The sequence below is a fragment of the Somniosus microcephalus genome, chromosome 4, assembly GCF_052327205.1.
Source record: "Somniosus microcephalus isolate GS21.2 chromosome 4, FLI_Smic_1.0, whole genome shotgun sequence".
Taxonomy (NCBI): domain Eukaryota; kingdom Metazoa; phylum Chordata; class Chondrichthyes; order Squaliformes; family Somniosidae; genus Somniosus; species Somniosus microcephalus.
In genome coordinates, this window is record NC_140990.1 from 328,286,637 (window position 1) to 328,430,815 (window position 144,179).

General features: G+C 48.0%; 1 protein-coding gene across 1 annotated transcript; it reads left to right on the forward strand.

Annotated features, from left to right (window-relative positions):
• The first annotated feature begins 35,965 nt into the window (after positions 1-35,965).
• Positions 35,966-117,920, forward strand: LOC147120679 (uncharacterized). Its single transcript, XM_085984242.1, has 4 exons — positions 35,966-36,037; positions 114,210-114,372; positions 114,532-115,304; positions 117,822-117,920. Exons 1-4 carry the CDS (start codon positions 35,966-35,968, stop codon positions 117,918-117,920), a joined length of 1,107 nt encoding a protein of 368 aa, XP_085840368.1.
• Positions 117,921-144,179: the final 26,259 nt, after the last annotated feature.

A 144,179-nucleotide genomic window follows, 5' to 3' on the forward strand; every position in this document is an offset into this window, starting at 1 on the left:
TAATCTCAGTGACAGTCGACTAACCTTAGTGACAGTCTACAAACCTCAGTGACAGTGGACTAACCTCAGTGACTGTCGACTAAGCTCAGTGACAGTCGACAATCCTCGGTGACAATCTACTAACTTCAGTGACTGTCGACAAACCTCAGTGACAGTCGACTAACCTCAGTGACAGTCGTCAAAACTCAGCGACAGTCGACCAACCTGAGTGACAATCGACAAACCTCAGTGACAGTCAATCCACGTCAGTGACAGTTGACAAACGTCAGTGACAGTCTACCAACGTCAGTGACAGTCGACAAACCTCAGTGACAGTCAACAAACCTCAGTGACAGTCGACTAACCTCAGTGACAGTCAACAAACCTCAGTGACAGTCCACTAACCTCAGTGACCGTCGACAAACCTCAGTGACAGTCGAAAAACCTCAGTGACAGTTGACAAAACTCAGTGACAGTCGACCAACATCAGTGACAGTCGACAAACCTCAGTGACAGTCTACCAACATCAGTGACAGTCGACAACCTCAGTGACAGTCAACAAACCTCAGTTATAGTCTACCAACATCAGTGACAGTCAACCAACCTCAGTGATGGTCAACTAACCTCAGTGACAGTCTACTGACCTCAGTGACAGTCTACCGACCTCAGTGACAGTCTACCAACCTCAATGACAGTTGACAAATCTCAGTGACAGTCTACCAACCTCAGTGACAGTCTACAACCTCAGTGACAGTCGACTAACCTCAGTGACAGCCTACTAACCTCAGTGACAGTCAACCAACCTCAATGACAGTCGACTAACCTCAGTGGCAGTCTACAAACCTCAGTGACAGTAGACTAATCTCAGTGACAGTCGACTAACCTTAGTGACAGTCTACAAACCTCAGTGACAGTGGACTAACCTCAGTGACTGTCAACTAAGCTCAGTGACAGTCGACAATCCTCGGTGACAATCTACTAACCTCAGTGACTGTCGACAAACCTCAGTGACAGTCGACTAACCTCAGTGACAGTCGTCAAAACTCAGTGACAGTCGACCAACCTGAGTGACAATCGACAAACCTCAGTGACAGTCAATCCACGTCAGTGACAGTTGACAAACGTCAGTGACAGTCTACCAACGTCAGTGACAGTCGACAAACCTCAGTGACAGTCAACAAACCTCAGTGACAGTCGACTAACCTCAGTGACAGTCAACAAACCTCGGTGACAGTCCACTAACCTCAGTGACCGTCGACAAACCTCAGTGACAGTCGAAAAACCTCAGTGACAGTTGACAAAACTCAGTGACAGTCGACCAACATCAGTGACAGTCGACAAACCTCAGTGACAGTCTATCAACATCAGTGACAGTCGACAACCTCAGTGACAGTCAACAACCCTCAGTTATAGTCTACCAACATCAGTGACAGTCAACCAACCTCAGTGATGGTCAACTAACCTCAGTGACAGTCTACTAACCTCAGTGACAGTCTACTAACCTCAGCGACAGGCAACTAACCTCAGTGACAGTCTACTAAACTCAGTGACAGTCTACTAATCTCAGTGACAGTCTACTGACCTCAGTGACAGTCTACTGACCTCACTGACAGTCGACCAACCTCAGTGAGAGTCTACCAACTTCAGTGACAGTCTATTGACCTTAGTGACAGTCTACTGACCTCAGTGACAGTCTGCCAACCACAGTGACAGTCTACCAAACTCAGTGAGAGTTGACAAACATCAGTGACAGTCTACCAACCACAGTGACAGTCTACTGACCTCAGTGACTGTCGACTAACCTCATTGTCAGTCTACCAACCCCAGTGACAGCCAAACAACCTCACCGACAGCCAACTAGCCTCAGTGACAGTCTACTAACCTCAGTGACAGTCTACTAACCTCAGTGACAGTCTACTAACCTCAGTGACAGTCAACCAACATCGACAACAATCTATTAACCTCAGTGACAGTCGAACAAGCTCAGTGACAGTCTATTGACCTCAGTGACAGTCTACTGACCTCAGTGACAGTCTACCGACCTCAGTGACAGTCTACAACCTCAGTGTCAGTCGACTAACCTCAGTGACAGCCTACTAAACTCAGTGACAGTCAACCAACCTCAATGACAGTCGACTAACCTCAGTGGCAGTCTACAAACCTCAGTGACAGTAGATTAATCTCAGTGACAGTCGACAATCCTCGGTGACAATCTACTAACCTCAGTGACTGTCGACAAACGTCAGTGACAGTCGACTAACCTCAGTGACAGTCGACAAAACTCAGTGAGAGTCGACCAACCTGAGTGACAATCGACAAACCTCAGTGACAGTCAATCCACGTCAGTGACAGTTGACAAACGTCAGTGACAGTCTACCAACGTCAGTGACAGTCGACAAACCTCAGTGACAGTCACCAAACCTCAGTGACAGTCGACTAACCTCAGTGACAGTCAACAAACCTCGGTGACAGTCTACTAACCTCAGTGACCGTCGACAAACCTCAGTGACAGTCGAAAAACCTCAGTGACAGTCGACAAAATTCAGTGACAGTCGACCAACATCAGTGACAGTCGACAAACCTCAGTGACAGTCTACCAACATCAGTGACAGTCGACAACCTCAGTGACAGTCAACAAACCTCAGTTACAGTCTACCAACATCAGTGACAGTCAACCAACCTCAGCGATGGTCAACTAACATCAGTGACAGTCTACTAACCTCAGTGACAGTCTACTAACCTCAGCGACAGGCAACTAACCTCAGTGACAGTCTACTAAACTCAGTGACAGTCTACTAAACTCAGTAACAGTTGACAAACCTCAGTGACAGTGGCCAAATTTCAGTGACAGTCAACCAACCTCAGTGACAGTCGACCAACCTCAGTGACAGTCTACTGACCTCAGTGACAGTCTACCAAACTCAGTGACAGTCTACTAACCTCAGTGACAGTCTACTGACCTCATGACAGTCGAGAAACCTCAGTGACAGTCGACAAACCTCAGTGACAGTCAACCAACCTCAGTGACAATCAACCAACCTCAATGACAGTCTACTGACCTCAGTGACAGTCTACCAACCTCAGTGACAGTCTGCTAACCTCAGTGACAGTCAACTGACCTCATGAGAGTCGACAAACCTCAGTGACAGTCTACCAACCTCAGTGACAGTCTATTAACCTCAGTGACAGTCTACTTACCTCAGTGACAGTCGACAAACCTCAGTGACAGCCTACTTACCTCCGTGACCGTCTACCAACCTCAGTGACAGTCGAATAACCTCAGTGGCAGTCGACTAACTTCAGTGACAGTCTACTAACCTCAGTGACAGTCAACTAAACTCAGTGACAGTCTACAAACTTCAGTGACAGTCTACCAACCTCAGTGACAGTCGACTAACTTCAGTGACAGTCTACTGACCTCAGTGACAGGCGACTAACCTCAGTGACAGTATACTAACCTCAGTGACAGTCGACAAACCTCAGTGACAGTCAACTAACTTCAGTGAACATCTACTAACCTCAGTGACAGTCGATTAACCTCAGTGACAGTCTACTGACCTCAGTGACAGTTGACCAACCTCAGTGACAGTCTACAAACCTCAGTGACAGTAGACTAACCTCAGTGACAGTCTACTGAACTCAGTGACAGTCGACAAATTTCAGTGCCAGTCGACAATCCTCAGTGACAGTCTACTAACCTCAGTGACAGTTGACCAACCTCAGTGACAGTCTACTAACCTCAGTGACAGTTGACAAACCTCAATGAGAGTCGACCAACCTCAGTGACAGTCTACCAACCTCAGTGACATTCTACTGACCTCAGTGATAGTCTACCAACCTCAGTGACGGTCGATCAACCTCAAAGACAGTCTACCAACCTCAGTGACAGTATACTAAACACAGTGAAAGTCTACCAACATCAGTGACAGTCGACAAACCTTAGTGACAGTCAACCAATCTCAGCGAAGGTCAACTAACCTCAGTGACAGTTGACAAACCTCAGTGACAGTCTACAAACCTCAGTGACCGTAGACTAACATCAGTGACAGTCTACTGAACTCAGTGACAGTCGACAAATTTCAGTGACAGTCGACAATCCTCAGTGACAGTCTACTAACCTCAGTGACAGTTGACCAACCTCAGTGACAGTCTACTAACCTCAGTGACAGTTGACAAACCTCAATGAGAGTCGACCAACCTCAGTGACAGTCTACCAACCTCAGTGACATTCGACTGACCTCAGTGATAGTCTACCAACCTCAGTGACGGTCGATCAACCTCAAAGACAGTCTACCAACCTCAGTGACAGTCTACTAACCTCAGTAACAGTTGACAAACCTCAGTGACAGTGGCCTAATTTCAGTGACAGTCGACCAACCTCAGTGACAGTCGACCAACTTCAGTGACAGTCTACTGACCTCAGTGACAGTCTACCAACCTCAGTGACAGTCTACTAACTTCAGTGACAGTCTACTGACCTCGTGACGGTCGACAAACCTCAGTGACAGTCGACAAACCTCAGTGACTGTCGACCAACCTCAGTGACAATCGACAAACCTCAGTGACAGTCATCCAACGTCAGTGACAGTCGACAAACCTCAGTGAAAGTCTACCAACATCAGTGACAGTCGACAAACCTTAGTGACAGTCAACAAACCTCAGTTACAGTCTACCAAACTCAGTGACAGTCAACCAATCTCAGCGAAGGTCAACTAACCTCAGTGACAGTCTACTAAACTCAGTGACAGTCTACTAATCTCAGTGACAGTCTACTGACCTCACTGACAGTCGACCAACCTCAGTGACAGTCTACCAAACTCAGTGACAGTCTATTGACCTTAGTGACAGTCTATTGACCTCAGTGACAGCCTACCAACCTCAGTGACAGTCTACCAACCTCAGTGACAGTCGACAAACATCAGTGACAGTCTACCAACGCCAGTGACAGTCTACTGACATCAGTGACTGTCGAATAACCTCAGTGACGGTCTACCAACCTCAGTGACAGTCTACCAAACTCGGTGATAGTCGACAAACATCAGTGACAGTCTACCAACCTCAGTGACAGTCTACTGACCTCAGTGACTGTCTACTAACCTCATTGACAGTCTACCAACCTCAGTGACAGTCAACCAACCTCAGCGACAGCCAACTAACCTCAGTGACAGTCTACTAACCTCAGTGACAGACTAATAACCTCAGTGACAGTCTACTGACCTCAGTGACAGTCAACCAACCTCGACAACAATCTACTAACCTCAGTGACAGTCGAACAAGCTCAGTGACATTCTATTGACCTCAGTGACTGTCTACTGACCTCAGTGACAGTCTACGGACCTCAGTGACAGTCTACCAATCTCAGTGACAGTCGACATACCTCAGTGACAGTCCACCAACCTCAGTGACAGTCTACAACCTCAGTGACTGTCGACTAACCTCAGTGACAGCCTACTAACCTCAGTGACAGTCTACCAACCTCAGTGACAGTCGACTAACCTCAGTGGCAGTCGACTAACCTCCGTGACAGTCTACTAACCTCAGTGACAGTCTACTAACCTCAGTGACAGTCGAACAACCTCAAAGACAGTCTACCATCCTCAGTGACAGTCTACTAACCTCAGTAACAGTTGACAAACCTCAGTGACAGTGGCCTAATTTCAGTGACAGTCGACCAACCTCAGTGACAGTCGACCAACTTCAGTGACAGTCTACTGACCTTAGTGACAGTCTACTAACCTCAGTGACAGTCAACTAACCTAAGTGACAGTCTACTAAACTCAGTGACAGTCTACTAATCTCAGTGACAGTCTACTGACCTCAGTGACAGTCTACTGACCTCACTGACAGTCGACCAACCTCAGTGACAGTCTACCAAACTCAGTGACAGTCTATTGACCTTAGTGACAGTCTATTGACCTCAGTGACAGCCTACCAACCTCAGTGACAGTCTACCAACCTCAGTGACAGTCGACAAACATCAGTGACAGTCTACCAACGTCAGTGACAGTCTACTGACATCAGTGACTGTCGAATAACCTCAGTGACGGTCTACCAACCTCAGTGACAGTCTACCAAACTCGGTGATAGTCGACAAACATCAGTGACAGTCTACCAACCTCAGTGACAGTCTACTGACCTCAGTGACTGTCTACTAACCTCATTGACAGTCTACCAACCTCAGTGACAGTCAACCAACCTCAGCGACAGCCAACTAACCTCAGTGACAGTCTACTAACCTCAGTGACAGACTAATAACCTCAGTGACAGTCTACTGACCTCAGTGACAGTCAACCAACCTCGACAACAATCTACTAACCTCAGTGACAGTCGAACAAGCTCAGTGACATTCTATTGACCTCAGTGACTGTCTACTGACCTCAGTGACAGTCTACCGACCTCAGTGACAGTCTACCAATCTCAGTGACAGTCGACATACCTCAGTGACAGTCTACCAACCTCAGTGACAGTCTACAACCTCAGTGACTGTCGACTAACCTCAGTGACAGCCTACTAACCTCAGTGACAGTCTACCAACCTCAGTGACAGTCGACTAACCTCAGTGGCAGTCGACTAACCTCCGTGACAGTCTACTAACCTCAGTGACAGTCTACTAACCTCAGTGACAGTCGACAAACCTCAGTGACAGTCAACTAACCTCAGTGACAGTCTACAAACCTCAGTGACAGTCTACCAACCTCAGTGACAGTCGACTAACCTCAGTGACATTCTACTGACCTCAGTGACAGTCGACTAACCTCAGTGACAGTCTACTAACCTCAGTGACAGTCGACAAACCTCAGTGACAATCAACTAACCTCAGTGACAGTCTACTGACCTCAGTGACAGTCGACAAACCTCAGTGACAGTCTACAAACCTCAGTGACAGTCTACTAACCTCAGTGAGAGTCGACCAACCTCAGTGACAGTCTACCAACCTCAGTGACATTCTACTGACCTCAGTGACAGTCTACCAACCTCAGTGACAGTCGATCAATCTCAAAGACAGTCTACCAACCTCAGTGACAGTCTACTAACCTCAGTAACAGTTGACACACCTCAGTGACAGTGGCCAAATTTCAGTGACAGTCGACCAACCTCAGTGACAGTCGACCAACCTCAGTGACAGTCTACTGACCTCAGTGACAGTCTACCAACCTCAGTGACCGTCTACTAACCTCAGTGACAGTCTACTGACCTCAGTGACAGTCTACCGACCTCAGTGACTGTCGACTAACCTCAGTGATAGCCTACTAACCTCAGTGACAGTCTACCAACCTCAGCTACAGTCGACTAACCTCAGTGGCAGTCGACTAGCCTCAGTGACAGTCTACTAACCTCAGTGACAGTCTACTAACCTCAGTGACAGTCGACAAACCTCAGTGACAGTCAACTAAGCTCAGTGACAGCCTACAAACCTCAGTGACAGTCTACCAACCTCAGTGAGAGTCGACTAACCTCAGTGACATTCTACTGACCTCAGTGACAGTCGACTAACCTCAGTGACAGCCTACTTACCTCCGTGACCGTCTACCAACCTCAGTGACAGTCGAATAACCTCAGTGGCAGTCGACTAACTTCAGTGACAGTCTACTAACCTCAGTGACAGTCAACTAAACTCAGTGACAGTCTACAAACTTCAGTGACAGTCTACCAACCTCAGTGACAGTCGACTAACTTCAGTGACAGTCTACTGACCTCAGTGACAGGCGACTAACCTCAGTGACAGTATACTAACCTCAGTGACAGTCGACAAACCTCAGTGACAGTCAACTAACTTCAGTGAACATCTACTAACCTCAGTGACAGTCGATTAACCTCAGTGACAGTCTACTGACCTCAGTGACAGTTGACCAACCTCAGTGACAGTCTACAAACCTCAGTGACAGTAGACTAACCTCAGTGACAGTCTACTGAACTCAGTGACAGTCGACAAATTTCAGTGCCAGTCGACAATCCTCAGTGACAGTCTACTAACCTCAGTGACAGTTGACCAACCTCAGTGACAGTCTACTAACCTCAGTGACAGTTGACAAACCTCAATGAGAGTCGACCAACCTCAATGACAGTCTACCAACCTCAGTGACATTCTACTGACCTCAGTGATAGTCTACCAACCTCAGTGACGGTCGATCAACCTCAAAGACAGTCTACCAACCTCAGTGACAGTATACTAAACACAGTGAAAGTCTACCAACATCAGTGACAGTCGACAAACCTTAGTGACAGTCAACCAATCTCAGCGAAGGTCAACTAACCTCAGTGACAGTTGACAAACCTCAGTGACAGTCTACAAACCTCAGTGACCGTAGACTAACATCAGTGACAGTCTACTGAACTCAGTGACAGTCGACAAATTTCAGTGACAGTCGACAATCCTCAGTGACAGTCTACTAACCTCAGTGACAGTTGACCAACCTCAGTGACAGTCTACTAACCTCAGTGACAGCCTACTAAACTCAGTGACAGTCAACCAACCTCAATGACAGTCGACTAACCTCAGTGGCAGTCTACAAACCTCAGTGACAGTAGACTAATCTCAGTGACAGTCGACAATCCTCGGTGACAATCTACTAACCTCAGTGACTGTCGACAAACGTCAGTGACAGTCGACTAACCTCAGTGACAGTCGACAAAACTCAGTGAGAGTCGACCAACCTGAGTGACAATCGACAAACCTCAGTGACAGTCAATCCACGTCAGTGACAGTTGACAAACGTCAGTGACAGTCTACCAACGTCAGTGACAGTCGACAAACCTCAGTGACAGTCACCAAACCTCAGTGACAGTCGACTAACCTCAGTGACAGTCAACAAACCTCGGTGACAGTCTACTAACCTCAGTGACCGTCGACAAACCTCAGTGACAGTCGAAAAACCTCAGTGACAGTCGACAAAATTCAGTGACAGTCGACCAACATCAGTGACAGTCGACAAACCTCAGTGACAGTCTACCAACATCAGTGACAGTCGACAACCTCAGTGACAGTCAACAAACCTCAGTTACAGTCTACCAACATCAGTGACAGTCAACCAACCTCAGCGATGGTCAACTAACATCAGTGACAGTCTACTAACCTCAGTGACAGTCTACTAACCTCAGCGACAGGCAACTAACCTCAGTGACAGTCTACTAAACTCAGTGACAGTCTACTAAACTCAGTAACAGTTGACAAACCTCAGTGACAGTGGCCAAATTTCAGTGACAGTCAACCAACCTCAGTGACAGTCGACCAACCTCAGTGACAGTCTACTGACCTCAGTGACAGTCTACCAAACTCAGTGACAGTCTACTAACCTCAGTGACAGTCTACTGACCTCATGACAGTCGAGAAACCTCAGTGACAGTCGACAAACCTCAGTGACAGTCAACCAACCTCAGTGACAATCAACCAACCTCAATGACAGTCTACTGACCTCAGTGACAGTCTACCAACCTCAGTGACAGTCTGCTAACCTCAGTGACAGTCAACTGACCTCATGAGAGTCGACAAACCTCAGTGACAGTCTACCAACCTCAGTGACAGTCTATTAACCTCAGTGACAGTCTACTTACCTCAGTGACAGTCGACAAACCTCAGTGACAGCCTACTTACCTCCGTGACCGTCTACCAACCTCAGTGACAGTCGAATAACCTCAGTGGCAGTCGACTAACTTCAGTGACAGTCTACTAACCTCAGTGACAGTCAACTAAACTCAGTGACAGTCTACAAACTTCAGTGACAGTCTACCAACCTCAGTGACAGTCGACTAACTTCAGTGACAGTCTACTGACCTCAGTGACAGGCGACTAACCTCAGTGACAGTATACTAACCTCAGTGACAGTCGACAAACCTCAGTGACAGTCAACTAACTTCAGTGAACATCTACTAACCTCAGTGACAGTCGATTAACCTCAGTGACAGTCTACTGACCTCAGTGACAGTTGACCAACCTCAGTGACAGTCTACAAACCTCAGTGACAGTAGACTAACCTCAGTGACAGTCTACTGAACTCAGTGACAGTCGACAAATTTCAGTGCCAGTCGACAATCCTCAGTGACAGTCTACTAACCTCAGTGACAGTTGACCAACCTCAGTGACAGTCTACTAACCTCAGTGACAGTTGACAAACCTCAATGAGAGTCGACCAACCTCAGTGACAGTCTACCAACCTCAGTGACATTCTACTGACCTCAGTGATAGTCTACCAACCTCAGTGACGGTCGATCAACCTCAAAGACAGTCTACCAACCTCAGTGACAGTATACTAAACACAGTGAAAGTCTACCAACATCAGTGACAGTCGACAAACCTTAGTGACAGTCAACCAATCTCAGCGAAGGTCAACTAACCTCAGTGACAGTTGACAAAGCTCAGTGACAGTCTACAAACCTCAGTGACCGTAGACTAACATCAGTGACAGTCTACTGAACTCAGTGACAGTCGACAAATTTCAGTGACAGTCGACAATCCTCAGTGACAGTCTACTAACCTCAGTGACAGTTGACCAACCTCAGTGACAGTCTACTAACCTCAGTGACAGTTGACAAACCTCAATGAGAGTCGACCAACCTCAGTGACAGTCTACCAACCTCAGTGACATTCGACTGACCTCAGTGATAGTCTACCAACCTCAGTGACGGTCGATCAACCTCAAAGACAGTCTACCAACCTCAGTGACAGTCTACTAACCTCAGTAACAGTTGACAAACCTCAGTGACAGTGGCCTAATTTCAGTGACAGTCGACCAACCTCAGTGACAGTCGACCAACTTCAGTGACAGTCTACTGACCTCAGTGACAGTCTACCAACCTCAGTGACAGTCTACTAACTTCAGTGACAGTCTACTGACCTCGTGACGGTCGACAAACCTCAGTGACAGTCGACAAACCTCAGTGACTGTCGACCAACCTCAGTGACAATCGACAAACCTCAGTGACAGTCATCCAACGTCAGTGACAGTCGACAAACCTCAGTGAAAGTCTACCAACATCAGTGACAGTCGACAAACCTTAGTGACAGTCAACAAACCTCAGTTACAGTCTACCAAACTCAGTGACAGTCAACCAATCTCAGCGAAGGTCAACTAACCTCAGTGACAGTCTACTAAACTCAGTGACAGTCTACTAATCTCAGTGACAGTCTACTGACCTCACTGACAGTCGACCAACCTCAGTGACAGTCTACCAAACTCAGTGACAGTCTATTGACCTTAGTGACAGTCTATTGACCTCAGTGACAGCCTACCAACCTCAGTGACAGTCTACCAACCTCAGTGACAGTCGACAAACATCAGTGACAGTCTACCAACGCCAGTGACAGTCTACTGACATCAGTGACTGTCGAATAACCTCAGTGACGGTCTACCAACCTCAGTGACAGTCTACCAAACTCGGTGATAGTCGACAAACATCAGTGACAGTCTACCAACCTCAGTGACAGTCTACTGACCTCAGTGACTGTCTACTAACCTCATTGACAGTCTACCAACCTCAGTGACAGTCAACCAACCTCAGCGACAGCCAACTAACCTCAGTGACAGTCTACTAACCTCAGTGACAGACTAATAACCTCAGTGACAGTCTACTGACCTCAGTGACAGTCAACCAACCTCGACAACAATCTACTAACCTCAGTGACAGTCGAACAAGCTCAGTGACATTCTATTGACCTCAGTGACTGTCTACTGACCTCAGTGACAGTCTACCGACCTCAGTGACAGTCTACCAATCTCAGTGACAGTCGACATACCTCAGTGACAGTCTACCAACCTCAGTGACAGTCTACAACCTCAGTGACTGTCGACTAACCTCAGTGACAGCCTACTAACCTCAGTGACAGTCTACCAACCTCAGTGACAGTCGACTAACCTCAGTGGCAGTCGACTAACCTCCGTGAAAGTCTACTAACCTCAGTGACAGTCTACTAACCTCAGTGACAGTCGACAAACCTCAGTGACAGTCAACTAACCTCAGTGACAGTCTACAAACCTCAGTGACAGTCTACCAACCTCAGTGACAGTCGACTAACCTCAGTGACATTCTACTGACCTCAGTGACAGTCGACTAACCTCAGTGACAGTCTACTAACCTCAGTGACAGTCGACAAACCTCAGTGACAATCAACTAACCTCAGTGACAGTCTACTGACCTCAGTGACAGTCGACAAACCTCAGTGACAGTCTACAAACCTCAGTGACAGTCTACTAACCTCAGTGAGAGTCGACCAACCTCAGTGACAGTCTACCAACCTCAGTGACATTCTACTGACCTCAGTGACAGCCTACCAACCTCAGTGACAGTCGATCAATCTCAAAGACAGTCTACCAACCTCAGTGACAGTCTACTAACCTCAGTAACAGTTGACACACCTCAGTGACAGTGGCCAAATTTCAGTGACAGTCGACCAACCTCAGTGACAGTCGACCAACCTCAGTGACAGTCTACTGACCTCAGTGACAGTCTACCAACCTCAGTGACCGTCTACTAACCTCAGTGACAGTCTACTGACCTCAGTGACAGTCTACCGACCTCAGTGACTGTCGACTAACCTCAGTGATAGCCTACTAACCTCAGTGACAGTCTACCAACCTCAGCTACAGTCGACTAACCTCAGTGGCAGTCGACTAGCCTCAGTGACAGTCTACTAACCTCAGTGACAGTCTACTAACCTCAGTGACAGTCGACAAACCTCAGTGACAGTCAACTAAGCTCAGTGACAGCCTACAAACCTCAGTGACAGTCTACCAACCTCAGTGAGAGTCGACTAACCTCAGTGACATTCTACTGACCTCAGTGACAGTCGACTAACCTCAGTGACAGTCTACTAACCTCAGTGACAGTCGACAAACCTCAGTGACAGTCAACTAACCTCAGTGACAGTCTACTGACCTCAGTGACAGTCGACAAACCTCAGTGACAGTCTACAAACCTCAGTGACAGTAGACTAACCTCAGTGACAGTCTACTGACCTCAGTGACAGTCGACAAATTTCAGTGACAGTCGACAGTCCTCAGTGGCAGTCTACTAACCTCAGTGACAGTTGACCAACATCAGTGACAGTCTACTAACCTCAGTGTCAGTCAACAAACCTCAATGAGAGTCGACCAACCTCAGTGACCGTCTACCAACCTCAGTGACATTCTACTGACCTCAGTGACAGTCTACCAACCTCAGTGACAGTCGATCAACCTCAAAGACAGTCTACCAACCTCAGTGACAGTCTACTAACCTCAGTAACAGTTGACAAACCTCAGTGACAGTGGCCAAATTTCAGTGACAGTCGACCAACCTCAGTGACAGTCGACCAACCTCAGTGACAGTCTACTGACCTCAGTGACAGTGTACCAACCTCAGTGACCGTCTACTAACCTCAGTGACAGTCTACTGACCTCATGACAGTCGACAAACCTCAGTGACAGTCGACAAACCTCAGTGACAGTCGACTAACCTCAGTGACAGTCGACAAAACTCAGTGACTGTCGACCAACCTCAGTGACAATTGACAAACCTCAGTGACAGTCAATCAACGTCAGTGACAGTCGACAAAACTCAGTGACAGTCGACCAACCTCAGTGACAATTGACAAACCTCAGTGACAGTCAACCAACGTCAGTGACAGTTGACAAACCTCAGTGAAAGTCTACCAACTTCAGTGACAGTTGACAAATCTCAGTGACAGTCAACAAACCTCAGTTACAGTCTACCAACCTCAGTGACAGTCAACCAACCTCTGCGAAGGTCAACTAACCTCAGTGACAGTCTACTAACCTCAGTGACAGTCTAGTAAACTCAGTGACAGTCTACTAATCTCAGTGACAGTCTACTGACCTCAGTGACAGTCTACTGACCCCACTGACAGTAGACCAACCTCAGTGACAGTCTACCAAACACAGTGACAGTCTATTGACCTTAGTGACAGTCTATTGACCTCAGTGACAGTCTATTGACCTCAGTGACAGTCTACCAACCTCAGTAACAGTCTACCAACCTCAATGACAGTCGACAAACATCAGTGACATTCTACCGACCTCAGCGACAGTCTACTGACCTCAGTGACTGTTGACTAATCTCATTGACAGTCTACCAACCTCAGTGACAGTCAACCAACCTCAGCGACAGCCAACTAACCTCAGTGACAGTCTACTAACCTCAGTGACAGTCTACTAACCTCAGTGACAGTCTACTAACCTCAGTGACAGTCTACTGACCTCAGTGACAGTCAACCAACCTCGACATCAATCTACTAACCTCAGTGACAGTCTACCGACCTCAGTGACAGTCTACCAACCTCGGTGACAGTCGACAAACCTCAGTGACAGTCTACCAACCTCAGTGGCAGTCTGCAACCTCAGTGACAGTCGACGAACCTCAGTGACAGTCTACTAACCTCAGTGACAGTCTACCAACCTCAGTGACAGTCGACTAACCTCAGTGGCATTCGACTAACCTCAGTGACAGTCTACTAACCTCAGTGACAGTCTACTAACCTCAGTGGCAGTCAACTAACCTCAGTGACAGTCTACAAACCTCAGTGACAGCCTACCAACCTCAGTGACAGTCGACTAACCTCAGTGACAGTCGACAAACCTCTGTGACAGTCTACTAACCTCAGTGACGATTGACTAACCTCAGTGACAGTCTACTGACCTCAGTGAGAGTCGACAAACCTCAGTGACAGTCTACAAACCTCAGTGACAGTCGACTAACCTCAGTGACAGTCTACTGATCTCAGTGACAGTCGACAAACCTCAGTGACAGTCGACAATCCTCAGTGACAGTCTACTAACCTCAGTGACAGTTGACCAACCTCAGTGGCAGTCTACTAACATCAGTGACATTCTATTGACCTCAGTGACAGTCTACCAACCTCAGTGACAGTCGATCAAACTCAATGACAGTCTACCAACCTCAGTGACAGTCTACTAACCTCAGTAACAGTTGACAAACCTCAGTGACAGTGGCCAAATTTTAGTGACAGTCGACCAACCTCAGTGACAGTCGACCAACCTCAGTGACAGTCTACTGACCTCAGTGACAGTCTACCAAACTCAGTGACAGTCTACTAACCTCAGTGACAGTCTACTGACCTCATGACAGTCGAGAAACCTCAGTGGCAGTCGACAAACCTCAGTGACAGTCAACCAACCTCAGTGTCAATCAACCAACCTCAATGACAGTCTACTGACCTCAGTGACAGTCTACCAACCTCAGTGACAGTCTGCTAACCTCAGTGACAGTCTACTGACCTCATGACAGTCGACACACCTCAGTGACAGTCTACCAAACTCAGTGACAGTCTATTAACCTCAGTGACAGTCTACCAATCTCAGTGACAGTCGACATACCTCAGTGACAGTCCACCAACCTCAGTGACAGTCTACAACCTCAGTGACTGTCGACTAACCTCAGTGACAGCCTACTAACCTCAGTGACAGTCTACCAACCTCAGTGACAGTCGACTAAACTCAGTGGCAGTCGACTAACCTCAGTGACAGTCTACTAACCTCAGTGACAGTCTACTAACCTCAGTGACAGTCGAACAACCTCAAAGACAGTCTACCATCCTCAGTGACAGTCTACTAACCTCAGTAACAGTTGACAAACCTCAGTGACAGTGGCCTAATTTCAGTGACAGTCGACCAACCTCAGTGACAGTCGACCAACTTCAGTGACAGTCTACTGACCTCAGTGACAGTCTACTAACCTCAGTGACAGTCAACTAACCTAAGTGACAGTCTACTAAACTCAGTGACAGTCTACTAATCTCAGTGACAGTCTACTGACCTCAGTGACAGTCTACTGACCTCACTGGCAGTCGACCAACCTCAGTGACAGTCTACCAAACTCAGTGACAGTCTATTGACCTTAGTGACAGTCTATTGACCTCAGTGACAGCCTACCAACCTCAGTGACAGTCTACCAACCTCAGTGACAGTCGACAAACATCAGTGACAGTCTACCAACGTCAGTGACAGTCTACTGACATCAGTGACTGTCGAATAACCTCAGTGACAGTCTACTGACCTCAGTGACAGTCAACCAAACTCGGTGATAGTCGACAAACATCAGTGACAGTCTACCAACCTCAGTGACAGTCTACTGACCTCAGTGACTGTCTACTAACCTCATTGACAGTCTACCAACCTCAGTGACAGTCAACCAACCTCAGCGACAGCCAACTAACCTCAGTGACAGTCTACTAACCTCAGTGACAGACTAATAACCTCAGTGACAGTCTACTGACCTCAGTGACAGTCAACCAACCTCGACAACAATCTACTAACCTCAGTGACAGTCGAACAAGCTCAGTGACATTCTATTGACCTCAGTGACTGTCTACTGACCTCAGTGACAGTCTACCGACCTCAGTGACAGTCTACCAATCTCAGTGACAGTCGACATACCTCAGTGACAGTCTACCAACCTCAGTGACAGTCTACAACCTCAGTGACTGTCGACTAACCTCAGTGACAGCCTACTAACCTCAGTGACAGTCTACCAACCTCAGTGACAGTCGACTAACCTCAGTGGCAGTCGACTAACCTCCGTGACAGTCTACTAACCTCAGTGACAGTCTACTAACCTCAGTGACAGTCGACAAACCTCAGTGACAGTCAACTAACCTCAGTGACAGTCTACAAACCTCAGTGACAGTCTACCAACCTCAGTGACAGTCGACTAACCTCAGTGACATTCTACTGACCTCAGTGACAGTCGACTAACCTCAGTGACAGTCTACTAACCTCAGTGACAGTCGACAAACCTCAGTGACAATCAACTAACCTCAGTGACAGTCTACTGACCTCAGTGACAGTCGACAAACCTCAGTGACAGTCTACAAACCTCAGTGACAGTCTACTAACCTCAGTGAGAGTCGACCAACCTCAGTGACAGTCTACCAACCTCAGTGACATTCTACTGACCTCAGTGACAGTCTATCAACCTCAGTGACAGTCGATCAATCTCAAAGACAGTCTACCAACCTCAGTGACAGTCTACTAACCTCAGTAACAGTTGACACACCTCAGTGACAGTGGCCAAATTTCAGTGACAGTCGACCAACCTCAGTGACAGTCGACCAACCTCAGTGACAGTCTACTGACCTCAGTGACAGTCTACCAACCTCAGTGACCGTCTACTAACCTCAGTGACAGTCTACTGACCTCAGTGACAGTCTACCGACCTCAGTGACAGTCTACCAATCTCAGTGACAGTCGACATACCTCAGTGACAGTCTACCAACCTCAGTGACAGTCTACAACCTCAGTGACTGTCGACTAACCTCAGTGATAGCCTACTAACCTCAGTGACAGTCTACCAACCTCAGCGACAGTCGACTAACCTCAGTGGCAGTCGACTAGCCTCAGTGACAGTCTACTAACCTCAGTGACAGTCTACTAACCTCAGTGACAGTCGACAAACCTCAGTGACAGTCAACTAAGCTCAGTGACAGCCTACAAACCTCAGTGACAGTCTACCAACCTCAGTGAGAGTCGACTAACCTCAGTGACATTCTACTGACCTCAGTGACAGTGGACTAACCTCAGTGACAGTCTACTAACCTCAGTGACAGTCGACAAACCTCAGTGACAGTCAACTAACCTCAGTGACAGTCTACTGACCTCAGTGACAGTCGACAAACCTCAGTGACAGTCTACAAACCTCAGTGACAGTAGACTAACCTCAGTGACAGTCTACTGACCTCAGTGACAGTCGACAAATTTCAGTGACAGTCGACAATCCTCAGTGGCAGTCTACTAACCTCAGTGACAGTTGACCAACATCAGTGACAGTCTACTAACCTCAGTGACTGTCGACTAACCTCAGTGACAGCCTACTAACCTCAGTGACAGTCTACCAACCTCAGTGACAGTCGACTAACCTCAGTGGCAGTCGACTAACCTCCGTGACAGTCTACTAACCTCAGTGACAGTCTACTAACCTCAGTGACAGTCGACAAACCTCAGTGACAGTCAACTAACCTCAGTGACAGTCTACAAACCTCAGTGACAGTCTACCAACCTCAGTGACAGTCGACTAACCTCAGTGACATTCTACTGACCTCAGTGACAGTCGACTAACCTCAGTGACAGTCTACTAACCTCAGTGACAGTCGACAAACCTCAGTGACAATCAACTAACCTCAGTGACAGTCTACTGACCTCAGTGACAGTCGACAAACCTCAGTGACAGTCTACAAACCTCAGTGACAGTCTACTAACCTCAGTGAGAGTCGACCAACCTCAGTGACAGTCTACCAACCTCAGTGACATTCTACTGACCTCAGTGACAGTCTACCAACCTCAGTGACAGTCGATCAACCTCAAAGACAGTCTACCAACCTCAGTGACAGTCTACTAACCTCAGTAACAGTTGACAAACCTCAGTGACAGTGGCCAAATTTCAGTGACAGTCGACCAACCTCAGTGACAGTCGACCAACCTCAGTGACAGTCTACTGACCTCAGTGACAGTGTACCAACCTCAGTGACCGTCTACTAACCTCAGTGACAGTCTACTGACCTCATGACAGTCGACAAACCTCAGTGACAGTCGACAAACCTCAGTGACAGTCGACTAACCTCAGTGACAGTCGACAAAACTCAGTGACTGTCGACCAACCTCAGTGACAATTGACAAACCTCAGTGACAGTCAATCAACGTCAGTGACAGTCGACAAAACTCAGTGACAGTCGACCAACCTCAGTGACAATTGACAAACCTCAGTGACAGTCAACCAACGTCAGTGACAGTTGACAAACCTCAGTGAAAGTCTACCAACTTCAGTGACAGTTGACAAATCTCAGTGACAGTCAACAAACCTCAGTTACAGTCTACCAACCTCAGTGACAGTCAACCAACCTCTGCGAAGGTCAACTAACCTCAGTGACAGTCTACTAACCTCAGTGACAGTCTAGTAAACTCAGTGACAGTCTACTAATCTCAGTGACAGTCTACTGACCTCAGTGACAGTCTACTGACCCCACTGACAGTAGACCAACCTCAGTGACAGTCTACCAAACACAGTGACAGTCTATTGACCTTAGTGACAGTCTATTGACCTCAGTGACAGTCTATTGACCTCAGTGACAGTCTACCAACCTCAGTAACAGTCTACCAACCTCAATGACAGTCGACAAACATCAGTGACATTCTACCGACCTCAGCGACAGTCTACTGACCTCAGTGACTGTTGACTAATCTCATTGACAGTCTACCAACCTCAGTGACAGTCAACCAACCTCAGCGACAGCCAACTAACCTCAGTGACAGTCTACTAACCTCAGTGACAGTCTACTAACCTCAGTGACAGTCTACTAACCTCAGTGACAGTCTACTGACCTCAGTGACAGTCAACCAACCTCGACATCAATCTACTAACCTCAGTGACAGTCTACCGACCTCAGTGACAGTCTACCAACCTCGGTGACAGTCGACAAACCTCAGTGACAGTCTACCAACCTCAGTGGCAGTCTGCAACCTCAGTGACAGTCGACGAACCTCAGTGACAGTCTACTAACCTCAGTGACAGTCTACCAACCTCAGTGACAGTCGACTAACCTCAGTGGCATTCGACTAACCTCAGTGACAGTCTACTAACCTCAGTGACAGTCTACTAACCTCAGTGGCAGTCAACTAACCTCAGTGACAGTCTACAAACCTCAGTGACAGCCTACCAACCTCAGTGACAGTCGACTAACCTCAGTGACAGTCGACAAACCTCTGTGACAGTCGACTAACCTCAGTGACAGTCTACTGATCTCAGTGACAGTCGACAAACCTCAGTGACAGTCGACAATCCTCAGTGACAGTCTACTAACCTCAGTGACAGTCTACCAACCTCAGTGACAGTCGACTAACCTCAGTGGCATTCGACTAACCTCAGTGACAGTCTACTAACCTCAGTGACAGTCTACTAACCTCAGTGGCAGTCAACTAACCTCAGTGACAGTCTACAAACCTCAGTGACAGCCTACCAACCTCAGTGACAGTCGACTAACCTCAGTGACAGTCGACAAACCTCTGTGACAGTCTACTAACCTCAGTGACGATTGACTAACCTCAGTGACAGTCTACTGACCTCAGTGAGAGTCGACAAACCTCAGTGACAGTCTACAAACCTCAGTGACAGTCGACTAACCTCAGTGACAGTCTACTGATCTCAGTGACAGTCGACAAACCTCAGTGACAGTCGACAATCCTCAGTGACAGTCTACTAACCTCAGTGACAGTTGACCAACCTCAGTGGCAGTCTACTAACATCAGTGACATTCTATTGACCTCAGTGACAGTCTACCCACCTCAGTGACAGTCGATCAAACTCAATGACAGTCTACCAACCTCAGTGACAGTCTACTAACCTCAGTAACAGTTGACAAACCTCAGTGACAGTGGCCAAATTTTAGTGACAGTCGACCAACCTCAGTGACAGTCGACCAACCTCAGTGACTGTCTACTGACCTCAGTGACAGTCTACCAAACTCAGTGACAGTCTACTAACCTCAGTGACAGTCTACTGACCTCATGACAGTCGAGAAACCTCAGTGGCAGTCGACAAACCTCAGTGACAGTCAACCAACCTCAGTGTCAATCAACCAACCTCAATGACAGTCTACTGACCTCAGTGACAGTCTACCAACCTCAGTGACAGTCTGCTAACCTCAGTGACAGTCTACTGACCTCATGACAGTCGACACACCTCAGTGACAGTCTACCAAACTCAGTGACAGTCTATTAACCTCAGTGACAGTCTACTGACCTCAGTGACAGTCGACAAACCTCAGCGACAGTCTACCAACCTCAGTGACAGTCTACTAACCTCAGTGACAGTCTACCAACCTCAGTGACAGTCTACTGACCTCAGTGACAGTCGACAAACCTCAGTGACAGTCTACCAACCTCAGTGACAGTCAACCAACCTCAGTGACAGTCAACCACCCTCAGTGACAGTCTACTAACCTCAGTGACATTCTACTGACCTCAGTGACAGTCGACCAACCTCGGTAACAGTCTACTAACCTCAGTGACAGTCGAACAAGCTCAGTGACAGTCAACTAACTCAGTGACAGTCTACTAACCTCAGTGACAGTCTACCAACCTCAGCAACAGTCGACCAACCTCGACAACAGTCTACTATCTTCAGCAGGACTCTAACAGCCTTGGAGACTGTCTCAACTTCAGCACCAGCAACAGGTTCACATTAAGTAAGTAAAACACAAATAATAATAAATAGATATGTTTAGTTGTATAACTAATTTTGATAGAGAACAAATACTTGTGTTGTGTTACAGGAGGTCAGTGGAACTGTTGTAACACAGGAGGGGGACCTCAGAAGAAAAATAGTTGAGAACCTCTGCTTTAGTTGATGGTTGATGCTTTGGCTCTTTCATCCATTAAACTGGTGATTTCTCAAGGCTCTGTCCCCTCTCTTACTCTGTTCCTTCTTCATATCAATGACCTTCGACATTTGTCATCCAGCTCTATCCATTCCTTTGCTGATGATTAATTTCTACAGTCATCAAACCGCCTCAACTTGCATGGACTCAGTGTTGATAGCCTCCAATCCTCTGGTAGTACAATGCTGAATCACCTCTCGGTCTTCTCTAAATCCTTCGACGGTGCCAAATTAATGCTTTCAATATCTTGAAAATACAACAAAACTGTTACATAGAAACATAGAAACATAGAAGATAGGAGCAGGAGTAGGCCATTGGGCCCCTCAAGCCGAATGAGATCATGGCTGATCATCCAAATTCAGTACCCTGTCCCAGCCTTCTCCCCATACCCCTTGATCCCTTTAGCCTTAAGAAATATATATAACTCCTTCTTGAATATATTTAATGAATTGGCCTCCACTGCCTTCTGTGGTAGAGAATTCCACAGGTTCACCACTCTCTGGGTGAAGAAATTCCTCCTCATCTCTGCCCTAAATGGCTTACCCCTTATCCTTAGACTGTGACCCCTGGTTCTGGACTCCCCCACCATCGGGGACATCCTTCCTGCATCTAGTCTGTCTAGTCCTGTTAGAATTTTATAAGTTTCAATGAGATCCCCTCTCATTCTTCTAAACTCCAGCGAGTATAAGCCCAATCAACCCAATCTCTCCTCATACTTCATTCCTACCATCCCAGGTATCAGTCTGGTGAATCTTTGCTGCACTCCCTCCATGGCAAGAACATCCTTCCTCAGATTACAAGATTATGTAGCTCCACTCTTAGGGGGCAAAATTCCCCTCATTTGCGCCTCCGGTGGGAGGTGCTAACGGGGCACAATTGGCCTTCCCCCCCACCGAGGCGAAAACACGCCTCCTGTGAAATTCCGTGGGAGGTTAGCGGCGGCGCTACCTTGTATCGCCCCGAACTTCTGTGCCCGGAGATCGTGACTTCATCTCTGGGTGCAGCGTCCCGGTAGCGCCTCGGGAGAAAAAATTCCCCCTCACACCCCGTGGCAGCGCCGGACGATGTTACCGGCTGCTGCAGGTGTCGTGAACAGTGAGGCTGGCCGCTCACAGGGCACCATTTTAAAGGCGCGGTGGGCGGCCGACATGATAAAAATCGCAGATTTTGTTTTAAAATTTTTGCCATCTGCTGATCGCGTGGCACTCCCGTTCCCTGGTGCTCCAGCAGATGCCAAAAAAAAATGCGGAGCTTACAGCGGGGAGCCCTTCCCTTTAATTGAGGCAATAGCCCCTGCAACGCGGCAGCGCCTCGTGTGGCCACATGTGGCGCTGCTGAGCACATCGCCCCGGATCGGGACATTCCCCGCCTCTTCCCCGCCAAGAGGCATGTGGAGTGCATGATTTAATGCTCCACTTCCCTCTTGGAGCAAAAAATGGGAATTTCTCAAATGTTTGAAAAGGTTAGCGCCTGGCGCTAACTTTTCAAATGTTTTTGACTTAGCGCCCCAAATGGCTCTCTAGGGGAATGTCTCTCCCTTAGTTTTTATTTATATATCGACATTTTTGACCTCACTATTTGCTCTGACCTCAAATTGAATTTTCACTTCTCTTTCATTGCTAAAACTGTCAAGAAGCTCAGTTTCCTCTTTCATGCCAAACATTTTGTTTCCCCTCAAGAGATCTCAACTTTCTTTAAAGGCCAGGTCTAAGCAAGACTTGAATACAGCGCTCCTATTTAGGATTGGTCTTCTGGCACCTCTCTCTCACTTCTGGACGGGCTCGACAAAAAAACTTGTTGTCTGAATGCAAAGTCTCTTCCATTTCTAGCCTGCAACTTTTCTCTCGATTGTTACATTTTCATTTTTTTACACCCTTCCTACTCTAGACTTTGCAGCTCATATCTGAGACCACTCTCATAATTGAATCTCAGCTACCCACAACTTTGAAAGAATCTTTACTAGCCTTGAATATATAGGCAGGCTTTTGGTACTGTGCCTAGGAGAACGAACAGAAAAACTTGTTAATTGTTTTTAGCTACTAAAATTATACTATGGGGATGAAATTGCTCGACACCAGCAGCACAAAATGGGCTCATAGCCACTTAGCAGCCTGTTTTACAAAACGTCGATTTTGTTTTCCATTGTCTTAAATGTAGAAGAAAATCACACACGTTATCAAAACTGACTGCCAATTCACAATTTTCCCGTTTTGCAAGATGGGCGCTGTAATGTATATACCTTTAAGGGGGGAACGATGTTTTACAGCTCATGTATACTGCAGTACCGGCAGTGACCACACCTGTATATAGCACTGAGTAGTAATATGTACAGATCAGTTGCAGTGTGAGCCACGTTGAGTAAACACCTATTGTACCATTCTCCGCAGTCTGTGTCTTATTATACACGGACGCAACATTGGCGACGAGGCAGGTTCGAACCTACCTGCAACTCTGCATCACCTTCCCTGGGATTCGTTCCTGGAGATCAGTGGATTGGCGGTCAAGGCCAGAGACTCGGGCGTCGACCACGGGCAACAGCCCAGTCATCCAGCAGAGACTCGAGAATTGCGGGGGAGGCTGTCGAGAGCCAGGCTTGGCTTTCCAGTCAAGGTGGTCCAGCGAAACGGGCTGGCAACAGGTAGTGCGCAGACCCTTCCCCGACAGCGGCGGGCTAGAGCCCGACCGAGCGGCACAGCAAAGGGCCGAGCAGCGTCGACGGGGGAGAGAGAGAGAGGGCAGAGCACACAGGGCGCAGCCGGTGTTCAGGGGCCGAGCAGCATTGGAGAGAGGGAGAGAGAGACGCGCAGAAACCCGCGAGGCGCCGCCATTGCCATGAGAACAACCGGGAGCGGCGTTGGCAGCAGCGGGGGAGGGGCGTTGGCAGCAGCGGGGGAGGAAGGAAAGCGCGGGAGATGCCATTTTAAGCTATTGGGAGACGCCATTTTAAACCACACCCAAAATGCCGAAGACTGGCAGTATCACCGCATTTGTCAATGAAGTCGAAGATTGGACTACATATGTCGAACGAATAGAGGTGTACTGCAAGGCAAATGAGGTGTCAGATGACAAGAAAGCGTCGGTATTGTTAAATTTAATGAGTGCAAAGATGTATGGTTTGTTACGAAATCTAGTAACCCCAACGAAGCCAATGGAAAAGAGTTTTGAAGACATAGTAACGATACTACAGAAACATTTAAACCCCATACCGCTGCTGATAGCAGAAAGATTCAAGTTTCACAAACGGAACCAGCATAAGGATGAAAGCAATGCTGATTATTTAACAGAACTGCGCAAACTATCGAAACACTGCCAGTTTGGAGCGGGACTGGCAGATGCCTTAAGGGACAAGTTTGTGTGTGGGCTTCAAAGTGAAGGAACCCAGAAACGGCTTTTATCTGAAAAGGACCTTACGCTGGAAAAGGCTTTCAGCATTGTGGTATCATATGAAGCAGCAGCACGGGACGCTGCAGAGATACAACAGAGACCGCAAGAATATGGCACAAACGAAATGTCATATGGAACAGAGAAGTGCTATCGCTGTGGCAGAACAACACACGACCAGAATGATTGCTGGTTCAAAGACAAAGTGTGCAGACAGTGTGGAAAAGTAGGACACATAGCACGAGTCTGCAGGTCGGGAAAGAAAACCAGCAATAAGAAACCTACCAAAGGAAAGTACAAGAAGGTACATAAGATGACGGAGAATAGTTCAGACGAACAAAAGAGTGATAACGACTCCGAAAGCAGGGAACTGAGTTGTCTGAAACTACATAATGTGATTACAATGGAGGATCACCGAACAATTTGGGCCACTCTCACGTTAGCAGGAGTCCAGGTAAAGATGGAATTGGACACAGGATCAGCCCTAACAGTCATAAACCAATGGGACTATGAGCGGCTATTCTCACACATACACTTGAGAGACACAAAAATTATTTTGAAGACATACACGGGGCAAAAAGTCTACCCCAAAGGAAAAATAAGGGTGACCGTTATATATAACGGTAAGGAAACACCAAAACTAGACCTGTATGTATTGCAAGATGGAGGACCACCATTACTGGGACATGAATGGATCCGGAAAATACAACTGGATTGGCATTACATACAGGCACTGATTGTGGCTGACAAAAAGGATGATGACGTCACACCTGGGCGACTGTCAAAGATCCTAAATGACGCGAAAGTAGTGTTCCAGCAAGGACTCGGAACACTAAAAGGCATGACAGCGACGATTAAACTTGAAGAAAACGCAAGCCCCAAATTTTTTACGGCCAGACCGGTACCTTATGCAATCCGCCCAGCCGTCGAAGCAGAGCTGGAGACTCTGGAACGGTCAGGGGTACTGTCCAAGGTAGACTGGAGCGAGTGGGCTACACCCATCGTCCCTGTGATGAAAAAGTCGTTGAGCAGCACGCTTGGGGAACCAAGGAAGGTTCGTATCTGTGGGGACTTTAAGGTAACAGTGAACCCGGTCCTTCACACCATAGAATATCCACTTCCGCGGATTGAAGATATTTTCACCTCGCTATCTGGAGGGAAACGCTTCACTAAGGTTGATCTGGCCCAGGCGTATCTGCAAATGGAGGTAGAAGAAGCATCAAAAAAATACCTCGCAGTCAACACCCATAAAGGTCTCTACCAATACAACCGGCTGGTATTCGGGGTAGCATCAGCTCCGGCTATTTGGCAGAGGGCAATGGAACAAGTCCTGCAAGGGATCCCAGGGACCCAGTGTTATTTGGACGACATCCTGGTCACGGGCGAAAATGACAGTGATCACCTTGCCAACCTGGAGCAGGTGCTCACTAGATTGCAGGAATATGGGCTCCGAGCTAACCGCCCCAAATGTGAGTTTTTTAGAAAACAGATCTCGTATCGTGGCCACGTTATCGATAAAGAGGGGTTACATAAGTCCCCAGAGAAGATTGAGGCAGTAGTCAAGGCTCCAGCACCGGAAAATGTCTCACAACTGAGGTCGTTCCTCGGGCTGGTAAACTACTACCATAAGTTCTTGTCAAATTTGTCTACAATACTACACCCACTGAACACCCTACTGCAAACTGGGGTGCCATGGAAGTGGAGTGATGAATGTAGACAAGCTTTCCAGAAGAGCAAAACACTAATCACATCGAAAGATGTATTGGCCCATTACAACCCAGCATTACCAATTCGGTTGGCATGTGATGCGTCACCCTACGGCATTGGAGCGGTGCTGTCGCACAAATTCTCGGACGGCTCAGAGAGGCCAATAGCCTTTGCGTCACGATCACTAACCTCAGCCGAGCATATCTACACCCAGATTGACAGGGAGGCCCTCAGCCTAGTGTGGGGAGTGAAAAAGTTCAATCACTATCTGCACGGGCAGAAATTCACCTTGCTGACTGATCACCAGCCTCTTGTCTCCATTTTTAATCCGAAGAAGGGCGTTCCGGTGATGACTGCGCAACGACTACAAAGATGGTCACTTTTTCTAGGGACGCACCACTATGAGATTGAATATAAGGGCACGAAACAGCATGGAAATGCTGATGGGCTATCATGCCTGCCACTGCCTACTGCGGAGGAAGCACCAGCAGTGGATCCTGTCGAAATATTCCATTCGACTATCGTTGAATACCTACCGGTAACTAACACTTGTATCGAAAAGGAAACCTGAAATGACCCGACACTGTCTCGGGTATATGATTTGACGGTGAAGGTGTAGTGTATGTACCCGTCTACCTTTAAGAGAACTATTGTATGTAACTGTTCACCTTTAAGAGAACTATTTTAGGTGTGGCACTACTTTGTTTGGCTTCTGTATACTGTAATACCGACGGTGACCACACCAGTATATAAGTGTTGTGTCAGGATTTATTGGGCAGATTCGCCCTGACCTTCGAATAATAAAGTCCTGTTTTAAGTTACTCTTGGAGTCTGTGTATTAATTAACTAAACAACCCACAGACTTTACAGTGGCGACGAGTCCGATCGTACCCTGCGGCAACAATACTTCCGAAGCAGTTAACGAGCATCGAGAAGAGGCAACCGCCCTCGTCGTTCTGCTGGGAGAAAACTCGAGGCTGCAGAACTAGAAAGGAGGAAGAATTTAGAGACAAAGACTTCCATCAGCAACAGGCACTGACTGTCCCTTCTGCCACGGTGAGGAGTGAGCCGATCAGCATGAGAAGCAAGGCGGCCACGGTGACTGTGAGTAAGGGAAAGTAAAAAGAATAACCGGAGGATAAGGGCGGTGCACTCGGCCACGGTCGAGGGGGAAAGGAGCCGGACAGAAGTCGGGTCCAGAGGCGCTGAGACTGGGGCAGCGTGGAGCAAGGAAGCCGTGGTACAGACAGGCTGGGGGACGCAACGGCGTCGTGAGACAGCTAGACCGCGACCGTCGAAAAAGGCCGGGCAGCGACCGAAGCCACGAAGCGCTGCGACCGGGAACGTAGGCGCGGGAAGAGATAAACTCAGCCGCAGCCGGGGAGGGAAGCACCGGACTGCGAGAGGGCTGGGAGGCGCGATTGGGAGCCGAGCGAGCGGGAGAGGCAGAGCCGACCAAGGGAGACTGAGCGAGAGCCAGTCCAGCGGCTGAAACTGTTCTCCGTCAACGGGGTGTACCCAGCGCCGGTTGCCCTGCCGAGAAAAGGGAAAGCACTGAAGCTGACGCGCAGGCTGTGAACCTGAAAGCCAGCGGCTGTCGCCCGTGGGGAAAGTGTACCCCTCCCGCCAGGGAAGAAACGCGGGAAGCCGCCATTAGGCGGGGAAGAAGACAGAAGCGGGAAACCGCCATTGAAGTGGGCGGGGAGAGAAGATAAGCGCGGGAAACCGCCATTTTCGCGGGAACCGCCATCTTGAAAAAAAAAAGAGAAAATTTAAAGAAATAATTCGTGGTGTTTATCAGGAAGAGAGGAAGATGCCTAAGCGTGGTAACATCAACGATTTTAATTCCGAGGTAGAAGACTGGGCCACGTATGTGGAACGCATTGAGATCTATTGTGAGGCCAATAAAATAGAAGAAGATGACAAAGCTATAACCTTGCTAAACTCGATGGGCGCGAAGACATACGGGCTCTTGAAGCATCTACTATCACCAGCTAAACCGGCGGATCAGACTTTCGATGATATTGTGGCTGTTCTGAAGGATCACTTGAACCCCACACCGTCGATGTTGGCGGAACGATTCAAATTCTATGCGAGAACGCAACGGAAAGACGAAAGCAACACAGAATACTTGGTTGAACTGCGTAGACTAGCGAAATACTGCCAGTTTGGAGGGAATCTGACAGAGGCATTGCGAGACAAGTTCGTGTGCGGATTGGCAAAGGAAGGAACGCAAAAGCGACTACTCGAAGAGAACGACCTTACACTTGACAGGGCTGTCCTTATTGCAGCATCGCACGAAGCCGCAGTGAAGGGAACTGCGGAAATGCAGCTAAAGACAGCGGCACTCAGTGTGGATCAAATTACCTCGACAACAACAAAATGCTATCGTTGTGGGAAGACAACACACGACCAGAACCAATGCTGATTTAAGAACCAGGAATGTAGGAAATGTGGCAAACTGGGTCACATAGCTAAGGTATGCCGGTCAGGGAAGAAGACCAACAACCAAAGGAAGCCATCACAGGAAAAGTACAACAAGGTACACAAGGTGGCTGAGAAGAGTTCAGACGAACAGAATTCGGACTCAGACCCAAACGGCCAGGAGCTGGGTAGTCTGTGAATTCACAATGTGAGTAAGGAAGCTGACCTACAAACTATCTGGGTCATGCTAAAAATAGCTGGAGTCCAAGTGAAAATGGAGTTGGACACTGGATCAGCTCTATCAGTCATAAATTGAAGGGATTACCACCAGCTATTCTCACATATACCCTTAAGGGATACCAAGTTCGTATTGCAGACATACACGGGGCATAAAGTATACCCCATGGGAAAGATAAGAGTCAAGGTGAGAGATAGGGGTAAAGAACACCCAAGAATGAACTTATACGTACTACCTGAGGGAGGACCACCACTTCTAGGATGGGAGTGGATCAAGAAAATAGACATGGAATGGCACTATCTAAAAGCCATAACGAGTGAGGACTCGGTGCAGACAATCAGCTCAGATTCTGAAACGGATGACGATAAGACCAACCTGATACGCTTATCAATTACTTCATAAAAGGTGATGAGTCGAAGAAGAGATGATGAGTCGAAAGAAGAGATGAATAAGGCTTTTATTAGCTAAGAAGAGACCATGCTTCTTCGTGAGTGACTGAACAAGTCTGAACGAAACCCACACAGTGGTGGGTGGAGTCAGCTGAGGCATGCCTCCATACACAGCGCCACCCAGAGGTGGCAATATACAATACAGTGGTTTACCACATTCACCCCTTGTTTAATGTGAAGTCCGGCGGGGTGAAGGGTACTACAAGTTAAGTCTATCAGGAGGCCTTGTCTGACGTCCTGATCGTCGTGGTGGCGGCGGTGGTGTTGCAGCATCCGACGTCGGGTCTGGTGTCTGGGTGGTTGGCGAAGATTCCTGGGGCTTTGGCATGCCGTCTGCAGGGGTTGGGTTGGGAGGGGTGGTGGGGGATAACAGTGGTAAGGGGGATAACGGTGGTAAGGGGGATAACGGTGGTAATTCAGGGGTACCCGAGGGTGCGAGATCTCGTATGGAGACCGTGTCCTCCCGCCCGTCTGGGTATGTCAAAATTTTCGGTTTGTGATCCTCCTCTGTAACCTGTGAGATTGCGAGGAAGGATTCAAAGCAGCTCAGCCAGTGTTCAAACTTGGCTGATGCACCCACATCTTGAGGGTCGAGGTCCAGGCGTGGTGGTCTGAGGGCTCTCAGCAATGTCTGCTGTATCCGTTGCTGTTGTTGCTCCTCAGGTGTCGCCATTTAACTTTTAGCTAATAAAATTGATACGCTTATCAATTACTTCATAAAAGGTGATGAGTCGAAGAAGAGATGATGAGTCGAAAGAAGAGATGAATAAGGCTTTTATTAGCTAAGAAGAGACCATGCTTCTTCGTGAGTGACTGAACAAGTCTGAACGAAACCCACACAGTGGTGGGTGGAGTCAGCTGAGGCATGCCTCCATACACAGCGCCACCCAGAGGTGGCAATATACAATACAGTGGTTTACCACACAACCCAAATGTGAAAGACAAGGCTAAAATGGACTTGCCGACTAAGGTTGGAAAAACGAAGGCATGCAGAAAGGCTTATGCTCCAGAGAAGAACAAAGTTTCAGAACAGATCTCCACCGAACAACGACAACATAGTTTGACAGAGAATTCTGAGTCTGTTCAGTTTAAGGTCATATCCATGACGGAAGAACACTGAGCTCGGACTCAACTTTATTTCAAATCACGACAACAATTAGAACAATTGAGTTACCGTCTCGTACAAGAGATGAAAACAATGAAAAAGTTCTATGACACCGAATGGGAGAATCTGGAAAGACAACAGAAGCAGCTAGCTCAAGCAGAGAGCGACCATAGAGCCATCGTGACCAATCACCGATCACATCTCCCTTATGATGTTCAGGAGTTAGAATATTTGCAGAAAGAAGCCAATAAAGAGGAATCTTCAGGAAGCCAGGATTTTATTCCAGTTCTTCTCTACGACTCCTTACAAGCAGAGTTTGAGAAGTTGAAGGAACAGTATGAACAGGCCCAGGCTACAATCCTGGAGGGGGCTAACTCGGCAACCTCCGAAAAGCTAGTTTCAGTGGAAGTATATGAGCAACTAAAGGTTGAACATGAACAAGAAGTCCAAAGGCTGCAGGAAATTCTTGATGAGCTCAAGGCCAAGACAGACTCATCGGTAGAAGTTCCATCCATAGATGAGAAATTAGAGGTGAAAGACATGGCAGAACATGAAAGTCAAGATGTCCAAGAACTCATAAAAATATTGAAGGAAACCCAAGACAAATATGAGGCGGCAATGACCGAGGTTCAACAACTTGAAGAACAGATTCAACTGGGAATTCTTTCAGTGAAAGAAAAGGCAACTGTAAGAAACACAGAGACTGTAAGAATGGCCCCTGAACATGAGCTAGAGAGCATCAAGGCGCAACTTCTCCGAGCGCTTAAAGCCAAAGTACAAGAGGAAAAAAAGGTGAAAGCATTGGAGGAAAAGGTGGATGAAATGGAGAAGACTCTGATCCACAGGGTCCCCGTGGAAGAGTTAACGGTCAGCCAACTCCTTCATATGCTGAGAGACAAGACTCTGCAATGGGAACCATTTGAACACGAGCTTCAATCCTCAAAGGGAAGGGGTTCGGAGCTCTCAAAAGTTTGGGGAATAGTTGAGGTTGCAACACAGATTTTACGGGGCTGCCGAAAGTACGCTGAATCACGTCAATGTGTACTACAGAATGTTGAAACAGCTGCTCCAGTAGAAGGATTGAATAGCCCGATCAATCAATCCCCGATGGAAGGGGAAGTATTGGAATCACAAATGAGGTCATTAGTGAAGGATTGGCAGGAAACCCAGGAAGAGCGGGATGAATATGAATGCATGAAGAAGTCTCTTCAGGAAAGATGTCTAGGGAGGGAACAACAGTCGGCTAACGTCCAGTTGGGTAAGGAAGAAGTAGCAGGCCCTCTCGCTAGACTAGCTCAGAACGACACCGAATATTACCATGAGCTGTTGAGTGACACGGAATATTACGATGACTTGGTCTGCCCAGCTTGTGATGAAAACTCCCAAAGTGCAGAAATCAGGTTGAAGCACTTAAAGTCTAAGGAGCATAGGGAGATGGTGGCGCTACAGCTGGCAGCGGATAAGGGAGCCCCGCGAGTCTCCAAGAAGCAGAAAAGAAAAAGACGAAGCAGAAGACGATAACCATCTAAATCATTATCACTTCTATCAGATCATGCACGTGGGCCCTACGAAGGGGGCCAAATCAGTTGGAAAGTAGGAAAAATTACCAAGGCAGTCCAGCTGTTTGTAAAAGTCAGCACTGCTGGTTCAGCAGGACGGAAGTTCAAGCTGTTAAGCCAAGGGAAAGACTATGGGAGGAGTCACGCTAGAAATGTGAACCGGCTACACCACAGAGATGTTGTTCGGACCGAGTCAAGACCAGAGACTGAATCTGTGAACTGTTCCCGCAGAGACTGAATCTGTGAACTGTTTCCCACAGAGACTATATCTGTGAATTGTTTTACATGAAGTTGATTATATGTTATGTTAATGGGGAATAAGTATGTTGTAAGCTAAAAAGGGAGGATTGTAGTGTATGTACCCGTCTACCTTTAAGAGAACTATTGTATGTAACCGTTCACCTTTAAGAGAACTATTTTAGGTGTGGCACTACTTTGTTTGGCTTCTGTATACTGTAATACCAACGGTGACCACACCAGTATATAAGTGTTGTGTCAGGATTTATTGGGCAGATTCGCCCTGACCTTCGAATAGTAAAGTCCTGTTTTAAGTTACTCTTGGAGTCTGTGTATTAATTAACTAAACAACCCACAGACTTTACAGAAGGGATGGCCAGCACATGGCGACTCACTGTTGCCAGCATTCTCGACAAGGAGAGAACAGCTGTCAGTGTGCCGGGGGACCTTGATGTGTGGAACCCGAGTGGTAATTCCACCCAAGTTAAGGGGTAGAGTGCTCAATGATCTTCATGAGGGTCATCTGGGAGGGGTAAAAATGAAAAGCCTAGCCAGGGCTTATGTGTGGTGGCCAGGAATCGATAAACAAATCGAGGACCTGACCAAGAGCTGCTCAGGATGCCAGAAAGTCCAAAATGCACCACCACAGGCCCCTCTACACCCATGGGAGTGGCCCTCATCTCCATGGCAACGGGTGCATATTGATTTTGCTGGTCCATTCATGGACTCAATGTTTTTAATAGCCGTGGATGCGCACTCGAAATGGCCTGAGGTCATCAAAATGTCCTCCACCACCACGGAGAAAACTATTGCAGTCCTACGGACCATTTTTGCCAGGAATGGCTTGCCAGAACAGATTTGCTCCGACAACGGACCACAGTTTGTGTCCGAAGAGTTCCGGAGGTTCTTGAAAAAGAATGGGGTAAGGCATTACATATCCGACCCGTATCATCCAGCCACAAATGGATTGGCTGAGAGGTTCGTACAAACCTTTAAGAAGGCAATAAAGGCTATGTACAATGACAACATTCCGCTGCAGCACAAGGTGGACAATTTCCTGTTCGCCTACCGGAATGCGACACATGCAGTCACCAACCAGGCCCCAGCCATGATGTTCTTTAACCGGAGGTTAAGATCTCGCCTGGATTTGCTCAGACCAAACGTACGAAGAGATGTTGAGAGTAAGCAATTCCAGCACATCCATGAGAAGCCAACAAGGAGCTTCAATGTAGGGCAACCAGTCTTGGCCCACGACTACCGAACAGAAAAATGGCAGCCAGCAACGATATGCACACGGCAGGGCCCACTAATGTACACAGTGGACGTTGGGGAGAGCATCGTGAGACGCCATGCTGACCAGATCCTAGAGTCACAGGAACAAGTCAACCCCATGCCTTGCCCATACGTACCTGGTGATGAACCCGATGTACAGGTCGCATCTACCCCAGAAACAGTAGCATCGGAAGCTGATGAACCAACCGACGACAGGGGGCCAGAATCGCCTCCGCACCAAAAGCAAGACACTCAGGAAAGGCGCTATCCAGAAAGGATCTGGAAGCCTCCTCAAAGACTGAATATATAAATAGACTATTTTCAGCTAATGTTGCATGTTAAAAGTGTTAATTGTAATTAGTTTGATATTAAATTGTTAAATGAGTGTTATGGTACTGTTAATCTAAAAGGGGAGGAATTGTAATGTATATACCTTTAAGGGGGGAACTATGTTTTACAGCTCATGTATACTGCAGTACCGGCAGTGACCACACCTGTATATAGCACTGAGTAGTAATCTGTACAGATCAGTTGCAGTGTGAGCCACGTTGAGTAAACACCTGTTGTACTGTTCTCCGCAGTCTGTGTCTTATTATACACGGACGCAACAGGCACAGACCAATTTCACCCCTATTGCTCACATTCCAGCTTTGGGTGAATGACAGACCATTGCAATATCAGACCTCACTTTAACTTTAAATTATTACAATAATATGAACTTATACAGTGCCTTTAACATAGAAAATGCACCAAATTGCTTCACAGAAGCGTAATCAGACAGAAATTGATGCCAAAGAAGGAAATATTAGGTGACCAAATAATTGGTCAAAGAAGTGAGTTTCAAAGAGAGTCTTAGAAAAGGGAGCAGGAGGTGGAGAGGCTTTAGAGAAGGAATTCTAGAGCATGGGGCCTGGAGGACTGAAGGCATTGCCATTCATGCTAGGGTGAGGGGAGCGGGATGCACGAGGTCAGAGTCAGAGGAACAGCGAGATTGGGGAGCTGGGGGTTGTAGAGCTGGAGGAGGTTTCAGAGATAGGGAAGGGACAGACCATGGAGCGATTTAAACACAAGGGGCAGGATTTCATTGGGCCGTGGAGGCAGGGTTGGAGGCGTGTGGGGGGTTAAAATCCCGAAATCGGGGGGCACGAACCCATCCTGCCCCCAACCCGCCTCTAAGCCAGTTTCAAAGGAGGCGGGTACCCGACCCGCACTGTGACCCGCCTCCCCGAGGCGGGAAGGGGATTAGTGCCAATTAACTGCCTGTCAACAGGTAGTTAACAGGCAGTTTTTAGCCTAATCCTTATTTTCATTCTTGAAGTGTGGGATTCCCGACGGCTCCAAACCACGCCAAGTTAGCGAGGCGGGCCGTCGGGCTGAAGGGCTTGGAAGGGTCGAGATGTCCGGTGTTCAGGTGAGTGATGGATGCATGAGTGCAGAGGTAAGTGTGTTTGGTGTGTTTAAAGTGTTTAAAGAAGTTTTACTTACCTTTACAGCCTTCCGTCCTTCAGGTCTCGGGAGTCCCTCATCTCACCGGCACAGAAAGCAGAATGGCCGCGATCTGTCAAAAATTGTAGCATTCAACTTTCTGTTCCGGAGAGATCTCTAAATCATCCTGAGAGGAAGGAATTAACTTAGAGTACAGATTGTCAGTGTTTGACAGCTTCAAACAGCTGTGAAACACAGATATTTCATCTGTCAAAAGGTCTTGACAGATGAAAATCAATCTGTGACGTCACCTGTTGCTGGGTGGCCCTTAATTGGCCTGCTGAGCCCGCTGGGCAGGCTCAACAAGGTCAATCAAGTCAAAATCGCGTGGGTTGGCTACAACTCGATGGAGGCGGGACTACAACCCCAAAAGTTGTAGTCCCGCCTCCTACCCGCCTCCTCAATGAAAATCCAGCCCAAGGATGAGAATTTTAAATTTGATGTGTTGGAGGACCAGATGTTGGCCAGTGAGGACTGAGATAGTAGGTGAGTGGAGCAGTGCAGTAGTGAGTGAGAAGCAATGCCATTACTGGAGGTGCTCTGGCTGCAATTGGATAGGTAAGAGTGGAACCAAGTGAGGGTGTTCCAACTGAGCTGAACAAGGGAGGAGATGCATTGAAAGAGGAATGGTGTGGTTAATTGTGTCAAAGACTGTACAGAGGTCAAGAAGGCCTAATGCCACAATACAGTAACAGAAAATGTCATTCGTGACTTTGGTTACAGCCTATGTGATTCAAATAGGAAGTTGCGGGTATGATGGGCATGAGCATAGGAGGCTACAACATGTTCAAGGACTTTGGAGAAGAAAATGAGATTGGAGATGTGGTAGGAATTTGCAATGACAGTGGTGTTGAGGGTAATTTATTTTGAAGGGGTTAATGATTATGATTTTGAAAGGGTGGGGAATAGTAACTGAAGAGCAGCAGCCATTTCAAGTGTTAAGTAAATTTATTTAAAAACAACAAGAACTTGTATCGATATAGTGCCTTTAACATAGTAAAACGTCCCAAAGCGCTTCACAGGAGTATTATAAAACAAAAAATTTGACATTGAGCCACATAAGGAGAAATGAGGGCAAATGACCAAAAGCATGGTCAAAGAGGTCAGTTTTAAGGAGCGTCTTAAAGGAGGAAAGAGAGGTAGAGAGGCGAAGAGGTTTAGGCAGGGAATTCCAGAGCTTAGGGCCCAGGCAATAGAAGGCACGGCCACCAATGGTTGAGTGATTATAATCAGGGATGTTCAAGAGAGCAGAATTAGAGGAGCGCAGATATCTCGGGGGTTTGTGGGGCTGAAGGAGATTACAGAGATAGGGAGGGGCGAGGCGACAGAGGGATTTGGAAACAAGGATGAGAATTTTGAAATCGAGGCGTTGCTTAACCGGGAGCCAATGTAGGTCAGCGAGCACAGGGGTGATGGGCGAACGGGACTTGGTGCGAGTTAGGACACGGGCAGCCGAGTTTTGGATGACCTCATGTTTACGTAGAGTTGAACGTGGGAGGCCAGCCAGGAGTGCATTGGAATAGTCAAGTCTAGAGGTAAGAAAGGCATGAATGAGGGTTTCAGCAGCGGATGAGCTGAGGCAAGGGCGGAGACGGGCAATGTTACGGAGGTAGAAATAGGCGGTCTTAGTTATGCCACAGGTACGTTGTCGGAAGCTCATTTCAGGGTCAACTATTACACCAAGATTGCGAACTCAGTCCTCGTGGAGTCCCCGCTGGGACACGACCTACACCACGGTGCTCCTACAGTCAGCCATCTTACCTGCTATCTTACCTGCTGTAATTAGCCTGTTCCTGTAAATAAACAACTTATTTATAGTTCGTCAAAGTCAAACTCTCTTATTTAGTGGCGATCTACACGAACCGCTACACTGTATAGTTTATTAAAGTCATTTTCTGTTATTTAAAGTTGTGTTACTCACAGGTGTTGGACTAGATACTCTTATTAAGAATGGTAGCATAGTGCTAATGTTACTGATACTAGTAATCCAGAGGCCTGGACTAATAATCTGGAGACAAGGGGCTGGATTTTCCAGCCCTGAGGAGGCGGGTTTGGAGGCGGGACTGCTGGGAAAATGGGAAAAATTGGGAGCGGGTCCCAACACCACCCCAACCCGTCTCCGAACCATCTTCCCGGGAGGCAGTTCCCGAGTCGCGCAGGGACCCGTCTCCTCAAGGCGGGAAGGGGATTAGAGCCAATTAACTACCTGTTAACAGGTAGTTAGCCAGTTTTGAGGCTTTTCCCCATTTTCAGCCTGCAATTGCGGGCTTCCCGATGGCTACAAACCTCGCCAGGGTCAGCGAGGCGAGCAGTGGGTCTGCGGGGGTGAGAGGGGTCAGAATGTCAGCTGTAGAGGTGAGTGATGGGTGTAAGTATGGACAGGTAAATATGAGAGGTGAGTGTAAAGTGTTGGAAAAAGTTTCGTACTTTTGTTTCTTTCTGCAGGCTTCAACCTTTGAAGATCCGGAGGTGCCTCATCTCAACGGCAGAGATGACAGAATGGCTGCTGCATTTTCAGATGCAGCAGCCATCTGCTTTCTGCTGAGGAGAGAGGTCTTGGTGAGCCTTCTCAAAGCTGTCAAATGATGACAATTCATCTGTCAAAAATTTTCGACAGATGAAGCGTCATACACTGACATCATCTGTCACCGGCTTTCCCTTAATTGGTCGGTTAACAAGGCCAATCAACGGAAAATAGCGTTCTAAATCTCACCACGGCAGCTGGAGAATTTAATTTCAGTTAGATGAATCTGGAATAAAAAGTTAGTATCAGTAATGAAAACCATTTAAATACTGAATTGTCGTAAAAACCTAACTGGTTCACTAATGTCCTTTAGGGAAGGAAATCTGCAGTCCTTACCTGGTCTGGCCTATATATGACCCACAGCAATGTGATTGACTCTTAGCTGCTCTCTGAAATGGCCAAGCAAACCATTCAGTTGTCAATAAGGCAGCTCTCAAGGGGAATTAGGGATGGGCACTAAGTGTTGGGTTTCCTAGCGGTGCCCACATCCCATGAATGAATATAAAAAAAAATAAAAAATGTTTTTTCTTTGTGATAAACCCAATTTCAGCTGTATTAATCAAATTGCACCAGGTTAAATATACAGGAAACTCTCTGGTATCCGGCATCGACGGGACCGGGATGGTGCCAGTTGATTAAAAATTCCGGATGACGGAGAGGGTTATCTACCAAGGCAATTTTAACAAACAAAAAATTAAAAATCAAGAAATGTGCAGTATACAGTAATTGGGTACTTCCGGCAGCGCGGGAGAGTCAGACTCCTGTTATTGAGGTGTTCGGACTTCCGACAGCGCCAAGAAGCCGAGTAGTGGCAGTTTGGAGAACTACCGCCACTGACTAACTCGGCCACTGCAGGAGACTCGGACTCGGCAACATTTCCGGTTATTGAGGTGTTGTTTTCGGAGTATAAATTTTGCCGGTTAATAGAGAATTCCGGATATTTAGGTGCCGTTTAAACGAGAATTTCCTGTATCAAGGAACTTATTTTTAAGGCAAGAAAAAACAATAACGTTCTTAAATGCTGCTCGATTGCGAAGATTTTACATTTGCGATCATGCAAATGAGTTTAAGCGGAAACTTGAACTGTAAAATCGATTTGGAAAACTACCGCGATTTTGAGCGCAACTTGCGCCCGGATTGCCGATTGTGCCCAAATCAGAAACTCTACCCCCTGGTGTTTCTTTTCTCATACTTCTGACCGTTGTGGGAGCTGAAACAGGCTGAGACTTTTTCCTGAAGAAGGCCACGCCGACTCTCTCAACATCACATCAGCTCAACTCAAATCTCAATTCTTCTCTTTAAATATTCACCAAAACAGTTATCGGGGCTTGCCGCATTTTTGCACAACTGCTGACCTAATTTGAAAATAACAGGCTGTCATACTTATAACTGATATGTATGTCATACACATAAGGTTCAATTTTAACAGGGCTGGGGGTAGGGGGGTGGTGGTAGTCTGAGGCAGGCAATGGACCCAAACTCTGTCATTGGTGCTGATTTTAACTGCTGGGCTTCATTTATCACAGAAATCACAGAAACCCCACAGTACAGATAGAGGCCATTTTGGCCCATCGAGCCTGCACCGACACATATCCCACCCGATCCCCGTAACCCCACGTACTTAATCCCCCTAACACTAAGGGTCAATTTATCATAGCCAATCAACCTAACCCGCACATCTTTGGACTGTGGGAGGAAACCGGAGCACCCGGAGGAAACCCACGCAAACACGGGGAGAATGTGCAAACTCCACACAGACAGTCGCCTGAGGCCGGATTTGAACCCGGGTCCCTGGCGCTGTGAGGCAACAGTGCTAACCACTATGCCACCGTGCTGTCGTGCTCCTGACCAAACCCACTACCTGGCTGGTAGGATGACCAAAAGTGCTTCACAACAATGAAGTTGTTTTTTTGAAGTGTAGTCACTGTTATAATACAGGTTAACTACAACCATCAAGTTTTTAAAAACCAATCTTGACATCACCTAATCACTACTTTCTGAAATACCTCATCTCTTTTACTCTTTTCAACCTTTACTGAGCCTCAGCCCTTTACTGTGGTTTCTTCACTTTTTTAAATGGCTTTATTGCACATATTTGACTACACATTGTCAGAAAAGTGTTAGTATTATGGTCACAATGTGTAACATATATCAGTAAGGCTTAAGCACTCATTTTATATTGAAACGTCTGTCACGTACTTAGTATTTAAATTGACTTCAATCTTTCAGCCGTAACAAACTTAGAATTAGACTCAGTACTGATGTTATAAGTGTCAGAAAAATGGCACATGTACTGAAGCTCTGCCCCAGTACTGGTCAAATTGCTGTTTTTAGGTCAGACCAAGACAATAAACCCATTCTAACGCTAAACAACAAAATGTACGCTGACCACCCAGTGTTCAAGGTTCTGAGTGGCGGTAATTGGACAAAGTTACCAATGATCTACAACTGTGACACATACTTTTTCCTTTTTTTAAAGAAAACGGAAAGATAACGCAAGTTTCCTAAGCGGCATATGCAGGTCATAATAGAATAATTGCAGCCCACAGAAGTTTTAAGAAGCTGAGAAAGGCGCAGCGTGATATGTGAATCTAGACTTGCGATCCATCTCCTACAGTTTGATCCATCATTATGTTCGAATGCAAGAAAACTAAAGACTAGCGGGTGGGCCAGAAAGGAAAACCATGGCATAGATTTCCTGGTATAATATTCACAAACGGTATCAAATGTTGTACAGCTTTGCTGTTTTGCTTGTTAATATGTCAAAACTGGTCCCTCAGATTAGCTCATAATTTTTGACATTTCTGATATCAATTATCCGTTTTAGGCAAGGGTAGAGTGCAAAATAAAGAAGAAACCGTCAACAGAAGATGAGCTGTCAATTAAGGGGACGCAGCATGACATGCAACATGATCCCAGCATGAGAAGGGGCATGAGCCACCGGTCAATGGAGGAAAGAAAGGAACCAGAAAAAGGGACTACAGTCGCATCTGGCTAGGATCAGCTGTTCTTTTCTTGTTTTGTTTGCTCATTGTAAAATGTCGTAGGGTGCCAGGCACCTGCAATGCAGACATATACACACACATCTCAGAGGCTCTTAATCATGTCAACATTTTCAGAATTGTAACTAGCTGCTACGTTTTTGAGACAATATCATTCAAGATAGTCATGTACATAGTTCAAATATACAAAATGACTGTGGTTTGTGGTGTCCACAGTGGCTAAGTGTCTCTCTTGCCTCGGAGCCTGAAGGTCGACGGCTCAAGTCCCACTCCAGAGATTTGAGCACCTATTCTGGGCTGACAGTCCAGTGCAGTGCTGAGGGAGCACTGCACTGTCTAAGGTGGTGCTGTCTTTCAGATGAGCCGTTAAACCGAGGCCTCGTCTACCCTCTCATGTGGATATAAAAGATTCCACAGCATTATTTCGAAGAAGAGCAGGGGAGTTCTCCTGGTGTCCTCCTGGCCAATATTTATCCCACAACCAACCAACATCATTAAAAACAGATTAGAAATGCAAATCTTTCTTAACAGATGGAACACATCCTGCATAATAAGTGGTGGCCCTCACATCTGTGAGGCAGAATGTTGTCAGTTCAAGCCACACAACTGGATTTGATTGTGAATCTAGGCCGTCACTTCGGTGCAGTACTGAGAGAGAGTGCCGTATTGTCAAATCACAGGTTAAATTGAGGCCCCGTCTGTACGTTCAGGTGGGTGTAAAAGAGCCATGGCACTGTTTAAAAATGAGGGGCATTCTCCCGGTGTCCTGGCTTACATTTATCCTTCAACCAACTTCGGTAAACAGATGAACTGGTCATTTATCTCATTGCTGTGCACAAATTAGTTGCCATGTTTGCCTATGTAACAACAGTGATTATACTTCAAAGTAGACCATTGACTGTGAAGCACTTTGAGATGAACTGAGGACTTCAAAGGTGCTATATAAATGGATATCTTTCTTTCTATAATTTGAAATAAATTGCATCAAAAGCAATTCTTTGAGAAAGAAAAGAAAGAGAGAAAGAAAGGCTTGAATTTAGGCAACGCCTTTCTAGAACTCAGGATGACCCAAAGCACTTTACAGCCAATGAAGAGAAACGTGGCAATGAATTTGCACACAGCAAGCTCCCATAAACAGCAACGTGACAATGACCAGATAATCTGTTGTAATGATATTGGTCTCCTGCCTAAGTTCCAGCGAGAGACGAGATAACTCAGAATTTCAGAGCCAAAAAGTTTAATTCCATCAACACTAACTATTGGGGCGACTTGTGGTCAAATAATCCTATCTGTGGCTATCACAACTATTTGAGAGTTTTTTTAAAATTTGTTTATGGGATGTGGGTGTCACTGACAAGGCCAGCATTTATTGCCCATCCCTAATTTGGGAGTTAAATGAATATGAAAATTAAGCACAGTGGCCATCTAATCCTTATAAAATGCAATTTTCCACATCTCAATATACAGCTGTTGAGCTGTCCAGAGTTAATTTAAGGTGCATTTATGGGAAATAAACAATTCAGTAACCTCTTGTTATGTATGATTTTACCAACCTAGTGATAACTGCAACAAAGTGGCTTACTAAATCTCATGCAGGGACGAATCAGGTTTTGGGGAATTGTGTGAGCATCCATACAGTACTTTACTGGAAGTGTTGATTGAAAGAGAAAATTGTGATTTTAACGAGCTACTTCATTGTAGCAAGTGCCATGGAAATGCATGTGCTAAAGTTTGCTTCCAGCTCCTGATCAGCCTTTTACCAAACTGTTCTTGCATGTTCCTGTGAGGTTGTAAACATTTCCCGCAATACTGTCAAGAGCTATATACAGCCAGAGAAATGGGAAATATCTCAGCTCTGATGCTATCTGGCTAACTCTATCATAACATTTGTGTTTGTTTTAAGGGCTATTTATCCCTGTAATGTCAAAACCTGCCGCCGTATTTTCCTTTGAAGTACTGTGCATTTACACATGTTATTGTGAGGCAAAAATGAGTAAAGTTTAGTTATTGCCACAATCCCTCCCCAAGAAATGGCCACCAAAATTCTCCTCACCAAAAAGTGCTTGTCCCAATATCTGCAGGCCCACTGAAGGTTACTGCCCGAATGGCAAAGCCCTTACTTACTGCACCTTTCTGCTAACTGTACATGGGAGAAGGTCACAACTCTGGAGATTGTGTGAATCTCATACATGTGCAGTTTCCCATGGCTTGGCGAATCCACAAGATACAAACATATGAAAAGGGACAGGATGAGACCAGCTGGTCGATCAAGACTGTCCCATGAAGTTTTGATGCAACTTTACAGGGCGCTGGTGAGACCACACCTGGAGTACTGCGTACAGTTGTGGTCTCCCTATTTAAGGAAGGATATACTTGCATTGGAGGCAGTGCAGAGAAGGTTCACTAGGTTGATTCCTGGGATGAAGGGGTTGACGTATGACGAAAGGTTGAGCAGGTTGGGCCTATACTCATTGGAGTTTAGAAGAATGAGAGGGGATCTTATTGAAACATATAAGATTCTGAGGGGGATTAACAGGGTGGATGCTGAGAGGATGTTTCCCCTCGTGGGGGAATCTAGAACTAGGGGGCCTAGTTTCAGAATAAGGGGTCGCCCATTTAAGACGGAGTTGAGGAGGAATTTCTTCTCTCAGAGGGTCGTGAATCTTTGGAATTCTCTACCCCGGAGAGCTGTGGAGGCGGAGTCATTGAATATATTCAAGGCAGAGATTGACAGACATTTGAACTACAAGGGAGTCGAGGGGTATGGGGAGAGAGCGGGAAAGTGGTGTTGAGGACAAGATCGGATCAGCCATGATCTCATTGAATGGCGGAGCAGGCTCGAGGGGTCGATTGGCCTACTCCGGTTCCTGTTTCTTATGTTCTTATCCCAAATGATGAGAACTACACGCACTATCAGCCGTATGCCTCTTCCCCCCCACAGTCATAGAATCGAGAAAAACCTTGAGCCAATTTAAAAGAAAAAAAAGACTTTCATTTATACAGCATTTTTCATGTCCCAAAGTGCTTTACAGCCAATAAACTGCTTTTGAAGTGTAGTCACTGTTGCAATGTAGGAAACGCGGCAGCCAATTTGTGTACAGCAAGCTCCCACAAACAGCAATGCATTAATGAACAGAAAATCTGTTTTAGTGCTTGAAGTTGAGGGATAAATATTGGCCAGAACACCAGGAAGAACTGCCCTGCTCTTTTTTAAAATAGTGTGATGTGATCCTTTACGTCCACCTGAGAGGGCAGATGGGACCTCGGTTTAATGTCTCATCCATAAGCCGGCACCTCCGACAGTGCAGCACCCCCTCAGTACTGCACTGAAGTGTCAGCCTAGATTTTTGTGTGTAAGTCTCTGGAGTGGGACTTGAACCCACAACCTTCTGACTCAGAGACGGAAGTGCTACCACTGAACCTCAGTAAAATTCCTCTTCGACCCTAAAGAGAATCAAGCAAGGTCCAGAAGACCACAGTCTCAGTTAACTCTCTTATCTTCTATAACTCGAGATGTTTTCCACTCGCAGAAACTTGTCCAGCTCCCTCTTGAAGATAGCAAAATACTGCGGACGCTGGAAATCCGAAATAACAACAGAAAATGCTGGCAAAACTCAGCAGGCCAGGCAACATCCGTGGAGAGAGAAATAGAGCCAAAGTTTCAGGTCGAAACCCTTCGACAGGACTGAAAAAACACAGGAAATGAAACAGATTAAAAGGCCAGTTTGGAATACCTCTTAATGTCTCTTCACTTCATTTTGTTCTTTCATCCCCACTTCCCACCCCCCAAACTGGCCTTTTAATCAGTTTCATTTCCTGTGTTTTTTCAGTCCTGATGAAGGGTTTCGACCTGAAACGTTGTCTCTATTTCTCTCTCCACGGATGTTGCCTGGCCTGCTGAGTTTTTCCAGCATGTTCTGTTGTTATTTCCGTCTTGAAGATCTGATTCGCCACAAGTACCAGCAACTTATTACTGAGGTCAACAACCAGTTGTGAAAGGATGTACTTCCTAGCTATAGCCTAAATCTATGCTTTTGTAATGATGCCTTCTAATCCTCCCCTGTCTATATAGCTCAAATAACCTATCCACTTGGACAGAATCTAATCTAATTATTTTAAAGATGTCAATCACATACATTTGAGTCTAAGCCCCAGTTCTCTAGACTGGCGATGATTTGGCACAAGAGAAGCTGGCACATAACTACAAGACTGTTCCAGTATTTAAAGTACTGATATTGAAAACCTGATCACGCTAGGTTCAATGAATAAAGAGAATTGATGGAAAAGAAGCAAGGTTAAACACAAAAGCTTCTGTGACCTTTCAACTTTGAAAAAAAGTTCCTTGTTGACGAGCACATAAACTGGTATGGCTAATGCAAAAAGGTTTTTTAACACTCAGTTTTCAACTTTTGACAGTACAGGAAACTTTTTTTTATCCGGCACTGACGGGACCGACATGGTGCTGGTTCATCAAAAATTCCAGATAACCGAACGCTATAGTAGAAGATACGGAGCTGAGAGCTCCGTATAAAGCAACAAACCCTGTGGTTCAGAACAATGGCCACAAGTTCCAAGCGTCTCTGTAGCTTAGCAACAGCTGCAGCCACACCCTTGCACAGCAACAGATCGAGGAAGGCAAGTAGAATATGAAGTAAAGCTTACTTGAACCTACTCCTGAATTTTGCCGGTTAACCGAGATTTCCGGTTATTTAGGTGCCGGTAAATCAAAAGTTTCCTGCAATTGGTCATTCTTAATAAGGAGATCTTGTGAAAACATCTTAAATTTGCCTTCTGTGGGCAGTGAGGTGAATTGCTGATCGAGAGTAATGGGAATGTGACAACAATCTTTCAGTAGATATGGGGGGTTGAAGGTTTTCAATTGGCAAAATTGGTAAGGAAGTATTCCAATTTTAAGAAAGAAATGATTGACAAGTCAAATTACCTGAGGCAATTTTTAAAATCTTTGTATATAGGAAAGGCCTTCAATTTGTTGGAGTTTACTTTTAAGGTCTTGTCAGACGCAGCCAGAAATAACAAAAGCTCTCTAAGTATAAGAAATATAGGAGGAGAAATTCGGCATAGCCCCGTTTGGGGCGCTAAAACTTTGAAAGTTGAAAAATTAGTGCCAGGCACTAATCATTCTCACCTCCCGCAAAATTCAGTTTTAGCGCACCAAGAGGGAAGTGGGGCGCTAAATCAAGTGCTAACTGATGTAAGAAAACTACTAGGCACTTGGTCTGAGTATTAAACAAGGCTTTAATCAACTGTTTTTCAACATGGAGATCTAGTTGTGTCCTTCACTAGTTCCTGTTAAAGAATGTCCTGAGCAAGCTGGGCCCATGCCCGAGTATTTATACTCTCCCTGGACAGCGCCACCAGCAGGCCGCCCAGTATTATTTCATAAGTAATTTCCACATGAATGACAAGATTCATGTCACTAACCACTTCCCTTACTGCGCTAAAGTCCGAGAGCGGGGCGGTAGCGGCAGAGCGCTGAACAATTTTGAGCGCATTGTGAATGGCACTCTTTCATCACAGAGGCTGCTTCCCTTGCTTAGAGGCAAGGGCCAATGATGCTGCACAAGTGAGTCATCATCAGTTCTGTTTTGCAAGGCGACCTAGACGACTGACAGTACAGCTCCAAACACTCTCACAAAGTGGAGGGCTTGGACATCCAGCACCAATTAAACATTAAAAACTTTGCGCAGGCACCAGACTGGTGCATATAATAACGGTTGCACTGGCTGAAAAGCATTCCCTTTAATTACCACTCCCGAAGCGGCCAGCCGAGTTCACAGCGCCTCCTCTTGCTGGCGTTGTCAGCGTGAGGTGATAAAGTAGGGGGCGCGAGTGAATTTTCCATCCGGGGCGATAAAGGGGCGCTGCGCGCTTTATGATTTCACGACCTGCGAGGCGCCAGAGGCCCAGGCGCTGAGAGTCAGTGCTAAACCGGCACTGAAGCTCGCGGGCGTCGCTGCATTCGCCGCGCCCAGGCGCTAACCCCTTAGCGCCCCGTTAGTGCCCCCTCCAGGGGCTAACGGGAGGTGCTAACATACCGAAAAAAGTTAAAAAGAAACAGAAAAGTTGTCTGATGAAAGGATGGTTATGAAGGACTCACAAAAGGCATAACCTTAATGTCATAAACACCACGTTGCAGAGACATAACCTGCATATTGCTGAGGGAGACAAATTGCTTGCTGCAGAGAAGGATTCACTTTGAATGATTAAGCATCTCATTGGGTTCGATTTTGCCAGGCCTGAGGAGGCGGATTGGAGGTGTGTGAGGTGCTAAAATTGCAAAAAATGGCAGGTGGCTCCGATCCCACCTCCAGCCCACCTCCGAGCAAATTTCCCAGAATCGGGGTTTCAGACACCATTTCCATCCCGCCTCTTGGAGACAGGATAGGCCATAAGGCCCTTAACAACCAGTTAATTGCCTCTAGAATCCCACTTTGAGAGGCCTTTCTGATTTTAAAACGTTTCCCCCGTCCTGCACGTCTCCTCTGTAACACGCCAGTTAATCCTGGCGGCCTCACAAGTGGATTGCTTACTAACAGCTGCAGCTCCACTATTAAAAAGAGTTTTCACCAATGATCCTTTGAAGGTACCAAAACTGTGTTGTCCCAGGTCTGGGGGAACTTTTAGCAGGCATACTCATTGTTGTGGAAGTTTGGAGCCTGACACCCATCTCCAGAATGACCTCCTGGGAAACCCCACTCGCCACCTTGACTGAACGCTTCCTCAACTGAGGCATATACCAGAAGCATGGGAACCATTTATTTCCTTTCCTCCTGGACATCAGATTCGGGCGAAGACCAGCCGTGGCAGCAGCCAAACCATGAACAACAGCAGCACCAACAGCAGCAGCAACAACAGGAGCGCCAAGCTGCTGCTCACCCACCTGAAGCTGCACAGGCCAGAAGGCGCCAGCACGCAACCACATTGCTGCCCGGGATGCAAGGGACGCACTCATGTTGGCCAGATTTGCTTAACCTGCACAATCAAACACTTTTGCCTCGCACCTTCTTACCAGAGCATCGACAATGGACAAGAACCTACGGATTCCTATCAGTCTGACCACCATGCTGACAATTGCAAGTCGCTCTAAGCCCTCAATGTGGAAGTCCCATTTGCGAAATGACACAGGCCACAACTTCAACAGTTTGCTATCAGAATTATTTTATCACAGCAAGCAACTGATGGCATTTCAAAAATAAACACAACATAACACCCAAGTGACCACCCTTGTGACTGCATGTGCATTATCTTCCTCTTACGCGTGCTCCTATGTGGTGCTTCCCCTGTGGATTCAGCAGATGCGGAGGCTCCTTGCTCACATTCTTGCTGCTCCTATCTCAACACCTTTGGTGGGCATCCTCTGGGGTTGTGAACCTGTGAGGGCTCGGAAACAGTCTGCTGCTCCTGCGGCTGTGCAGGGGATGAGACGTCCATCTCAGTTGGGTGAGGACTCTGGTGAGTCTCTGACCGAGGGCTTTGCAGTGGCATGGTTGTGTGAGCGCTTGGAGAGGAGCCCCCACTTGTTGTCTGCCACCAACATCCCTCTCATGGATTAGCCCCACGTCAAAGCTAGCATGTGGCTTGACAGCACCTTGCTGCATTTTAGGGGGACCATGAAGACTCGTTTCTGCACTGGAAGTCCTAAGCCAGAGGAATTCCAAGAGGTTCTCATTTCTATGTTCAATAGCTGACCATCACTCCTCAAGAGATGCCAGTCTATTCTGGACAATGACCATGTTTTGGACACTCTGGCGACTTAGCTCCTCCATGACCGTAGCCATCCTCTCCTCTACCGTAGCCACCTTTTCCACGGAGGTTGCCATCCTTTCCGTGGTGATGTGTTCATGCGCCAATGCCACCGCAAAGGCTCTGCTCATGCTCGCGATGGACTCCTCCACTTGCTCCACACTCGCAGCGACCCTGGAGACAAAACCTGCCAGAGACTCCTGCGCCTGTTCCTGGAGTTCCAGCACCACTCTCCTTCTGGATGGACCCGAAGGCACAGGGTCGACATGCAGCTGAGCCGAGCTGGCAGAGCCCTGCGCCCTCCGACGAGGACTCTCCACTGCTGTCCCTGTCTCCACCATCTGCTGATGCTCACTTGTTTGCTGTGATACACCAGGTGACAACACTACTCCAGCTCGCGATGATCCCACCAAGGTGAGTGTCTGCGCTGGTGCTGGGTGCGCTGAATTCTGCTGACGCTGCACCCTCAGAGGTTGTAGCTTCCTCTGAGGTGTCTTGAGGCGCAGGCTGTTCCTCCTGGACAGTGGGGACGGGGGCTGTCGATGGTCCTGTGGGGGAGTAAAGGAAAGAGTTAGAGATGTGAGGTAAAGGTTGCATGCACGTTGAATTGTGCAGTTGATCATAAGTCAATCTGTTAGAGCATCAGAATCATTATCAGTCACTCATGCAATGTCAATGAGAGAGATGCCAAACTATTCTGTCACCAGCTTGATGTGATGTGCCCGTCTGTCCGTCCCCACTTGCGAATCTTCCTCGACACCGGCGATTTCCAGGGCCGCCTCCTCCGAGGTGGTGAGCTGGGCTATTGAGGGTGGTCCTCCTCCTGTCCTCGCTCTTTCCCTGTTATTGTGTGCTCTCTTTTCCTGCTATGAGGGACACAATTGGATTTTGAGTGAGAATGAAGGAGTGAGTGTAGAGAATCAATAACATAGATGCTTAGAAGGAGACAAAGGGCCCTCCCTGTGTGTTGTAAGCTGTTGTCATTGCATCACAGAGAGTGTGAGGGCTGCATGGGTGAATAGTTAAGTGAATGTGACCATAGAGAGAGAGGGAATGGGTAAGGGTGCAGTGATGTCAGTGTCAAGTGGGATGTGGAGGAAGAAGTTGGCAAAGCAGAGTGCTGGTGAGGGGAGGCGATGGGGATCAGATTGAGGGTGATGGGAAAGTCATACTCACTTTTCCTGTGCAGAGAAGGTCATGAAACCTCTTGCTGCACTTCAGCCAGGTTCAACAGCACATAGAGATTGAGTTGATCTCCTGGGCCACTTGCATCCCCACAGCTTTATTCTGCTGGGGAGGCTTTTTCCTCCCTGAGGAAGGGAAGCGCACCTCCTTATTTGATGTTGCTTCCTCCACCAGAGCTTAGAGGAAGGCCTCATCGAACCTTTGAGCACACTTAGGCCTACTGCTGGATATAGTTGCTGAATGAAGCGATCACAACCATGGGCATAAAGTTTAAAGTCTCCAGAAAAAGTAAGGCTGCTTTCAGGCCTTAAATCCAGCAGCATTGATGACGTCATCGGAGCTGACTTTCTGTTCGAAAAGACTCATTGGGCCAGGGGTTTCCACACGCTGGAAATCAAGTGACCAATTAGGGCAAAATCGCACTTTTTTCCCACTTCACATCGGAGTTAGGTTCCTGACACGAAAACCACCTGACACGCCCCAGCCCGCCCCCAATTGCAATATCGAGCCCTAGAGTCAGAGAGCCATAGGGCTGGATTTTACCAGCCCTGAGGAGGAGGGTCTGGAGGCGGGACTGCTGGGAATTTTTTTAAAAATGGGAGCGGGTCCCGAACCTGCTCCCAACTTGCTTCCAGCCAATCTTCTTGGGAATCGGGTCCCCGATTTGCACAGGGACTCGACTCCTCGTGGCAGGAAGAGGATTATAGCCACTTAACTGCCTGTTAGCAGGTAGTTAACAGGCAGTTAAGAGGCTTTTTCCAATTTTTCGACTGCTGCTGCAGGCTTCCCAACGTCGGGGAACCCCGCCAGGGTAAGTGAGGCGTGCTGTGGGTCTGTTGTTATGTTGGTGTTTGGATGACAGCTGCAGAAGTGCTGTGAAGGATGCAATCGGTCACAGGTTAGTATCAGCACTAAGGAAATGTTATGAAAGTAATTTTTAATATGGTTAGATGTTTCTGCAGGTGACAAGCTGTGAAGTGTTTGTGTAGCCTCATCTCATCGGGAGAAGTGACAGATGGCTTCTGCAATCTCAGCTGCAGCTGCCATCTGTTTTATCCTAAGGAGAGAGTAATTGGAGAGCCTGGGTGAAAGGGCTCACCTTTGGACGGTGATTGTCAGTGTTTGACAGCACCTCAATACTGTCAAACACTGTCAAATCATCTGTCAAACAAGTGTGGTGCATATGCCTTTAAGAAAACCGGCAGATAAAGCGTCATCAACTGACGTCATCTGACACCGGCTTTCCCTTAACTGGCCGGCAAGCCTGCAGGGTGGGCTTAACAAGGCCAATCAGGGCAAAATAGCATCAATTTGGCAGACATCGCTGGGGGCGGGACTGGAACCCGAAAACCAGCAGTCCCGCCTCGAAATCGGCCAGGAAGGTAAGATTCCACCCATAGAGACATACAGCACAGAAGAAGGCCATTCGGCCCATCGAATCCATGCTGGCTGTCTGTAGAGCAATCCAGTCAGTCCCATTCCCCCGCTCTATCCCCGTAGCCCTGCAAGTTTATTTCCCTCACGTGCCTATCCAGTCTCCCTTTGAAAACATCGAGGGCTGGATTTTGTCAGTGTGGGCGGGCTGGGGCATATCAGGTGGAAATCATGTCAGGACCCCGACTCCTAAGTGATGTGTTCAAAAAGTGGGATTTTCCCCTAATTGGGCAATTGATTTCCTGCGTGTGGGAACCACTGGCCCAATGAGTCTTTTCATACAGAAAGTCGCCTCCGATGACGTCATCAATGCTGTTGGATTTGAGGTCTGCAAACAGCCTTGATTCTGCTGGAGACTGCAAAGGCTCTGCAATTTATATGAAGGAGTTGAATTGTGGAAAATGTCAATGATCAAGCAAAAGTGTACTCCTCGGTGTGATGAGCCCTCCCTCCAAGCTCTGGTGCATGGAGCCAGCTGTAATAAGGAGGTGTTGTTCCCTTCCTCAGGGAGGAAAAAGCCACCCCAGCAGACAAAAGCTGTGTGGCTACAAGTGGCCCAGGAGGTCAACTCCATTTCACTGAGCTGCAGAACCTAGCTGCTGTAATGTATACAACATTGAAGGGACTACTTTGTTTTGCAGATGTACATCCTTAGTTGCGAGCGTATATAACAGACGCATATCGATTTGTATAGTCAGTGCCGAAGTTCCAGTTAACCAGTAAAGATCACTTGAAGTTGCTTTCAGTCTCTGCTGCTTTATTATTTTATGTAGTTGTGTGTAGCGGCACAAACGCAACAAATTGGCGACGAGAATTATGAACCTACGTCTTCCTATTCTGGCATCGCATCCAGAGGACACCGAAACTTGGAAGAAAGGAGCGAGAAGGTAGAGAAAACGGAGCACGCTTGCTAAGCTAGGCAGGGGATACGTAAGTCAAGTGAAAAGTGCACAGGACTTGCATGACGCTAGCTAACTAGTAAAGAAAGAAAAATGGGTTTGGAAAAAAAATGGCGATGATTGGCACGATTGCAGCATTTGATAGCAGCATTGAAGACTGAGCAACTTACATTGAAAGAGTGGAGTTGTACTGTGAGGCTAACGGAGTGGAGATAGAAAAGAAAGCCACTGTTTTGCTGAGTGTTATGGGCACAAAGACATACGGGCTGCTACGTAGTTTATTAACCCCTGAAAAGCCAGCAAACAAAACATTCAAACAAATAGTGGACACACTCCAAGACCATTTAAGCCCCAAACCACTGCTCATAGCCGAAAGATTTAAATTCCATAAACAGAACCAGAGCAAAAATGAAAGCATTTCTGAATATTTGGCAAAGTTGTGCAAATTATCAGAACATTGCCAATTTGGAGTGGGCTTATCAGACGCATTGAGGGACAGATTTGTGTGTGGCATGCAAAGTGAAAGCACACAAAAGAAGCTCCTGTCTGAAAAAGACCTCACATTGGAGAAGGCTCTAAGTATTGCAATATCAATGGAAGCAGCAGCACGTGGCGCTTTAGAAATTCAACAAAAATCCCTGGAATATTCAACTAATAAAATGTCACTGAAACAAAAAAAGAAGTGCTATCGCTGTGGCAAAATGTCACATGACCACAATAACTGTTGGTTTAAAGACAAAGACTGCAGACAATGTGGCAGACGAGGGCACATTGAAAGAGTCTGCAAAGCAAATAAGAAGCCGAAAACTGATACAATACAGAGTAACAAAAAGGTACATCAAGTGACTGAAAACAAGAAACCTTTCAAAGATAGATACAAGAAGGTACACCACGTGACTGGAGACAGTTCAGATAAAGGAAAAAGTGACACAGACTCAGAGGAAGAGGATCTGGCTTGTCTAAAACTACACAGTGTGAAAGAGACAGGGGATCACAGAATAATATGGGTTACTCCAGAAGTGGCAGGAGTTAGGCTGAAAATGGAGTTGGACACAGGCTCAGCTTTAACAGTGATCTCTGTACATGACTACAAACGACTGTTTTCACACATACCGCTAAGGCCAACTAAAGTACTGTTAAAGAAATACACAGGACAAAGAGTGTGCCCCAAAGGTAAAATAAAAGTGACAGTGACATACAAAGAAAAAAAAATACCGCAATTGAACCTCTATGTAGTGGAAAATGGAGGACCACCATTGCTGGGACGCAAATGGCTCAGGAAAATACAGTTGGCTTGGCACACCATCCAAGCACTGTTTGTGTCAGCAAAGGAGGACAGCAACGCCACTCCTGAGAGACTGTCACAAATACTCACTGACTCTCAGGAAGTGTTCAGGAAGGGAATAGGAACACTTAAGGGCATGAAAGCAAAAATTAAGATTGAGGAGAACGCAAATCCAAAGTTCCACAAGGCCAGACCAGTGCCTTATGCAATTCGCCCTTCAGTAGAAGCAGATCTGGAGAACTTGGAGCAGTTAGGGGTCCTGTCCAAGGTGGATTGGAGTGAATGGGCCACACCTATAGTTCCAGTGATGAAGAAAACCTCCAGCACAAAACCAGGAAAGCCAAGAAAAATGCACATCTGTGGAGACTTTAAAGTGACTGTTAGCCCAGTCCTCCACACAGTACAGTACCCATTGCCTCGCATTGAGGACATCTTTGCTTCCCTGTCAAGAGGGGAACGCTTCACAAAGATTGACTTGGCCCAGGCCTATCTCCAAATGGAAATTGATGATGCATCAAAGAAGTACCTGACAATAAATACGCACAAAGGCCTTTACCAGTACAATCGGCTGGTATTCAGAATAGCATCAGCTCCTGCAATCTGGCAAAGGGCAATGGACCAAGCCCTGCAGGGGATCCAAGGTACTCAGTGTTATCTTGATGATATCATCATTACTGGCAAGAATGACAACGACCACCTTTCCAACCTCGAACAGGTGCTCATCAGGTTACAGGAGTATGGGCTCCGAGCGAACCGAGACAAGTGTGAGTTTTTCAAAAAGGAAATCTCATACTGTGGACATGTGATTGACAAGGACGGTTTACATAAGTCTCCAGACAAGATTGAAGCTGTGATTAATGCACCAACACCTGAAAATGTGTCTCAGTTGAGATCATATCTTGGACTGGTGAACTACTATCACAAGTTCTTGCCCAACCTATCCACAGTGTTACATCCACTAAATGCACTGCTACAGACAGGGTCACAATGGAAGTGGAGTGACAGCTGTGAACAAGCTTTTCAAGAGAGTAAAAGACTCATTACTTCAGAAGAGGTGCTAGCTCACTTTGACCCATCCTTACCTATTCGACTGGCATGTGATGCTTCACCCCATGGCATTGGTGCCGTGTTGTCACATAAGTTCCCAGATGGCTCAGAAAGACCAATAGCCTTTGCCTCAAGATCATTGACTACAGCTGAACACAATTATGCACAGATTGACCGAGAGGCCCTCAGCCTTGTGTGGGGAGTCAAGAAATTCAACCACTACTTGTATGGTCAACAGTTTACACTGTTAACTGACCACCAGCCTCTCGTTTCAATCTTCAACCCAAGGAAGGGCGTTCCAGTGATGACGGCACGACGACTACAGCGATGGTCACTCTTCCTAGGAGCCCACCTATATGACATTGAATACAAGGGGAGCAAGCAACATGGCAACGCCGATGGTTTGTCACATTTACCACTGCCGACCTCAGAGAGAACTACAACAGTTGACTCAGCAGAGGTATTTCACACAACAATAGTTGAGCAGCTACCAGTGACAAACTCCCTCATTGAAAGAGAAACACGCAATGACCCTACATTGTCAAAAGTTTATGACATCACTGTGAAGGGATGGCCAGCGCATGGTGACTCATTGTTTCCAGCATTCTCAGCTAGGAGGGAGCAGTTATCAGTGTGTCGGGGAACACTGATGTGCGGTTCACGAGTTGTGATTCCTCCCAAGCTTCGTAACCGAGTGCTAGATGAACTGCATGAAGGCCACTTAGGTACGGTAAAGATGAAAAGCCTTGCCTGTGGTTACGTATGGTGGCCGGGAATTGACAAACAGATCGAGGACCTGACAAAGAGCTGCTCAGGATGTCAAAAGGTCCAGAACGCACCACCACAAGCCCCTCTCTATCCATGGGAATGGCCCTCATCACCATGGCAACGTGTGCACATCGACTTTGCTGGACCGTTCATGGACTCCATGTTCTTGATTGCAGTCGATGCACATTCCAAATGGCCCGAGGTCATTAAAATGAAATTAACCACATCTGAAAAGACCATTTCAGTTCTGAGGACGATGTTCGCCAGAAATGGCCTACCAGAACAAATCTGCACAGACAATGGATGACAATTTGTCTCTGACGAATTCCAAGGTTTCACGAGGAAAAATGGAATCAAGCACTACACATCTGCCCCGTACCATCCAGCTACAAATGGCTTGGCAGAAAGATTCGTACAGACTTTCAAGAAGGCCATCAAAGCAATGTACAGCGAGAATCTACCACTGCAACACAAGATAGACAATTTCCTCTTTGCTTATCGGAACGCAGTACACGCAGCCACTAATCAGACTCCAGCGATGATGTTTCTGAACAGGAACCTGAGATCTCGCATGGACCTTCTTAAACCGAATGTACGTCGTGATGCAGAGAACAAGCAGTTCAAACATTTGAATGCTAAGCCAACAAGAAGCTTCAGTGTGGGGCAGTCAGTTCTTGCTCGTGATTTCCAGACGGAAAAGTGGCAACCAGGTACAATACCCACAAGAGAGGGACCACTGATGTACACTGTGGATGTGGGAGAGAATGTTTTGAGACGGCATGTGGACCAAATTCTGGATGTTCAGGTGGAAAACTCCCCTATACCTCGCCCAGACTCACCTGACATGGAAACAGACACTCCTGATTCATCAGCATCAGCACCAGCCTCATCCACAGCTGAGAGCTCTACCTGTGCTGATAGCTCACCTGATGCATCTGTACCTGTACAGCCTCATTCCCCCAAGCAAAAGAGTCTGGAGAGACGTTACCCAGAGAGGCAGAGGAGGCCTCCCCAGAGACTTGACTTGTAAAAGGGTTGTTGACAAAATAAATGTTATGTTGGAATTTGAATTTTGTTACTTTTAAGAAAACAAAAAGGTTACTGTAAAGACAGGCTCTGTATGTTAATTATAGAAATTTTGCATTAATATACTATTAAACTAAAGGGGGAGGAAGTGTAATGTATACAACATTGAAGGGACTACTTTGTTTTGCGGATGTACATCCTTAGTTGCGAGCGTATATAACAGACGCGTATCAATTTGTATAGTCAGTGCCGAAGTTCCAGTTAACCAGTAAAAATCACTTGAAGTTACTCTCAGCCTCTGCTGCTTTATTATTTTATGTAGTTGTGTGTAGCGGTACAAACACAACAGCTGCAATGCAGGAAGAGGTTTCATGACCTTCTCCGCACAGGAAAAGTGAGTATGACTTTCCCATCGCCCTCAATCTGATCCCCATCTCCTCTCCTCACCAGCACTCTGCTTTGCCAACCTTTTCCTCCACATGCCACTTGACGTTTACATCCCTGCGCCCTTATCCATTCCCTCTCTCTCTATGGTCACATTCACTTAACTATTCTACCATGCAGCCCTCACACTCCCTACCACTGTGATGCCATGACAAAAACAACTTATAACGCACAGGGAGGGTCCTTTGTGTCCTTCTAAGCATCTATGCTATTCATTTACTACACTCACTCCTTCATTCTCACTCAAAATCCACTTGTGTCCCTCATTGCAGGAAAAGAGAGCCCATGATAAGAGGGAAAGAGCGATGACAGGAGGAGGGCCACCCTCAGTAGCCCAGTTTTCCACCTTGGAGGAGGCAGCCCTGGAAATTGCTGGGATCGAGGAGGATTCCCAAGTAGGGGACGGACAGATGGGCGCATCACAGCAAGCTGGTGACAGAATAGTTTGGAATCTCTCTCATTGACATAGCATGAGTCACTGATAATGAATCTGATGCTCTAACAAATTGATTTATGATCATCTGCAATATTCAATGTTCATGTAACCTTGACCTCACATCTCTAACTCTTTCCTTTACTCCCCTATTAGATCATCGAAAGCCCCCATCCCCACTATCCAGGAGGAACAGCCTGCGCCTCCAGACTCCTCAGAGGAAGCTGCAACATCTGAGGGTGCAGCGTCAGCAGAATTCAGCGCACCCAGCACCAGTGCAGACACTCACACCTCGGTGGGACCTTTGCGAGATAGAGTAGTATTGTCACCTGGTGTATCACAGCTCACAAGTGAGCATCAGCAGATGGTGGAGACAGGGACAGCAGTGGAGAGTCCTCGTCGGAGGGCGCTGGAAAACAGTGTTGGAACTCCAGGAACAGGTGCAGTCTCTGGCAGGTTTTGTCTGTAGGGTCGCTGCGAGTGTGGAGCGAATGAAGGAGTCCATCGCGAACATGAGCAGAACCTTTGTGGAGGCATTGGCGCATGAACGCATCACCGTGGAAAGGATGGCAACCTCCGTGGAAAGGATGGCTACCTCCATTGTAAGGCTGGCTACCATAGATGGGAGGATGGCTACAGTAGAGGAGAGGATGGCTACATCCATGGAGGAGCTTAGTCGCCAGGGCATTGAAAACATGGTCATTGTTCAGAATAGAATGACATCTCTTGAGGAGCGATGGTTAGCTATTGAGCTTCATGCAAATCCTCTGGCGTAGGACTTCCAGTGCAGAAACGAGTCTTCATGTACCCCCCTGAAGTGCAGCAAGGTGCTGTCAAGCCACTTGCTAGCTCTGAAATGGAGCTGACCCATGAGTGGGTTGTTGGTGGCAGACAACAAGGAAGTGGGGCTCCTCTCCAAGTGCTCACACGAACATGCCACAGCAAAGCCCTCGGTCAGAGCCCCACCAGAGTCCTCACCCAACTGAGATGGGCGCCTCAGCCCCTGCACAGCCGCAGGAGCAGCAGACTGTTGCCGAACCCGCACAGGTTCGCCACCCCAGAGGACGCCCGCCAAAGGTGTCGAGACAGGAGCAGCAAGAGAGTGAACAAGGGGCCTACACATCCGCTGAAGCCACAGGGGAAGCAACACGTAGGAACAAGCCTAAGAGGATATAAAGCACAAGTAGTCACAAGGGTAGTCACTTGGATGCTGTGTTGTTGTTTTTTTGGACCAGCCATCATTGTGATTGTATTATAAAGTGTTTTGATGGCAAACTGTTGAAATTGTGGCCTGTGTCATTCCGCAAATGGAACTTTCACATTGAGGGCTTAGTGCGCCTTGCGATTGTCAGAATGGTGGTCAGAGTGATAGGATTCCACAGGTTCTTGTCCATTGTCGATGCTCTGGTAAGAAGGAGTGAGACTAACGTGTTTGATTGTGCCGGCTAAGCAAATCTGGCCAGGGTGAGTGCATCCCTTGCATCCCGGGCAGCAATGTTGTCGCGTGCTGGCGCCTTCTGGCCTGTGCAGCTTCAGGTGGGTGAGCAGCAGCCTGGCGCTCCTGTTGATGCTCATGCTGTTGGTGCTGCTGTTGTTCATGGTTCTGCTGCTGCCGCGGCTGGTCTTCGTCTGAATCTGATGTCCAGGAGGAAAGGAATTAAATGGTCGCCATGCTTCTGGTATACGCCTCAGTTGAGGAAGTGCTTAGTCAAGGTGGGGAGACGGGTTTCCGAGGAGGTCACACTGGAGATGGGTGTCAGGCTCCAAACTTCCACAACACTGAGTATGCCTGATAAAAGTTCCCCCAGACCTGAAACAACAAAGTTCTGCCACCTGATCATTGGTGAAAACTCCTTTGTAATGATGGAGTTGCAGCTGTTAGTAAGCAATACATTTCTGAGGCCACCAGCATTATCTGGCAAGTTCCAGAGGAGGCATGCAGGATGGGGCGAATGTCTAAAAATCGGAAAGGCCTCTCAAAATGGGATTATAGAGGCAATTAAGTGGTTGTTAAGGGCCTTAAGGGCCTATCCCGCCTCATGGAGGCGGGATGGAAAGGGGGTCAGAAAACACGCATTTGGGAAAATTGCTCAGAGGCGGAATGGAGGCGGGATCGGGCCTGCCGTTTTTGGCACGCCTCCAAACCCGTCTCCTCAGGTCTGGTAAAATCCGGCCCTGACTGTCTCTGCTTCCACCATTTCGGTCGGCAGTGAATTCCAGGTCCTCACCAATCACTGCATAAAAAAGTTTTTCCTCACGTCCCCCCTGTATCTCTTGCCTAGAACCTTAAATCTGTGTCCCCTAGTCCTTTTACCACCAATTAGTGGGAACAGCCTTTCCCCGTCTAGCCTATCGAAACCCGTCATAATCTTGTACACCTCTATCAAATCACTTCTCAACCTCCTTTGCTCTAATGAAAACAAATCCAGCTTCTCTAACCTGTCCTTGTAGCTAAAACCCCCATCCCCGGAAACATTCAGGTATATCTCCTCTGCACCCTCTCAAGGGCCTTCACATCCTTCCTAAAGTGTGGTGACCAGAACTGGACGCAATACTCCAGCTGTGGCCTAATCAGCGCTTTATAAAGGTTCAGCATAACTTCTCTACTTTTGTACTCAATACCTCTATTTATGAAACCCAAGATCCCATATGCTTTGCTAATCACTCTCTCAATATGTCCTGCCACCTTCAGGGACCGATGCACATTAATTCCCAGGTCCCTCTGTCCCTGCACCCTCTTTAAAACTGTGCCATTAAGTCTATGTTGCCCCTCCCTGTTCCTTCTGCCAAAATGCATCACCTTACAGTCCTCTGTGTTAATTTCCATCTGTCACTTGTCTGCCCATTCTGCTAGCCTTTCTACATCCTGTTGCAGTCGATTGGTATCATCCTCACTGTTTGCCACACCCCCCAAGTTTGATGTCATCGGCAAATTTAGAAATTCTACTCTGTATTCCAAAATCCAGGTCATTTATATATATATCAAAAAGAACAGTGGCCCCAGCACTGACCTGTGGGGAACACCACTGTCTACCATCCTCCAGTCTAAAAAACAGCCTACTTCTGAAGCAAGGATATTTTTCTACCAGTATTAAATGGAAAACATATATTATACCCATACAAAGTAAATAGACTACCATAGTCCTTAGAACCAAATGTTAAACTGAGGAACATTTCTCTAAATTGAAACCTGCGAAGGCTGTTCTGCTGAAATGAGTTGTGTCATTTTATATAGAGTCATGGGGGGAAAATTCGGTTGTTTGTGCCACCCATTAGCGCCTAAAGAGGTCGAGAAGTGGGGCGCTAACCAACTAGCGCCCGGGCACAGCGAATCCTGCGCCACTTCCCAAATTGAGCGGACATTTAGCGCCGGCGCTAAACTGTTGCGCCCGCTCACCGGCGCACGCAGGTCATGACGTCATTTCAGTGTGCAACACCGTTGGGGCGCCCCGGAGCGGAAATTCAGTGGCGCCCCCCTCCGTTCCGCCTGGCGCTAACAAGGACAGGTTACCTGGAACGTTTCCCAGTCGCTGTCGGGCTGGGGGGGCGCTATTTTGAGGGGACTGTTCCTGGATTATTAGTGGTAGCCATTTTTGGACCACACCTTCTGTGAGAGAGAGAGAGAGTTGCTCAGAGACAAACGGAGAGCCATTTCTGCAGTGAGCCAGCGCTGGCTGAGGAACTTTAGCCTTCTGAACATAACTTTGCAGTTGGTAAGCTTCTCAACCGGCATAACTTTCAGTGCGCACTTACTATGGGGGCTGCATTTGATAGGAACGTCGCCCGTCTCAATCATATTGACAGGGCACAGAGACGCAGGGATAGAGTGGCAGGCATGGCCAGATGGAGGAGGGCCTACAGACGTCGGCACACGAGACCTTACGTTGCCAGGGTTTTCCGCCAAAAGTTTTCGTATATCAACATGTCGGAGGAGCAGTGTTTCCGAAGGCTGCGCTTCAGTAAGGAGGTGGTCACTGAGCTCTGCCACCTGCTTCAGCCAGATCTGCAGCCTCAACTAAGGTGCAGGACATCTCTGTCGGTGGCTGTGAAGATCACTGTGGCTCTAAACTTCTATGCCAGCGGCTCCTTTAAGGCCGCTGCTGGGGACATTGCCAACAACTCACAGTTCGCGGTGCATTGCTACATCCATCAAGTGACTAATGCCCTCTTTAAAAGGAGACGGCAGTACATCTCCTTCCCAATGACCCCGGACAAGCAGCGAGAGCACGCAGAGGGCTTCGCAAGGATAGCGGGCTTCCCCATGGTGCGGGGCACCATTGACTGCATGCACGTGGCTTTGCGGGCACCTCTAGAGAATGCGGAGGATTTCCGCAACCGAAAGGGGCTCCATTCTTTGAATGTGCAGCTGGTCTGTGACCACCGACAGCTGATACTCGCTGTCAATGCCCACTTTCCAGGCAGCAGCCACGACGCCTTCATCCTGCACCAGACTTCTGTGGCAGACCTTTTCAAAGCCCCGGCTCACCCAGGAGGCTGGCTTCTCGGGGACAAAGGCTATCCTCTGTGTCCCTGGCTGATGACGCCGCTCCATTCGCCCAGCACCCCTGCTGAAGAACGTTACAATGAGAGCCATCAAGCGACCAGGAACATCATTGAGCACACAATCGTCATGCTGAAGCAACGGTTCTGCTGTCTGGACCATTATGGAGGAGCCCTTCAGTACTCACCTGAGCGAGTCTCCCACTTCGTGGTTGTGTGTTGCATGCTGCATAACCTGGCAATCCTCAGGACCCAGCCAATGCCACCAGACATTGAAGCACCAGCAGAGGAGGAGGAGGAGGAGGAGGAGCACCACCAAGACGGGAGGGAGGCACAAAATGCAAGGGCTGTCCGTCAGAGGCTTATAGCAAGTCGCTTCTAGCCCCTCTGAGGGAATGCTTTCTGCCATTCCAAGAACATGAATGAAACCGTTCTGCTACCCCTAAGCCGGTCAAGACAACAATTAGTGCAAAGAACAGACATGGACATTGTGAATAAATAAACTTCTTTATTTAATAAAATGTGTATCCTTCCCGCATGACAAAGCAATGGAAACAAACAGCAAAACAGACTGCCACATAACTGTCTCTCACACCCTGGAGACAATGTCCAAAACATAACTGTCTCTCACACCCTGGAGATAATGTCCAAAACATAACTGTCTCTCATACCCTGGAGACAATGTCCAAAACATAACCAACATTCAGACCAGCATCCTCGGCCTTGAATGAAAGAAATAACATAATTTAGCAGCACCTCCTACTTTTTGCCCCTCGATGGTGATCTGCTTCCCTTGTGGAATTGCCCCCTTCCCGCCCTGCAGCTCCTCCGTAGTGGGACCCCAGTGGCTGCAGCAAGGCTGGGGGAGGCCTGCTGACTGTCTGAAACTGAGACCGCAGATGCCCTTGAGGTACGGCCTGGACCAGATCTGGGCCTGGAGGGCCCGGCTGCTGACTGCTCCAACTCCGCATGGGCGGAAGCAGTCTGTCCTACAGGTGGTGGCAGCTGCAGAGGAGAAGTGCCAGTGGTGGCATCAGGAATGCTGTCATCCTGAGAGCGGACAGCAGTTCCCCGGTCGGCCGACACACTGGCACTCTGACTGGGCAGCACTGCAGCATGCGCAGCAATTGGCTGGTGCACAGATTGCTGGCCTGCTGTGGCGCAGTGAGGGCCCCGGGGAATCCTGTCCGATCCAGCGAGGGTGGCAGCAGTCAGTGCTCGCGTGGCCTCAATCTGCGTCTGCATGAGACCAGCCACTAACTGCGTGGCAGCACTCAGCACTTGCGTGGCAGGTGCCAGTGCTTCGCCGAAGTCCTGGAGAATCCTTGCCAGTGCTGCGCCGAAGTCCTGCACACTCCTTGCCTGTGCTGCGCCAAAGTCCTGGACACTCCTTGCCAGTGTTTCAATGGAGTCGGGCATCCTTGCCACTGCAGCCATGAGCTCAGTGTGCCTCAGCCCAGCCTGGGCGCTCATTTCTGCGAGGGCACGCACCTCTTCTGCGCACTGTGCAGCAGCACTCGCAGCCCGACTCGCCCTCCGGGGAGACGGCCCCCGAGCTGACGGCCCCCGAGTTTCCCTACCCGCCTCGCGTTGCTGCAGGCCGCTGGGTCCTGGAGCTGCATCCTCCTCAGACCATTCCCCACCGCTCCCCTCCAGGGAAGGCGTCTCCCCAGTCTGGACATGGGCTGGCTTGCCTGAGGGTGGTACGGATGGTCCGGCTTCCTCCTCCTCGTCGCCTCCAGAGTCACTCGCACTGGCAGCTTGAGGGCCCACCTCCCGAGCTGGTGATGTAGCATCGGAAAGCAGGGAGGTTCAAGAGTGGCTTTAGTGAAATGACAGGGTGGCATCAAGGGATGCATGGGTGCTGCAATGCTCTGAGTTGGCTCGAGAGTGAAAAAGCATGCTGGTGTGGGGAACAAGTGGAAGGAGAGAGGTCAAAAAGGCGATGACCTTGCTGTCCACGATGGGGTCGGCATCTCCAGAGGCGACGGGGCCAATCATCCGGCTTGCCACAATCCGCTGGACTCGCTCCTCCAGGCCTGTAAGGGTCTGCAGGTGAGGCCGGCCTCCTCCGGTCCGATGCTGTTGCCTTCTATTATTGGCCAGCTTGGCCTGCAAGAGAAAGGATGGGGTGTGATGAAACCTGCAGCCCTGATCTGGGATGGCATGCCTCCCATGGTCGATTAGCCCTTACATTATGCTGCCCTGATCTGGGATGACATGCCTCCCATGGTCGATTAGCCCTTATATTATGCTGCCCTGATCTGGTATGACATGCCTCCCATGGTCAATTTGCCCTTACATTAGGCTGCCCTGATCTGGGATGACATGCCTCCCATGGTCAATTTGCCCTTACATTAGGCTGCCCTGATCTGGGATGACATGGCTCCCATGGTAGATTAGCCCTTACATTATGCACAGAGCTGAATTTGCGTGTGTGTTTCCAGAAAGGACCATGGGTGCTGGATGACAGCTGGCTATTGGGGCTTTGCACACCCTCTGGCCATAAAGTGAGGTCCAGATGGAGGGATGAAGATGATTCTGAAAAAGGCACTCACCCTGACGACCCGAGTGAGGTTGTTGAACTTCTTCCTGCATTGCACAGGAGTCCTGGGAACCATGCTGCTGGAGGTGACTCTGTTGGAAACCTCCCTCCAAGCTCTGCAATAGTCGCTGTGTTGAGGCCTCCTGCCATTCTCTGGGTAGAGTACAGATCGCCTGCGCTCCACCGCGCCAACCAGAGCATCCAATGCCCCCTCGCTGAAGCGATGCGCTCTCACCCTGGCCCTCTCCATGTTCATGCAGTTGTTGACGCCACAGGGAGGTTACCGCCGAGTTTGAGGCCTACGAGGCGCAGGGTGCAGCTGGAGATGATAATCGATCCGCCCCTTTAAGAGCTGGCCGGCGCCAGCGTGTCTGGCTGAAATCGATAATTGACAGCACCTGCGCTGTGCCCGCTCGCGGAGAAATTGCGTCGCGCCGCCGGGTTAGCGCCTTAAGACTGTCGTGCAGCGCCTGATTTAGCGTCGCAATCTCCTTCAGGGGCGCAGCTACCCAATATCACTCGAGGTGGCGATAAATTGCACCTGGCGCTAAACTTTGCGCACCGCCAATACTAGCGCCCCAAATGGGGCGATACCGAATTTCTCCCCCATAGAGTTATACAGCACAGAAAGAGGTCCTTCGGCCCATCGTGTCCGTGCTGGCCATCAAGCCCTGTCTATTCTAATCCCATTTTCCAGGAATTGGTCCGAAGTCTTGTATGCTATGGCGTTTCAAGTGCTCATCTAAATGCTTCTTGAATGTTGTGAGGGTTCCTGCCTCTACCATCCTTTCAGGCAGTGAGTTCCAGATTCCAACCACCCTCTGGGTGAAAAAGTTTTTCCTTAGATCCCCTCTAAACCTCCTGCCCCTTACCTTGAAACTATGCCCCCTGGTTATTGACCCCTCTACTAAGGGGAAAAGTTCCTTTCTATCTACCATATCTATGCCCCTCATAATTTTGCACACCTCAATCTGGTCCCCACTCAGCCTTCTCTGCTCTAAGGAAAAGAGCCCCAACCTGTCCAGTCTCTCTTCATAGCTGAAGCGCTCATCCCAGGTAACATCCTGGTGAATCTCCTCTGCACCCTCTCTAATGCAATCACATCCTTCCTATAGTGTGGCGACCAAAACTGCACACAGTATTCCAGCTGTGACCTAACTAGCGTTTTGTACAGCTCCATCATAACCTCCCTGCTCGTATATTCTATGCCTCGGCTAATGAAGGCAAATATCCCATATGCCTTTTTAACCACTTTATCTAACTGTCCTGCTGCCTTTAGGGATCCATGTACATGCACACCAGGGTCCATCTGATCCTCTGTCCTTCCTAAGGTCCTACCATTCATTGTGTATTCCCTTGCCTTGTTAGTCCTCCCAAAATGCATCATCTCACACTTTTCCGGGTTAAATTCCGTTTGCCACTGTTCTGCCCATCTGACCAACCCGTCTATATCATCCTGTAGCCTAAGGCTTCCCTCCTCGCTATTTACCACACCACCAATTATCGTGTCAGCTGCGAACTTACTGATCATACCTCCTACATTCATATCTAAATCATTAATGTACACTACAAACAGCAAAGGACCCAGCACCGATCCCTGTGGTACACCACTGGACAAAGACTTCCAGTCACAAAAACAACCTTTGACCATCACCCTCTGCCTCCTGCTACTAAGCTAATTTTGGATCCAATGTGCCAAATTGCCCTGGATCCCATGGGCTCTTACCTTCTTGACCAGTCTCCCATGCCAGACTTTGTCAAAAGCCTTACTGAAGTCCATGTAGACTACATCAACTGCACTACCCTCATCCACACACCTAGTCACCCCCTCGAAAAATTCACTCAAATTGGTTAGACATGATTGCCCCCTGACAAAGCCATGCTGACTATCCTTGATTAATCCTTGCCTCTCCAAGTGGAGATTAATTCTGTCCCTTAGAATTTTTTCCAATAATTTCCCTACCACTGATGTTAGGCTCACTGGCCTATAATTCTCTGGTTTATCCCTACTACCCTTCTTGAATAATTGTACTACATTAGCTGTTCTCCAGTCCTCTGGCACCTCCCCTCTGGCCAGAGAGGTTCTGAAAATTTGTGTCAGAGACCCTGCAATCTCCTCCCTTGCCTCACACAGCAGCCTGGGATACATCTCGTCTGGGCCTGGGCATTTATTCACTTTTAAGCCAGCTATAACCAGTAGTGCCTCCTCCCTCTCAATACTAATTTGTTCAAGTATATCACAATCCCCCTGCCTGATTTCTATGCCTACATCGTCCTTCTCCATAGTGAACACATATGCAAAATATTCATTTAAAACCTCACATACATCTTCCGGCTCTACACACAGATTGCCACTTTGGTCCGTAATGGGCACTACTCTTTCCCTGGTTATCCTCTTGCCCTTAATATACTTATAAAACACTGTGAATTTTCCTTTATTTTGCCCGCCAGTGTTTTTTCATGCCCGCTCTTCGCTCTCTTAATTTCTTTTTTAAGTACCCCCCTGCACTTTCTATACTCCTCTAGGGCTTCCACTGTTTTTAGTCCTTTGTATCTGCCAAAAGCCTCCCTTTTTTTCCTAATCCATTCTTGTATATCCCTTGACATCCAGGGTTCACTGGGCTTGTTTGTCCCACCCTTGACCTTTACGGGAACATGTTGGCGTTGTACTCTCTCTATTTCCTTTCTGAAAGACTCCTACTGCAATTAGCTGATCCCAGTCCACTTTGGCCAGATCCTGCCTTATCATATTAAAATCGGCCTTCCCCCAATTTAGAACCTTTATTTCCGGTCCATCTTTGTCCTTTTCCATGACTACCTTAAATCTCGCTGAATTATGGTCACTGTTACCAAAATGCTCTCCTACTGACACTTCTACCACTTGCCCGGCTACATTCCCTAGAATTAGGTCCAGTACCACCCCCTCTCTTGTAGGACATTCTACATGCTGGCTCAAAAATCTCTCCTGGATGTACTTTAAGAATTCCGCACCCTCTAAGCCTTTTACACTCTGACTATTACCGTATTATTTCTACACTTCTCTGAGATTTGCCTACATATCTGTTCCTCTATCTCCCTCTGACTGTTTGGGGGCCTATAGTACACTCCCAGCAAAGTGCTTGCCCCCTTTTTGTTTTAAGTTCTACCCATATGGCCCCATTAGAGGAACCTGCTAAGATATCATCCCTCCTTACAGCAGTAATTGACTCCTTGATTAATATTGCGACACCCCCTCCTCCTTTGCACCCCCCTCTGACTCGCCTGAAGATTCTATACCCCGCAATATTGAGCTTCCAGTCCTGCCCCTCCCTCAGCCATGTCTCTGTGATAGCAACATTATCATACTCCCATGTGTTCATCAACACCTTCAATTCATCTGCCTTACTTGCAAGACTCATTGCATTAAAATAAATGCCATCCAGCCTTGCCATACCCCCTTGTGCCTTTACATATTTGCTTTGCCTTCCAGGCTGACTTGTTTTTTTCCTCCATATTTGGCTGTGCATCACCCCCTACTATAGCTCCACTCCATATCCCATCCCCCTGCCAAGTTAGTTTAACACCCCCCCCAACATTATTGGCAATCCTCCCCTCAAGGATGTTCATCCAGTTCCGGTTCAGGTGCAACCCGCCCGATTTGTACAGGTCCCACCTTCCCCAGAAGCAGACCCAGTGATCCAGCCCTCCCTCCTGCCATACATTCATCTGCTCTATCCCCCTATTCCTATACTCACTAGCATGTGGTACCGGGAGTAATCCAGAGATTACAACCTTTGAGGTCCTGCTTTTTAATCTGCTACCTAGTTCTCTAAATTCTTGTTGCAGGACCTCATTCCTCTTTCTACCCATGTCATTGGTACCAATGGGAACCACGACCTCTGACTGTTTGCCCTCCCCCTTCAGAATGCCCTGCAGCCATTCAGTGACATCCTTGACCCTGGCACCAGGGAGGCAACATACCATCCTGGAGCCACGCCTGCGGCCACAGAAACGTCTATCTGTTCCCCTTACGATAGAATCCCCTATCACTATTGCTCTCCCACTCTTCTTCCTCCCCTCCTGTGCAGCTGAGCCACTCGTAGTGCCATGGACTTGGCTCTTGCTGCATTCCTGAGAAACCATCTCCCCCAGCAGTATCCAAAATGGAAAATCTGTTGAAGGGGGAGGTGGGCCCAGGGGACACTTGCACTACCTTCCTAGTTCTTTACTCTGTCTGGCGGTCACCCATTTCCTGTCTGCCTGTGCACTCTTTACCTGTGGTGTGACCACCTCGTTAAACGTGCTATCCACGAAGATCTCCTGCACAAAGTGACTCCAGCCATAGCTCCAGCTCCGAAACGTGGATTTCGAGTAGCTGCAGCTGGAGACACTTCCTGCACATGTGTTCACCCTGGACACCAAATGTGTCCCTGACTTCCCACATAGCACAGGAGGAGCACTCCATGCTGCCGAGCTGCCCTGCCATGTCCTACCCTTAATTTACTCCATTTAATTCCTTTAAATTAAAGAATATTAAATACACTAGGGACCTTACTTCACTTTAAACACTACTTACTCTGAACTAGAGAACTTACTTTAATTTAACGACTGGACTGTAGAAATACCAGTATTTTCTGATAACAAAATGTGATGTTGTGATTATCACATTGATAATCAAGTTATCTTGGCATATGTAGAGTACTGAATGAATAGTGTTAGAGATACAAATCTTCTTACCAACATTCATTTTTTGATATTTCTGCATTCAACCAATGCTTTACCTTACTCAAGATGTTGGCAGATTTTTTTTAATGTTATTTGCGACAAGTTAATATCTCAAGAGGCTTGGAATTCCAAAGCGAGGAAGTGATGTTTCAGTTGTACAGAACCATGGCCAGGATTCCATCTAGAATACTGCATTCAGTTTCGAGCACAAAAGCCTCAGGAATAATACATTGACCTTGGAGGAGGCACAGCGTGGAGTCAACAGAATTATCAACGGTTAAAGTATGACGGCCCCACTGCAGTGCTTGTATTCCCTTGAATTTAGAAGGTTGAGGGGTGATCTAATCGAGGTGTTTAAAATAATAAAGGGATTCAATAGGATAGATACAGAGAAACTATTTCCACTGGTGGGAGCATCCAGAACAAGAGGGCAAAATCTTAAACTTAGAACTAAGCCATTTAGGAGTGAAATCAGGAAGCACTTGTACATACAAGGGATAGTGGAAACCTAGAACTTGCTCCCCCAAAAACCTGTAGATGCTGGGTGTAAGGGGTTTTCTCCGATACTGGTCCCCCGTTACACGCAGTTCTTGGACGTCAGGATTTATAAGAACAAAATACACACGGCACAGAGTTTTGGCTCAACCTTTGATTCGTTCGTTTATTGAACACACGCACACAATTACTTCCCCAGTATAAATCCCTACGATTTACATTAGACTAACAACCCCAAAATACAAACCCCTACGCAAGGGTCATTTGCATCGACACAATATGACACAGTTAAACCCGTCCGCCATTTGACTGTTACATATAAAGTTACCCAGACTCAATCACAAAACCTTTATTGTGACCTGACTGAAACTTACAAATGTACTCAGACTCAATCACAAAAGCCCCCTCTATGATTTGACTGAAACATACAATCACCACTCCCGATCGGCTGTCTCCTGGAGTTGATTGTAGGCTCGAATCTTTCTGCTCGCTGTTTCTCCGTTAGCTTCCCACACCGACTCTCCTCGAAGTGCCTCTTCCTTTAAACCAAAGCCAACTTGCAATCTTGAAATACATTTCCTGCCCTTCCTGCGCACACGATGGCCATATCAGAATGTGTGAATGTCTCTAGCAGAGAACTCTTGATGACTAATTGTCCCTCGTATTGCCCATTGATGAGAGATACCTTTCTGACAATACAACCTTCCCAAGGTGACTGCATACGCTAGTTGTTGGTTTCTGTTAGCATTTGTATTCAAATGGTTCAAGGCCCGGCCCATTGTCTAGGCCTACACTGATAGTAGTTATTCTGGGGCCATCATCTTCTTTAACAATATAACCCCTCAAGGGAAATGAATATGCGAATGTTCTTGTTCAGAAGCATTCGTATTTTAGGTTGTCTGTGATCCAGTCTCTTGATGGTTCATAGTTTCGGCTGCAATGTTTGAATTATCCCTTTATTGTCCATCTCTTTTTGTGGGCTGTACAGTTCTGGGTTTTTATATTTGATAGTTTAATTTTTACCATGTTGGGGGGAGGAACGGATCCTACATGGGTCAATTGAAATCTTCAAGACTGAGATTGCTATATCTTTTGTTGGGTAAGTGAATGAAGGGATATGGAGCAAAGGCAGGTATATTGAATTGAGATGCAGATTAGACATGATCTAACTGAATGCCGGAACAGACTTGAGTGGCTGAATGGCCTACTCCTGCTCTTCGATTCCTATTTGAGTTAGCTAAATGCAGCATCACACATTAACCCTAAGCACACATTAATGATTCCCAGAAGATAAACAAGACTAAAGTGCAAAAGCGATATTTCTTACTGTTTATTTACTTGAAACATTTTTTAAAAATAATTTAACATTTTTAAAATCTCCAACAAAAATTCACTACCTGAAGGAAGGCATTAACAATTATCATGCCATTACTAGAGTACAGTACTTACGATATTAATAACTAGACTTAACTTTCTATGGCGAGTTTAATGGGAAATTAATGTACAAGTATAGCAACTTCATGAAAATCATGGGGAGATTAATTGCGAGATGCAGTTTTCACGAAGCTAATGGCGGAGTGGCACAAATTGTCCAGCAACATATGGCGATTCTTGATTCATGGGGTAGCTCTTCCTCGCCAAAAGTTGCTGGCCAATTTGCACGTTAATAATAGCGTGCATCATTCAACTCACCCTTATTCTTTCATCAAATTCCAGCCCAATGTTAGCAAAGGATTGACAATTCCTGAAACACCATAGCACTCTTGTAAATGGATAAATGACCTCAAGGCAGCAGCGACAGATAGAAGTGGAATGCAATTCAAAAAGAAAAAACCGGACAACAAATGAAAGTGCTGATTATCTCTCTAAACAAGCTTTGAGGTACTGGAATTTGAACTTTAGGGGGAAGCATTGCAACAGGGATGTTCCGCATTCTCTTAGAGGAGTGCTGTATTAATTCAATTCAAATCGCTTTATTGGCATGATAAGGTATATCTTATGTTGCCAAAGCATCGAAATACATTTATGGTTGAACACATAAACGCAGATCTATTCGTACAGTGTATAAACAGATATATCCCTGAGTGTATAAATATACATTCGTATAATTTGTATATACTCTTTTCTTAGGTTTACTGGTTGTCCCTCTGTTTATGGCAAGCTGTAACATAGTGTGCCGCTAGTGTTACACAGTTTCTCTCTTCCCCTAGCTGGAGGCTGCTTCAATATTTGCACTGTGCTGATTGTCAGAGGACATCAGGAAGATCTGACTGGTCACATTCAAGGATTTGCACTGGGCAGTTTGGCACGTAGTGGTGGGCACCTTTAACGAGTAGGTTGAGGAGGACAACAACCTGCCCAGTAAGCCGTACCCAGACAATGTGTTTAATGTGACTTCAGGACGTGCGCCGTGAGTTGTTATTTCTTTCCTCTCGCCCTTCAGCTCCAATTATTTCTGCAGCGCAAATTGCTGGGAGTGCGGGGTCAACGGGGCATCTGGGACCTTGGTGAATGATGGGACCAACTGTCTATCTCCTTAACCAAAGAGATTTAAGGATAGAGAGAGAAACAAAATGAACGCTGGAGGAGGAATGAATTAGAATGAAATCAGATACAGAAAGAGAGGGAAAGAAAGATTGGACTTAGACAGAGAGAGAAACAGAGGGAGGCCATTCGGCCCATTGTGCCTGTGCTGGCCCTTTGAAAGAGAAGTCCACAGAGAAGGTTAAGAGGTGAACTAATAGAGGTTTTCAAGATGATGGGAGGTTTTGATAGAGTAAATAGGAAAAAATATTCCCCCTGGTGAACGTGGGTCAATTACTAGAGGTCATAGATTCAATATCATTGGAAAAAGATCTAGAGGGAGATGAGAATTTTTTTTACGCAGAGTTGTCAATTCTTTGACAGTAGACAGTAGACAATGGCAATGCAGTAGATGTATTATATTTGGATTTGCAAAAGGCCTTCGATAAAGTAATGTATAGTAGACTCATGACTAAGGTCAGGGGACAGGTAGCAGAACGGATAGCAAGCTGGCTGCAGAACAGAAAACAGAGAGTAGAGGTTAAAGGTAGTTACTCAGACTTGCAAAAGGTGGGAAGTGGTGTTTCACAGGGATCGGTGCTGGGACCGCTGTTGTTTATGATTTACATAAACGATTTGGACTCGGCAATAGGAAGTACAATTTCAAAATTTGCAGATGACACCAAATTGGAGCGTATAGTTAATACTGAGAAAGGCTGCAACAAAATACAGGAAGACGTGAATAAACTTGCAGAATGTTTGTGTAATTGGCAAATTAATTTCAATATAGATAAATGAAGGGTGACCTGATAGAGGTCTTTACAATTATGAAAGGGTTTGATAGGGTAGACGTAGAGAAGATGCTTCCACTTGTGGGCAAGACCAAAACTAGGGTCCATAAATCTAAGATAGTCACTAAAAAATCCAGTGGGGAATTCAGGAGAAACTTCTTTACCCAGAGAGTGGTTAGAATGTGGAACTCACTACAACTGGAGTGGTTGAGGCGAATAGTATAGATGCATTTAAGGGGGAGCTAGATAAGCACATGAGGGAGAAAGGAATAGAAGGATATTTTGATGGATTGAGATGAAGAGCGGTGGTTGGCGGCTCGTGAGGAGCATAAACACCGGCATGGACCAGTTGGACCGAATGGCCTGTTTCTGCGCTGTACATTCTATGCAATTCTAAAGGAAAAGTAAGTAAAGAAAAATAACTTTAAAAACCTCTGGGAACAATTTACCACCTGCAGGAGTGAGACTTCAGTTTCAATTGTTCCCTCCAAGTTTGTGTGGCATTGCAGGAACATAAATCTCATCATTAAAAGAGTCCTTACTTTATGAAATAGCAGCCCTAACTTTCTGGGGTGAGTTTAATTCATATATGTGGTGCCAATCCAGGAATTTCGTGACATCCATCGGGAGATTGATGGGCGAGATTTACTTTCGGCGAGGCTAACGGCGGAGCGGGCGCAAATCGTCCAGCAATTCGTGGCGATTCGCAGCTCATGGGGTATCTCTACCTCACCATATATTGCTGGGTTTTTCATCACTAATAACAACGTGCACATTAAACTCGCTGCTATCTTTCAGCAAATTCTGGGCCATTGTCATCGCGCAGCTAATAAAGGTAGTTGATGTAGCAGATTCCATCTGTAACAATATTGCCATTCCTCTGAGTATGTGGAGCATTACTTATCTCCTTTTGTCTCAAATTCTAGTGTGTGGCGGGGGGGGTGGTGGGGAGAGGTGAGTCGGCAACTCCAGTCCCCCGACACTGATTTATGCCTTTGTATTTTTCAGGTGGAATAATGGACAACCACTTTCCTTTGTAAGCTGAGCCCGTGCAAGACCCTACATTTGTGGGGCGCTGTCATAGAGTGGAATCATAGAATCATACAGCACAGAAGGAGGCCATTTGGCCTACCATGCCTGTGCTGGCTCTGTGAAAGTGCTATCCAATCAGTCCGCTGCTCTTATCCCACAGCCCTGAAAATTGTTCAAGTATTTATCCAATTCCCTTTTGAAAATAACTATTGAATTTTCTTACACTGTGGCAGAACCACTGAATGACTCTGGCTAACTGTATATAATTCTCTTTAACGGTGTTCTAACACCAGCCTAAACCTGTACCATTGTGCTAGGCATTACTGTGTTTTGTATGTAGAGTTTGCATGTACGGGGCGTGGCACCTTTAAGAGTGCGGTAAAATGCGGGCAAACACGATGACGTCATGTCGCAAACCACGGGACTGCCCAGGAGTCCTCGTGGCATCTCCGTTGAGTAAAGACCTGTTTCATTGTTCTCTTGCGTCGCTCTCCGTTATTCGTAGGAATTCGTTAATTCCTACATTGGTGACCCCGTTTTTGTGAACGTTTTCACAAAAGAAGAGCACAGCATGGAAGCAAATGTCGTTTCGCTGAAGCTACCGCAGTTCTGGGAGCAGCAAGCGCCCTCGTGGTTTATTCAGGTCGAGGCCCAATTCGCCCTGAGGAACATCGATGCGGATCAGACCAAGTATCTTTATGTCGTCTCCGCACTCGACAGCTCTACCGCCTCTCGGATCGTCAGCCTCCTCGAAAAACCCCCAACGGAGCGCAAGTATGAAACCCTCAAAGCGCGGTTACTGCAGGTTTTCGGGCTCACAAAATCGGAGCGCGTCCGTCGATTACTCGCTATGCCCGGGCTCGGGGACTCCAAGCCTTCAGAGTTGATGAGCCAAATGCTCACACTCCTGGGCTCAGAATGGGAATGTTTCCTATTCCGCGAGATTTTCCTCAGCCAACTGCCTGAACAGGTACAAGCTGCCCTGGCCAGATCTGAAGTTGAAGACTGCGCAACACTCGCTGCGGAGGCTGACAAAATTTTCACTGTAACTCGGCAGTACTGCGCCGCCACAAGGCACCCATTCCCTGCAGACGCTGCCCCAGCTCGTCAGCCTGCTGGACTGTGTTTCTACCACGCGCAGTTCAGCGCGAAGGCGAAGCGTTGCCACCCTCCCTGCAGTTTTACCCAAAAAAAACAACTGACACTGCGACCACCGAGGGACGGGTCTAACGGGCACCCCGCGGCCGCGATGGCGATCGGCAACGCGGGAAAATTGCTGTTCATCACCGATACTCTCTCCGGTCGTCGTTTTCTGTGCGACACCGGAGCGCAGTGCAGCATTTTACCCACGTCCACCCTTGATGTGCAGACGGGGAATCACGGCCCCACCCTTGAAGCGGCCAATGGCGGAGCAATTCGGACCTTCAGCAGACGGCGAGTGGAGGTGTGCCTTGGGGGGCAACGTTTTCACTGGGACTTTGTTACAGCCAACTTTTCACAGCCCCTCCTCGGCGCGGATTTCCTGTGCGCCAACAGCCTCCTGGTCGACGTCAGGAACCGGCGGCTGATCAACGCAGCAACTTTTAATTCTCTTCCGTGTTACCACAGTAACACTATGTCACGCACCGTCTCCTGTGTGTTCCCGACTCCTGATGAGTTCGCTTGCCTGCTCGGCGAATTCCCCGACCTGACAAGACCCACGTTCTCCTCCACAGCCACGAAACATGGTGTGGAACACCACATCACCACCAACGGCCCCCCGGTCTACGCACGGGTCTGGCGCCTGGAACCTGGCAATCTGGCGGTCGCAAAGGCGGAGTTCGCAACCATGGAATGGTTAGGGATTATTCGCCGGTCGAATAGTCCCTGGTCTTCACCCCTCCATATCGTCCTGAAGCCTGGCGGCGGATGGCAGCCACGCGACGACTATCGACGCCTAAACGACGCCACCACTCCCGATCGGTACCCGATCCCCCATATCCAGGATTTCTCTGCCCATTTGGCAGGGAACACTGTGTTCTCTAATGACGACCTCGTCCGGGGCTACCACCATGTCCCAGTTCATCCACAAGACGTCCAGAAGACCGCAATCACCACCCCATTTGGCCTCTTCGAGTTTTTAAGAATGCTGTTTGGGTTAAAGAACGCCGCCCAGGCTTTCCAACGCCTGATGGACTCCGTGCTGCGGGACCTCAAGTTCTTCCTCGTCTACCTGGATGACATTCTAATTGCCAGTCCTACTAAGGAAGAACATACCTGTCACCTACGCACCCTTTTTCAACGCCTCAGCCAACACGGCCTGATTATCAACCCGGCCAAGTGTCAGTTTGGCCTGCACCAAATTGACTTCCTGGGGCATCGCATCACCTCAGAGGGAGCGGTTCCTTTACCTTCGAAGGTAGAGGCGGTGACATCCTTTCCACGCCCGCAGAACATAAAGGCCCTGCAGGAATTCCTAGGCATGGTAAACTTTTACCACCGTTTCGTGCCTAAGGCGGCACTAGTCATGCAGCCCCTGTACGAGGCCCTCAAGGGCAAGACTGGCAAGAACCCAGTAGACTGGATGGATGACATGGCCCGAGCGTTCGCCGACACCAAAAGCGCCTTAGCCAACGCGACTATGCTGGCGCATCCGCTGCCAGGAGCCATCATTGCCCTCACCACCGACGCGTCGGACTACACAGTCGGTGCCGTGCAACAGCAGTAGCTGAACGGGACGTGGCAGCCGTTGACATTCTTCAGCCGTCAACTACGGCAGAACGAGAGAGCATACAGCACGTTCGACTGGGAGTTGCTCGCCCTTTTTCTGGCCATCCGCCATTTTCGGTTCCTTCTGGAAGGACGTCCTTTCACTGCCTTTGTGGACCATAAGCCGCTGACCTTTGCAATGTCCAAGACCGCCGAACCGTGGTCAGCCTGTCAGCAGCGTCAACTGACCTACATATCCGAATTCACCACGGATATACGGCACGTGGCCGGTAAGGACAACCTGGTGGCAGACTGCCTCTCATGCGCGTTCGTCAATACGGTTCATTTGGGCATCGACTACGCCCTCATGGCAGTGGACCAAGCCTCAGACCCGGAAGTCCAAGCTGACAGAATGGCCATCACTGGCCTCCAGTTGTCCGACGTCAAGTTCCATTCGGCAGGTACCACGCTGTTGTGTGACATCTCCGTACAGGACCCTCGCCCTGTCGTGCCGGTTGTCTGGCGCCGCAAAGTGTTCAACGCCATACATGGGTTGTCACACCCTGGAATGAAGGCCTCTCAGAAACTGATGTCAGCGAAATTTGTATGGCATGGCATGCATAAAGATGTCCGTGACTGGGCCAACACCTGCGTGGTCTGCCAAAAGGCCAAGGTACAGCGCCACATCAAAGCTCCATTGGCCACCTTCACAGTTCCGGAGCGATGTTTTGACCATGTCAACGTGGACCTGGTAGGACCACTCCCACCCTCCCATGGTTTTTCACACATCCTGACCATGGTTGACCGCACCACCAGATGGCCAGAGGCGGTCCCCCTGTCATCCACTACTTCGGCGGACGTGGCCAGGGCGTTCATTTCCTCATGGATCGCCCGTTTCGGAGTGCCCGCAGACATTTCGTTGGACAGGGAACCGCAGTTTTCCTCCGAACTCTGGAATGCAGTGGCCCAATGACTCGGTGTCAAATTACACCGCACCACAGCCTACCACCCACAGGCGAATGGCCTCCACGAGCGCTTCCACCACTCAATGAAAGCCGCCCTGAGGGCCAGCCTCCAGGACGCTGGATGGGCAGACAAGCTACCGTGGGACCTGTTGGGCCTTCGCACGGCCCCCAAAGAAGACCTTCACTCTTCATCAGCGGAACTCGTATATGGTCAGCCGCTGCGAGTCCCAGGGGACTTCCTACCAATATCGACGGGGCCCTGGTCCGCGTCCGCCCAGCTTGCTAGTCACCAAGAGGTGGCTAGATGTTTCACACCGGTGCCCACTTCGCACCACGGGCTGCAGAGGTCAGACGTTCCCACAGAGCTTCACAAGGCTGAATACATTTTTATTCGCCATGACGCACATAGGGATCTGCTCAAGGCCCCATATACCGGTCCCTTCCGCGTGTTGAAAGCAGGGGACAAAACCTTCACGGTAGATGTCGGTGGTAAACCGGACCACATTTCGGTCGACCGCTTAAAGCCAGCACATTTGGACCTCGACCGCCCCGTCGAGACAGCACAACCGCCGAGACGAGGTCGGCCACCCATCGTCGTTACGGCAGACCAAGTGCGACCGCCCGCCAGACCGCCAGCCGCCCAGCAGCCTCCGCCTCGAGAGTACAGGAGTCGTTCTGACAGGCTCGTCAGACCCCCTCACCGTTTGACTTTGTCCGTTAAAGCGAATTCTGGGGGGGCGCATGTGGCAGAACCACTGAATGACTCTGGCTAACTGTATATAATTCTCTTTAACGATGTTCTAACACCAGCCTAAACCTGTACCATTGTGTTAGGCATTACTGTGTTTTGTATATAGAGTTTGCATGTACGGGGCGTGGCCCCTTTAAGATCGCGGGAAAACGCGGGCAAACGCGATGACGTCACGTCGCAAACCATGGGACTGCCCAGGAGTCCTCGTGGCATCTCCGTTGAGTAAAGACCTGTTTAATTGTTCTCTTGCGTCGATCTCCGTTATTCGTAGGAATTTGTTAATTCCTACAACATCACCTTTTCAGGCAGTGCATTCCAGATCCTCATCTCCCCCTGATTCTTTTGCAAATTATTTTCAATCTGTGTCCTCTGGTTACCGACCTTCCTGCCAGTGGAAACAGTTTCTCTCTATCTGCTCTACCAAAAAATCTATTTAAAAATAAAATCTCCTTCTGGCTTTCTATATTAATTTTTCTTCTTGGAAAAAGGACAAAGATAAACACATTTTTTTAAAAATTGCGCAACTTATTTTAAGCTAGAAATCACATTTTAGAAAAAAAACAAAAGTACGATTTAAAAAACAAAATAAATACCAGCATCTATAATGGAGGATTCAAACCCAGGGAGTCTCAAGTGCTTCAGAAAGCACATGCATAGGGAATCCTCATTGAAACTTATAAAATTCTAACAGGACTAGACAGACTAGATGCAGGAAGGATGTTCCCGATGGCGGGGGAGTCCAGAACCAGGGGTCACAGTCTAAAGATAAGGGGTTAGCCATTGAGGACAGAGATGAGGAGGAATTTCTTCACCCAGAGAGTGGTGAACCTGTGGAATTCTCTACCACAAAAGGCAGTTGAGGCCAATTCATTAAATATATTCAAGAAGGAGTCAGATATATTCCTTAAGGCTAAAGGGATCAAGGGATATGGGGAGAAGGCAGGGACAGGGTACTGAATTTGGATGATCAGCCATGATCTCATTGAATGGCGGAGCAGGCTCGAGGGGCCGAATGGCCTACTCCTGCTCCTATCTTCTATGTTTCTATGTTTCTATCCTCAATCGTGCTGAGGGATGCAATGATAAGGGAAAGCTGACGTAGCATAGGCCATCACTTTTGAGCTCCTGCCCCACAACGCAGAACTGACCCAGCGAGGCAAACTTCAGCACCCTGCCCCGATAACATATTTTATGGTAAACCAAAAAAAAAAACCATGAGTGGTAACGTAAGCGGAGTGCGTGCTAAGGGAAAGAAGAATTCGCAGTGGGGTAGATAAAATGACACAAAAAAACCCTGCAAATACAAGGAATCAACAAACAAAGAATAGGAATGCTGGCAGCACACAGGAGATTAATCAGCATCAGCAAGGAGGAATAAAAGACAGGTTAATCTTTCAGGTTTGGTCAGAACTGCTGCAGTGGGGAATTCTTACAGAGGAGCCACTTGGAAATACCGGGAGAAGGAACTTGTAATTATTTTTATTTTAATCCTGCTGTTATTTTGACGAATGCAAATGAGCTTAGTTTGTCCTATTGGAGAATAACATTTCCCTTGGTGGTTTCAATGCAAATCCCCATCGCATGAAGGAGCCCTGAAGTAACAGGATTTTTATAAATAGAATAAAACTGACGACCAATTACAGTTAATTTATAATAAGAAAAACATCACAACAGTTTCAGAACTTGAGAGAGGGATGAGGGACTTCAGTTACGTGGATAGACTGGAGAAGCTGGTGCTGTTCTCCTTAGAGCAGAGAAGGCTAAGAGGAGATTTGACAGAGGTGTTTAAAATCATGAAGGATTTAGATAGAGTAACTACAGAGAAACTGTTTCCAATGGCTGAAGGGTCGATAACGAGAGGGCACAGGTTTAAGGTGACTGGCAAAAGAACCAGGGGGGACATGAAGAAAAACCTTTTTTACGCAACGCGTGGTTAGGGAAGGCCTGTGATAGGTTGGAAGGCAGGAGAGATTAAATGGCCAAAGGGATGATGATGCAAGGTGAAAGGAGATGGTATTGGGACAAGTAAAGATCCTATCACAGACCTTCCCTTTTGTTCTTTCCTCCTCCTACATTCCCTGCCTTTGTACTTGCTTAAAACCTGTTACATCTCTAACCTTTTCCAGTTCTGACAAAGGGTCATCGACCTGAAACGTTAACTCAGTTTCTCTCTCCACAGATGCTGCCTGACCTGCTGAGCATTTCCAGCATTTTCTTTTTTTTATTCTAGATTTCCAGCATCCGCAATATTTTGCTTTTTGTTTAAATTTTAAAAAAATACTTTGACTCTGCTCTCCCTGGCAGACCTTTGTCTTCTTTGGTCTGTCACTCTCAGCGATAAGTTTTACGAGTTAGCTCTCTCAGTGCCAAGTTCCGTGCGATGGGAGTGCATTTTGGGAATTCAGCCGAGATTTGGCTTGCCAACTCTGGTTCAGTGCATTCCTGGAGACTTCATCACATGACCTCCTGCCTCCCACTGCTCCGCCACTGGTCGCCCAGCATCCGCACGGCGCAGCGCCTTCCCGCTCCAATTGGAAAGCGAAAAGACTCTTCATTTCCCAGTTGGATGATTCTCGACTGCCGGTTGACGTGAGAAACCTCACTAAGCACTTGATTTGAGTATAAAACAAGGCTTTAATCAACTGTTTCACAACCATGAGATTCTAGTTACATCACTAGTTCCTGGTTACAAAAACATCCTGAGCAAGACTTGTCAGCCCACAGCTCCAGCAATTTGCTCAGTACCACTTCCCTGGTGATAATAATTTTCTTGAGTTCCTCCCTCCCTTCCATTTCCTGATTTACAGCTATTTCTGGGATGTTACTTGTATTCTCTATAGTGAAGACTGATGCAAAATACCTGTTCAATTCAACTACCATCTCCTTATTTTCCATTATTGATTCCCCAGACTCACTTTTTATAGGACCAACGCTCACTTTGTTAGCTCTTTTCTTTTTAAAATATCTATAGAGAATCTTACTATCTGTTTTTATATTTCTAGCTAGCTTTCTCTCGTACTCTAATTTTTCTCTCCTTATTAATCTTTTAGTCATTCTTTGCTGTTTTTTATATTCTGTCCAATGTTCTGACCTGCCACCCATCTTTGTGCAATTATATGCTTTTTCTTTAAGTTTAATACTATCTTTAACTTTTTTAGTTAACCACGGATGGTGTGTCCTCCCTTTGGAATTTTTCTTTCTTGTTTGAAAGTATATATTCTGTGTATTCTGAAATATCCCCCTAAATGTCTGCCACTGCAACTCTATTGACCTATCCCTTACACTAATTTGCCAGTTCACTTTAGCTAGGTCTGCCTTCATGCCTTCATAATTGCCCTTACTTAAGTTTAAAATACTAGTCTTGGACCCACTCTTCTCTAAAACTGAATGTAAATTCAATCATATTATGATCACTGCTACCAAGGGGCGCCTTCTCTATGAGGTCATTAATTAATCCTATCTCATTGCACAATACCACGTCCAGTATAGCCTGCTCTCTGGTTGGCTCCAGAACATGTTGTTGTAAGAAACTATCCCGAAAACATTCCATGAACTCCTCATCTATGCTACCTTTGCCCATCTGATTTTTCCAGTCTATATGCAGATTAAAATCCCCCATGATTATTGCCGTACCCTTCTGACAAGCTCCCATTATTTCTTCCTTAATACTCCATCCTACCGTATGGTTACTGTTAGGGGGCCTGTACACCAATTTACTTCATCCATGAACCTCTTCAGCTTCCGCCTCCCATGTCAACTGTGGCTCAGTGGGTAGCACTCCCGCCTCAGAGTCAGAAGGTCGTGGGTTTAAGTCCCACTCCAGAGACTTGAGCACAAGAAATTGCTGACACTCCAGTGCAATGCTGAGGGAGTGCTGCACTGTCGGAGGTGCCCACTTTCGGATGTGACGTTAAACCAAGTCTGCTCTCTCAGGTGGACGCAAAAGATCCCGTGGCACTATTTAGAAGAAGAGCAGGGGAGTTATCCCCAGTGTCCTGGCAAATATTTATCTGCTATTGAATCTGTATCCACCAACCTATCAGGCAGTGCATTCCAAATCTTAACCACTTGTTGTGTGAAAAAGTTATTCCTCACGCCGCCTCTGGTTCTTTTGCCTTAAATCTGTGCGCTCTGGTTTGTCAATCTTTCAGCCATTGGAAACAGTTTCTCTTTACTTACTCTATCTAAATCCTCCATGATTTTAAACACCTCTATCAAAATTATCCCTCAGTCAACACAACAAAAACATATTGGCCTAGAAATTCAGTCGCGCCACTTTTGGGGCGCTAAAGTCGGGCGGTCGCTAAAGTTAGCGCCCGCCGGAAAGTGTAGGCCACTTCGCCGAAACTCAGTAGATTTGGCCAAGGAGTTTGGGCGAGCGCTGAAACTGGCGTTGCACTCCTATCTTTAGGCGCTAAGCCGGCGGTGCGGACTGATAACGCCAAGGCCGGGCGCAGCGCAGGTGCGGTCATGTTTTGATTGACAGCAGACACCCTGACGCCAGCCAGCTCTTAAAGGGGAAAGGGTCGACTTTGTCTGCTGCCACGCCCTGGATAGTGGAGCCCTGCAGCTAGGCCTCAACACTGCTGGTGGACCCAAATAGCACCTGAAGCCATGCAGAAGGCCCGTGAACGAGCGCAGCGCTTCTCAGAGCCTGCTTTGTGGGTGCTGCTTAAGGGTTTGGAAAAGAGAAGAGAGATCTTGTGCCCGGACAGTGGCAAGAAGGCTCCCAGGAGGCAGTTCAGGAGAGCCTGGAGGGAAATCGCCCACAGGGTGTCAGCCACCAGCGATGTCCCCAGGACTGGTGACCAATGCCGCAAGAAGTACAACGACCTCACTCGGTTGGTCAAGGTGAGTACCCTTTCCAGTGTCCTCCTCATCCTTGCATGTGCACCTCACATTAAGGGCAAAGGGACCTCAAAGGCCTAATGGCCATCCCTCCTCCCGCAGCTATGGCACTGGCATGATCATCAATAGCACTTTCTGCACTTTACACACTGGCCAAGCTATTCGACCATGGGAGGCAGTGAACACAACAACAGGGCACCACACTGGCCAAGCTATTCCACCATGGGAGGCAGTGCACACAACAACAGGGCACCACACTGTACTTAGAGGCCGTCCTTTCTCTTGCAGGCCAAGCTGGCCCAGAATATGAAGAGCCGGAATGTCACCGGGGGAGGCCGTGCCCAGTTCCAGGAGCTCAGTGAGCTGGAGGAGCGCGTGGCTCGACTCATGCGTGGCCGGGTGGTTGGCCCCGTTGCTATTGGTGATGCGGACCCTGTGCTGGGCCCCAATGGTAAGGACATGACCGTTTGGACCTCTCTCGTTCCCCTTGCGCTTCAGATCTACATCCTTTGCCACTGTCCGACCAATGCGCATAATGCCACCACTCATGCCTCCCTCGCTGACGCCCTGTCCTCACTCTAAAGCTACTCTTGTGCCTTCCTGCTTTCAGCTGGTGAGGAGGAGGTCCATGAAGCTGAGAGTGCCAGTCCCTCGGAGGAGGAGGACGACGAGGACCAAGAGGAAGGCGACACATCGGGGGAACCCTCATCCGCGCCAGGGGATGGCAATGGAGGGGAGACGTCTTGCCTGGAGGAGAGCCAGGGGGAAGTGTTGCAGGGGGGTGTAGCTCCTGGGCCCAGTGGCGTCCAGGCACGCGGGAAGGGTCGGGCAGCATGGCTGCCTTCTCCCCAGAGGGGGGAAGTGTTGCAGGGGAGGGCAGTTGCTGGGCCCAGTGGCGTCCAGGCACGCAGGAAGGGTCGGGCAGCTCGGCGGCCTTCTCCCCAGAGGGAGAGTCCGCCCTCCAGTCCGGAGACGGTCCTCGCCCAGGAGGTGCGCCTCCTTGATGAAATGCCCGCGGCCTCGGAGCGGCGCCACAACGAGTTCATAGGGGTTGTGGGACAGATGCCTCAGGCCATTGAGTCCCTGGCTCATAGTGTGGCCACTTTCGGGGACTCACAGGCCAGGGGTGTTGACCAACTCGCGGCAGCACAGGCCAGGGGTGTCGACCAACTCGCGGCAGCACAGGACGCGAGTCGCAAGTTCATGAGTGGTGCCGTGCAGACACTGGCTGATCTGATGCGAGCACAGACCAGGGCGGTTCGGGCACTCACTTCTGCCACACTCGCGGTGTCACGGAAGCATCGCCAGGGCACCCGCCGCCCTGCTGCAGCACAGCGGTCTGGCCTCCACCAGATTGCTGCGCTTGCTGCAGTGCCAGCCCGGCCGAGTGCCAGTGTCTCTGGCGACCAGCGAGCGCCTGGCATCAGCCAGCTTGCCCCCATTGCTGCAGCCGCCACTGCCACTCCCCCAGCCAAGGTGCGACGAGCTGATGCAGAGACTGATGCTGCCCAGCCACAGCTGCAGCAGTCAACAGCCGGCCCCTCCAGGGCCGGACCTCGTCTAGGCTGACCCCCAAGGGCATCTGCCGTCACGCAGTGTGCCCCTCAGGAGCCTTCCCCCAGCCTTGCCACACCCACAGGGCCCAGGTTGAGGCGGAGCAACAGGTCGGGCAGGGGCCGGAGAAGCCTGCACAAGGACTCGCCCTCTCGGCACACCAAGTAGAGTGTGTTGCCAACTGTTTTTTTTATATGGGGGTGGTTGTGTTCTGGAGGGGGGAGGGCTTATTTTGGGAAGGCCGAGGATGAAGGCAAATGTTATTGACAAGTTTTGTTATTCCTCCCCAGGTTGTGGGAGTGAGATATGTTTTTGACTGTTTTTTGGGGGTCTTGTCTGTTTCTCTGTTTCATGTGGGAAGGGCCCTGAGTTTGTTAAATAAAGCTTTTTATTTATTCAGCTTGTCCAGGTGTCATGTTTCAAGTGGTTGTTGCGTTAACCGGCTGAGGGCTTGCGGAGCGGCTGCATTCAGGTGCGTTCATTGCCACAAGCCATTCCCTGACAGGGGGCCTAGAAGTGCCGTTCAATAAGCCGCCGGCGGACGGCCCTTGGACCTTGTGGCTCCCTCCTAGGCTGGTACTCCTCCTCCTCCTCCTCCTCATGGTCCTCCTGCTCGTCCTCCTGAGGTGGTGGTCCAACGTGAGGTGGCAGTGCCCGAGTCCTGCGGATAGCCAGGTTGTGCAGCATGCAGCAAACGACGACGAACTGGGAGACTCTATCCGGCGAATACTGTAGAGATCCGCCGGAACGATCCAGGCAGCGGAACCGTTGCTTGAGGACACCAATCGTTTGCTCTATGATGTTCCTTGTGGCTTGATGGCTTTCGTTGTATGCCTCCTCCGCAGGGGTCCTGGGCGCGCGGAGCGGGGTCATGAGCCATGTACACAAAGGGTAGCCCTTGTCCCCAATAAGCCATCCCCTTGGTGGAGGCTGTGCCTCGAACATGTCAGCCACAGTAGTCTGGCGCAGGATAAATGCATCGTGGCTGCTTCCTGGAAAGCGGGCATTGACAGCTAGGATGCACTGCCTGTGGTCACACACCAGCTGTACATTGAGGGAATGGTAGCCCTTCCGGTTGCGGTAATCCTCGGCATTGTCGATAGGTGCCCGCATAGCCACATGCGTGCAGTCAACGGCGCCCTGCACCATGGGGAAGTCGGCGATCCTGGCAAATCCGACTGCATGCTGCTCCTGCCTCTCTAGGGTCATGGGGAAGGAGATGAATTGGTGTCTCCTTGCGAAAAGGGCATCGGTGACCTGCCGGATGCAGCGATGCACGGCGAACTGGGAGATGTTCGCTATGTCCCCAGCAGCGGCTTGGAAGGAGCCGCTTGCATAAAAGTTCAGAGCCACCGTGACCTTCACTTCCACCGACAGAGAGGTCCTGCACATCAGCTGTGGACGCAGATCTCTGTGAAGCAGCTGGCAGATCTCTGCAACCACCTCCCTTCTGAAGCGCAGCCTCTTAACACAATGCGCGGCAGTCATGGTGCGATAGGACACCTGCTGCCGGTATTCCCTGAGTGGGTAAGGCCTACGTTGCCGACGCCTGATGGCCCCTCTGCGTCTAGGCATGGCTGCCCCTCTCACACAGCGTCTGCGAGCCCTTCGCACATAATGCTGGAACTGAGGGTTGGAACCCCATGCAGCCCCCATAATAAACTTGCAAACAGTGAAATCACAAGAGTCAAATTTCCAAGCTCTGGCCAGAAGCCAAAAATACCTCTCCTATGTTGTCCCAAATCAGTAAGGTCTGTTCCTTGGTCTTTGTACAGAAATCCAAAGCACTGAAGTCATTGCAGCAAAATGGCTGGCCTTTATAGTTCAGTGTAAGTGCCCTTTAATTAGCGCTCCCCGAGGCCCGCAGGGCCTCTGCTGCGTTCCACTTCACAGTTCTTAACAGCGCCACGCCCACATTGGGTGGGCGCCACTGAATTTCCGGTTTGGGGTGCACAAACAGCGTTGCACGACGAAATGACGTCATAAGCTGTGCGCGCAGCTGAGCGGGCACAAACACTTTGCGCCGGCGCTAAATGTCAACTGAAGTTGGGCGTAGGCGCAGATCGGCCTGCGCCCGGGCGCTAAGTACCTAGCGCTGCAAATCTACCCCTCTTATGGCGTTAACGGCTGGCGAACGCAACTGAATTTCTAGGCCATTATCTTGTTATTATCTCATTGCTGTTTTTAGGAGCTTTCTGTGCACAAATTGGCTATAGCATTTCCTACATTACAACAGTGGCTATACTTCAAAAGTACTTCATTGACATCCTGAGGTCGTGAAAGGCACTATATAAATGTACGTCTTTTTTTTCCCAGCTCCATCCGTCCATTTGGGGGGAGAAATTGTCCTTTGATTTGTTAAGGAATCAACCCAATAACTGTTTTATCAGCCACTTAAATGGCAAACAACTGAAAATTTAATCGGGTCATGAAATGTTTCATGTGACAGGTCAGTGGTCTGTTCAGTGTCAGATATTAAGGCCGGAATTTTCGCGGGTCCGTGTGGGCGCGATCGGAGGTGGGTCAGGTTGGAAATTTTAAATATGTTGGAGCGGGTCGGCAACCCGCCGTCATCCCACCCTCACGCGCCTTTCCCTCAGGTGCATTTGTTGGCGCGACAGCGACCCTAATGGCAGAGGCGGGCGAACTAATTTAAATCGTTATCAGTTACTTGTCAGACCGTTAAGATCTTTTTAACACTACCTTTCAAATTTCACTGTATGATTATGGGAATCATGCAGCTTGGGAACCACATCTGTCAACCTGAGGCAGGAGTTGAGTGGCCATTGATCCAGCTGATTAGTTGACAGCATGAAATGTACTATAAAAGCTCTCACCTCACAGCTGATCACTTTCCTCAGGCAGATGCTGTTGCTGACTGCATTGCCAGCACAGATTTAACTTTCTAGAGGCTGCAAGTGTTCCCAGCAAAGTCTCCATCCAGTGTGACCTCATTGGTAGAAACTATCACACAATTGACATATTGCTTGGGTCATCTCTACTTGACCTACCATCTATTCCATCAGCATGGGTGCCGTTAATACTGCCTCAACTTGGTCCTCAGAATTGGACCACGATGAGCCCCAACACCAGCAGCACCAACAACAACACCACCAACCTTCTCCTCAACCACCTGATGCTGCACAGGACAGAGGGCTTCAGTGCAGGGCTGCACCATGTTGAAGGTGATACCCCAACACAGGTAGAGGATGAGCTTCCTCAACATGATTGAGCAGCAGGTCGTTGCAGACATTTGCACATTGTTGGAGCAAGACCTACAGCCCAGAGGAGCAGGTGCACATGCCTTACCAGTGGCTGTCAAAGTCACCAGTGCCCTCAACTTCTTCACCTCGGGCTCCCTCCAGACTTTTGCGGCATTTCGCAGTCGGCCACCCACAGATGCATCACACAGGTCACGGATGCCCAGTTTGACAAGTCAGCCAATTATACCAACATTGCCACTGAAGAAACCAGTGTTGCTGAGCGGGCGCTCGGCTTTGCCACTCTGGCTGGCTTCCCATAGGTGCAGGGCATCATCGACGGCATTAGACCACATCATCATCAATCAGGAGTGTTTGTCAACTGGAAGGGCTTCCGCTCCCTGAATGTGCAGCTAGTCTGCAACCATAGGAAGATCATCATGTATGTGTGTGCCAAATTCCCTGGCAGCAGCCATATCTCTTGTGTCCTTCACCAGTCCAGCCTCCCTCAGCTCTTTGCTCCTCCAAACAGACTTTCTTGCTGGCTGCTTGGAGACAAGGGCTATCCACTGAAGACGTGGCTCATGACGCCCTTGAGGAGGCCAAGTACTGAGGCTGAGGAGAGATATAATGAAAACCACATTTCCACCAGATGTGTCATAGAGCAAACAATAGGCATGCTGAAAATGCAATTCAAATGCCTTGAAAGATCTGGAGGAGCCCTTCAGTATGCACCAGCCTGGGTCTCCAGAATCGTCATGGTCTGCTGCGCCCTGCATAACATAGCTCAGCAGCGAGGATTAGCGCTGCATGAGGAGCAAGGCACTGAGCGCACAGCCTCTTCAGAGGAGGAGGAGCAGGAGCACCAGCATCTGAGCACATTGCTGCCAGGGAGGCCAGATTTACTTAACTTTACGCAATACACCCATATGGCTGCCACATGCTGCGCCAGTTTGGCACCACCCCACAGCAACACCAGAAAGCATCCCTACAGTGACCAAGCCATTCCTTTCACACTCACCACCATTGCTGGAGGTAACGTTACGTCTCACCATTCACTCCAACTCACTAAGCTTCTTCCAAAGGTGCACACAATTTTGTCCAAGACCAGAAAGTGGTGAAAAAAAAGGTTTTTATGTTTGACATCAGCACAGTAATGGAAACTTTACATAAACATTGGATAAAACACCCAGGTGGCTACCCTTGTGAATCTACTTGCGTGCCATCTTTCTCTTACGTGCGCTTCTACGAGGTGCTACCCCTATGGCTTCAGCAGAGGTAGAGGCAGCTTGCTCACTTCCCTGCTGCGACTGCTTAGACACTCTTGGCGGATGTCCACTGGGTTTTGGAGCCTCTGATGGCCCCGCCAAAGTCTGCTCCTCCTGCGACTGTGCAGGGGCAGAGTCGGCCATCGCGATCCAAGGAGGCATCTGAGGTTCTGACTGAGGGGGTGGCAACGGGGTAGAAGTGAGCGCTTTGAGAGGAGCCCCCACTTCCATGTCCACTCTCATCATCCTCCCTCTCATGGGCCACCCACACTTCCCTGCTAGCAAGGAACTGGAGAGCACCTTGCTGCACAGCAGTGGGGCCATGAGGACCTACGTCTACATTGATATCCCTCCTAGACAGGATGTCTATGATATTTTCTGCCATCTATTCTCCATAGAGACCATGTGCTCCTGTGAGTGGTGCATTAGCTGCTCCATGTAGGTGGCCATCCTTTCCATGGAAGAGCCTACAGTCGCCATCGCCCGCGACATGGTGGTGCTCATGTTGGAGATGGACTCCTCCATTCTCTGCACATTTTCAGACATCGCATTCACAAAACCTGTCAAAGCCTCCCCTACTTCTTGCTGCCTCTCCAGGATCGCCCTCTTTCTGGATGGCCCCCGAGGCTCAGCGTCTGCATGCAGCTGAGCAGAGCTGGGAGTGTCCTGCGCCCTCCGGCAAGGAGTATCCACTGCTGTCCCTGTCTCCACAAACTGCTCTTGCACTCTTTTGATTTTGTGAGACACCAGGTGACAACACTACTCTATCTCACGTGGCACCCACCAAGGTGTGCGTATCTGCGCTGGTGCTGGGTGCACTTATGTCTGGTGACGGTGTGCCCTCAGAGGCTGGAAGTTCCTCTGAAGAGTCATCTTCCTCTTCCTCCTGGACAGTTGGGACGGAGAGGTGGGCAGCTCTTGATAGACCTGTGGGAGATTAAAGAGACGAGTCAGATATGTCATATGAAGAATGGGTACAGATACCATTATGCACATGATGACCATTCAGTGGCTGCTGACATCAGTCCCCATATGAGTGACTGCATGTTTGTCATGTAGCTGTATGATAAGTAATTCTCTTACCAGGTTGCTCTAACTACCCCCTCTCTCCGTCTCCCACCTCTAGCTGCTCGGCAACTACAGAAACTTCTAAGGCAGCCTCCTCTGCTGTTGTTAGGGTGGCATTCCACCTCTGGTTCTCTCCCTCTCCCTCTTATAATGGGTTCTCTTTTTCTTCAAGGAGGGAAAGAAGAGAAGGTTGAGTGAGAATGATGGAATGAGTTTAAGGAATGGATGGGTAGCATCTTTAGAGGATGACTATGATGGAGTGGGGAGGCAATGCCAAAGTGCCAATGCCAAATGGCCACCCTTGTGTGTTGTTAGTTGGTATGATTGCATTTTGATGAGGGTGAGTGTGAGGGGTGGTTAGTCAGATGGAGATGTGATAATGTAGATAGAGAGGGATGGGTGGACATGCAAGGTATGTTGGTGTGAGTAAGGATGTTCAGGAGTAGGGTTTGGAGAGCAGAGTGATGGGGATGGGATGAGAGACAGAGCAGGATGAAGTTGAGTGTGGCTTTGTACTCAGCTTTCCTGTTCCAATGAGATAATTGAAACGTTTTCGGCACTGCACCCAGGTTCTCCTGACCACATCCCTGCTGTTAACCTCCTCTGCTGTTTGGAGCCAGGCTCTTTTTGTCTGCTGGGGAGGTCTCTTCGGCCCATTAGAAGGGAAGAGGACCTCCCTGCGTGCTCTGACTCCCTCCAGAAATATATGGAGGGAATCATCAGAGAACCTGGATGCGGTCCTCTGTCTCAGTGCAATCATCTCTGGAACTGTTTGCAGCAGTCGATTTGTCCAGTGTGCTGCAGAGGACCCTTCTAATGCAATGTGGCCATGGTTCCTTTAAACATCCCCGCTGATAATGCATCATCGATGACGTCATCAGACCTGCATCATTTAATTGGGCCGGATAATGCACAGGTTAGGCTTAATAGGTCCCATTAACACAAAGTGATTTCTGCAGCGGGATGGAAGCAAGAACGCTTCCGCGAACGCCTTCGCCTGACCCGCCCAGGTAAGCAAAATTCTGGCCTAAGTCCCGCCATGTTATATATTTTTAAAGGAGTTTTTAACTCGGCCAAAGGCTTGTTTATTTTCCCCCTATTCCCTCTGTAGCTTGGTATGCAAACTGGGGGTCAAGCAAATTGATATCTTTGGCTAGCATGTATATTGAAAGAGCCTTGGCTCAGTGGTAGCTGACTTGCCACTGAGTTCAAAAGTTGTGGGTTCAAGCCTCACTCCAGAGACTTGAGCATATAATCTAGGTTAACACTTCAGTGCAGCACTGAGGGTAATGTCAAAGATGCTGTCTTTAGGATCCTTCTTAGGCAGTCCCTCAGAACCGAGGATGACTCGCTTCCACATTAAAAATGAGTTCTCAGGTGACTGATGAGCCCAATGCAGGACCTACGGTCTCTGTCACAGGTGGGGCAGAGGGTGGTTGAAGGGGCGGGTGGGTGAGGTGCTTGGGTTGACGTGCGCTCCTTCCTCTGTTTGCGCTTGGCTTCCGCTTGCTCCTGGCGATGAGACATTTAGCTGAGGCCTCATCTGCACTCTTAGGAGGAAGTAAAAGACGCCATGGTACGATTCAAAGAAGAGCAGGGGAGTTCTCCCCGGAGTCCTGGCTGGCAACATGACTAAAACAGATTATCTGGTAATTTATTTCATTGCTGTTTATGGGACCTAGCTGAGTGTAAATTGGTTGTCGCGTTCCCCTACATTACAACAGTGACCACACTTCAAAAGTACTTTATTGGCTGTAAATCGATTTGGGACATTGTGATCGGCACTATAGATATGCAAGTTCCTCTTTTTTCACCTGTTGGTACAGACTGTTTAGTGTGTGTGGAGACACAGAGGCAGATTTTCATCTCCATTGCACCCTCTGCGCGCAAGTTTATTCAGCGTAATGGAACTGAAAATTTTGGTATTGAATTGTGAGAAATTTGTAGCACAGAGGAGGCTGTTCAGCCCATGTTTGGGCTGACTGTTTGCTCGACAATCCAAAATGAATCCCACTGTTCAGCTCTCTCTTTTTATCCCTGTATCTTTTTCTACTTAAAGGGGTAGAGTTTCTGCTTTGGGTGCATTCGGCGATCCGGGTGCAAATTGTGCCCAAAGTTGCGCCAGTTTTGAGAAATAATTTTGATCTTGAGTTTCCGCTCAAAATCATTTTGCATATCGCCGAACTCAAGCGCAATCGGGCAGCGCTTTAGGCCGTATTTTTTGAAAAATACTGCCTTAAAAAATATTCCTTAATATATTTAAAAGTGGTAACCTGGGGCAGTTTTATTAATACAGCTAAGAATAGGTTTATCACAAAAAATAAGCAATTTTCAATCACAGTGTCTCGTCCACCACCTGTGAGTAACCCGATTTTAAATGACTGAAAATGACTTAAGAAAAACTGTACAGAACCATTTCTTAGTTCTATTGGGGGTACTGTAGTCAGTTTCTTAGTAAATTAAAAAAAAAATTCAAAAGCTTTTAAAACGTGCCAATTAGTGTCATTGCGCCAAAAAAAGCTTAATGTTTAAAGCCTCCTTGAAGGCGTGCAAATAAGCATGAGAGGAAACTCCCAATGGTGAGTAATTCAATCTGGGGACATGGCCAGTGTTGTGGGTGGGGCCAGCTTCTAGCGCAATATTTTTTAAACCTGCGCAAAAGATGGCGGAAACTCAGTTTGCGCTGGACGTAACTTGCGCTTAAAATTCCTCAAGCTTTTGCGCTGGTTTGGCCGATTTCAGGCGAATGGCGCTGAAATCCCGTGGAAACTCCTGCCCAAAAAATTGAGCCACTTTTCCCTTAAAAACCGTAATACTCTTTGCCGCAACTATTCCCTGTGGCAAAGCTTTCCCTGCTCCAATCTCTTCTCTTAGGCAGTCCCTCGGAACTGAGGATGACTTGCTTCCACATTAAAAATGAGTTCTCAGGTGACTGATGAGTCCAATGCAGGACCTACAGTCTCTGTCGCAGGTGGGGCAGACGGTGGTTAAAGGGGTGGGTGGGTGGGGTGCTTGGGTTGACGTGTGCTCCTTGCGCTCCCTGCGCTTGGCTTCCGGTTGCTCCCGGCGAAGAGACTCGAGGTGTTCGGCGCCTTCCCGGATGCTTCTCCTCCACTTTGTGCGGTCTTGGGCCAGGGATTCCCAGGTGTCGGTGAGGATGTTACACTTTTTCAAGGAGGCTTTGAGAGGAGTCGATTTTGTCGAACCTGTCGGGAAGAAGCCGGGACTTCCCCTTTCGGGTTTCTGACCCGCCTACTTCGACGTCCGGCCAATCAGTGCGATTTTCCCTTGATTGACCTTGTTGAGCCCGCCCAGCGGGCTCAGCAGGCCAATTAAGGGCTACCCGGCAACAGGTGACGTCACAGACTGAAATTTCATCTGTCAAGATTTCTGAGATGAAATATCAGTGTTTTACAGCTGTTTGGAGCTGTCAAACACTGACAGTCTGATTTCTAAGATGAGTCCTTCTGCGCAGACTCATTTCGAAATCTCAGCAGCATTAAAAGCTGAAGGCTGTCACTTTTGACAGATCGCAACCATTCAGCTTTCAGTTCCGGCTGAGTGCTGGGCTCCCGACGGCTACAGGAAGAAAGGCTGTTAAGGTAAGTAAAGGTAAGTAAAAGTTCTTTACACACTTTAGACACACCAAACACACTTACCTTTACACTCATGCACCCATCACTCACCTGAGCACTGACATCGCGACCCCTCCTGTTAACAGGCAGTTAATTGGCACTAATCCCTTCCCGCCTGGTTTCGGCGGGACCCAGTGCGGGGCAGGTACCCACCGTCCCTGAAACTTACGTGGGGCGGGGTTTTGGGCGGGATGGTGTCAGGACCCCCAGAGTCGGGATTTCCCCCCCCCCACATGCCTGAAACCCCGCCTGATGGCTCCCCGAAAATCTAGCCCAGGGTGTCCTTGAAGCGTTTTCTCTGCCCGCCTGGGGCTCTCTTGCCGTGCTGGAGCTCCGAGTAGAGCGCTTGTTTTGGGAGTCTCGTATCGGGCATGCGGACAATGTGACCTGTCCATCTGAGCTGATTAAGCTGCTCCAATACCTCTCTATGGAAACATAGAAACATAGAAACATAGAAGATAGGAGCAGGAGTACGCCACTCGGCCCCTTGAGCCTGCTCCACCATTCAATGAGATCATGGCTGATCATCCAAATTCAGTACCCTGTCCCTGCCTTCTCCCCATATCCCTTGATCCCTTTAGCCTTAAGAAATATATCTAACTCCTTCTTGAATATATGAAATGAATTGGCCTCAACTGCCTTCTGTGGTAGAGAATTCCACAGGTTCACCACTCTCTGGGTGAAGAAATTCCTCCTCATCTCAGTCCTAAATGGCTTACCCCTTATCCTTAGCCTGTGACCCCTGGTTCTGGACTCCCCTGCCATCGGGAACATCATTCCTGCATCTAGCCTGTCTAGTCCTGTTAGAATTTTACAAGTTTCAATGAGATCCCCTCTCATTCTTCTAAACTCCAGCGAGTATAAACCCAATCGACCCAATCTCTCCTCATACGTCATTCCTCCCATCCCAGGTATCAGTCTGGTGAATCTTCGCTGCACTCCCTCCATGGCAAGAACATCCTTCCTCAGATAAGGCGACCAAAACTGCACACAATACTCAAGGTGTGGTCTCGCCAAGGCCCTGTACAACTGCAGCAAGACATCCTTGTTCCTGTACTCAAACCCTCTCACTGCAAAGACATTTCTCCTAATCTCACTCCTCTCTCACTTGCTGACAATTTCAAATTGATGACTATTCATCATTAACTCCCAACCAGAGGAAAGGGTCTTTAACTATTCAGTCTATCAAAAACCTATATAATTAAAAAAAACTCTATTAGATTTCCTCTTGAACTTCTCTGCTCCAGAGGAAATGGCCCCAGTATCTCTAGTCTCTCCTTATAATTATAATTTCCCATTTCAAGTGAATCTACACCGCACGGCCTCAATGGCTTCAACATCCTTTAATTCCTTTAATGCATTCACTCAAAATTGCAAACTGTAACTGTGGCCTAACCATTGCTTTATTCAGATTTATCATTGCTTTTCCTACATTACAAAAGTGACTGTAATTCAAAAGGCACTTCATTGGCTGTAAAGCGCCTTGAGAAGTCCGGTGGTTGTGAAAGGCACTGTATAAAGGCAAGTCTTTCGTTCTTTTACTTCTTTGCACTTATACTCCATTCCCCTAATTATAAAACCCAGTGGCCTGTATATTGAGGTTGGAGGCTTGCCGCCCGTGTACGCCTCCGAACCGCAAGAAAGCTACGTACTTACCTTGTGTCTTTGGAGCTTCGGACTCTTGCGGTCCTGGGCCTGCAGGCATAGGCCTGTGTAAAGGCCCACGTATCCAGGAGCGCACGCGCTTTGACACCGTCCCTGGGATCACGTGGGCCGGCTCAACCAATGACAAATGTGGATTCCTATGATGCTTATGTGGATTCCATTTACGTACGGAATCCCCGTAAGCATGAATGGAAATCACCGAATAAATAAAATTTCACAACACTGAAATAAAAATAAATCATCACAGGTTCAAAATGAATTAAAATACTGTTTAATTAAACATTTAGAATAAAAATTAAATTTTTTGAAAGATAAATTAAAGATTTTTAAATGGGGCAAAAGTAATCTAAACTAATTTTAAATGTAAGGGAATGTTTAAATTATTTGAAAAATTTTATTTTAACATTTGTTTTGACCCTTATGTTGGTAAAAGAAGGCTTTTACCAGGAGTAAGAGTTTGGCGGGTATTTGCTGGGCAGTAGTTGGGCAAATATCCCAGCTCTGCACCAGCAAAAGTGAATTTACAACGGATGGGTACGATCTGTTAAGGAAAAACTTTGCAGATCGCAAGTTCCGGGTTATCGCGCATGCGCAGCGCACACAGAAACCTGGAACTTGCAAGGCCATTCACAGCACTTACGACGGCGTACGCTGTGCGTTAGCATAAATTCTGGGTCAATATTTCATTGGCATTTTTGTGGCTCTATCTACTTTCAAAGAACTAGATATTTGCACTGCTAAGATCTTTCTGATCCTTCAGCATCCTTCCATTCCATTCCATCCGACCATAGAGCACATATACCAGAAACGCTGTTTACGGAGGTCACGGACCATCATCAAAGACCCTACCCACCCCAGCCACAGTCTGTTTGCCCTCCTGCCATCTGGGAGACGCTACAGATGCATTCGCACCCGAACGACCAGATTTAGGAACAGCTTCTTTCCCAGGGCTGTCATCGTACTGAACTCCACAAATAAACTCTAAAGCCTGCACATCTGCCAATGCACTTTATTATGGTTATGTTTATGTTAATGTATTACAAGCCAAATGAATGTTGAATGTTTAAATGTCTTAATCTAAATGTACACTCTCGGGAGCCGCAAGCCTACATTTCGTTGTACTGCACTTGTGCACTAACAATGACAATAAAGTTGATTATGATTATTATGATTATTATGATACTCTCGTACTTTCATTTTCCTCTTCACAATGTATTACCTCACACTTCCCTGCATTAAATCACAGCTGCCACTTGTCTGCCCATTTTATTAACCTGTCTCTCTGTAGTATTTTACAGTCTGCATCGTTATTTGCTAAGCCCACAACATTTGTGTCATCAGTAATTTCAATGCCATGTTCTCTATCCCCATGTTCAAATCACTTATATACCACTTCTAATCCTTTGCTCATTAACCCTACTCCTTCCACTGAATCTTCATTAAGTTAGCATTGCACGCATATTATTTAGTCTGAAATAGGTGGAAGCTTCATATTAATATTAAAATAAATGCTGGGTGATATTATTTCAATGTACACTCAATGTTCCAAGCTGCTAGTGCCAATTATACACAGTGCTCTTCAAGCCTATATATATCCAGGGTTGGTAGGCACTGAGGAAGGAAGATAATCAAAAGGGTATTGCCGGAGGATTCAGTGAAAGATTTTCTGGCCATTTCTGCACTGTTTTGCTCCATTTTTTTTATTTCTGCTGTTACTTAGGTTTTCAGGTGGACATTGTTTTGTCACAGTTTATGTTTTCATAGAGTTTCATTCGTGCTATGAATGGATTTCCCAATGGAAGCACTTCCAAAAGGCGTTTGATAAAGTGCCACATAATAGGCTTGCCAGCAATGTTGAAGCCCATGGAATAAAAGGGACAGTGGCAGCATGGATACGAAATTGGCTAAGTGACAGGAAACAGAGAGTAGTGGTGACCGGTTGTTTTTCGGACTGGAGGAAGGTATACAGTGGTGTTCCCCAGGGGTCGGTATTAGGACCACTGTTTTTCTTGATAGCTATTAATGAGTTAGACTTGGGTGTACAGGGCACAATTTCAAAATTTGCAGGTGACACAAAACTTGGATGTATAGTGAACAGTGAGGAGGATAGGGATAGACTTCAAGAGGGCATAGACAGGCTGGTGGAATGGGCGGACACATGGCAGATTAAATTTAACACAGAAAAGTGCGACGTGATACATTTTGGTAGGAAGAATGAGGAGAGGCAATATAAACTAAAGGGTACAATTCTAAAGGGGGTGCAGGTACAGAGAGACCTGGGGGTATATGTGCACAAATCATTGAAGGTGGCAGGGCAGTTTGAGAAAGCGATTAAAAAGCATACAGGATCCTGGGCTTCATAAATAGAGGCATCCAAAAGCAAGGAAGTTATGATGAACCTTTATAAAAAACTGGTTCGGCCTAAACTGGATTATTGTTTCCAATTCTGGGCACCGCACTTTAGCAAGGATGTGAATGTCTTAAAGAGGGTGCAGAAAAGATTTACAAGAATCGTTCCAGTTACTTGGATAGACTGGAGAAGCTGGGGTTATTCTCCTTAGAGCAGAGAAGGTTGAGAGGAGATTTGATAGAGGTTTTCAAAATCATGAGGGGTCTGGACAGAGTAGATAGAGAGAAACTGTTCCCATTGGTGGAAGGGTCAAGAACCAGAGGGCACAGATTTAAGGTGATTGGCAGAAGAATCAAATGCGACATGAGGAAAAACTTTTTTATACAGCGAGTGGTTAGGATCTGGAATTCACTGCCTGAAAGGGTGGTGGAGGCAGATTCAATCATGGCATTCAAAAGGGAATATGTATAAGTATAAGTACCTGAAGGAAAAAAAATGCAGGGCTACGGGGAAAGGGCGGGGGAGTGGGACTAGCTGAAGTGCTCTTGCAGAGAGCTGGCACGGGCTCGATGGGCTGAATGGCCTCCTTCTGTATTGTAACCATTCTATGATTCTATTCTATGATTCAACGATTCTATGCACTTCACCCAATGGAGAGATTCCACGCAAGTAAACTGCTCTGTGGGTATTCTGTAGCCACCCATTGGTACTCACACGTCCATGCTGATAGTCAAAAGTTCACACATCTCTCTTTGGCAGAGACTTAATACATGCAGAGAGTCCAATTCGCAAAGGACATTATGCAGCAGACTTGTCGGCACAAAAACACTGTGTGAAAGCATCACTAAATGTAATGCTGGATGGTTCTTCAGAGGCACTCCAGTCACAGCCTTAAGTGGTACTACATGATAGAAGGCACATCAGGTTAATCAACAGACAGCATAACCAGCTCGGCCGCATCCATGAAGAAGCTGTCAACCACATCTATGAAAGAGAGAAAGAATGAAAGAGAGAAAGAAAGGAAGAAAAGAAGAAAGAGAGAAAGAGAGAAAGAAAGATGCACAAGAGGCTAGAATTGGAGGAACACAGAGTTCTCAGAGGATTGTAGGGCTGGATAAGGTTACAGAGATAATCTGCAACCACAAATCAGCCCCCACCTTCATCCAGGCATGCTGTGATTCTAACCAATACGGATTGAACCATGGAGAGGCAAACAATGCTACGCTTTTCACAACCACCTCTTGCAGCAGTACCACCATTTCGGCAGCCATTGCATATGCTCAGGTGCTGGTCTGCTCCACCATTTGCCTGGAAGCTTGTACCGTCTATGTTGGCTTTCCTGTCCCTTCATTGTACCTGTCACTTCTTGCGACTGTCCCTCCATCACATTGCCTGTTACTTCCTAGCCCTTTCTCTCTACTTAGCATTCTCCTCCTTGAAAGGAAAAGGCTTCCGATGGGTTGCACTGCCTTTTTCAGTTTCCTCAGCTGCCCGTGTCCTAACTCGCAACAAGTTCCGTTCACCCATCACCCCTGTGCTCACTGACCTACAGTGGCTCTCAGTTAAGCAATGTCTCGATTTTAAAATTCTCATCCTTGTTTTCAAATTCCTCCATGGCCTCGCCCCTCCCTATCTCTGTAATCTCCTTCAGCTCTACAATCCCCGCCTCTCCCCTCCCCACCCCCCAGATATCTGCACTCCTCTAATTCTGCCCTCCTGAGCACCCCAGATTATAATCGCTCAACCATTGGTGGCCGTGCCTTCTGTTGTCTGGGCCCTAAGCTCTGGAATTCCCTGCCTAAACCCCTCCGACTCTCTACCTCTCTTTCCTCCTTTAAGATGCTCCTTAAAAGCTACCTCTTTGACCAAGCTTTTAATCATCTAACTTAATTTCTCCTTATGTGGCTCGGTGTCAAAATTTTGTCTTATAATAGTCCTGTGAAGCGCCTTGAAACGTTTTACTATGTTAAAGGCGCTATTTAAGTACAAATTGTTATTGCTTCCAAAGACTGCAAGAATTTTTATCTGCATTCCTGACACTGTCCTTTAATTATTCACATCCCTTTAAATTTTGCCTATATGCAAGTTCATTCACTGGGCCGCTGCCTGCGTGTGATTAAATATGCACTCTGATCTTTAAAATAATTATGCAAATAAGATGACACCAGAAAATCGTATGCTATTAGCACAAATCTCATTCTGGTTAGATTCTCACAAGTTCTTAATCATTCAAGACTGAATTATGCCAGCAGATAAAGATCAGCCCCACAGAGTCCACCCAGCTGATAGAAATAATTAATATTGATCAGCGGGCTATTCATCACTTCTGCTTCCATCTATGGCGTTTGCAATGTCGGATTAGGTTATCTTGCCAGCAAAACTCACACAGTGTGGCTAGCTGCTAAAGTAGTGTAAACTATCGGTCTGGTTTTTTTGTGCGACCACCCTGATAACAATGAAACCTTGTGATTGATGGGTGAACAATAGCTATCTCTCTTCATTTTCAACCAACCTGGAACAAAGGGGGGGGGGAAAATCATATAATTGGGCCTCATTTTCCTTAGTTTTCTTCCGAGTGTACTGCTGATGAAGGACCCTATGGGGCTCATTCTCACATCAGAATCTTTTCATCAACGACCCATGGTAAAATGGTTAAAGTACTGCAGCGTTCTGCTCAAGGCTTCTTGACTTTTATTCTGGTTTCAAAGCAATGCTGTGTGCCGTATGACATATTGTAATGCAGTTTGTTTGCCGAAATCGTAAAGAGGAAAGAAACAACTTGCCTTTTTACAGAACACCTATCGCAGCCAATGAAGTTGCTTTTGAAGTATAGCTACTGTTATAATGTAGGGAATCGCAACAGCCAATTGGCACGCAGCAAGGTCTCATAACACAAATGACATGTATGACCAGGTAATCTGTTTTGGCGAGGTTGGTTGAAGGATAAATGTTGGCCAGAACACCTCCATTGTTCTTCAAATATCATCATGCGATCTTTTACAGTATCCTCAGAGGGAAGATAAGGCCTCAGTTTAATGTCTTATCTGAGAGGCAGGACTTCTGATCGTGCAGCAGTCTCTTGATACTGTACTGAAGCGTCAGCCTGGATTATGTGCTCATGCCTCTGGTGTGGTGCTTGAACTCACAACTTTCTGACTTAGAGGTGAAAGTACTACCATTGAGCCAATACTGACACTGGCTTCTGGTAATCTTACTTCTTAGTAAACTTGGTTCGTAGCTTTCAGTCCAATTCCTTGTCTGCTAGTGTAGTATTTGCTATCACTTTGAGAGATCATGCGTACAGGCTGCCTTTAAAGAGGAAATAGTTTGGGTACAGTGGTGTATGTAACCTGTTCCACCTTAAGAGAACTTAAGCCTGTTCCACCTTAAGAGATGTACTACTTTCTCTGGCTGCTGTATACGTAATACCGGTGGTGACCACACCGGTATATAAGCACTGTGTAGTAATATTGTATTCAGTATAGTCCCTACCTCCAACCAGTAAAGACCTGTTGAATTTACTCTTGTAGTCTGTGTAGTAATTATCACTATAACACACAGACTTAACAGTGGCGACGAGTCCGATTCTTACCCTGCGGCAGTTATTTCCACGGCGGCTTCGTCCACAGACAGGACGTCGAAGAGAGGTTTCCACCCTCATCACCCTACTGGAAGACACGTCGAGCGGCAGGCATCGAGAAACCGGAGTGCAGAAGACATCCTGACCTCGAAGCCTCCATCAGCGACTGTCAGCTTCTTCTTTCTACCTCGGTGGTGGGTAAGCCGGGCAGCGACGCGACAGAAAGTCAACTGCGTTGGCTGTACAGACGGGGCTGGGAAGACGGAGGAATAAGGGCGGTGAGATCGATCGCGACCGGAGATAAGGGCCGGGCTGCTTTCGAGCGAGAGGCGCAGCGCGGGGACATCGATCGCGACCGGAGATAAGGGCCGCATTCGGGCTAAAAGGCGCAGCGTCTGGGGAAACTGAAGGCGCGAGAGCCGCGGTGAAGCGGAGACAGCGTCGGGGGATGGTTGAAGACCGCCAAGCGCGGGAAAACCGCCATTTTGTGGGCGGAGGACGACGACAAGAGCGGGAAGCCGCCATCTTGGATAACATAAAAATACAATAAATTGCAACGATGCCTAAACATGGGAACATTAATACCTTTGATAGTGATATCGAAGATTGGGCCATGTATGTAGAACGCATACAAAATTATTGTAAGGCAAATGAAATTCCTGATGCAGATAAAGCACTAACATTATTAAATTTAATGGGTGCGAAGACATACGGGCAATTGAAACACCTTGTATCACCAGATGAACCGGCGGATAAGATGTTCGAGGAGATTGTTACTGTCCTGAAAAATCATCTAAACCCCACGCCGCTGATGCTAGCGGAACGATTTAAATTTTACGACAGAAGGCAGCTGCAGAATGAAAGCAATGCTGAATATTTGATGGGATTACGTAAGCTAGCAAAATATTGTCAGTTTGGAACGGGACTGACGGAGGCACTACGAGATAAATTTGTGTGTGGTTTATTTAAACAGGATACACAAAAGCGACTGCTCGAGGAGAATGAGCTGACGCTTGAGAAGGCGGTCACTATGGCAGCAGCACACGAAGCCGCAGCGAGAGGCACGGCAGTAATGCAGCTACGGTCACCGGAACTCGGTACAAACAAATTGGGTTTGAGTTCTGTCAAATGTTATCGTTGTGGAAAGACAACGCACGATCAGAACCAGTGTTGGTTTAAAAACCAAGAATGCAGAACGTGTGGCAGGCTTGGCCACATAGCTAAAGTATGCCGGTCAGGAAAGAAGACCAGCAACAAAAAGTCACCGCAAGGAAAATACGCAAAGGTACACAAGGTGACAAAGAACAGTTTGACCGAACAGAAGTCAGATTCAGACGCTAGCAGTAATGAACTGGATAGCTTAAGAGTACACAACGTAGGTGAGGATGCAGATCTCCAGACAATTTGGGTCACTCTTCAGATAGCAGGAGTCCAAGTAAAAATGGAATTGGACACTGGATCGGCATTGACGGTCATGAATAAGAAAGATTACAGAAGGTTATTCCAACATATTCCCCTACAGGATACGGAGATTATATTGAAAACATACATGGGGCAAAGAGTGTACCCCATCGGAAAAATAGAGGTAGAAGTGGTCCACAAGGGCGAAGAAAGCCAAGTAATGGACTTATATGTGCTACCTGAAGGAGGTCCACCACTACTAGGATGGGAGTGGATTAGGAAAATGAATATGGACTGGCACTCCTTGAAGGCACTAACGGTAGATTCCGGGGAAACAGATGTCAAACCTAAACGATTGTCCAGAATATTGGATGATGCTAAAGAGGTATTCCAGCAGGGACTGGGAACACTGAGAGGAATTACGGCAAACATCAAGCTTGATGAACATGCACAACCAAAATTTTTTAAAGCCAGACCGGTACCCTATGCAATACGACCTACTGTTGAAGCGGAACTGGAAACACTAGAACTTTCAGGTGTACTGTCTAAGGTAGATTGGAGTGAGTGGGCTACGCCCATTGTTCCCGTTATGAAACGTCCTGCGAGCAACAAGCCAGGAGATCCAGGGAAGGTTCGCATCTGTGGAAATTTCAAAATCACCGTTAATCCGGTGCTTCACACGGTGCAGTATCCGCTTCCACGGATTGAGGATATTTTCGCTTCATTGTCTGGTGGGAAACACTTCACCAAGATAGACCTGGCGCAGGCGTACTTGCAGATGGAGGTTGAGGAAGAGTCACGCCAATACTTCACGATCAACACGCATCGAGGGTTGGTTTTTGGAGTGGCATCGGCTCCAGCAATTTGGCAGAGGGCCATGGAGCAGGTATTACAGGGAATTCCAGGCACACAATGTTACCTGGACGATATTCTGATCACAGGTGATGGTGATGAACAACATCTCGCAAACTTGGAACTGGTGCTCAACAGACTGAAAGAGTATGGACTTAGAGTAAATCGGCAGAAATGTGAGTTCTTCCAGAAGCGGATCTTGTACTGTGGCCATGTCATTGACCGGGTGGGGCTTCATAAGTCTCCTGACAAGATTGAGGCAGTTGTAAAGGCTCCCGCTCCGGAGAATGTCTCTCAGTTGAGGTCGTTTCTAGGATTAATTAACTATTACCATAAATTTCTGCCAAATCTATCCACGGTACTGCACCCGTTAAATGCTCTTTTACAGAAAGGGGTACCATGGGAATGGGACGAAAACTGTAGGAAGGCATTTCGCAAAAGCAAAGAATTGATCACCTCAGAGGAAGTGTTGGCTCACTTCAACCCGACACTGCCTATTCGGTTGGCTTGTGATGCTTCTCCATATGGTATTGAGGCAGTACTCTCACACAAGTTGCCAAATGGCACGGAAAGGCCAGTCGCGTTTGCATCCAGATCATTGACCTCAGCTGAGCGCAACTATGCGCAGGTCGATAGGGAGGCTCTTAGCCTTGTATGGGGAGTGAAGAAGTTTAATCATTACCTGCAGGGCCAAAAATTCACACTTCTGACAGACCATCAACCATTGGTATCCATTTTTAACCCTAAGAAGGGTGTTTTGGCGATGACAGCGCAGCGTCTCCAGAGATGGTCTCTTTTCCTAGGGGCACATCAATATCAAATAGAATTCAAAGGTACGAAACAGCATGGCAATGCTGATGGGCTGTTGCGCCTGCCACTACCTGAAGAAGAAGACACGACGAAAGTTGACCCTGTTGAGTTATTTCATTCGACCATCATCGAGTGTTTACCAGTCACCAATGCAAGCATTGAAAGAGAAACCAGGAATGACCCGACACTGTCCAGAGTCTATGAGGTGACAGTGAAAGGATGGCCAACACGGGATGATCCTCTGTTACCGGCATTTTCGGCAAGGCGAGACCAGCTGTCCGTCTGCCATGGTACCTTGATGTACGGGACAAGAGTGATTATTCCTCCCAAGTTAAGGGAAAGAGTTTTAAACGAACTGCATGAAGGTCATCTGGGGGGAGTTAAAATGAAAAGTCTTGCTAGGGCTTATGTATGGTGGCCGGGTATTGACCAACAGATTGAGGAGTTAACGAAAAGCTGCGCTGGGTGCCAAAAAGTGCAAAATGCACCTCCGATAGCACCGCTACACCCATGAGAATGGCCTTCAGCCCCATGGCAACACGTACACATTGACTTTGCTGGTCCATTCATGGACTCCATGTTCCTAATCGCGGTGGACGCACATTCCAAATGGCCAGAAGTCATCAAGATGAATACCATTACTTCAGAAAAGACAATTGCGGTGTTAAGAACAATATTTGCAAGGAACGGATTGCCAGAACAGATCTGTTCGGACAACGGACCACAGTTTGTATCAGAAGAATTCCGACAATTCTTAAAGAAGAATGGAGTAAAACATTATAACTCTGCCCCATATCATCCGGCGACAAACGGGTTGGCTGAAAGATTTGTCCAGACATTCAAAAAGGCAATTAAGACCATGAACGATGATCAGATTCCGCTGCAACACAAGGTCGACAAGTTCCTGATGTCATATCGAAACGCCGATCATGCAGTGACTAACCAAAGTCCTGCCATGATGTTTTATAACAGGAGGTTGCGGTCCAAGTTGGACTTGTTAAAACCAAATGTGCGGAGGGAAGTGGAAAACAAACAGTTTCGGCATATTAACAAGACCACTCGAACTTTCGACGTAGGACAACCAGTGTTGGCAAGGGGCTATGGAAATGATAAATGGCAGTCCGGAACAATTCGGACCAGACAAGGACCTCTGATGTACACAGTAGATATTGGTCATAATGTGATAAGGCGTCATGCAGATCAACTGGTAGAGTCGAGAGCAAGGGTCGAACCCCTGGTTGTGACAGAGACAACTGTGGAAGACGTTAATGAACCTGAAGCATCTACCTCAGCAGGGAATGTACTTGATGATGATGACACCCAATGCATTGGAAACCAAATAGAGGAGGCACCTCAACAACAAGAATCAGAGACTACTGAGAGGCGTTATCCAAGCCGCATCAGAAAGCCTCCTGAGAGACTGAACCTTTGAACTGTTATACCTGAAGTTATATATGTATATATGTTATTATGTTATGGTAAATGGGGATATGACTGTTAAGCTAAAAAGGGAGGATTGTGGTGTATGTAACCTGTTCCACCTTAAGAGAACTTAAGCCTGTTCCACCTTAAGAGATGTACTACTTTCTCTGGCTGCTGTATACGTAATACCGGTGGTGACCACACCGGTATATAAGCACTGTGTAGTAATATTGTATTCAGTATAGTCCCTACCTCCAACCAGTAAAGGCCTGTTGAATTTACTCTTGTAGTCTGTGTAGTAATTATCACTATAACACACAGACTTAACAGGTACAGTCGAGGTACATTCCCACTAGGGGGAAAGTTAGAGCAACTAAAGTCAGAGCTCCCTGGATGATGAAAGAGATAGAGAGTAAGATGAAGCAGAAAAAGAGTGTGTATGACAGATGTCAGTTCGAGAATACATCTGAGAATCAGGCTAAATATAGAAAGTTCAGAGGAGAAGTGATAAAGAAAATAAGAGGGTATGAGAATAGATTGGCAGCTAACATAAAAGGTAATCCAAAAATCTCCTATAGGCATATAAATAGTAAACGGTTAGTAAGAGGACGGATGGGGCTGATTAGGGACCATAAAGGAGACCTACGCATGGAGGCAGAGGGTATGGCTGAGGTGCCAAATTAATACCTTGCATCTATCTTCATTAAGGAAGAAGATGCTGCCATAGACATAGTCAAGGAGGAGGTAGAGAAGATACTGGATGGGATAAAAATTGATAGAGAGGAGGTACTAGAAAGGCTGGCTGTAGTTAACATGGATAAGTCACCAGGACCAGATGGGATGCATCCTAGGATGCTGAGGGAAGTGAAGGAAGAAATCACAGCGGCACTGGCCATAATTTTCCAATCCTCCATAGAAACGGGGGTGGTGCCAGAGGACTGGAGAATTGCCAATGTTACACCCTTGTCCAAAAAAGGGTGCAAAGATATACCCAGCAACTACAGGCCAGTCAGTTTAACCTCGGCACTGGAGAAGCTTTGACAAAATTAAGTCACTTGGACAAGTGTGGATTAATTAAAGAAAGCCAGCATGGATTTTTTAAAGGCAAATTGTGTTTAGCCAACTTGATTGAGTTTTTTGATGAGGTAACAGAGAGGGCAAAGCGGCTGATGTGGTGTACATGGATTTCTGAAAGGCTTTCAACAAAATGCCACTTAATAGGCTTGCCAGCAAAGTTGAAGCCCATGGAATAAAAGGGACAGTGGTAGCACGGATACGAAATTGACTTGGTGACAGGAAACAGAGAGTAGTGGTGAACGGTTGTTTTTCGGACTGGAGGAAGGTATACAGTGGTGTTCCCCAGGGGTCAATTCTAGGACCACTGGTTTTCTTGATATATATTAATGACTTGGACTTGGGTGTACAGGGCACAATTTCAAAATTTTCAGATGGCACAAAACTTGGAAATAAAGTGAATAGTGAGGAGGATAGTGATAGACTTCAAGAGGACATAGACAGGCTGGTGGAATGGGCGGACATGTGGCAGATGAAATTTAACACTGAAAAGTGAGAAGTGATACATTTTGGTAGAAAGAATGAAGAGAGGAAATATAAACTAAAGGGTACAATCCTAACGGGGGTGAATGAACAGAGAGACCTATGTGCACAAATCGTTGAAGGTGGCGGGGCAAGTTGAGAAAGCAGTTAAAAAACTTATGGAATCTTGGGCTTCCTGAATAGAGGGATAGAGTACAAAAGCAAGGAAATTATGACGAACTTGTATTAAACACTGGTTCGGCCTCAACTGGAGTATTGTGTCCAATTCTGGTCACCACACCAAAGGCGACATGAGAAAAAACTTTTTTACGCAGTGAGTGATTAGGATCTGGAATGGAATGCCTGAAAGGGTGGTGGAGGCAGACTCAATCACGGCTTTCAAAGGGAGTTGGATAAGTAACTGAAGGAAAAAAAAATGCAGGGCTACGGGGAAAGGGCGGGGGAGTGGGACTAGCTGAAGTGCTCTTGCAGAGAGCCGGCACGGGCTCGACGGGCTGAATGGCCTTCTTCCGTGCTGTAACCATTATATGATTCTATGATTCTAGTAGGATCCCATACCAATACATACCAAAGCAGTAAGTAGAGTTAATTGCTCACTCTCAGGTCATGTTTTCCTTCGTAGGCTTGCCTCCAGAGGTGGAGTTTTGCACTGGGCATGAGGGAAATTAATTTGGAGCAACCTTCAAGCATCAAATACCTCCTGCAAAAAAAATAGTAATGATGTGTAATTTTGTATGTGTCCATCAGAGGGAGATGGTCATGGGGCTAACGCTGGTATTAGATGCATTCTCGGCTGGTGTGTGTGATTGAACAAGTTAGAGACTGTTTAAAAGAAAAACAAAGACTTGCATTGATATAGCGCTTTTCATGATCACCGGATGTCTCAAAACACTTTACAACCAATGAAGTGCTTTTTGAAGTGTAGTCACTGTTGTAATGTAGGAAATGCAGCAGCCAATTTGTGCACAGCAAGCTCCCACAAACAGCAATGACCAGATAATCTGTTTTTATGATGTTGATTGAGGCTAGGATACTAGGGATAACTCCCCTGCTCTTCGAAATAGTGGCATGGGATATTTTACGCCCACCTGAGAGAGCAGATGGGGCTTCGGTTTAACGTCTTATCCAAAAGACGGCACCTCCGACAGTGCAGCGCTCCCTCAGCACTGCACTGGAGTGTCAGCCTAGATTTATTGTGCTCAAGTCTCTGGAGTGGGACTGTGAACCCACAACCTTCTGACTCAGAGTCAAGAGTGCTACTGACTGAGCCACATCTGACACACAATAAATGACAATAAATAGTGTGGATTCAGCTCCACATCTTCAGAACTCTGTCCCACAACAGGCTGCATCTTAGAAATCAACCTGTTAAGCTTTGATGTATTTTTTCCGCATCTAAAAAGGAGGAACTAGCAATGGATGAGCATACTCATTCATGATAGGTTGAGAACTATAGAAACATCATATGGCAGTGATTTGAGCTGGCCTCATGTTCTGCACTTTCCTTTAATGAAATATTCTGGCAACTTTGTAATGCCTTTATTTCCTTGATGTCTGCCTATAAAAGATTGCCTTGTGCCATGTAATTATTTATGCGAATAATGTGAAATTGGCAATGCCCCTTCACCTAAATTGTATAACTTAAATTTAATGTAATCAGATAGTAAAAACATCAAACATTGCTTAAAAATGCTGAAAACTGCACAATGATTGCATTATGATTAGTAATATTGTAACCTAAATAATTCCATTACCTGCCTAATGGAGGATAATTCAACTCCATGTGCATCATTTTAACTTTTATCGCCAGGCACAAATTGGGAGAGAGTGAATCAGCCGCTTGTTTTACGCGTCGCCCAATTTTCTTTTCCATCGAAGTCATGGATAGAAAAGAGGAAAAAGGATCCTGTTTTCTGACTGCGCTGTGAAACATGTCAGCCATGGCTCAGTTGGTAGCACTCTCGCCTCTGAGTCAGAAGGTTGTGGGTTCATAGTTCCCACTCCAGGGACTTGAGCACAATAAATCTGGGCTGACACTCCAGTGCAGTGCTGAGGGTAGTAATGCACTGTCGGAGTGTGCCGTCCTTCGGAGGAGATGTTAAACTGAGGCCCTGTCTGCTCTCTAAGATGAATGTAAAAGATCCCAAGGCACTATTTCGAAGAAGAGCAGGCGAGTTATCCCTGGTGTCATGGCCAATATTTATCCCTCAATCAACATCGCAAAACCAGATTATCTGATCATTATCACATTGCTGTTTGTGGGAGCTTGCTGTGTGCAAATTGGCTGCTGTGTTTCCTACATTACAACAGTGTCTACACTCCAAAAGTATTCCATGCTTTGGGATGTCCTGAGGCCATGAAAGGTGCTATATAAATGCAATTATCTAGACGAGGGAACTAGATGTAACATCTCCAAGTTTGCAGACGACACAAAGCTGGGTGGGCGTGTGTGCTGTGGGGAGGATGCCAAGAAACTCCAGTATGATTTGGACAGGTTGGGCGATTGGGCAGATGCATGGCAGATGCAGTATAATGTGGATAAATGCGAGGTTATCCGCTTTGGTGGCAAAAACAGGAAGGCAGATTATTACCTGAATGGCAATAGATTGGGAGAAGGGGAAGTGCAATGAGACCTGGGTGTCCTTGTGCACCAGTCGCTGAAAGTAAGCATGTAGGTGCAGCAGGCAGTTAAGAAGGCAAATGGTATGTTGGCCTTCATAGCGAGAGGATTTGAGTACAGGAGCAAGGATGTCTTGCTGCAGTTGTACGGGGCCTTGGTGAGACCACATCTTGAGTAGTGTGTGCAGTTTTGGTCGCCTTATCTGAGGAAGGATGTTCTTGCCATGGAGGGAGTGCAGTGAAGATTCACTAGACTGATACCTGGGATGGCAGGAATGACGTATGAGGAGAGATTGGGTTGATTGGGCTTATATTCACTGGAGTTTAGAAGAATGAGAGGGGATCTCATTGAAACTTATCAAATTCTAACAGGACTAGACAGACTAGATGCAGGAAGGATGTTCCCGATAGCGGGGGAGTCCAGAACCAGGGGTCACAGTCTCAGGTTAAGGGGTAAGCCATTAAGGACAGAGATGAGGAGGAATTTCTTCACCCAGAGTGATAAACCTGTGGAATTCTCTACCACAAAAGGCAGTTGAGGCCAATTCATTAAATATATTCAAGAAGGAGTTAGATATATTTCTTAAGGCTAAAGGGATCAAGGGATATGGGTAGAAAGCAGGGACAGGGTACTGAATTTGGATGATCTGCCATGATCTCATTAAATGGCGGAGCAGGCTCGAGGGGCCGAATGGCCTACTCCTGCTCCTATCTTCTATGTTTCTATGGCCTAGAAATTCGGTATAGCCGCGTTTGGGGCGCTAGTCCTGGCGACGCGCAAAGTTTAGCGCCAGGCGCAATTTAGCGCGATATTGGGTTGCAGTGCCCCTAAAGGTGATTACGGCGCTAAATCAGGCGCTGCACGCTACTCTTAAGGCGCTAACCCGGCAGCGCAACCCAATTTCGCGGCAGCGGGGCACAGCGAGGGTGCTGTCAATAATCACTTTCCCTGAGACACAGTGGCGCCGGCCAGCTCTTAAAGGGGCAGGTCAATTGGCATCACCAGACACACTCACTGCCTTGTAGGCCTTCAAAGTGGTGGGAGCCTACCTGTTGCGCACCAGCCTAGCAAGACATGGAAAGGGTGAGGCAGAGGGCGGAACGCCTCACTGATGGGGCATTGGATGCTTTGGTTGGCGCAGTGGAATCAAGGCCAAGGAAGATGGTCGGAATGTGATTTATGTTTTGGACAGTCTCCCGGGTGTGAGAGGCAGTTATGTGTCAGTGTATTAGTTTTGCTTTCTGTTGCCTTATATTTCTCATGTTTGAAGGAACCACATTTTGTGTAATGAAACACTTTCTTCATTTACAATGGCTATGCCTGCTATTTACATGCATCTTGCCCTTCACAAGCTTGGGGGTATCAGACCGGTTCCATTCCTGTTCTTGGAATGGCAGCAAGCATTCCGTGAGAGGGGCCTAGAAGCTACTTCTGATCAGCCTCTGACGCGCAGCCTGAGAAGAGCTGCTCGCATAGAAGTTCAGGCCAGCAGCCATCTTCTCAGCCACCGACAGAGATGTCCTGCACCTTATCTGAGGCTGCAGATCTGGCTGAAGCAGCTGGCACAGCTCAGTCACCACCTCCTTTCTAAATTGCAGCCTTCTGACACACTGCTCCTCCAGCATGTTCATGTAGGAAAACTGCTGTCGGATAACCCTGCCAGCGTAAGGTCTGCTGTGGCGACGTCTGTTGGCCCTCCTCCATCTGGCCATGCCCGCCCCCCTCACCCTGCATCTCAGTGCCCTTTCCAGATGATTCAGCAGCAGGACGTTCCCCTCCAATGCAGCCCCCATAATAAGTGCCCACAGGAAGGTTCTCCATTGTCAAGGCTCACTAACAGCAAGGTGATTGTCAGAAGGCTGAAGATCGTCTGCCTGCGCTGGCTCAGTGGCCAAATGGCTCTCAGTGTGCAGCTCAGCAACTCTTTGTAGCTCTCGAGGAAGTTGTGATCCAAAAATGGCTGCCGCTTTTAAACCACACCAGTCCCCTTTAAATAACGCTCCTCCAGCCCGAGAGCGACTTGGCAAGGCCCAGGTAAGCTGTCACTATTAGCGCCAGGTGCTACGGAGGGGGGCGCCACTGAATTTCCAGTCCGGGGCGCCCAAAATGCGTTGCACACTCAAATGACGTCATAATCAGCCTGCGCCCATGAGCGGGCGCTAAGATTTAGCGCCAGCGCTAAATGCATGCTCAATATGGGGCGAGGCGCTAGGCGCCTTGCACCCGCCCGGAAATTGGCTAGCGCCCCATTTCTCAGCCTCTTTAGGCGTTAATCGGTGGCTCTATCATCCGAATTTCTCCCCCTATGTTTCTAAGTAATGTCATAACAGGTACAGATAATAATCAGAAATGGTAATGGGATGCTGGCCTTTATATCTAGAAGACTAGAATACAAGGGGGTAGAAGTTATGCTGCAGCTGTACAAAGCCCTGGTTAGACCACACCTGGAGCACTGTGAGAAGTTCTGGACACCACACCTTAGGAAGGATATATTGGTCTTGGAGGGAGTGCAGCGTAGGTTTACCAGAATGATACCCGGACTTCAAGGGTTAAGTTACGAGGAGAGATTACACAAATTAGGGTTGTATTCCCTAGAATCTGATCGAAGTTTTCAAGATATTAAGGGGAGCAGATAGGTTAGATAAAGAGAAACTATTTCTGCTGGTTGGGGATTCTAGGACTAGGGGGTAGAGTCTAACAATTAGATCTAGACATTTCAGGAGTGAAGTTAGGAAACACTTCCACACACAAAGGGTGGTAGAAGTTTGGAACTCTCTTCTACAAATGGCAATTGATGCTAGATTAATTGTTAATTTTAAATCGGAGATTTAGAGCTTTCTGTTAACCAAAGGTATTAAGGGATAAGGGCCAAAGGCGGGTATATGGAGTTAGGTCGCTGATCAGCCATGATCTCATTGAATAGCGGAGCAGGCACAACGGGCTGAATGGTCTACTCCTGTTGCTATGTTCCTAAGTCTTTCTTTTATAATCACTGACACAGGATGGAGCTCCCATCCAAAAAAAACAACAGCGCCGACGAAAATTGTGAAGTGCTCAACAGTTTCCAATCTTCCCAGATGGCCCCTCCTTGTACCCTAGTCCTCTACACTCCTTCTCCACTTCTTCAAGTGCCTCTCCTTCAACTCCTGCTCTCCGAGTGCCCTTCCTCCCGAGCTCTCTCCATCCTTAGTACTCCTCCTCTTGCTGCCTCCTGTATATGGCTCAGAGTTGTACATGATAATGAACCGAAGAGGTCAGTAGAATCTGATCTAGCATCCAAGGAGTTACAGAAGGACCTGGACAATGTCCTTATGCATGTCCTGCCTTTTTAGCCTTTTCAGTTTAACATGATTTTATGCATTATAAGCCTCACTTAGAACCCCCTAGCTTCTTCACCAATCCTTGTGTCTAGATTTTGAGCCCATATAATCGAGAGGGCAAACTTCTTAATTGGCAGATCCACAATATGGATCTAATATTCTCTTCCAGATCATCATCTGTCTGCTAAATAACTTGAGGAAAGTGATCATTATGGCCTAGAAATTCAGTTTGCACAGTTTTGGGGCGCTAAAGTCGGGCGTTCGGTAAATTTAGCGCCCGCCGGAAACTGCAGGCAACCGCGCCGAAATTCAGTGGATTTGGCCAAGAGTTTTGGCGAGCGCTGAAACCGGCGTTGCAATGCTCGGTTCCGGCGCTAAACCGGCGCTGCGGCCTGATAACGCCGATGCCGGGCGCAGCGCAGGTGCGGTCATGTGTTGCTTGACAGCAGACACCCTGACGCCGGCCTGCTCTTAAAGGGGGAAGGGTCAACTTTGACTGCTGCCACGCCCTGCACACTGGAGCCCTGCTGCTAGGCCTCAACAGTGCTGGTGGGACAAAATAGCGCCAGGACAGATGGAGATGGCCCGTGAAAGAGCCCAGCGCTTCTCAGACCATGCACTGAGGGTGCTGATTGATGCTGTCCAGGAGAGAAGACCCATCTTGTGCCCGGATAATGGCAGAAAGGCTCCCAGGAGAGAGTTCAGGAAAGCCTGGAGGAGCATCGCACGCAGGGTCTCCTCAAACTCAGATGTGGCCAGGACTGCGGACCAGTGCCGCAAAAAGTTCAATGACCTCTGTCGGCTGGTGAAGGTGAGTACCCTTTCCACTGTCCTCCTCATCCTTGCATGTGAGCCTCACACTATGGGCAAAGGGACCTCAAAGGCATAATGGGCAGCCCTCCTCACGCAGCAATGCCACTGGCATGATCATCAACAGTACTTTCTGCACTGACCACACTGGCCAGGCTATTCCACCATGGGAGGCAGTACACACAGCAACAGGGCACCACACTGTACTTAGAGTCCGTCCTTTCTCTTGCAGGCCAAGCTGGCAAGAAATGCGCGCAGCCGGGTGGAGACTGGTGGTGGACGGCCCCACTACCAGGCTCTAAGTGCTCTGGAGGAGAGCGTCGCTGGACTCCTGCGTCCCCGGGTGACTGGCCCTGTAGCCATCGGGGATGCGGACCCTGTGCTGGGAGCCACTGGTAAGGAGATGACCGCTTGCAGCTCTCTCGTTGCCCTAGTGCTTCCGATCTAAATCCTTTCCCACTGACGGACAAATGCGCATAATGCCACCGCTCAGGCGTCCCTCGCTGACGCCCTGTCCTCACTTTAAAGCTACTCTTGTGCCTTCCTGCTTTCAGCTGCTGAGGAGGAGGTGGTCCCTGAGGCGCCGGGTGCCAGGCCCTTGGAGGAGGAGGACGTCCAGGACGAGGAGGAAGCCGGCCCATCGGGCGAGCCCTCAGCCGTGCCAGGGGATGGCAATGAAGGGGGGACGTCTGGCATGCAGGAGAGCCAGGGGGAGGTGTTGCAGGGGAGGGCAGATCCTGCTTGCAGTGGGGTCCAGGCAGGCGGCAGGGGTCGGCCAGCTCGGCCGGCTTCTCCCCAGCTGCAGAGTCCTCTCTCCAGTCCGGAGAGTGGCCTCGGCCAGGAGGTGCGCCTCCTGCAAGAGATCTCGGTGGCGTCTGACCGGCGCCACCATGAGTTCATGGGGGTTGTGCAGCAGATGCCGCACGCCATTGAGTCCCTGGCTCAGAGTGTGGCAGCATTCGGGCAATCACAGGCCAGGGGGGTGGAGCAACTGGCCGCAGCGCACGCCAGGGGGGTCGAACTACTCGCGGCACTGCAGGAGGAGAGTCGCCAGAGAGGTGGTTCCTTCGACACACTGTCACAGCAGCTGGAGGCACATACCCGGGCAGTGCGGTCACTGACTTCTGCCACACTCGCTTTGACGCAGAGGCGTCGCACCCGCACCCGCCGCCCTGCTGCAACACAGCGGGCTGGCCTCCAGCACATAGCTGCGCCAGCTGAACTGCCAGGCCGGACGACTGCCACTGTGTCTGCTGAGCCTCGCGCGCCTGGCAGCAGCCAGCTTGCCCCCCTTGGAGCATCCGACACTGCCACTCCCCCAGCCAGGGTGCGAGGAGCTGCTGCTGCCACTGATGCTGGCCAGCCACAGCCGAACCAGTCAGCAGCCTGCCCCTCCCGGGACGTGCGTCGTGTTGGCCGACCCCCAAGGGCATCTGTCGCGACGCATGGGGGCCCTCATGAGCCTTCCCCCAGCCTTGAGGCCGCCACAGGGCCCACGTTGAGGCGGAGCAGCAGGCCGGGCAGGGGCCGGGGAAGGCTCTCTAAGGACTCGCCCTCTCGGCACAGCCGCTAGAGTGTGGTCTCTGCGGCATTGTATATATGGGGGGGATTGTGTTTTGGGGGCTGATTTTTGTGGATGGCCGAAATTGAAGGCATTTTTTGTTTTTATGGGGGTCTTTCTGTTGGCGAGGGGGGCCCTTTTTTTGTTACGGCCAATGTTGAAGGCCATGTGGATGGCCAACTTTTGTTAGTCCTCCCCAGGTTGGGGGAGTGACATATGTTTGTGACTGTTTTTTGGGTGTGTTCTGTGTTTTTGAGTTTCATGTGGGAAGGGGCCTCAGTTTGTTAAATAAAGGTTTTTATTTATTCAGCTTGTCCAGGTGTCATGTTTCAAGTGTTTGCTGCGTTAACCGGCTGACGGCTTCCGGAGCGGCTGCCTTCAGGTGCGCTCATTCCCACAGGCCATTCCCTCACAGCGGGCCTAGAAGTGTCGAGCAATAAGCCCCCGGCGTACGGCCCTTGGGCCTTCTGGCCCCCTCCTGGCCTGCTCCTCCTCCTCCTCCCCCTCCTCCTCCTGATGGTCCTCCTGCTCGTCCTCCTCAGGTGGTGGTGCAATGTCAGGTGGCAGTGCCTGCGTCCGGCGGATAGCCAGGTTGTGCAGCATGCAGCACACGACGACGAACTGGGACACTCTATCCGGCGAATACTGTAGAGAGCCGCCGGAGCGATCCAGGCAGCGGAAGCGTTGCTTGAGGACGCCTATGGTTTGCTCTATGACGTTCCTTGTTGCTTGATGGCTTTCGTTGTATGAGTCCTCCGCTGGGGTCCTGGGCGCGCGGAGCGGGGTCATGAGCCATGTGCACAAAGGGTAGCCCTTGTCCCCGATAAGCCATCCCCTTGGTGGAGGCTGTGCCTGGAACATGTCAGCCACAGTAGTCTGGCGCAGGATAAAAGCATCGTGGCTGCTTCCTGGGAAGCGGGCATTTACAGCTAGGATGCGCTGCCTGTGGTCACACACCAGCTGCACATTGAGGGAATGGTAGCCCTTGCGGTTGCGGTAAACCTCGGGATTGTCTATAGGTGCCCGCATAGCCACATGCGTGCAGTCAATGGCGCCCTGCACCATGGGGAAGCCCGCGATCCTGCCAAATCCCACTGCACGCTGCTGCTGCCTCTGTTGGGTCATGGGGAAGGAGATGAACTGGTGTCTCCTCACGAACAGTGCATCGGTGACCTGACGGATGCAGCGATGTGCGGCGAACTGGGAGATGTTCGCGATGTCCCCAGCAGCGGCTTGGAACGAGCCGTTTGCATAAAAGCTGAGAGCCACCGTGACCTTCACTTCCACCGAGAGAGACGTCCTGGACATGAGCTGTGGCTGCAAATCTGCGTGAAGCAGCTGGCAGATCTCTCCAACCACCTCCCTTCTGAAGCGCAGCCTCTTTACACAAAGTGCCGCAGACATGGTGACATAGGACACCTGCTGCCGGTATTGCCTGGGTGCGTAAGGCCTACGTTGGCGACGCCTGATGGCCCTTCTGTGTCTACGCATGGCTGCCCGTCTCTCACAGCGTCTGCGAGCCCTCCGCACATAATGCTGCAACTCAATGTTGGCCCCCCATGCAGCCCCCATAATCAAGGTCGCAACAGTGAAATCAGCAAGAGTCAAATGTCAAAGCACTGGCCAGAAGCCAAAAAGACCTCTCCTATCTTGTCCCAAATCTGGAATCTCTGTCCCTTGGTCTCTGTGTAGAAATCCAAAGCAGTGAAGTCATTGCAGCAAAATGGCTGGGCTTTATAGGTCAGTGGAGGTGCCCTTTAATTTGCGCTGCCCGAGGCCCACAGGGCCTCTGCAACGTTCCATTTTACAATTCCTAATGGGCGGGCGCCATTCAATTTCCGGTTTGGGGCGCTAAAACAGCGTTGTGCGAGGATATGACGTCATAAGCTGCGTGCGCACCCGAGCGGGCGCTAACACTTTGCGCCGGCGCTAAATCTCAAATGAATTTGGGCGTCGGCGCAGATCGGTCTGCATTCCGGCGCTAAGGCTTTATCGACGGAAATATAGCCCTTTTTTGGCGTTAGCGCCTGGCGCAGCCAACTGAATTTCTAGGCCTATGTTCTTGATGGCTCTGGAAGATTGATTATCGTGCATCATTGTTATCTCAGAATATTTAGATTCCCAAACCTTCACAACTGGAAGTCATGTACCACAAACCATTCTTCCAGCCTGCTGTGCATCGACTTTAATTTAACCTTACTGACCTCTTGTCCAAATACTAAGCAGGCAGCTTTCAGTCAGTTCAGCAAGAATCTGTGCTTGTGCTGTGGTCCCTGCCATTAGGCTTATATTGTTGGGAAACCGTCGCTTCTCATTGATATTGGCCTCAACCTCGGTTTGCTAATCGAAATGATCTTCATCCTGTGTTCTGGGAATAAATGAACAGAACCCATAAAAGAAAACTCTTGTTAATCTCTATTTGTGGTTCAAACCAGTCCTCTGCTTGTTAGTCTTGACAGAAGTCTTCAATTATTCAGTCGTGCTTTGGTTGTGGACTGAAGTGGGCCAGAATTTTTAACAACCTTTTCTGAAACAGATAGAAATCTGATATTGTTTGGTTTGACAGATGCTTTTCAGCTCTCCCATGGAAGAATAAACATAACCATCTGGCAGTCCTGCTACCTGCGATGTAAAACCAAAGAGTGAATAATGAATTCAATCATCACTGGTCTTTAAGGAGTTAAAGACGTAGAAGCAAATATTTAGCTATGCAAATCACTTATTTTATGCGGTGGCATATAAGTCTGATTAAAATTCTGATTAATTGACCATCTAAAAAACAACTAACTGCAAAATGATGGCACTGATACATCCCTGGTGAACCCATGTCTGACAAACTGAGTTGGCACTGCGTGCTTTGCAAGTCCTGTCATATAAAATATTTCTACTGTGCACTCATTTTCATTGACGCTGTGCAGCTGAGATGCCATGTCTTGTTTACAGCGTGGTCCTGGTTGTAGCACTGGATCATTGCAGGCAGCATAATGTGCACAGATGCAGTTACAATGTGGTTAAAACACAAACAGGATTTTTAAAGGAGTTATATCAGACTGATACCTGGGATGGCAGGAATGACGTTTAAGGAGAGATTGGGTCGATTGGGCTTATACTTGCTGGAGTTTAGAAGAATGAGAGGGGATCTCATTGAAACTTATAAAATTCTAACAGGACTAGACAGGCTAGAAGCAGGAAGGATGTTCCCGATGGCCGGGGAGTCCAGAACCAGGGGTCACAGTCTAAGGATAAGGGGTAAGCCATTTAGGACAGGGATGAGGAGGAATTTCTTCACCCAGAGAGTGGTGAACCTGTGGAATTCTCTACCACAGAAGGCAGTGGAGACCAATTCATTAAATATATTCAAGAAGGAGTTAGATATATTTCTTAAGGCTAAAGGGATCAAGGGATATGGGGAGAAGGCAGGGACAGGGTACTGAATTTGGATGATCAGCCATGATCTCATTGAATGGTGGAACAGGCTCGAGGGGCCGAATGGCCTACTCCTGCTCCTATCTTCTATGTTTCTATGTTTCTATTGTGGAAACATATGCATCAAGTAGGCTAGATCCAAAACTCAATTTACAACAACACACAACTTCTGTTTGTAGTGGAGTCGTCAAAAAAAGTAAACTGGGTGCAATTTATATGGTCAATATAGTGGGTCCAGATGCTCCATTAGCTGAAGCGCTGTTACAGATAAGCACTAATAGATAGGTACAGGTGTAAAGGATATACAAGTCCTTAATAGTAGTTCTCAATCATTACTAATTTCAACCTCAGCCATGCTGAAATCATTCAAATGCTTTAAAAAGAAAGGGCTTTGTGGTTTTAAAGCTTTGCAAAAAAAATAACAATGGTGGGAAATGGTTCTCTCCGCAACACATGACCTTTCACTGGGAGAAATTTCAAGCAGAAGTGGAATGTTTCCCCGAAAGAGGGAGGAGAGTTAGTCAACCGATGTCATTCTTGCACTCTTCCCAGGATATGGTTAGTTACCAGTACTAACCTGGAGAAAGACCTCGCCCAATGGTTTGGTCAGGTAATGAAGAGCAACTTAGAGAAACCTAGGGAGCAAATGGGGAAAATGGCAGCCAAAAGCGATTTTAAATGACGATGAGCAAAAATACATTTCCAAGTGTTTTTTGAAACACTGGATAGAGATCAGGTGGCTGAGCAGTCAACTTCCTGTTCGAAGCTTATGATTCAAGTCCCAGTGCTGCTCCTCACTTGAACTTATCTGTTGCGGTTGGGTGAATAATGCTCATTTTTAGTCAGGTTGCGAGACAGATGTCAAGCGAGGTCAAGTATTCTTTCTTTGGGGAGCTTCCGCAGGCACCATCAAGCTCACCCTGTTACAATTGTGCTTTTGTCAGCTGATAGTACATCAGCATTGTTTGATGCCATGGGCAAGTTTAGTGGTCCGTCCTATTCGACACAGTCATTGAAGAAGGACATGTTGTGACAGACAGCCTAGAAAGAGAAAGAAAAATGGAAAAACATTTTTTTTTACTTTGTAATGATTGTGGAAATATCAAATAATATTTTCAAAGCGGCTACTCTTCCCCCTGCCCAGGCTGGGTTTTAACTCATGGCACACACTTTACAGTTTTTATGAGGTTTAACCAAAGAAGTCCAATACCAAGAAAAGGGCAGCACGGTGGCATAGTGGTTAGCACTGTTGCCTCACAGCGCCAGGGACCCGGGTTCAAATCCGGCCTCGGGTGACTGTCTGTGTGGAGTTTGCACATTCTCCCTGTGTTTGCGTGGGTTTTCTCCGGGTGCTCCGGTTTCCTCCCACAGTCCAAAGATGTGTGGGTTAAGTTGATTGGCTATGATAAATTGACCCTTAGTGTTAGGGGGATTAAATACGTGGGGTTACAGGGATAGGGTGGGATATGTGTTGGTGTAGGGGTTACGGGGATCGGGTGGGATATGTGTCGGTGCAGGCTCGATGGGCCGAAATGGCCTCTATCTGCACTGTGGGGTTTCTGTGATTCTGTGATTCTGTGAAATAACTAATTGTATTGGTTATTTGTAATATGGGTCAAGAATTGCCACGGATATGTTAAGAGCAACTTTACTGTGTCCAGGCAGACTTACTCTGGTCAGTATTTCTAGCGAATGACACTACAAGTACCAACCGTGAATGCATTCATGATGTTATTACACATATGCAGGATAGTTCTATGTGTAATTTTATAAAATGAATGGAGCTGTCCACATAATACATAAGTGAAGAAACCGGCGGGGGGCAGGGGCGGGGGGAGTCGGGCAACTTTGGTGTCCTAATAATACGCTGTTCACTCTCAAACATGTGGCAGTAGCAGGATAGGAATCGAGTGTCATTTTCTTGCACCAAGCTAACGTTGCTGTTAATACTCGCCTGATCTTCCAGAGGGGAGATAATTCTTGGTGGACAGAGCTCCTGTCTGAAAGAGATGGGAGCCTCATTAATTTATTCAAATCGGATTCGCACAAAGTCACCACGGCGCTGAAATCATTTCCCTATTTTAACACCTGACTAACTACACTTCCTGCTCCGAGTACAAGTTCTGGGGCAGCCATTTCAAATGCTATTTAAAGGGATCCTCATCTGTGCTTAGGTGTAGTTGTATGGAGCTTTTGATGCCATTTCTCTTGCAGTGGCTTATAGCCGCTACTGTAGGCTGTGAACTGTGAAGAGACTTCTGGAATTGCAATTGTTTCTTCCTGTGGGTCCCACCACCGGCACACCGTGACTGCAGTGTGTACCATCTACAAGAAGCACTGCAGCAACTCACCAAGGCTTCTTCGGCAGCACCTCCCAAACCCACGGCCTCTTCCACTTAGAAGGGCAAGGGCAGCAGACGCATGGGAACACCGCCACCTCCAAGTTCCCCTCCAAGTCACACACCATCCTTCATCGTCGCTGGGATCCAAATCCTGGAACTCGCTCCCTAACAGCACTGTGGGAGTACCTTCACTGCACAGACTGCAGCGGTTCAAGAAGGCGGCTCACCACCACCTTCTCAAGGGCAACTAGGGATGGGCAATAAATGCTGGCCTTGCCAGCGACGCCCAGATTTCGGGAACGAATAAAAAAAAGACTAAACGGCTGCAGCTGGAGTGAGAAGAACTAGAAAGGGGTATACTCGGCAGAATCGTTGGCCTCCCAACAGAGTTAATCGAACAAATACCTTCGATTCTCAGAGGAACAGCACATAGGTGACTTTGATTCTCCAGGGAGGCAGTGACGTAAGAAAACTACTAGGCACTTGGTCTAAGTGATAAACAAAGCTTTAATCAACTGTTTTACAACATGGAGGTCTAGTTGTGCCCTTCACTACTTCCTGTTAAGAATGTCCTGCGTAAGCTGGGCCCGTGCCCGAGTATTTATACACTCCCTGGACAGCGCCACCCGTAGGCCGCTCAGTATTATTTCATAAGTCTTTCTTTCATGAATGACTGATTCATGTCAGGCAGTGTCACAACTTGTATGAAGAACAACAGTCAACTGTTACAGCGAGCACAACTCGCACAGGTCACTGTAGTCTTTGCCTCTGCTTCCTTCCAGAATGCCCCAGAGGATATCAATGTCAGGAGTCAATGTTCAGCACGCTTCTATGAAACACGTGAATGATGCCTTGTTTTCTAGAGCAAGCACATTCATCACTTTCCCCATTCATATCCGGAAGCAGTAGGATAGGGGTCTGGGGTTCACACAAATTGCAGGATTCCACCAAGTACAGGGTGTCATCTGCCTGCTTTCCTAGCAGCTGCCAGGGTGCTTTTATATTTCGTCTTTGAATGTGATTGAATGGCTGAACATGCTCGAGGGGCTGAATGGCCTAATCCTTTTCCTATGATTGCTCTGCACAGCAAGTTAAAGGCACTCCCTCAGCACTGCACTGAAATGCCAGCCTAGATTATGTGCTCAAAGTCTCTGGAGTGGGACTTGAACCCACAACCTTCTAACTCAGAGTACATGAGTACTATCACTGAGCCAAGGCTGACACTGTGAGTTTTAAGAAGGATCAAGGAGCAGAGGGAAATGGAGAGGCCGAGGGATTTGGGAGGGAATTCTAGAGTGTGAAGCCTATGTAACTGAAAACATAGCTGTCAGTGTTAGGGTGAAGGGAAGGGGGATGCACAAAAGCCTGGATTCAGAGAAATGCACTTCAGAGCAGGGATATTTGTGGTGTTGGAGGAGGTTACAGAGATAAGGATTGGTTAGGCCACTTAGGGATTTAAATATGAGAATGAGAGGTTTGAGGTATTGGGTGACCAGGAGACAATATAGGTCAGCGAGGACAGCAGTAACGGTGAGCGGGATTTGGTGTGGATAGGGATACGGGCAGCAGAGTTTTGTATGAGCCGAAGTTTACAGAAGGTGGAACATGGGAGGCCGGCCAGAGGGCGTTGGAATAATTGAGTCTGGACGAGAGTTCCAGTGGCAGATGGGCTGAGGCTGGGGCAGAGGCAGCTGATATAATGGAATTGGAAATAGACGGTCTTTATAATGGAGACTGTGGCCGGGGTTTTGCTCACCTCGGCAGGTCTGGGCAGGGCGATGTCAGTGGCAGGTCGTGGCCCCACTGCTGGCTCCATCCCACTGTTCAAAATGAATTTACATCGATAGGGCTTGTTAAGCCCGCCCAGCACGTTTCCCGATCCAATTAGAGGAAGCGGGTCTGGTGACGTCATTCATGACACGTCATCAATTGATTTCCTTACAGGGATCATGGCCACTTTACTTTTGACATTTGTGCTGTCAGTGTTCTACAGCATTGAGGTGCTACAAACACTGACAAGCACTGCATAGAGTGCAGGGCTGCACCCAGGTTCTCCCATGACTCCCTCCATATGCTTATGGAGGGAATCACAGCATGCAGGAAGGTCCCCTTCCCTTCCCATGGGCGGAAGACACCTCCCCAGGAGACCAACGCAGCCTGGTTTCACATTACACAGGAGGGCACAAGCAGTGATGTCATCAGGAGGACCTGGCTGCAGTGGTGCAAACCTTTCAATGACCTCATTAGATCATGAAACATTAGTAAAAAGCCACACTCACCTTCATCCTCCTGTGCCTCTCATCACATCCCCTTATTCTGTCTTCCCTACCCTACTCCTGCACATCCTTACTCACACCAACATACCTTGCACCTCCACCCATCCCTCTCTATCTATCTACATTATCATTCCCCATCTCACTAGCTACCCCTCACACTCACCCTCATCCTAGTGCAATCATACCAACTAACAACATACAAGGGTAGCCACTTGGGTGTTTTACCCAATGTTCTTGTAAAGTTTCTGTTAATGTGCTGTCAAACATTGAAACCTTTATTTTCAACACTTTCCGTTCTTGGACGGATTTGTGTGCACCTTTGGAAGTGGCTTAGTGAGTTGCAGTGAATGGTGAGACATAATGTTACCCCCTGCAATGGTGGTGAGTGTGAAAGGAATGGCCTGGAAATTGTAGGGATGCTTTATGGTGTTGGTGCTTCATGCGGCAGCCAGGGTGTACAGTGTCAAGTGAAGTAAATCGTGGTGAGGCCATCCCTGGCCTCCCGGGCAGCAATGTGCTTGGGTGCTGATGCCCTCTGTCCTGTGCAGCATCAGCTGATTGCGGAGAAGGTTGGTGTTGTTGTTGGTGCTGCTGGTGTGTCTGGCGCTGCTGGTGTTGGGGCTGATTGTGGTCGGTTTCTGAGGACCAAGATGAGACAGTATAAAGGTTAGCAATGTTGATGGAATAGATGGCAGGTGAAGTAGAGATGACAGAAGCATTCTGTCACTGGTGAGAGAGTTCTTCCAATGAGGTGGGAGTGGAATGAGGGTGTAAATTGGAAAGCCTGCAGAATCTGTGCTGGAAATGGACTGAGAAACAGCTTGTGGCTGAGTAAAGTGATGAACTGTCAGATGGGAGCTTTTACTGTACATTTGAAGCTGTCATGTAATCAGCTGGAGCAATGGCTATTCAACTCCCGCCTCAGGTTGACAGTCGTGGTCCCCGAACAGTGTGGTTCCCGTGGCCATGAAGCTAAAGTTAAATAGTAAGTTAAACAAGCCTGTTAAGGGTCTGTTAAGTACATTATAATGAGTTTAATTGGGTTGCCCACCACTGCCTGTCGAGTCTGCTCAGCGCTGAAAGACCCGACATTGGGAAAGGCGCGTTGCAGCAGGTTGATATCGGGTTCCCGACCCGCTGTCAAATAATCCCACTTTCCCACCCGACCCGCCACCAATCCCGCCTGCTGATACCCCAGAAAATTCTGGTGATATGTTGTTGGATGTTCGGCTCAAGATCGAACAGAATGCTAAGATTGCAAACAGTCTGGTTCAGCCAGAGACAGTGGCCAGGGAGGGATGGATAAAAAGAAGTTTAATTCTAAGTTCTGAAGGGATCACATTGAATGATTTGTTAATTTCTATGATTTTTGACAGCATTTTTACATTTAAGTTTAATTGTTAGCGTCTTTATTTTTCTTCTGAACTTTGAGTGGCGAAGCATATTTAGCAGCAATCCCGTAAAAAAATTGAGTGCCACACTGTTGTTTTCAGACTGCTCCTGACCCATTTTATGAAGTCTATCCACTTGTTAGTCTAAAGTATGTCATGCCAGTAGCAAAGAGCTTCTACAGAGGAAATATGTGCATCAAATATTTTTTTCCTTTCAAACAATTCTCAGTGTTATATATAGAACATCAAGGAAAGAAAAAAAAAAGAATCTGCATTTCTATATTGTCTTTCATGAGGCAGGTTGTCCCAAAGCACTTTACAGCCAATGAAGTACTTTTGAAATGTAGTCTAAATGTACGTTATCTGTAGGATTTCATTTTTATTCTTTCTCGGGATTTAGGCGTTGCTGGCAAGGCTGGCATTCATTGCCTATCCCATGTTGTCTTGAGAAGATGGTAGGCCTTCTTCTTGAACTGCTGTAGACCATGTGGTGAAGAGTCTTCCACAGTGTTTTTAGGTAGAGCGTTCCAGGATGTTAACCCAATAATTATGACGAAACGGTGATATATGTTCAAATCGGGATGGTGTGTGACTTGGAGGGTAACTTGGAGGTGATGGAATTCATCTGCTATTTTTGGTCCTCTAGGTGACGGCGGCTTCGCGTTCGGTAAGTGCTTCCGAAGAAGCCTTGGTGAGTTGATGTTTAAGCTGGTGGATGGGATGCTAATCCTGCTTTGTCCTGGATGTTGTTGAGTTTCTTGAGTGTTATTGCAGCTGCACCATCCAGGCAAGTGGAGAGTATTCCATAATACTCCTGACTTGCGCCTTGTAGGTGGTGGAGAGGCTTTGGAGAGTCAGGAGGTGAGTCACTTGCTGCAGAATATCCAGCTTCTGACCTGCTCTAGAAGTCACGACATTTATGGGGCTGGTCCAGTTGAGTTTCTGCATATGTAGTAAGTCCTGTCACTTTAAAGGTATCCCCAGTTGAAGGTTCTCCTCTCCATAAAGCCCATTACTCCCTCATTTTCAATGAGCAGAAATAAACAGACTCCCCACCCAGTACACCTTCTGCTCACCTTTGTGCGTTGTACAGTAAAACTCAACAGGGACAGGCCTAAAAATAAAGCCACTGCCACTGATTCTACATATGAAGCCTACACAACACTTTATAAAGGCCTGTGGATGATCACAATAGGGATCTTCAGCCTTCTGTCTTCGAATTGCATCCACATTGCATTGGTTTGCCCAACATCCTTCTGAACTATATAGAAGATCCAGTTGACTAGGGATAACTTTGAAAGGGTAAATCCTATTCAATATCTGATTTTGTTGGATAGATATAGAGAAAAATACTGATAAAATGTACAACTCTGAGCTATAGTGTCCCATTCAAACTGCAAGGGTGTAAATCATGTCAAAAAGAAAAAGATGTGCATTTATATAGTGCCTTTCACAACCTCAGGATGTCCCAAAGCACTATACAGCCAATTAAGTACTTTTTAAATGTAGTCACTGTTGTAATGTAGGAAACGTGACAGCCAATTTTGTGCACAGCAAGCTCCAACAAACAGTAATGTGATAATGACCAGATAATCTGTTTTGTTACATTGATTGAGGGATAAATATTGGCCAGGACACCGGGGATAACACCTCTGCTCTTCTACAAAATAGTACCATGGGATCTTTAACGTCCACCCGAGAGAGCAGACGTGGCATCGGTTTAAGATCTCATCCGAAAGACGGCACCTCCGACAGTGCAGCGCTCCCTCAGCACTGCCCTGAAGTGTCGGCTTAGATTTTGTGCTTAAGTCTCTGGAGTGGGATTTTAACCCACAACCTTCTAACTCAGAAGCAAGAGTGCTGCCCACTGAACCATGGCTGACACTTTACCTTATAAGTTACTAATACATTACAGTTGCTGCACCTCCTCAATAAAACAGGTTCCTGATAAGCTCAATCCTCGAACAGAAAAAGCATGTGGTGATGTTTAACAATTTATTTTCTCCAAATTCTACGTAATGTACCTTTATGAACTGTTGTCTAATAATAGCTTTGAGGTTACATGTGCCTTTTCTTCTTGTTCAAAAGGAACACATTAATTATTTTGTGTTTTATTGAATCAATTTTGTTTGAAGCTGAACAGTGACAGGTGTAATATTTTGCAGATTTCCTTTTAATTCTGTAAATGTGACATCATAAGCTTGTGTAAAATTCACACTCAATAGGACCAGGTTGAATGGATTTCAATGGGGGTTTAAATGGTCCATATTATATAAATTAGAAATGTAATTGGATATATAGTTGAAAAGGAAAAAATTGCAGGGCTATGGTGAAAGAGCGGGGGAGTGGGACTAATTGGATAGCTCTTTCAAAGAGCCAGCACAAGCATAATGTACTGAATGACCTCATTCTGTGCTGTATGATACTCTGATTCTAATATCATATGGTTCCTATCAGGGTCAAACCGCTTTTTTATATTTATTCTCAGGATATGGGCAACACTGCCAAGACCACATTTATTACCTGTCTTTATATGTCCTGTGGTGGGCTTTCTTCAATCACTACAGTGCTTGCTTCATAGCAATTGCTTTTACAAATGAATGGCTTGCTCGGCCATTTCAGAGAACATTGAGAGTCAACCATATAGTGTGAGACTGGAGTCGGATGCAGACCAGATAGCGTGGGCAAGTTATATTCCCTGAAAAAGAATAATTAGTGCACCAGTTGGGTTTTTACAACAATCCAACAGCTTTCATCATTTTTTTTCTTGTACCAGCCCAGAAATCCCATGGTGGGATTTGAAACAACAACCTCTGGTGTGATAACCATGCCTCTACTATACCCTTATAATTGTCCATTCTCTCCAATAATTTGCACTAGCGTTTCTCATGGACAACTGTTTCTCAGCCTTCTTTTATCATCCTTGCTTCTGAGACAGAAGGTTGTGGATTTAATTTCCAGTCCAGAGACATAAGCTGACATTGCAGTGCTGGAGGAGTGCTGCACTGTCAGAGGTGCTATCTTGTGGGCAAGATGTTATATTTCAGGTGTATGTGAATGATCCTAAGAGCACGGGAGTTGTCCTGGCCAATATTTATCACTTAACCACAATCACTAAAGCAGATATCTGGTCATTTATCTCATTGCTGTTTGTGGGACCTTGTGAAATTTTCAGAGGACCCTCCATTTAAATAATGAAGGTGCATTCCCAGTGGTGATTGGGCCTAACGTTGGATGTTTGGGGGTGGTGGTGGGGGTGGGTGTGTTCAATGAGTGGTAAATCTAAGACTGGAGGTTGATAGCGCAGCTGGAGTACCATAAAGGGACTTTCTTTGGGGGAGAATTCAACTCTTTGGGCCGGATTTTGTGGATCGTGTGGGAAATGGGCGGGTTCCCCGAATGTGGGGTTCCGACCCGAAAAAATATGGGTCAGCCAGCTGGACGCAATTTCCCCTCAAGTGGCCAATTAAGTTCCAGCGTGTGGGCAGCCTTGCTGATTGTCCATTTCCAGTCAGAAAGCCCCACAGTATGATGTCATCATTCGTGGTGCTTTTAAAGTGTCCAGCAAGCTTCTCAACCTCTGCAGGCTTCTCAGCCACTCCTGCAGAATGGCAGAGGAGCCTGCACCAGCTGCTGCCAGCGGCAGAGGCCGAGCTGCCGCCAAATTCAACGAGACGTCACTGCAGACATTGATCGATGGGGTGAGGGCCCACAGGGAGGTCCTCTACCCTCGCTCAGGGAGGAAGAGGCCTCCCAAAGAGACCAGGGCTGCCTGGATGGAGGTGGCTGGAAAGGTAAACTCTCTGGGAGTCACCCATCGCACCTGGATGCAGTGCAGGAAGCGCTTCCACGACCTTCACCACACAGGGAAAGTAAGTACGAAGTTTCCATCACCCTCAACCTGATCCCCATTGCCTTTCCCCAACAGCACTCAGCTTCAGCAATCTCTTCCTCCATATCCCACTTCACAGTCTCATTCATGCACCCTTACCCATTCCGTATCTCTCTATGCTCACATTCACATAACTATTCCACCATGCAGCCCTCACACTGCCTCTCACTCTGATGCTTGGAACACAACTGACAACACACAGGGAGGGCCCTTGGTCTTGCAGCCTCACAACATCTTTGTCTCCTTCTAAGCATCTATGCTATGCAATCTCTACACTCACTCCTGCACTTTCACTCAAACTCCACTTGTCTCTCTCATTGCAGGAAAAGAGAGCTCACAATAGGCGAGAGCGTGCGAGGACTGGAGGAGGACCACCCTCAGTCGCCCACTTGAGCCCCTGGGAGGAAGCGGCGATCGAGATTGCTGGGGCTGACGTGCCTGTGGATGCTGGGGCAGGAGAGACTGGAGCAAGCCCGCAGGCTGGTGACAGAATAGTTCCCCATCTCTCTCATTGACATAGCATAAGTTGCTGATATGATTCTGAAGCCACATCATCTGGACTTATGAGCATATGCCAAATCCAATGTGCAAGTAGCCTTGCCATCACATCTCTAACTCTTTCCTTTACTCCCCCACAGGACCAACCGGAGCCCCCGTCGCCACTGCCGAGGAGGAAGAGGCTTTGCAGCCAGACTCCTCAGAGGAAGCTCCAACCTCTGAGGGCGCAGCTCAGCAGAAGTAAGCGCACCCAGCACCAGTGCAGACATTCACACCTCGGTGGGACCTTCGGGACATAGAGTAGAGTTGTCACCTGGTGTATCACAGCTCACAAGTGAGCATCAGCAGATTGTGGAGACGGACAGCAGTGGAGAGTTCTCGTCGGAGGGCGCAGGCCTCTGCCAGCTCAGCTCAGCTGCATGTCGACCCTATGCCTCTGGGTCCATCCGCAAGAGAGGAGGTGATGGATCTCCATGCACAGATGCAGGAGTCTCTGGGAGGTTTTGCCTCCAGGGTCACTGCGAGTGTGGAGCGAATGGAGGAGTCCATGGCGAGCATGAGCAGAGCCTTATTGGAGTCATTGGCGCATCAAAGCATCACCACGGAAAGGATGGCTACCTCCGTGGCAATGCTGGCTGCAGCCGAGGAGAGGAGGGCTGCGGCCATGGAGGAGCTTAGTCGCCAGGGTGTCGAAAACATGGTGAGTGCTCTGAATAGAATGGCATCTCTTGAGGAGCGATGGGCATCTATTGAGCACCGAAACCAGACCTTCATGGAAGTCCCTCTGAGCAGGGCTTCCAGTGCTGAGACGGGTCCCCATGGACCCCCTGATGTGCCGCAAGGTGCTCTCCAGCCACTTGCAGGCGCTGAGGGGGAGCTGACCCGTGAAAGGGAGGTTGTTGGCACACCTCAAGAAAGTGGGGGCTCCTCTCCACGCGCTCACACTTCCATGCCACTTCAGAGCCCTCGGTCAGAGGTCCACCGGAGTCCACACCCCAGTGAGATAGGAGTCTCAAGCCCTGCACAGCCGCAGGAGCAGCAGACTGCTGGCGAGCCCTCACAGGTTCACAACCCCAGAGGACGCCCGCCAAAGGTGTCGAGACAGGTGCAGCAGGAAAGTGAGCAAGGGGCCTCCACATCTGCTGAAGCCACAGGGGTACCACAACGTAGGAGCACGCGTAAGAGAAAAATAAAGCACCACTAATCACAAGGGTAGTCACTTGGGTGAAAAGTCTTGTAAATAGTTTTAATGCCATCATTTTCCTGTACATAAAAAATCTGGTGGCAACTGCTGCAGTTATGGCGTCTGTCATTTGGCGAATGGGGATAACACATAGAGGCCTTAGGATAACTTGCAGATGTCAGCAAGCTGGTCAAATAGGGAGGAATGTGCAGGCATGGGCCACTGTCCATGGTCAGTTATGAAGCAGTGAGGCTGCAGTGTTTGATGTACCAGGCTACGCAAATCTGGCCAGGATGAGTGCGATCCTTGCATTCCGCCCAACAATGTTCTCGCGCACTGGTGCCGCTGGTTGGCGGGCCTCTGCAGGATGCTCGTTTCCGTCCTCCTCCTCCTCCTCCTCCTCCTCCTCCTCAGCATCATCCTCATCCGAGGCAGCTCTGTAAGGAGCCTATTGTTCCTGTGGAATCGGCAAGCCACGATGCTGTGCCATGTTGTGAAGCACACAGCATACCACAACGATTTTGGAGACCCTGGCTGATGAGTACTGTAGAGCTCCACCTGATCTATCGCGGCATCTGAAGCACATCTTCAGCAATCCGATGGTTTGCTCGATAATGCATCTGGTGGTAATGTGGCTGGAGTTGTAGTGCTCCTCAGCTTCGCCGGCTGCTCTCCTCAACGGCGTCATTAGCCAAGAGCACAGGGGATATCCCTTGTCTCCAAGTAGCCATCCTTCAAGTTCGCTTGGCGGACTGAATAGCAGAGGCACAGTAGACTGGCGCAGTATGAAGGAGTCATGGCAGCTGCCAGGGTACCTGGCACAAACATGCAAAATCACCTTCTTGTGGTCACACACCAGCTGAACGTTAAGGGAGTGGAAGCCCTTGCAGTTGACAAAAACTCCTGGATTGCGGTGGGGTGCCCTAAGGGCCACATGTGTGCAGTCAATGACGCCCTGCACCCTTGGAAAGTCTGCCAGCTGAGCTAATCCAAGCGCTCGCGCCCTCACACTTGCGCGATCCCTGGTGAAATGGATGTGATTGTGCGCGAGGGCAAAGAGGGCATCGGTTACCTGCGTGATGCAAGTGTGTGCGGCCGCCTGGGAGATGCCGCTGATGTCTGCTGCTGATCCCTGGAAGGAGCCTGAGGCATAAAAGTTGAGTGCGGTGGTGACTTTGATGGCCACTGGCAAGTAGTGTGGACCTGGTGCTCTGGGCTCCAGGTCTTGCTGCAGCATTGCGCAGATGTCAGTCACAACCTCTCGCGAAAGTCGGAGCCGCCTCTGGCACTGCTGCTCAGTCATGATGAGGTAGCTGACCCTGTGTCTGTAGACCCTGTTTGGGAGGTATGTCCTGTGCCAACGGCCTTCCATGCGCTGGCCCCTTCTGGCCTGTGCTGCCCCAGGTGGCTGAGCCGCAGCCTGCCGCTCCTGCTGGTGCTGCTGTTGTTGCTGGTGCTGCTGTTGCTGGAGTTGCTGCAGCCTCCTCTGCTGTTGGAGATCCTCTAATGCCAGGAAGGGAAGGAACAAAAGGCCTCCCATGCTTCTGGCAGATGCCTCCGTTGAGGAGGTGCTGAGTTAGGGTGGTGAGAGGGGCTTCCCAGGAGCTCACACTGGAGAAGTTTGTGAGGCTCCAACCTTGCACAGCTGCGCCTAAGCCTTCAACAAGTTGCCCCAAGCCTGCAACAACAAGGTCCTTCAACATACAAATGCTCTCCATTTAAATCTCAGCTTTCCCGAATGACCTGCAGCTGAGAGCAAGCAAGCCGGAATGCTTCACGCCAGGTTTCATCAGCGGGGTTCCCCGCAGGCGTGTTTAGCGTGGGGAACCCTTGAAACTAGCAAGGGGCCCCTTAAAATGGCATTAAACATGCCAATAATTGCTGATTAGGGTCTCGCCAGCAGCGGGCGGGACTGATTCGGCTCGCAGAGAAACCGTGGTCCGAAAGTCGGATGGGGCGGGGAATCAGGCGGCGGGGGGCGCGACCCCCTATTTCTGCGATTTTCGGCCCCCGCCCGCCTGAAAACCCGCCCGACGGCTAGCAGAAAATCGGGGCCTTTGGATTTACTTTTCTGCCATAACTTAGAGGATGACACAGGAGGCAGCAAAGAGAGAGTGAGCAGGGAGAATACCTCCCATTTTTGGGCAGAGTCCAGGAGGTAACATTCAGGAAGGTGATACAAAGGAGAACATAAAAAACAGAAGGATAAGTAAAAGCCAGCAGGCCAATTAAGCCTGTCCCATCCTGGCACTGGTGTACCCTGTGCACACATTAGCACCCACCCCTCGTCCCACACGGCCACGCAACCTCCAGACGAGGCAAAAAGGAAGAGAAAGAACCTCAGGCCAATTTTGGAAGAAACTGGGAAATCCCTCTCTGACTCCTGAAGGCAACCAAGATGACTAGCATGTTTGGGTGACAAACTTCGATATAGGTAGTTATGTTAGCCATTCTTCCTTTAGAGCACTTTCAGTGACTCCGCACCCACAGCACGTGTCAGCAACCTATTCCAGAAGTTGACAATTCTCTGCCAAAAGTAATACTTCCTAGTGTCTAACCTAGTTTTTTGCTCTCGTAGCTTAAACTTATGTTCCCCTGGTCTGCCCTAACCTATTTCTCTCAAATAGCCCATCCACTGGCACCAAGTCTAATCCATTCATCATTTTAAAGAACTCAATTAAATCTGTCTACGCTATTATGAAGCAAAAAAGACCCGACTTGCTTGTCCCATCGTGATAGCTGAGGGCCCTTAAACTAGGTATTAAAAACACTGAAGGATGTGGATGAACAGAGATGCCGAGTGGTTCAAGATCTAGGTATACAAATGTATTGTACCAAAAAGAGTAGGTTTGGTTACCAAAACTCTATCCACTTTCTACGGCTGATTAGCACTGTCCCCGAGGTGCCTCCTCCACCGCTTTTTTGGTGACTGCAGGTGAAGAGGGTGCAGGAATGTAAATTACATACAAGTGGATGTCAAATGGGCCTACACACAGATCTCCTCTAATAGCAAAGGCAGCAGATCAGGGACAGGCTGCCACAAACAAATTTGGTGGCACTGTTTTCCGAACTGCCAATTAGAAAGTTTGGGGGCGAACCTGGTCTTTGCTAATAGCACAGAGACAGTGATAGCGAATCCACAGCTCTTGTTAGGCTGCGCCCGATTTTCTTTCCAATTAAGCTCATCGTGTCTGTGAGACGCACGTCCTGTTCTCTTGACCCTATTCGCAGTAAACTGCTACCCACTTAACTTCCCTTCTTGGCCCCCATGCCAGCTGATATTGTAAATGGTTCCCACTCCTTAGGTACTATCCCCATTCTTCCAAATCTTTTGTCATTACCCCATCCTCAACACCACACCCTTGACCCCCTGACCCGTTGTCCTACGTTAAAGGTGCTATATAAATACAAGTTGCTGAAGTCGATGGAAAAGGAAGTCGGGTGTGGTGTAAAACAGGCTGCTGATTCGCTATCGCTTGTTTCCGCACTTGACTAAGACTAATTTCTCCCCACTTGCCTGGATGAGTGCAGCTCTAACAAAGCACAAGAAGCTCAACGCCATCCAAGACAAAGCAGCCCGTTTGATTGGCACCCCATCCACCATCTTAAACATTCACTCCCTCCACCACCGGCGCACCATGGCTGCACTGTGTACCATCTACAAGATGCACTGCAGCAACTCACCAAGGTTTCTTCGGCAGCACCTCTCAAACCCGTGACCTCTACCACCCAGAAGGACAAGGGCAGCCGACGCATGGGAACACCACCACCTCCAAGTTCCCCATCCTGACTTGGAAATATATCACCATTCCTTCATCGTCGCTGGGTCAAAATCCTGGACCTCCCTCCCTAACAGCACTGTGAGAGTACGTTCACCACAGGGACTGCAGTGGTTCAAGAAGGTGGCTTACCACCACCTTCTCAAGGACAATTAGGGATGAGCAATAAATGCTGGCCTTGCTAGTGACGTCCACATCCCATGAACAAGTAAAAAAAAAAAATTGGTCTAATGTCCCTAGCTGGTAATTGTCAAGAAAGGGTATTTTCATTGTCTTTTTTAATGGAAAAAATGCTTCCAAACTTGTTGCTGAATGCTGCTACTACTGAACAATTATTTTCCCTCTCTCTGACCATGCAACTACTCCATAACACCTGGAATAGAAAGAAAGGCCTCACAGTCAAACCAATACCCTCCTCCTATTACTGCTCCATCATTCTTTACCCCCGTTTGTTTTCCCTATACCTCCACATTAACAGTGCACTGATATCACACTTTACGAGCAATGTTTTATTAGAACAAATCTCTGTACCTGTGTATAATAGAGCCTGTTAAAAAAAAAAATTGCATCACCGGATGTCTCAAAGCGCTTTACAGCGAGTGAAGTACTTTTGAAGTGTAGTCACTGTTGTAATGTGGGAAATGCGGCAGCCAATCTGCGCACAGCAAGCTCCCACAAACAGCAATGTGATACTGACCAGATAATCTGTCCTTTGTTAGGTTGATTCTGGATAAATATTGGCCAGGACACCGGGGATAACTCCCCTGCTCTTCTTCAAAATAGTGCCATGGGATCTTTTACGTCCACCTGAGAGAGCAGACGTGGCCTCGGTTTAACATCTCAACTGAAAGACGGCACCTCCAACAGTGCAGCACTCCCTCAGCACTGCACTGGAGTGTCAGCCTAGATTTATGTGCTCAAGTCCCATGGAGTCTGACGATGAATTTACAACCTTCTGACTCAGAGGCAAGTGTGCTACTAACTGAGCCACAGCTGACACTACATAAACCATATGTTACCATAAACTTCCGATGTATCCCTTCTTTCAAAGGCCGACTGCAGAGACACACAGACTCCTGCTTGGGGTATTGCTGCCATCCCAGTCAAAGGCATTTATGGCGGGGGGGGCGGGGTTGGTGGTTGCACATTTAAATAAAAGAGAAGAAACACCCTGGACTTCCTATTCCCTTCTTGCCTGTGGCCAATAACGCACCACCAAGTGTGTCTGATGTGAGCCTACATTGTCTGGTCCGCTCCACTCAAATGGCACCCAGAGAGTGCCTGGAGAGCAAATTTGTCTCTTTTAAGCCTTTATAATAACAACAACAACAACAACAGGGCAGCACGGTGGCATAGTGGTTAGCACTGTTGCCTCACAGCGCCAGGGACCCGGGTTCAAATCCGGCCTCGGGTGACTGTCTGTGTGGAGTTTGCACATTCTCCCCATGTTTGCGTGGGTTTTCTCCGGGTGCTCCGGTTTCCTCCCACAGTCCAAAGATGTGCGGGTTAGGTTGATTGGCCATGATAAAAAAAAAATTTTTTTAAATTGGCCCTTAGTGTTAGGGGGGATTAAATATGTGGGGTTACAGGGTTACGGGGATAGGGCTTGGGTGGGATGGCTGTCGGTGTAGGGACCGGGTGCTAGGATTTGGATGATCAGCCATGATCTCGTTGAATGGCGGAGCAGGCTCGAAGGGCCGAATGGCCTACTCCTGCTCCTAGTTTCTATGGCCTAGAAATTCAGTCACGTTTGCGCCCACTTATTGGCTAAAGAGTGGTTTGCGCCGGAAGTTTTTTAGTGCCCGAAATTCAGTTGGTCCCTAAAATCGGCGTTAGCCGGTAGCGCTGCGCCGGCACCGATGACGTCATCGGTGTGCGCAGTGCCCCGGTTCCAACGCGATTCCGTGCCGACGGCCAAATTCAGTTGCGGCCGCCTCGCCCGTCGCGGCCGCAAACAGCGTTTGAAAAACGGGGCCTTGCAGCTTCGAGAGGCCGGCGCATAAAGGTGGAGGGGCGGCTGGCCGCTTTCCCGGCGGCCGCCTGGCCGCACCTCCCTCCCCGGACTCCTGCACCACCCCCCCGCAGCATTGGTGTCTGACTCCCGCGAGCCCGGCACTTCTCCGTGGTGCCGGGCTCATTTGCCGGGGGAATCCAGCGGCGATCTCACGGCTGCAGGCAGCTCCTCCTTAAGAGAAGGAGGAGGCCTGCAGTACCCCAGCCTGCCGCACCGCATCGGGTGCTGCAGCGGCAGCTGGACGCCTGAAATTGACTTTCATCGCCCCAAGCGAGGCGGCCAAACCCTGCAATAGCGCCCGCCTCCGTCTTGGGGCGCCGCAACTGAATTTCAGGCGGGCGCTACGGGAATCCGGGCGAGCGCTAAATTTCGGGCGCTAAAGACCTGGCGTGGCGATAGCAAATTTCTAGGCCTATGTTTCTATGTTTCTAACAACAACTTGCATTTATGTTTCACATTTAACCTAGTAAAACATCCCAAGGCGCTTCACAGCAGCGTTATCAAACAAAATTTGACACCAAGCTACATAAGGAGATATTAGGACAGGTGACCAAAAGCTTGGTCAAAGATGAGTGCCTTAAACGAGGCGTGAGAGTAAGAGATGTGGAGAGGTTTAGGGAGGGAATTCCAGACCTCAGGGCCCAGGCAGCTTAAGGCACGAATGCCAATGGTGGAGTGATTAAAATGAAGGATGCGCAAGAGGCCAGGAGTGCAGATATCTCGAAGGGTAGTAGGGCTGGAGGAGGTTGCAGAGGTAAGCTGGGGCAAGGCCATGGAGGGATTTGAAAACAAGGATGAGAATTTTAAAATCAAGGCGTTGCTGGACTGTAAGCCAATGTACAACAACAACAACAACGTGTATATATATAGCACCTTTAACATAGTAAAAGGTCGCCAGGTGCTTCACAGAATTATTAAAAGACAAAAAATTTGACACCGAGCCACATAAGGAGAAATCAGGGCAGGTGACCAAAAGCTTGGTCAAAGAGGTAGGTTTTAAGGAGCGTCTTAAAGGAGGAAAGAGAGGTAGAGAGGCGGAGAGGTTTAGGCAGGGAATTCCCGAGCTTAGGGCCCAGGCAACAGGAGGTACGGCCACCAATGGTTGAGCGATTATAATCAGGGATGCTCAAGAGGGCAGAATTAGAGGAGCACAGATATCTCGCGGGGGGTTGTGGGGCTGAAGGAAATTACAGAGATAGGGAGGGGCGAGGCCAGGGAGGGATTTGAAAACAAGGATGAGAATTTTGAAATGGAGGCTTTGCTTAACCGGGAGCCAATCTGAGTCAGCGAGCACAGGGGTGATGGGTGAACGGGACTTGGTGCGAGTTAGGACATGGGCAGCCGAGTTCTGGATGACCTCAAGTTTACATAGGGTAGAATGTGGGAGGCCAGCCAGGAGTGCGTTGGAATAGTCAAGTCAACAGGTAGCAAAGGCATGGATGAGGGTTTCAGCAGCAGATGAGCTGAGGCCAGGGCGGAGACGGGCGATGTTACGGAGGTGGGATTAGGCGGTCTTAGCTATGCTGCAGATATGTGGTCGGAAGCTCATTTCAGGGTAGGTCAGCGAGCACAAACAAACGAGGAAGAAGAAGTTTGCCAAACACTTTCATGGGAAGCTAGTTCCCTTTTAAAGAGATGGATGTCCACTACACTGAGCAAACTGTCAGTGTGCTAGTCGAATAACCTGCTTGCATCTCATCATCCTTACCGCTCAACATATGAAAGATCTTGGTCCCAATCTTCTTTTCTCCACTGCAAAACACTCGAGCTCCGTTCAATGAATGGCCATTGCCGTACATTTATCGACATTAAAATTGATCTGACATTCTGTTAATTGATGCTGTATTTTTATATTCTTTGTATTTATTATCTGCCCATGTAACTTGGTACCATCATCAAATTTTATATCATTATTGTATGCCAGAAATAGTCTCCTCCAATTGAATAATCATTACTGTGAATAGCACAGAACTTATGCCAGACCCCTGCAGAACTCCATTAGTCACTGCGCCTCGACAGAGCATTTTGTGTTTACCATCACCTGCTGCTTTCTCTTCTTATGCCAGGTAGTGAATTTGGAGTTAACTCAATGAGCCTTCATCGCCTTTAAAAGTTTGACATGTGGAACATTATCGAATGCCCACTGAAAGCCCAAGTCAATTATGTCCCCTTGATGTCCCCTCATCCAGTGGGTTTAGTCACCACAGCAAAGTATTCTAGCAGATTAATGAGGCACGACCCCCTTGCTTCCAAATCCATGTTGATTGCTCCTTGTGGCCTCTGTACTCTTTGGAAGAGCATTGATAGCATTCCGTATAACGCTGTCAATCATTTTCTGCACTACCGGTGTTAGGCTCACTAGTCTGTAATTTCCGGATTCATGTCTCACTCTGTGTTTGAGTGTTACGGTATCATTTCCTATCTTCAAGTACAGCTTCGAGTTCTGAATCAGTGATACCAGCCAAAAAGCTGCCAGCAACCTTGTGCGCGGCCTAAGTCACACGCTGGCAGAACGATGAGCTGATCTTGCCAACTGCTGTGAGGCTAGTTCATGAATATCAATTTCCTATGAACACTGCACAGCTTGCCCCCTGCAGAATATACCCCTTAAAAGGCAGCAGCTCAAAATTAAAGGGCTGTGATGAATTAAAGGTCATACATATTTGGATTAAAAAGCCAGTGGAGAATTCCAAAAATGCAAAGTATTTTGAGAACTTTGCGGCCTAGACATTCATCGCAGGCAGTGGCGCAAAACTTGCAGCATCGGATCGGTCGCCCGTTCTTCGCAGCGCCCTGATATTCAGTTCCATTGCAGTCATTGCAGGCGCTGCGTAAAATGGGCAGTCGATCCGATACTGCCCATTGAGCGCCACAGCCCGAGACAAATTTCGAGCGTTTCATCATTGGCAAAGCCTATATGGGTAGGGGGTAAAGGACGTAATCGGTAAGACCAAAATAGTTAAACACCCAATGCGGAGGCACAAACAAAGCGTATCAGCATGTGGCAGGATGATCCCCTATTTGATAGCTTGCAAAGTACAGGAATCTCTCTGGTATCCGGCACTGACGGGACCGGGATGGTGCCGGTTGATTAAAAATTCCGGATGACGGAGAGGGTTATCTACCGAGGCTATTTTTAACAAAGAGTCAAACTCCTGTTATTGAGGTGTTTGGATTTCTGACAGCGCCAAGAAGCCGAGTAGTGGCAGTTTGGAGAACTACCCCCACTGACTAACTCGGACACCACGGGAGACTCGGACTCGAACTCAGCAACATCTCCAGTTATTGAGGTGTTTTTGGAGTATGCATTTTGTCGGATAATAGAGAATTCCAGATATTTAGGTGCCGTTTAAACGAGAGTTTCCTGTACGTGCTGATGTTTGAGGTGTTTATATGCAATAATTATGCTGCTTGGAACTCCATGGTACTGTCCCAGAAAAATGGCGGTGCATCTCACCTGATGCGAGGTGGTGGCCAGGGACAACATTGTCTACAGCATCTGGAGGGCATGGTACAAGTGCGGGTAAGGAATCTGGCAAGGTAAGACTAACCAACAGTATGTTTACCAGGAAAATAGGCCAAAAATTCCATGCTGCAAAGTGTTGCCTGCCAATGTGTGCCTCATTTACTGCTCGCCCATGCCAAGCCTTCACACAACCTTGCAGCTCTCTCACTGCATCTCATGCAAAGTGGATGTGAATGTCTTGTCGCTGTTAGAACGTGCTTCTGTGTCCGGTGTCCCATCATATCTCTAGGCCATTGTCCGATTAGGATATGCTAATATTGGAGATTAGTCGGGACAATGGAAGTAGCAACTAGCAAACATGCTGGTTACATCCCATGTGAGATGTGAGTATCAGGTATTGGCCAGAACAACGGAAGCACCCATCTAAATTTCTCTCCACGAATGTTGCCTGGCCTGCTGAGTTTTTCCAGCATTTTCTGTTGTTATTTCGGATTTCCAGCATCTGCAGTATTTTGCTAACTATCTGGGATTGTCTTGGTCGTCCTGTTCCTTTTGTAATGTTAAGGCGGGATGTCAGCTTGAACTGATTAACAGTTAAACCATCAAGGTGGCTATTGTGTCAAGTCTGGAGGTTTGGCGAGAAGGAACCTCGCTTCAATAAACATTCTGGGCATCATGTGATACGACTCTCATTACAGGAGGAGGGTACTTTAAGGATGCCTCTAAGGTTTTTGAACGTGTGACAGATGACAAAAGAGGGATACAAATGAACAGGTAGCAGCCTCCTTGTCGTTAGAGCTCATGGGGACGGTGGGATGTCCAATATCTACGGAGGCCAAGCTTGATCACCTTGGGTCTGCAGGAAACCAGGTTGTTTGAGTCTATTGTATAAACGTAATAGTTATTATACTGTTGGTGTCTGAATAACAAACTTGCATTTGGACAATACGCTCGAGCCTGAGGAATCATTTAATTGAGTTTAAGAGATTTCCTTACAGTCACATTCACGTCTTCCATGGCTTTACACATCAAAATATTGAAAGAGTTGCATTTCTGTAGCACCTTTCACGACCTAAGGACACCCTAAAGCACTTTATAGTCAATGAAATAGTACCAAAGATCTTTTACAGAGCCTCAATTTAAAGTCTCATCCGAAAGTCAGCACTACCAACAGTGCAGCCCTCCCTCAGTACTGCAGTAGAGTTTCCTCTGTCGTCGAATTACAGTATGCAGACAATGCTTGCTGCGCTCACTTGGAGGTCGAACTCTAAACCATCGTCAACACCTTCACCGAAGCATACGAGAGCATGGGCCTTACACTAAACATCCGTAAGACAAAGGTCCTCTACCAACCTGCCCCCGCCGCACAGTACTGCCCCCCGATTATCAAAATCCACAACAAGGCCTTGGACAACGTGGACCACTTTCCATACCTCGGGAGCCTACTGCCAACAAGGGCAGACATCACCGACGAAGTCCAACACTGCCTTCAGTGTGCCAGTGCAGCCTTCGGTCACCTGAGGAAGAGAGTGTTTGAAGACCAGGACCTCAAACCCGGCACTAAGCTCATGGTCTACAGAGCAGCAGTGGTACCCGCCTTGCTGTATGCCTCAGAGACATGGACCATGTACAGCAGGCACCTCAAAGCACTGGAGAGGTACCACCAACGCTGCCTCCGCAAGATCCTGCAAATCCATTGGCAGGATAGGCGCAATAACGTCAGTGTTCTTGCTCAGGCCAACATCCCCAGCATCGAAGCTTTGACCACGTTCAATCACCTCCGATGGACGGGTCACCTTGTCCACATGCCCGATACGAGACTCCCAAAACAAGCGCTCTACTCGGAGCTCCGGCACGGCACGAGAGCCCCAGGTGGGCAGAGGAAATGCTTCAAGGACACCCTCAAAGCCTCCTTGAAAAAGTATAACATCCCCACCGCCACCTGGGAATCCCTGGCCCAAGACCGCACAAAGTGGAGGAGAAGCATCCGGGAAGGCGCCAAACACCTTGGGGGAGAAATTGGGTGAGCAGCGCCACCTGTTAGCGCCTAAAGAGGCAGTCAGTGGCTGTAGCGCCACTGGCTGCGTCTCCTGCGATATTCAGTAGGGGCGCTAATGGTGGCGTTAGGCTTTTGCGCTGCGCCGCCACCGATGACGTCATCGGTGTGCGCAGCGCCCCATTCGTGTCCCGTTCGCGATATTTGGTAGCGAACGCCGCAGTTGCGCCGCTCGCTACCCGTGCCCAGTTCACGGGGCCTTACTGTGCCGGCAGCGGCGCAAGTTAAGGTGGAGGTGCGGGGCGGCCGCTTTTTCGGCGGCCGCCTGCCAGCACCTCCGTCCCCGGCCTCCTAACCCCGCCCCCCCCGCGGCATTGCCGGCTGTTTCCCGAGAGCCCGGCACTTCTCCTTGGTGCCGGGCTCATTTGCCGGCACTCGCGATTGGGGATCGCGCTGTTGCAGGCACCTCCCCCTTAACAGTGGGAGGAAGGCCTGCAGTGCTGCAGCGTGCCGTGCCGCAGCGTGTGGCGCTGCAGCACGTTGTGCTGTGATAATCAGTTTCAGCGCCCTAAGAGGGACGCGGAGCGCCTCGAGCCTCGCCCCGTGTCCCTCGAGCGGCACTGAAACTGAATTTCTGGCGATCGGTATCACTCCGATCGCTGCGCTAAATCCTGCGCTCAGGCGACTTTTGCGCCACTTTGGCGCCCCAACCCAATTTCTAGGCCACCGAGCCTCTTCGCCGGGAGCAAGCGGAAGCCAAGCGCAAACAGCGGAAGGAGCGCGCGTCAACCCAAGCACCCCACCCACCCGCCCCTTCCACCACCGTCTGCCCCACCTATGACAGAGACTGTAGGTCCCGCACTGGACTCATCAGTCACCCGAGAACTCATTTCTAATGTGGAAGCAAATCTTCCTCGGTTCCGAGGGACTGCCTAAGAAGAAGAAGAGAGTTTCAGCCTAGACTTTTGTGCTCAAGTCTCTGGAGTGGGATTTGAACGCCCAAGCTTCTGCCTCAGAGGTGCGAGTGCGACCCAACTGAGCCACGGTTGACAGTACAGCTGACAGAAACATTGTTACTTACTGGCACCCAGGCTGTGCACATGGCAATAATTAGTGACCCCCTCACCTTTGGGAAATACACCATTGACATTGGATAACCATGTCATGCCATTCAATGAGAAAGTGCATTAATCAACCTTTCTGATCCATGTGTGGGCAGCATGTTAGCTCATATCGCAGTCCTATCAAGGAATGAACCATTGGCCTAACCGGTGGTAGTGCCTTCGCTATGTTGTAAGTTGACCTCAGGTGTGCTGGAAGGTGCAGATTGCAAAGCTCTGCCCTGCTGCCCAGAGCAAGCTAAGGGAACTGTCCTTGCCCATTGGTGAGTAAATATATCATTAGATATGGTGCCCGTTGATATATCTGACATGCCTACTTCCACGTGGCATCACCTCAACCATGAAACATTGTATATGAGATGACTAAAAACAAATTTACCTTAAGGACTTAAAAAAAATATGTACATTTTTGTCAAAAAAAATGTTAAATGGAAAACATATCTCCAATAAAAACACGACTAAAATGGCACGCCAATTCCAAATTGGAAAACCCGAGGCAAATACAGCAGTATTGTGCTAGGTGTTCAATTAACATTTTTGTATCATTTCTAGGAACCTTAACGATGTTAAGACATGATATGGAAATAAGCTCTTCAACTCACTGAACGTGGAAAACTACTGAGCCCAGTGGAAGGTTGGTGCAGTGCCTGCTCTCCGAACTTCGCCTTCCCTCTCATCTGATCTTTTGGCACCCAGGGACCACTGAACCTGTCCTCCAAACGCATTGGGAGTAAAATTCAACTTTGGTGGTGGCGTAAAATGTGCGGTAGTGGATCGGGCACCGGCTTTACGCTCCACATTGACCTCAATGAAAAGGAAAATCAGGGCAGGGGTGCATAACGAGCGGCCCGAACCGTTACCAACCATTTTTCACCCCTGACAAAAGTGAATTTTACTCCCATTGAATTCATTAGCAACATTAATTAGAGCCTCACTTATTTCCTCCCTTATTTGCTTGAGGATTCCAGGATGTGTCCCATGTGTCATTTAATAATTCTACACGTTTTTTCACAGCACATGTTTCACTGATCTCTGCTGATATTCAGGGCAACTGGTCCCTACGAGGGGGGGAAAGGGAGGGCGATCAAACCTAGAGCTCCCTGGATGACTGACGATATAGAGATTAAAATGAAACAGGAATAGGAGACTTATGATAAATGTTTGATTCATGATGCAAGAGAGAATCATGCTGAATACAGAAACTGCAGAGGAGAACTGATAAAAGGAAATAAGAGGGGCAAAGAGAGTGTATGAGAA

Coding starts and splice junctions, on each gene's coding strand:
- LOC147120679 (XM_085984242.1), top strand. CDS start 35,966: ATGATGGGCATGAGCATAGGAGGCTACAACATGTTCAAGGACTTTGGA. Junction 36,038..114,209: donor AAAATGAGATTGGAGATGTG/GTAGGAATTTGC, acceptor TTTCTCTTGCAG/GCCAAGCTGGCAAGAAATGC. Junction 114,373..114,531: donor CCCTGTGCTGGGAGCCACTG/GTAAGGAGATGA, acceptor TCCTGCTTTCAG/CTGCTGAGGAGGAGGTGGTC.